We start from the raw sequence: 143742 nt of genomic DNA on the forward strand, positions 1-143742 counted from the left end.
GCGGGACAGCGCTGAGGTTTGGCCGACACGGCTTTGAGGAGCACAGCAGCATAGATACCATTCGCAGTGGTGACATATATTTAGAATTTAGTCAGTGTTCAGAGTTTCTTCCAGAATATCAGCCCTAATAGAGCACATAAGCCTCCGAAGATTGATTTAATAATGGGACTGCCTCACTGAAAACCACTGCATTTAATATTAAATCAATATGCAATTTGTGGTTTTAGCCCAAGGGCAGAATGTTTTGACCATGAAAATAAAAATGTATTGGCTAATTATTAAACCGACCTGAAAAATAAACAAGGTAGTCAAGAAAAAAAATGATGATAATCCTTAAAAAAAAAATCCATCTGTATTAAATTAATCTCAATTCAATTAGCAAATAACAACATAGTTCACATCAGGGCACTTTACTGAGGTGACGACCTCACATAATCACAGAGAGAAACTCCATGACTGCCTTCGAGGAAGCACTTGGCAACAATGCGGGATGGAAAAATGAAGAAAATTAATCCAATTTGTAGCTAGCCTTGAATATTGTAGAATCACTCCACAGCACAATAGCACTGACTCAGGGGAGGTTCAAGGCCGATGACTTTATCAAGCTGATGGCAAACAGCTGAGCTGTTAGATGATGCACTGTGGTTACCAAGTAATAGTTCATTTCTTATTTTGTGCAGAGCAGCTAGCATAGAGCCGCCTGCTGCTAGCAACAATTTAGATAAGGGTGATAAGAGTGAGCCCAGCATTAAACCTGGAGGCTGAAAAACCTGAATAATGGCCCTGTGCTGGTGTCACCTTGCATAGATGTTGTGCTATGTAGAAGGGGATTGTGGGAATTCCACCTACATAGAGGCTGCAGAGACAAACTTGCATAATGTTGACTAAAACACCAACAGAACATTGAGTGCAGTCAGGCTGTGCAGGTATGTGACGTCCTGAAAAGCTGACTGTAACAGAAGAGAGAGCCACAGCAGAGTTCATGAGAAGCACAGAGAGTGACAGAAGCAGAGTTTTAATCGTTTTTCAAATCTCAGTTTTTATTCACAGCAAAGACGTTATTTGCATTATCATGACTTCAGAACCTCATACAGTATTTGATTCACCTTGTTTTTCACACTGCCCCCTGGTGGCAGTACACAGCTTCAACATGAACATGTACAGTTTTTTGCATTTTTGCTTCTGTACAGACTTTCACATTTGAGTCATGCTGCATTTCCTCCTTTGAGTTGCTCTCACAGCCCTTTACTGCAACCACCTTCTGCCCTTGCTTATATCTGATTATGGCAAAGGACTTTTCTACTCTATTTGAGCATCCAAAGCGCTCCACAAGAACTTTTCTACGCTTAAGTGCTTTCTGTGTAACATTTATACATATTCACAGTCTGATGGATACACCAGAGAGCAACTTGGGGTTCAGCATCTTGAACAGCCAGGGATGAAACCATCAACTATCTGCTCAAAAGTTGTTCTGTTCATCTGGACGTAGCGTTTTCAGTGGGAGAGTTGATTGAACAGAATCAACTTTTGGGGATTTACTTACCTGGATGGAGCATGCATCAAGACACCAACTATCTGATTAGTGGATGACCCGCCTCCTGGTCCGTCTCCTAATCAGGTGACAGAATCGACCACTGAAGAATATCCCATTTATTTCTTATTTTCTTGGCCTGATATTGCACTTACAGTTTTTCTCCATTGGTTTGGCTCATTTCTTGAAACAGAAATTACATTCTCAAAATAACATGGACAAACCTCCAAACCTCTTGGCAAATGTTCACAACAGAATGGCATTTCTCATTCATTTTATCAAATGGCAAATGCCTTAGTACATGTCTCAATTGTCTCAGTGCATCTTTGCAAATGATTAAGTACAAGTAGCCTACAGTTATACAGTTAGCCCACATGTAGCACATTTTCCAAATGAATAGATCTTGTAGATCAGGTGAAACTAGGTGTCACACACAGGTGTGTTCCATGATTGTGTGCTGCCAAACACAGATATATAGAGCTTAACCAGAGCCAGTCCGATCTCTGAACATGGATAGACAAGGCCAAGCAAACGGACAAGGGGAAGTTCTTCCTCAAGGAAAAGGAGGAAGAAGAAGAAGAAGAGGAGGACTGAGAATGCGTGGTGGAGGAATAGGGGGAAGAGGAGGCCGAGGAGCGCGAAGACACTGTGCAGTCCTGAATGAATTTCGGGCCACAATTATAGACCATGTCATAAACCATGGCCTCACAATGTCAGAGGCAGGTCATCGAGTGCAGCCTAATGTGCCTCGCTCTACAGTCTCCTCCATTATCCAAACCTTTCGCAGGGAAAACAGGTATGTACTCTATGTAATCTATGATGGAATTATATGTTGTATAGGACAGGGCACTGTGCGTGAGGCACAAAATGTATAACTTACTGTAGAGATTTTGTGTGCACCTGCCTACAGTGGTAGGTCTATACTAGCAGGTGGAGAGGACTAGTGGAATGTTTTGATACTAAATATGACAAGAAATATATTGAACAAATTACTGTAAAGTATGGAATTACATAATTCATACAGTTTAGAGAAGTATTCCAGTCACTGTGCAGCGGGAGAATGAGTACAGCGACCACTGAATAAGTCCTTGTTTTTTGATTTTGTGTTCATACAATTTACTACTGTAATGTACATTTTCTTTTTACATGTGTATGAAACTTTCTTTGCGTGTGAATAAAAAATGGTTATCATTTCCTTGGTAGTGTGAGTGCAATCTGTGATGTCAAACCTTGGAGGCTACTCTTTTCTGTTGTATATTGTTGGTCCTCTGCCATAGTGACAAAACATCTAAACATTTTGTATGGCAGTACTCACACAATGCCAAAGGGACGATGCATTTTGGGGGCACTGACTCTTCAGATTAGAAAGAAATGTAGTTTTGACACATGAGTGAACTGTTTTAGGGGAGATATGAGCTTTTGCAGGTGGACCATGTTGTTGTGATCAACCATCCAGGTTTATTTTGACAAAAGCACCAAGAATGATGAGAATGTCCGATCTGTGTCGAGAAATGAGCCAAAGCTATTGAGAAGGATCTTTGCTATTTTGGAGACACTGACTGTTTAAATGAGAAAGGGATTTAGATTGAAGCCTGAGTGAACAGTTTTGGAAGAGATATGAGCTTTTGCAGGTGAGCTATAGTGTTGTGCTAAACTGTAAGAGTGTTTTGCCAAATGATCTTAGAGTTTTGAGAATGTAATTTCTGTTTCAAGAAATGAGCCAAACCAATGGAGAAAAACTGTAAACAACATATCTGTGGCGATGTACCGAGGCAAATGTTCTCTTAGTCTAACAATATATAGACCTAATTGTAGCTCTGTCTACAGCTGCTTATGTTAAGATGGGTTACTTGCTCCCTTTTGCATTTAGAAGCCTAATTTTAGCCACTGTTGATATTTAAAATTCAGGCACGGCTGGAGATGATTCAATAAAGTTCTGTTTACTGCACATAATGAAAAACTCTCATCCGCTCACAAAAGGTCTCATAGCTCAGGACGGATATAAAGCTCTGGGAAGTGTCCAGATTGACTCCAGGCTGATTCGATTTAGCCTTCAGTCGCCGGTGTTATAACCACTTTCTGTCCTGATAGCAAAGAGCAAACACTCAGCTCACAGTCAGTGCAGCAAGTTCAATACGGCTCTCATTTTGGAGATTCAAGTCTTTTGTCAATACTTTGCATCTCCTCCTTTATTTCAAATGACAGCCTCAGCCTCACACACACAGGATAGCAGTGTTTTCTGGAGACGTGCCTCGCCTCTCTTTACAGACACTTTTTTTTCAGCTGTTCTTTAATGCAGGGGTTGCGTTGCTCGAACTTTCTCTTTAAATATAAACCCGAAGGCGTTGTGTTGGATCCAAGTCAGGCGACAAACTTGCTCAGGTCATAGTTCTCACTTTTTTCTTCTTTAGAAACTGGTGTGTGATTTTGGCAGCGTGCTTTGGATCGTTTTCACGCAGCAATATCCCTCTTCTGCCAGGCTTCTGGAAACTGCGAGCCATCTTGTTTGCCAGTATTTTGGTTTATCCACAGGCATTCATAGTGCCGTCTATAAATGTCAACCGTCTGCACTCCTACGAGGCCGTGTCATTATCACACCCCCACCTCTGTGCAGTCACCGCGGTGGTCCCAGCCAGGCTGTTCCATCTACCCGAATGTAAACATCTGATCCATTTGTCATATTCTTTAGCAAAGTTTTAGCCTGCAGTTTGGTGCCAAAGAGCAATCAGGTCATTTTTTTTTCCTTTTTTCAAAGCCTGACATTATGCGATGTCCTTCGCAAATGTCTGAGCTGTCACACAAATTCAGATTTCCATTGATAACCCCGGTGCCAAGTCTGAAGCACTCGCCCATCTGTTTTCAGAGCTAGACTGTTCAAGTAGTGCAGCACTGTCTGTGGCATTTCAAGAGGATAGCCGCAGTGGCTCTGATTAGCGGTGCTGTGGCTCGTTCTATAGCTCCTGATTTCTACTGCAAATGTTTCTGCTGATTTCCAGCAGGGCACTGACCTCTCTTAATGCTTTTCCATCCTTCTTAAGTCTCACAATTAGATTTTTTAAAATTCCTCTGGCAGTTCTTTTCAAAGTAGAGGAATAATGCAGACATGCACCGCTTACAGAAAGATCTAGTAGAAATACTCATGGGCAGGTATTGTGAGGTATTATCTTAATTAACGGCAATTTGAATGGCCAAAAGAAAAAACCCTGCATACTTCAAATCACTAATAAAATCTGATAACACCTTTTGCCCAAACGGGAGGATTTAAAGGTTTTAAAGGACTTTGTTTTCCCCTGAAGATGATGTTTTCCACCATGTTTGCTGCGAGCGAATCCTGCCGTGACTCAGGATCCTCTGTCTCTCTCTCACAGAAATTAGCAAAAGTTCTGGTCACAGGACGGTTTTGCTGTCCACTTTGGTATTTGTATGGTCTGTTTTTTTCATTGCATTACATTAACACTGCACACTAACTCCAGGTATATGCTGTGCACCAAAGGTGTGGATTTCAAGGTGGGTGCAGGAGTATCTAAACTCATGCAATCATTCTCCGCGCCCTCAATAAAACGATGAAAGAGGCAGAGGACTTATTTAGGAAGAACTGCTTTAATGATTTTACTCTGAAAGGAATGTCTCGACAGCAGAGGGTCTTTTTAATGCATAAAATATTCATATAAATTACAAAATGTCAGCTGCATAATGCGACTCTCCCATTTCAGCACATCCTAACGGAGTTCTATTGAACTGAGATCTGTGGAGACAGTCTGAGTGCAGTGAACTCCCTGTGATGTTCCAGAGACTAGATTGAGATGATCTGAGCTTTGTGAAATGATGCATTATCCTATTGGAAGCAGGTATTAGAAGACGGGTACCGTGGCCATAAAAGGATGGACATGATCAACAACAATACTCTAAACTTTAAATGATGCCCACAGGGTGCTAAAGGGCCCAAAGCGTGCCAGGTAAATATCCCCCATATGATTACACCACCAGCAGCAGCCTGGCGTTTTACTGCAAAACAGGATAAGAGGCATGCTTTCATGGTGTTTACGCTAAATCTGAGTGTTGCAGGAGACATTAAGACTTCTGATGTCAGTTTGGAAGATGTGTGAATTGCATCCTCAGTTTCCTGTTCCAGCTGAGGGGAGTGGCACCCAGTGTGGTCCTCTGCTGCTGTAGCCCATCGGCTTCACGGCTTGACATTTGCACTCAGAGATGCTCTTATTCATACCTTAGTTATAACAAATAGTTCTTTGAGTTATTGGTGCTTTCCAATAAGTTGGTTTGGTCCATGTCATCTGGAATTTCCAGAGACTGTGCACCTAGAGGACTGCTGCTTATTGGACAGTCTTAAAATACTTGACCTCTGACCCGGAGGTTCAGGCCACTGAGATTTGAACTCACGGTGACGACAATATCATGAGCCTTTTATGGCTAGTTGCTGTGTCCAATCTTTGTTTTTACTCACCCTCTGAAAGATATTAAGGCTTTTAAGGTATGTTTCCTAAAGAAAAACCTAAAATCACACATTTGTGACGTGTGAAAGTTGCAGAGAGCTGAACAGGAATCAGAATTCTTGCAAGCGTATATAGGCAGGTTATGTCCCCATATATAACAACACTAGTTTGATATCTGACAGAATGATAACACTGACTCTCGTGTCTTGATCAGGCAAATAGGAGAGTAAATCACGCCTGTGTTCACGTGCGATCACGTTACATGAGAAAAGTCGAGAATATTTATATGAAAGCACAACTACATTGTTCTGTGTATATGTCAAACAGTTACCTGCTGGCAGATTTTCATGTTATAGATGTTTCTTCTAAACTCTGATACAAAAATGACACAAATTGGTGAACAAAAATTCATCCAAGTGCAGAAAATTGTGTCCAGCCCTCAAAATTTCCAAGAGGGAGGACCCACAGACCCCAAGCTTAATGTGTCCCCACCCCACCATGCTCCCTTCGTGTGTCAGTCATCACCCCACTCACTCTTCACTCTGGTGGGGCTGAGATACGGACGGGTCCAGAGCAGCCAAACAGGCAGCAATCGCTACACCACTCGATTATTTATTTCTCTTATTTAAAACCTTTTTTTTTTATGTGCCCCCAATTTTCCGTCTTGTCGTCTTTCTGCCTACTTTCCTCTCCCAAGGCGGAGACGGTCGCTAAGCAACCTGCACAACACAACACTGCAGCTCTCCAACTTGGCTCAGCGCTCGCCGTGCCCCTGTGGTTTCAGACAATCAAATACACGGGTGCGTGCGAGTGTGCGTGCACGCGCTCGCACAGAAAGTGTGTGTGAAAGGTGAAAGCTATGAATAGTTTCCATCTCATAAGCAAAAGCCAACAGTCCCTTTAGCTTTTAAAAGCTGCCTCTTGACTCGAGTGCGGCATCATCTTGCATTCATTGAGGATTTATTGCAGGGCATCCAACTCTGAACCGCCTTCCACTGAAAACGCAAAAACGAGTGAGGCTGCGAATCTGTGGAAACGTGCTTTTAATTCATTTGAATAAAACCAGCAGACAGCTCCCTGTTGTGCACGGAGCCGTCCATCTCCAGACTTATCTTCAAGGCCAACGCGATTCACAACAGAGTACAAATTTGTGCAGAAATAATAGCTACAAAATTATAGCTCCCATTGCTTGGCAACATATCTGAATGAATGAATAAATCAAGCAACCGACACAGGCTTTAAAAAGTGATCGATTTAATCAGTGTAAAGATCCAAGGCTTTGGTTGGAGCACGCTGAGCTTCTCCACCAACCTGCAAAGACACTACAGGAAAGCGCACCCCGGTAACAACGCGAGCGTTCGACAAACGGCTGCAAGTATTAATGCAATTAATCAAACACAATGTCTTCTGAGCTGCTAGCACCACTCGCACGGTACAAAAGCACCACAACCAGTAGGAGGAAAACAAAAAGGAAAGAGCACATTTCAAGCAGCAGCTGCTAATTACAAGACTTTCACAGATTGTTTTTGAAGTTACATTCAAAAAAAGGAGAATCGTCGTCACGGCTTTACAAAAATATACATTTGTGGGCATGCACGGAAAACGCTACCTGTCGCGTCTGGCACTTTAAAAAAGAAGCTAAAACCAGGAGATCCCCGTCACTTTACAAAAGCGAAAGCTTGAGAACAAATGGCACTTACTGTAACTATAGCAGTGGAAGATCTCCGGGGAAGCATCGCAGCTACACGCACACGTAAACAAACACTCCCGCCGACACGGCCGAGAGCCGAGGCGCGATCAGCAGACACACACGCACGGACACAGTGAGAGGATTTCACTTCCACCACATGTATTCTTATTCAGGAAGTAGAGTCTGTACTAAAATGAAATAAAGGTAAATGTTTAAGAAGAGGCTGGTTATATTTGATTGTAATGTCGTAACGTCTCCTTAGAAAACACACCTCTTATCTCAGCATTAAGGCTTTAAAGAACCTCTGAACTTTTGGCTTTGACATTAACCTTTTTTTCCAAGTTCTGGTAAAGTTGGCAGTTAAACTACAAACGAACAGCCCGCTGATGGCCTATTTGTACAAACCAAAATCAGCTTTACGCACAACAAACATCACATGGCATGCGTAACTCGATTTGTATCAGCTGAGTGCAGTGACAGATATTCAGGCCTCTGCTGCTGTAGTGCTCTGGTCTTGGCTCCCTTCTGCGGCGGGGCTAAGCGGTCCTGCCCACCACAGGGTCAGGACGTTGTCCTGCCGGGTGTCTTGCTGTGACATCACAGCGCCGCTCCCCTCCGTGTCAGAGGCCGAGTCACCCTCGCTGTCGCCGGGCCACGGGAACTGCCGCTGGCCGCTGGATGTTGCCAGCAGCGGCATGAAGGGATGGATACTGTAGAAGAAGAGGAGGAGAAGGACGGAGCAGCAGAGGAGGGCAGAGGGAAGATCCAGGAAGGGACACATGAAAATAATGGCGTGATAAGCTGTGCAAAAAACTGTTTCTGCTAGCGTGACATGACTGGACTTTCAGCTATTGCACACGCAGCATCACGCTTGAAAAGAAAATGCACGATTCATTTCACCATCTGAAAACAACTGAATTACCTCAGGCTTTTCCACATTTTATACATAACTGCTGCACATTTACACCATCTGTGTTTAATTCAAAGTCACCGTTTAATTTTTAGTACATCACTGGCTTTATTCTCTGCAATCGCGTATTCACAATCAAAGCTGCTTTTTGTGCCAGAGTATCCAGAATTATTGAGAAGCTGTGGTTTGGTTTTCACTCTCTGCTCTCACAAAGCAGTGACATGCTTGACTAAAGCCAGAGTTGCTCTGTCACTGAATGTTTTGGATCATTTGTTTTGCCTCCTGATTTTGTGAAAAATGACTGCATGACCCAAACAGCCTGACACAGCAAAACAGCAGCATAACTGAACAACAGCGTAACATAAGTGAATTAGAAGAAGCTGAAACTTTGTTAATTGCTTTTATTCAGTTTTGTTTCTACTGAACAACAATGCAGCTGATCAAGATTAGCTTCACCTTTGTAAAATAACACTTTTCCTCTCATGTTAATTATTGAGAATGATCCACCTTCAGTCTAATATTTTAAATGTTTTCATTACTGGAATCTAATCTGTCAGTGAGCTGGATTAGATTAGTAATCATACCTGACTCCATTGGTGCAGTCCCAGTACGCCTGGAACCTAAGCTGAGGCTGCAGTAGTTCTTCATTACCATCAGGAGGCGCTGTGTGGGTGTCCCATACTGACACCACTCCCTCCGTGTCTCCACTCAGCAGGTACCTGCCAGATCTAAACGCACACAAACAGAAACACGAGTGGGAATCCGCTAATACGACGATCCTTGCTGCTATTTAACACAGACAAACCAGATGAATCACATCACACTCACATACAACAGGATTAATGCAGTTTTGATGCAGTTTCCCTGTTACTTACTGATCGAGGTCAAAGTAGATGCGCTGATTAGTGGCCACGTTCCTTTTAAGAGAAAACACAACTCTTCCTGGCTCTCTTAGGTCCCAGCACAGGATTTCTGGATCCTGCACACACACAAAAGAATTTCCATGAAATCCTTCGTTCCCAAGCCTGGATGCTAACTTTATCCATCACAAATAACTGCCACACAACAAAAGGCAGTCAGAATTTATCTTCACAGCCTGTATATAAAATTTGGACATAGCCACACTAACCGTAGTGTGGCTATGTCCAAATTTTGGGGTTTGAAGCTTTAATATTAACATTTTTGCCAGCGTTAATGTTTTGGAGCCAGAAGTCAGCACGAGAGAGATTTCCAAGTTAGCTTACACTAGCTAGCATGGTTAGCAAGCTGCATCAATAGATTTTGTGTGCTACACGCAGTCACTTTCATTCATAACTGTAACAAGCTGATAATTCTTGATTTCAATACTAGAACATGAGCCATAAGCATCTTGAACAGTCTGCACCTCGCGGCGGGACATGCTCGTCAGATAACTTTGGTTAAAAATGTTCCCAAAGGCACCGACAGCACAAACTTGGTTAAGTAGTGCAGTTCAGTAGCTGAAATTAGCAGAAGTGAGAGCCAGGAATAAAGCAGTCTCTTCCTCAGGTTCAGCACTGACTAATGTCCAAGTTTGAAAAACCCAAAGATCACCAATGATGGAGAAGCTCAGGTTGGTCATGATCAAATCACAAGTCACTGGGAAAGCAGCAAATATGCCATTTACCAACATCTGTACTTTTTCAGCCTCAGGTTTTGCCACTTGATAAAGCTTCAAAAAGCCAAACTTTTTGTCCAATTTCTGTTCTGAGGGTTGAAAACTCAAACACACATCTCTTCAGAGGACACAGAGTACATTCATTTCCCACAGACTTACAATAATCATAGATAAAACAATAAAACAAGTACTATCAGACTTTTGATTGATAGCTGTTACTTTCAATTGGAGCTCTATTAAATTTAGGACCTACCATTAATCTTCCTTACACTGCCTTGATATCATTTCTTCAGATTAGAGCGAACCTGTAGCTGAATTAGCTAGCATATAGGTTGCAGCAGGAGAATGATGTTAGATGCTAGCTTAAATATTTCATTTTAAGTTGCTGACACATGCTGAGTATCATGTAAAGCTTTACATCATACTTGTGTATTTATATTCTGCAAAGCAACATCAGTTACCTGCTTAACACCCAAACACAACTGATGGTTTGTGTGTGTTCAGCAGCGATTGTTACCTTCGGGTATCTCTCTGCTTGAAGCTGTGTGTGAGTCTTTTCGTGCGTTACCTTGCGGCCGCCGGTGTACAGGTAGTTGCCGTCGGGCGAGAAGAGCAGATGGGTGAGACCTCCGTGGTGACGGGTCGGCAGCAGAGCCAGCAGGGTGCCGTCCTGGCAGGAGTAGAGGCCAGCGCAGCGGGAGTAAGAGCCACAGGCGTAAACAGATTGGCAAGGGCTGAAGCCAAAGCAGGAGATGATGCCACTCTGGCCTTGCTTTTTCACTGCGGTGAGGACAAGAGAGAGCATTTGGCAGCGCTTTCAGCACTTTATAGTTCACAGGACACAATTTGCAGTCTCGTCGACTCAAAGTTGACTTTTTGGCAGTTCAGACATTCCTGAGTCTGTCCATAAAAGCAACAGATTTCTCAGTGATTACACCAGTGAGCCAACGGATTACAATCTCAGGGTGATGATGGTGTGTGTTAGTTAAAGCCTTTGCTGGATCTGCCTCTGCCAATTTAGAAAAAGTCGTTCAAGTACATTTAAAAAAGAGCTTCCAGTGAAAGGATGCCATATGAATGTGAGACGGAGGAAAGAAATTCATCACAGTAAACATTGTGTTCTCCTTCGTTTTTGTCAGAAGTACATAATAAAAACGCTCCTTGTCAGTTTGTTCAAGGAGGCTTCAGCCTGTGAGATGTGACAGCCAGCTGTCAAACAGCAACTCACTGAAAACAAGAAACAACAGACTTCACATTATCCTCCCTCTCACGTCTGTTTACCGTCTGTCTAAGGGTTTCAATTTCTCACAATATTTCTTATGAATCCCAAAAAGTTGATTCTGTTCACCTGGACGAAGCGTTTGGTCACTCATGCGAGTGGCTTCTTCAGTCTCAGCTGACCGCACGTTTCCCCAACCTTATAAACCGACCAAGTGTGTGAACTGTGTCTTAATTCCACATATTTCACATACAAGGGTCAGTACTACAGGCAGAAACACGGGTTCCCCAGTTTCACCCATTGTGGCCAATTTGTATATGGAAGAAGTGGAAAAGAGGGTTTTGTTATCCTACTCTGGAACACCACCAAGTCATTGGTTCAGGTATGTGGATGACACCTGAGGGAAAAATCAAATCTCAGGACGTACTACAATTCATGGATCACATTAACTCGGTGGACCAACACATCAAATTCACCAGGGAGGATATAAAAAGTGGCAGGTTAGCCTTCTTAGACTGTGAGATTTCAATCAGTAATGGGGGAAATCTAAAAGCTGACGTGTACCGTAAACCTACACATACGGATCAGTATCTAAGGTTTGACTCTCAACATCCACTGGAGCACAAACTGGGTGTCATCAGGACGCTACAACACAGAGTGAACACCATCCCCACAGACACAGCGGCCAGGGAGGCAGAAGAACAGCACATCAAGAAGGCCCTGAGTAAATGTGGTTATCCCAGCTGGACTTTTTTCAAAGCTTGGAAGGATCCTAAAGAAAGCTCCAGCCGATCCAGGAGAGAAGGACAACCGCTGCCTAAACGAAAACCTGTAGTGATCCCATATGTGTCAGGAGTACTGGAGCAGTTGAGACATTTTCTCTAAACACTGTGGCTTTCAAACCCCAAAACACGCTGCACCAAAAATTTGTCACCCCAAGGATCGGGTCCCCCGACACAAACAGAGTAACATAGTGCACGCTGTTAAGTGCCAGGAGGATTTCTACATCTGGGAAACAAAACAACCCTGGGCTAAGTAGTTAGGTGTTCTGTGTTGTCCTAACTCGTCAGGCCAGAACTACACAGTCTATTTACACCTACAGGCCAGTGGACTCTTTCAATGATGAGGATGTAGACATCCTGGACAGGGAGGAACGCTGGTTTGAGCGCGGAGTCAAGGAGGCCATTTACGTGAAAAAGGAAAGACCATCTCTGAATCGAGGAGGGGGCCTAAGGGTACATCTGTCACCATCTTACAATGCTGTGATTGCAGCCACTGCATCAATGACCAATGGTCATGGATCATTGGTGATGACAAAATGCAAATTAATGATTTAGGAACTAACTGTCCATTGTTTGCCACCTGCAGTCAGCTGAGACCGAAGCAGTCATTTGGATGAGTGAACAAACCTCTTCCACTGAAAACGCTTCGAGATGAACAGAACCTTTTAGGATTTACTTACCTGGATGATCGAGCATGCATCGAGACATTTCTTGTGAACGCTTTATTTATAGCTACATTTTTGAGTGTCGTTGAAGTTTGCTCACAATCAGCAAAACATCCAACACAGAATGTGTTAAAAATGACGCTGCTGGTAACAGTATTATCAGAACGTCAGTATCTCACTGCAAACTGACACTTCTTCAGTCACTCTGACAGCAGGACTTTACTGCTGTGAAGGAACAATGTGTTTATAGCACAAGGGTGTAACCTTAAAGCAGTGTTTCTCAAATGTGGTACCAGTATCCCTGAGGGAACTCCAATTTAATATCCTTGTTTTCAGTACAGTCGTTAACTGCTGTAAAACCTCACACAAGAAGAAAGCAATAAACACAATCACACCGGCTGTGAGCAGGAGGCCAGCTTCTAATATTTTAATGAAAAAAAGACAAACTCAATTTGTGGTTGAAATGCAGCAGCTGAAAGCGCGAAGAAAGAGGCGATACACATATTTGTGTTTGGCCTCATTTTCTGTAACGACTGATGAAACGAAAAGATGTTAAATGGGTTTTACGTCACCCGACTGAGGAAAGCTCATCGACAAGCTTCAAGGTGAAAGCTGATGAGACGTTGACGACTGACCTATTGTGGGTCGCTCCTCACAGTCTCTGCCCGGGCGCTCGGTGTGGAAGACCCTGACCATTTTGTCAAACCCGCAGTAGAGCTGCGCGCCATCTGGAGAGAAGCACAGCGAGTGAGCTGCCGTCAGCTCGTCCAGGTGATTGTAGGGTCGGAAGCTGGCTCGCACCTCCCCGTAAAATGCATCCCACACATGGACGGGGTTGTCACGGCTACTGCTGGCTAGACTGAAGAAAAGGAGGTCGAAATAAATAAATATGAATGAATGAATGAATGATTCAGAAATGAATGAGATGAAAAAACTGAGCTAACGGAGGGAACGGTTTATGAAAAACCATCATCTACTTCTGCTTTTCCAACTAACATGAACTGCAAAACAAACATACAGCTACATGCTTCGCCTCATTATGAAGACAAGGCCGCAGCACATTCTTATTGATCCGCATCAGGGCCAAAGACTGAACCATAACTTTTTAACTCTAATTATTGAGCACCGAACAAATGCTGAAACATCACTGCCGCTCAATTAGACAAAGGAAATTAGCCCCCGCCGCTGCTGCCGTGTTCTGTTATGGCCCCTGTGAGCCGCGGCTTTATTCCAGAGCAGGGAAATGCCCAATTATAATGCTAGACTGCTGCTAGCTTGGAGCCATGCCTAGAACTCAGCGCAACTTAACCGAGCCATAACAGGGGCCCTTATTCCCTCTCTACAGGAGGGGCATCAACAACACACGGCTTTTGGCAGGCAGATAGTTCAAGGAGCGCAGAGGGAGAAACAAAGCAGCGATGTAAAAAGAGGGAGAGAAAGGATAAGCAGGAGACATGGCTCTCCTGCTTCGCTAGATGTTTTCTTTTAATCGTCACAACCGCAATCTTTTATATGACTGCTACAGTCACTCGGTGTACTCTGCCCGACCACCTGACTGCGCCCTGCAGGAGCTCCTGTTTGATAGATGGCAGCGATCTGAAGACGATCACGAGTGTTTGCTGTCAGTTTCCATCAGCATTTGGATTATAGACACGACTCGAGCGCTTCGCTGCCCGCAAGACTTTTGTTGATGATTTTGGTTTGTCCAGCTCCAGACCCTCACCCACTAACATGGTGAAAGCTGTACGATGTGAGGATGTCGGTGCCAGTTCTGGGCCTTGATCCACTCAACTGCGCGACGGTCTGACTGAAAGATGATGGGAGTTGGGGGAGTTGGGGCTGAAGGGTAACACACCACGAAAACTGCTGGCAACCTGCCCTCGGCTCATTAGCTCAGCCTTACTTCTCTCACCGCAGACGATAAGCAGCCTTCGCAGCGACGGCTGGATGCTGCTGATGCTAACTTTCCTTCACAGCACTCACACCAACACTCAGTGATGTCATAATTGCCACATACTTGCTAGAGTGCACCCTTCTAAACACAAAAAAAGGAGAAGGAGATGAAAAGCAAAGCCTCGAGTCAGGGATTCACGAGGCCCTTTAGGTGTTGTCTGGACTCAGGAGTGCTGTTAGCGGGCTGAATCGCACTGTGGGCCTCAAACAGGCGAGCGGATTGCGACGCGGCGGACGAGACGCAGGCCAACTCTTCGCTGGTAATGAGAGACATCAGAAAGCTTTTAAAGCTTCCCTCCTTGCAGGCAGCCAGCTTCCACAACCGCTGCACATACCTCTGGGATCAAAGAATGAGACACAAGACTACAACAAAATCTTCTGTATTCAGACAGTCTATTAGACACACTGCAGCACAAAGAAAAGCCGACAAATTCACCAGGAACCCGATCCAACCACCCGAGATTAGAAACTGACACAAAACACAACCCGGTGCTTTTTTCAGTATATACACATTTCACCGTCTCCGAGGTGGACTTGAAGCGAGAGGCTTAGGGAACGGTTTGAAAAAGACCAGGTTCAGCTCACAAGCACGTGTCCGGCTCCAAAGAGTTCATCTTGGGGTACCAGCAGTAGTCGTAGATGGTGTCTCCTTCTGCCATCCGCAGCACTGGACTCTAGCAGAGAATAAAAGAAAAGACAGACAGACAGTAACAGAGGGACTGAGACCTCCTGCATTAAGAAATGTAGGCCAAAGGCACTGGCTGGATCCATCAGCTCTGAGGCTGACACTAAATAAGTGGCTACCCAGAAAAATTCAATTTCAAAAGCCAGTGGAAGCATGTGAGAAACAGAGCAATCAACAGTCAATCTTCTCCTCTCATTACAAAGGCTGCGAGATTTCAACTAGAGAAAATGGATTATATTTCAATTATTTTTGTTCAGTGATCCCAATCAAACCAGCTTGTAATACAATTAAAAGATTGGCTCACTACTTGACATTTCGCCCCGACCAAAACACAAAGTCCATTTTATTCCCACAGATTAATCTTCACTAACGCGTTTTATCAGGCAGACGGTCTTAAAGGATTTCTGTTTATTGTAACAAAAAGCAAAACTGACGTTTAGTAATAACCTTCATAAACATCATAAACAGGGAAGCTCCAGATTTGACTGAGACCGCTGACCTTTACAAATGAAGGAGTCTTTATAGCTACGTTCATCTTTCAACTGAATTTAAATCCATAAAATAATGAATATTTGCTCTAACATTTGTTTGTTGCTTTCTCATTTCCCGTCGCCTGTCCGGCCCCCGATGGCAAGCTATTTGTGTACTCACCATTTCAGGAAGCAAGTCCCAGTTGTAGCTGTAAATCTCTGGAGGGATGTTGTACACTCGGAGGACATTGTCTGCACTGTTTGTCAGGATACAAGAACCATCAGGAGCCCTAGGTAAGAGGAAGAGAAGGGATGACAGATCATTAAAGACTAGAACAACAAGTACTCGGGCTGGGTTTGTGTGCATGTTAAAGTAACACAAAACACACATATAATACTAACATATATGCAGCTGCACTATAGCATGTAAGCAGCTCGTACACAGACAACTGTATTTATAGCATTAATTAAAGAAAACTGACCTTTTCTGGGTGAGAAAGGTAAAGCAGATGTGGAAATTCATTAACTCTTTCCCCCATAAACCCCATAAACATGTGACCTCCCCGTACCCACAATGACGTGTTTTGACCCCTCAGCATATCGCAATAAAGATGTGGTTTGACAACTGTATAGGTCTGTATAGGCAGACACCACCCTCACTAACTTCCCGGTCCTTGTGTCCTGTAAGCAGACCTGAAATCTGAAAGAATCGGCTCTTTTCTGAAAAGAGTTTAAAACAAAAACAAAGCTTCACTGGGCCCCTGTAGAGCCTTCAGGGGTAAAGAGGCTCAACAGGGGTAAAAAGTTAAACCTGTATACTCCTGAGTGAGCCAGCAGCCCCCCTCTCGTTACAAAAACAAGTCAAAATGTTGACAATGCTGTGACAAAATAATGCATCAACTCCACTGACCTGGAAACTTAGTAAACCTTTTTGCTATGATTTTAGGAGCTCCATCTCTCGTTTATCGTTCATGTATGTTAATCTTAACGCCACAGAGTTGATTCAAAACTCGCTGAAAAAACAAAACAAACAAAAAACATTTGCTTTGTAAATTATAGTCCTCGTTAGTATCAGAAACTGAGGATGAGTATTGTTTGCTACCTTGTGATTGGCAGATTGCTACTAACTGAGTGAACACTGTAATTGTCTGCTTCACTGGCTCCTCACTACCTAAAAGCAGACGTCATGGTGACCATGTACATCTTTGATATGATTTGAAGCACGTGTCCTCTGTTATTGAATCTTGTTTTTATCAACTTTGTTTAATCTCTAAAGCCAAGCCGTACTTACCACGTGAGGATCTAGAAAAGCTTATCCATGCCTTTGTCACATCCAGGTTAGACTATTGCATCTCCCCATACACTGGCCTTCATTCTGCCTTTCTTTATAGATTGCAACTTGCTCAAAACGCTGCGGCTCGCCTTCTAACTGGTACTGGTAGGTTTGAGTCTATTACCCCAATTCTCTCTGGCCTCCAATTAAATATCACATTGATTTTAAAATCCTATAAAATCATAAATAATAATCCACCTAGCTGTCTTATTTGATCAAAGCTCAGGCTCACAGTGTCATCCTGCATACTGTTCTGCCCAGACTACATACCAGTACTCTGCCCATTGGAAGCAACCAGTGAGTTCAGGCGTGACATTACTGGGCAGTGTGGTTGTAGCAGCAGCTATTGTGCTCATGCAAACAGTGATGGAACCTCACATGTTGATCTGATGCCTTTCCGAGAACTCCAAGTCCAGTGGCAAAACTCAAACATAGCGGCACCCCAGTGCTACCTACCTCTCAGCCCCCCTGCAGATGCACACAGTATCCATTTCAAAGCCTTACGTCGCCTTGCTTTTGTGTCTAAGCCCAGTATGTAATAACCATGAATACGCCCCTCGCAATGTTTTCTTCATATATAAAAAATGAATTTACCATTTGCAGCCTTTCAGGTAGTTTTCCGGCAGGTTGGAGTACTCTGTCCAGGAACCAGTCAGCATTTGAGGGTTCTGGGTAAAGTCTAAGCTGAGCCTGGAGAAAGAGAGACAAAGACGTCCTTGGTCAAAGAGGCGCTCGCAACAAGCTCATACACTCCACTAAAAGCTAGATCTCACATTTATTAAGAGATGAGCACTTAAAGGTTTATAATTGAAGACAATTTTAAAGCTCATTGCTATTTTAGGCACACATCATCCAATAAACTCCCTAGCCTCAGTCAAACACGCTCTGTATATAAAGCAAAGAGGAAACTTCCAAGTAATAAGCTGCTTCATTTACACACAGTGACACTACAGCTGATTGTTAATTAGATTTCTATTAGTTGACTACATTATTTCTCATCCTGGGTCATTTTCTCCAAATTTTAGCATAATGATGTCTGACAGCCTCAAAATAATGAATCAGTTAATGCTCTGGTGCTTTTAGCCGCCCCACTTAAACACGAGTGTCAATTAAAAAAGCACTTCTCAACATCTAACAACACATCATTACTAAACACGACAGTCTCACTGTCGCTGATAAACTTAAAGCTTCAAACACATGTTGACTGCATTGATTGGACTGTTAATTATTTCATCTGTTCACAGTCTCCACCCACTCAGCCAAGTTCTGCACTGCTTATATAGTTGGTGGCTGGAGCCTATCGTGGACTCACACAGGTCTAGAGGTTACAACCTAGACAGGTTGTGCATCAACCACAGAGAGACTGTAACTTGTAACGTGCCTCTGGAGTATGGGAGGACCATACCTGACACATGCTATACAGCCTGTCACCTTAAATTCGTGTTTGATGTTTTATGCAAAGGATTTTGGTTACTTGGCAGATCATTTTAAGGTAGTTGCTAGGCAACATGATGTTGTTACAATGTCCAATACAGATAAGAACCTTCAGAGGCCCAAGATGTACGTTTGGTTGCTCAGCTCCGGGTCACGTAGGAGGAGTTGGGGGACAAACAAACACATAGTCGGAGATTTCATGTATCACAGCATGAAGAAAAGACCCAGTGTTAAACAAACACTGTTCTAAATGCTCCGTTTCAGACAGGTTCTTCTACTCTTGCGACTTGTGTGACAGGGAATACCACTGTTATGGTCATTTCAGGGGCGCAGCTCTGGCTGTGAGTACAGAAGCCCCGCCCACCTGTTGTTCACAAAGCTACTGTGAAGCTACCTGCTGGTTTTTGAAGTCCTGCACTAAAGCCACGAGATGAGCGTTTCCACTGTCGCCATCTTGGGTGCAACAGGCCAGATGAGATTGTGCCTAGACCGTGAAACTGCACACTCATTGGTTGACTCTTTTGATTGAAAAGCCAATGGCCAATGGCAATTTAGCCAATGGTCTAAGAAGCTTAGAAAGAAAAGCGTCTGGACTTCTTTAAGTTGCTTGAAGATGTTTCACCTCTCATCCGAGAAGACAAATGGTGAAGAGTCCCAGATTTAAGCCCTGTGGGAGTGTCCCCCCCGAGAGGACAAAAGGACCCCCTATTGATCCTCTACCTAATGACATGAGCCAAGGTGTGAAAATGATTAGACTACGATAACCTGGATGACTGAGAACCTTCACAACCTTCATTAGCCAATGAGCATGCAACTCTAAACCATAAGACCTTTTTTCTCTCTCAATTCAATGCAATCCAAAATAACCAACTGTGCCCATTAACTTCTGCACTGGCTTCCTTTTGTTTTTACCTGAAAAAGACTAATTTACTAGCTATGCAAATTTTAACATAAAAAGGGTGTAAGAAAAATTAATAAAAAGTAAACTTCATCCTTTTTAAAATATTTTTCAGATTATATCTTCTGTGTTCATCTGCTACAATCTCTTCTAGCAGTTTCTGCAATTTTATGAACACGCTTCTTGTATCTCAACTCTGCCTAAATATTGCAAACTTACTCTACATTTAAATCTACAAATAAACCTTTTTTCTTCCACGTACTGTTGTCCGTCACCGGGGCTTTCTGCAGATCCATCACCGTTGTGGTCCTCCTCTGGTTTTGGCCCTTCTTCTCCATTTTGATGGTATTCTTCTTCTTCCCCGACGACTACTACCTCTTTCCCACTATGACCTCCCTCCTCACACTGCAGCAGGTCTCCTGTTCCTGACAGCAGAAGCCAGATTAAACACAGGTCATCTGTAATCTTAATTTATATTAATATATGCATATAATCTTGAATTAAAACAGAAACAATCCTGTACCTTCTGCAGTTTGGGCTGGCATTCCCTGCAGCGAGCTAGGCTGTGTTGGTGTTTCTTCATGCCTCTGACCAAGCTCCACAACCTGATCCTGCTCCACGCCCTCCTCACTCATCCTCAGCCTCTTGGCAGATGGCGAAGCCCCTTCCTCTGAGATCTCCCCTGCACCTCCAGGCAGTAAAGGTGGAGGCTGTTGAGGGGGCTCATTATCTGCTTCGGAGTCCTGCCCTGCACCACCTCCACTTTCACCACCTCCCGCGGAGTCTGACATCTTTGTTTACCTCCTCCTCTCTCTCTCCCGTGAAGTCCTCCACCCAGCTTTCAAGCGCCCGGTGTCCAGCAGTCGGCTGTCAGACGTGGGTGAGGTAGGTGCTACTGGGGTAGTGCTTCCTCCTGCAGTGTGGATGTTTGAGTCTGTTGGGGTACGAGGACATCACAGCACCCACCAGCCTAGGAAACATTGAGTCGAGAAAACACGAAGACGAGAAAAGCGAGACCAACAATGAGCTCGTCAAAACAACGGAAGACCATGATAGCACGTTCACGAAAACCAGGAAAAAACCGTTAAGTCAGACTGAAGATAAAGTGAACGTGCAGCTGCTGTGAGAAGAGCACGTCACTACCTCACAGCACACACCTGTGGCTAGTCGTGACTGCCAGCTGCCTCCCCAAACTAGCATTCGCGTCTATTTGGTCAAGTTAAAGCTTGAGCGATACATATTACATTCTTTCTACATGTCCACGCACGCCCGGTTGCTATTATGCATAATGGATGATTCTGGTAAATAAATCAATTAGAGAAATTTGCTTTAGCTTCTTATCGAGCGTCCCTTCACATCGGAGCACACACTTTAGCCCAAGTTAGCATTAGCCTACGTTAGCAATCTGATGCTATATACCTGTGTTGTGGCTTGCCTGGCCTTTAGTTGTGTTCGCGGTTTGGCCGAAAAGCAAAACCCGCAGAATCAAGAGTTTCACCAAAAGCCGGAGAAAAAGACCGAATACACAAAACTAATCGCCGTCTTTCTGCTTCGGGACTTTGTTTCCCTTCACCATCTCATTACGAGAAGTTGTAAACACTGCGGGCGGCCATGTGCTTCAAACTATCGCGAGAATTCATTGGACGAGACGCGCTCAGTGAGTGCTGATTCTATTATGTGCGGATAAGCGTGATTCATAACAAGATGTCTTCTTGGCTTTTTACTCAAACTTCATAGATAACCAAAGAACACACACAGAGTCGGTCACAGCTAAATGCTATTTATTTAGTATTTATTTTGTTCTTCAAACAAAAGCCAAACTATTTACACTTCTTTTCAGTTGTTCTTTTCCAAAACATTTTCATTACATGTATGCTGTTATTTTAACAACATTCAAAGACGTATTAAGTGAAGGAGCTGGGCTGACTGGGGTATAACCATGAGTCCATCATTACAGTCGGTGTTACAGTAACCAGCAAAACTGAACCAGGTAATCTTTCCATCTATACTTTCTATCCTGAAGCAGGCGGGTCAAGCTGCTCATCAACCAGGGTCTTTAGACACAATACTGTGGTTTCTCTGATCATAAAAGCTTTTGTAGTGCAGTAAAATAGACTGATGATTCATCCATCACAGTATCAGCTTTTTTTAAAAATGTGATAACATTTAAAGTAATAATTCAATATCAATTCAACAGTTATGACATACCAATGCCAACTGTGGCTATTTCACTTACCTATAGAAGAAAACTGCACACCACACCCACAGTTGACCAGAAACTTTTAACAAGTCTAAACTGACGGTATTCAATTCAATCAGTTTCCATTTGGATAAAAAACTGCATATGTTTGGTTATAAAGAAGGAAAAAACAAACAAACTATAGAATGACTAAAAACACGAACCTCTTAAATTTAATGAGACATACAGAGTAAAGACGTGGTCCGAGAAGACCTTTCAGATTTCAGACACACCACAGCCTGGTTGCTTCCGATTCGATTCAGTGCCATCACTGATGGTCAGCAGCACTATTAGATACACAGATTTTAGTGTCAAACCCCACAAATACTACCAACCATCATGCATGCCTGTTCTTACAAGCACTCCTATAAGACAAGTGTGAATCACTATGTCAAAACTGTAAAAAGATCAAACTCCTAAAACATTTTATTCCCCTGGAGTGTAAAGAAAACAAATCAATTTGAGGACGACCTGCCACTCTGGTTCAGTTTTGCCGAGGACTGTATCCAACAACAGATACGACACAGCAACAAGCGCGTGCTCTGAGATGAACCTCTGCATATTACCCAGTAAGCCCAGCTCCAGGCAGCACAGACTTCAGCCCTTTGTCAAGCCTGCACCTTCAGCAGTAATCTAAATAGGAAATCTCAACGAATCCACACTTTATTTGGATCAAAACGGAAAAAAAAGGGCAACAAAAATCCAACCACCAGTAAAATTAGATCAACCAAAAAGCTCTCATTGCTCTATTCTTTAGTTAACTAGTATCTTTAAAGTAGATCACATTTACACTTTTATACAGGACAAGTCTGTCAGCGAACAGACGTCTTGTTAAAACGTTCTTTAGAGTACAGTTAACGAGGTGGTTTCCAACTTAAACTGAGAACGTTTTCATTAAGCCATTTCAGACTGAACTATACAATTTAAGGCATGTTGAACAAAGAAATAAAGCAAAAGCCATTATGGAGAAAACTCAAAAACACTAACTTTTACATTATTTACAAAGCTCAGCGTTTATGCTGCTGGGCGTTGATGCTTGTGTGTCTTTGTGTCGTTTGATATTGTGTATCTCTGGTGTGTGTGTGCATGTGTGTGTAGACATTGTTCCAGAGGAGAGCCGATGTATCTTTAGCTGAGTGTGTGCATGTAGTGTGTCTGCCTGCTCCTTTGGACTTGAGAATTTATGTGACATATGATAGTTTTGTGTTTTGTTTTCAAAAGTCCTTTTTCTCCTTGTACAATTCTTTCAGTTCATCCAGTTCCACAGCAGCAGCCTTTTGCGATGGCTGAGATGTAATCCGGCCACGTCCACCGAAACTCATCCCAGCACACTGTCTCTGACATCTGGGCAGGAGAGCGGCTCGTCGGTCCCAATGGCTAGAAGACCTTTAAGACCACCCTCCGAGAGTTTTCCGGCTGAGGTGGATGATGAACTTCTGGGCAACGCAAGCCTTTGTATCCTCTTCTTAGATGGAGTGTGGGATTAAATCCTTAACCGAACACTTCCAGCAAAAAGGGGATGAAGAGTTGATAAACCTGTAACTTCATCTGTCCAACGTATAATGCCATTGGCCTGCCCACACTGAGGTCAAAAAAAGTTTCTTAGGGTCTAAGTTCAAAAGGACAGGTTTAGGGTTCACTGGTTCATGGGTTGGCTGTAGATAAGATCCTCCTTGCAGAGGGCAGCAAATAAAGCACAGCCAGACTCCTGTGAAAACACATAGAAAGAGTGCAAGACATAATCAGCAAAACCTGAACACAGGCATTAACAGAGGACAGGACTGTATATAAATGATGGAAGTGGCAACTGTTAAAAGTTCTGTTGTGAAGCCTTGAGCTGAATATTTCCACTGTGGTGTTTTTGTGATGAACAAGGATCAGCGCTTATTGAGACACCAGGGCACAGGCTACCCCACTTTTTCATGCTAACCGGCACCAAAATTTGTAAAATGAACATAAAGTTTCAGCAAGACTTGAAATGCCCACAAGACCGCAAAGTCTTTCACCAGGAAGGACTTTAAATAAGGTCACACTAAAGCTTAGTTTTCTTGTAGCCTTCCAAACGCCCTCTGCTGGACGTTAGAGAGAGAACGGAGTTACGGCAACGCTACACTGGCTTCACTTTTTATTCTGGCCGCTACATCTAGTTTTATTACAGCCTTACAATGATCATCTAATTTGCCATAGTAAATTATCAATTAATTTAACAAATCCATGAAGGTGCGGAAAGCAACCTGTAACTTTACGAAAGCTTCATTGACCAATAATTTTTGTCATAGTTTGTCAGCAACTTTTTTCCTGCTGACGGAAACAAGCCAACTAAATGAAAATGTATGGATACTTCCATCAGCAAATAACAAGATGAAGATATTCTGGAGAGACTAGATCCAGTCTGAACCAATTCGTTAAATTAAGTAATCTCCTCGTGCAGTGAGGTTAGACGCACAAATTTGATCTGACCCGGGAAACAGTAAGTTTTCTTCTTTTTTTGAGGTGGCGGGAAACGACACAACTCCCATCCTTGTTTCTCATGAAAAAGCAACAATTTTGAGGCTTGAGAGGAAGAGAAGACACATGTACACAGTTCACACGTCAAGGAAAATAAGAGGTTTTGCAAAACGTGTGGAGCGCCGCTCACCAGTAAAAACACGACAAATTCTAGATTTTGGTCAAATCGATTTTAGATTTACTATATTTAGGCAACTAAATTATGACTAAAATTAAATGTTTTAGTCAACAGACTAAATTTACTGGGGAAATTAACACTGTAGAAAAGCATTAAACAAAAACAAAAAGGATAAAAACCATTAAAATTCTGGAAGAACATCTTACCAATGCCAAGCACTTGTCCTCCGGTAGTCACTCTGCAGCTCTTGAGGCTGTCATCAGTGTCCATCTCTTTACTGTGCGTGTTGATCAAACACTCTTGGTGGGCTCTTTGTAGCCACTGCAACATCCATTTTGATAAGTAGCTATCAGTCAGTCTTGGAGCCACTGCAGCATGGCCACCACCTCAGCCCATGTGGTTTTACGTTCCTTCCCCGATTACTTCAGGGCTACTGGCAAACTAAACTCTCAGCGAGTCCCATCTCAAACTAGATTTAAAAAAAAAAAAAAAGATTGGTTTTCTTGAAGAACATTCACTCCATATAATCAATGAATTTTCCTTCATCCATTTTGCATTTTTTTTCTTTCTACTCTGAAAGGTAATACAAAAATATGGTTATGTACAGGAGGTGGGAGAAGACGAGCTTCTCGAGTCTCTTATTTCAGTTTGGGAATTTCTTTTTCAGTGACTTTGTCAAAGTCGTAGCAATCCTCCTGTTGTAATTGTGCTCCCATCCCCAAAATTGTACCTCACAGCTTGAATGAACAAAAGTGCATAGGTGAGTCGGTGAGGGCAGGGTGCGAGTGCTTTCGAGGGCCGAGGTGAAGACGAGAGCACCGAGCGGATGCGCTCATACCGTCCTCTCAAGTTCCCCCTCCAGGGTTTGCAGCCCTGCACTCGGTTCTCCACAAAACACAGCCCCATCCTTGATTTTTCTACCTCCGCTCCACGGCTGATCAAGTCTCAGGACCCACGACACAGATCTAGTTAGAGGATCCTGTCCATGTTGTTGTGATGCCTGCCACTCTTCCTCAAAAACAACGAACCAAAATAAACAAAAACACCACCACACCACTCAATGTCCTTATGGCAGAAGCGCACTTGCAAACCCCACCCGTCTCATGTGGGAACAAAAAAAGATAAAACAAAAGAATAAAACTGCACCCACAGATATCCATGTGGCTTGTAAACAACCAAAGCTCCAGTATGGAATAGAAAGAGTCCTTTCTTTAGTCACCATTTGTACGACCAGGATTGTAGAGGCAGTGTGTTCAACTGTATCCATCTCGAGTTTGTCTCTCTCCTCCACTGTGTAAATGAAAAAGAAAAAAAAAAAAGAAAAAAAAGACCCCGCTCAACTCTTTGAAGCTTTTTTCGGTTTTGTTTCCATTTTTGAAATCTTCTGAGGAACAAAAACAAAATCTTGTATCAGCACGGGTTTCTTGTCATTTTTTTTTTTTTGGAATACATTCAATATTTTCTTAAGAAAAGAAAAATAATACACACTTCACATGGCAAAAAATGAAAAAAAAAAAAATTAAGGAAAAGAAAATTAAAAACACACAACAAAAATAGCAGCCCCAAGTGCTCATCTTAGTCCAAATACTTTTTAAACTTTGTATATAATGTATATATTTATATATATTTTTCATTTAAAAAAGAAAACTCGTCATTATCAAATTGCAACAACGAATATGTAACACAATATGCTAACATTTCATGCACCGCTCTGTGCACTCGCACATTAAGATGCTGTATTTTTTAAATTGTTTTTTTGTGGTTTTTTGTATTTCAGAGTCAGAAACTCGACACCTTTCATTCACAAGTTCGAGAGCTGACAAAAGGCAACGTGATCACACCCCCAGGAAAAACACGCTGGACTAAGCCTTCCGATGGATCACCCCTAGACTCAACTAGAAATATTTACCATAGAAACGTACATACTTTACATACACTGTGCTGAGCACTGACACGCACCACACTCGCTCTCAAAAAAGAGTTAATGTCTCGATGGCCATGCACCCTATCCAAGTTCTTAGGCACAAATGTGCATTCATACACATACAAGAAAACAACAACAACAAGAAAAATGAGTACCTGTAGTTTTAACTCATTTCTATGAACAGTAAATGAACATGTACTCTAAACACGCACACTGAAAATCTCACTCGCATGCGCACACAGTAATGTCCCTCATGATTCGCCACGTCTGCTTAGTCCCTTCCAGGTCTAGAGACGGCTCCCCATGGGGAGAAGCTCAGGGAAAGAAACTAGTGGTGGTCGTCATGTGATGAGAGCAAAGCTAACATTTACAAATATATGCATTTCTGGTTTTCTATCAGGGGATGAAGAGCTGGTGAGAGAAAGGATGTGTTGTGCAATTGCCCTCTCTCTCTCTCTCTCATACACACACACACGAGCATTCAGTCACACCCATAAAACACACACGTCCTTGTCTGGAAAGGATCACATACACACACTCACTCTAAACATGAATACAAAATGACTATCCAAACAGAAAAGACAAAAATGGCCTCTTATGTTTCATACATCTTGGTAAGCAACAAAAGACAAAAAACTTGTGCAGACTGTATATTACTGACACAACTCAGCCGCCACACATCAGCCACACCCAGTCGCTCATACACATTCACAAAAATATTCACTTCTAACTAACCCCATTTGTTTTCTTTTTTTTTGTCGTTTTTCTTATTTCGTTTTTTTAGGCAAGTGCAAATCTTCAAGTTTTTTTATAATCCATTTTTCAATAGCTTTACTTTTTTATATAAACGTAAAAAACAGAACCAAGAAAAAAAAAATGCTAAACAAGAGAAATATCAACAGTGTTTGTCTTTTGAGAAAGGATTTGCTCTCTGATAAGGTTTCAACTAAAGGTCCCCCTGAATTTGAAAACCTAACGTCCCGCCCGCTCGGCCCTGCTCGCTGTTTTCACCGCCGCCTTCCAGTTCTGCCGCACACGCCGATAATGTGCATGTACACACACCGTATGCGCACTGATTCTGAACACGCACGCATACACACACACGAACAAAAAGAAAAACTATTCAAATCCCATCTCAATAAAGTGCATTAGTTCAGTATAAGGTGCTTAATCTTTTGAGTGCCAGAGGATACCCATCATCCTTTTAACCTCACCGCGCCTCACCCCCCCTCTCCCCTGCTCTAGTGATCAACTGGTGCAGCAGGGAGCCCTTTTTATTTTTTCTATCCAGAGGGAAAGAACGAGTGGGAGGCGCTGAACTGGGCGCCTCCACTCCACACCTCCCCCTCACCACCATGCTTGCCCCCCTTTGTACCCCACAACCCCCAGTTCGGTTCCCCCAGCAGTGCACATTCGTCATCAGGTTTGTCTGATTAAAAGACAGAAGGCCTCAGGTAGCTATTGCTGCTGCGCTGCGTCACATCAGTAATCCTCCACCATCTCCATCTCATTCAGGCTCATACAGTCGCCCGTGTTGTGGAATGAGTACCCTGCAGGTAGGAGAGGGCACAGAGAAGAGAGGGGAGAGAGTACACAAAGATTAGAGAAGGATGGCACAAGGGGTTAAAGGCTGGCTTAGACACTGACAGGAGGGAATAAAGAAAACGATATAAGAAGAGGTCTTGGCTTCTTCTTGGTTTCTTTGCTAATTCGGATTTTGTCTGAAAAGGTTTTCGGAAAGCGAATAAACAGCTACAGTGTTAGCATTATAAGGAAGGGGGACGCAACCACAGCCCACTGCAAATTACACTGTGTCAGAGAAGAGTGAATAAGCTGTGTTTATACTGTTTTACATATGAACAAGTTGGACTCTTAACGCTCCCTGAGATGGAGCATTGGTAGCTAGCTGATTTATTATTGCATCTCTACTCTCGGTAGGTCATTTAAGCAGATCAGTGTTATACACTGGAAACAACGTGGTTTCACTTCACAGATAATCCTACTGCACAAATGACTACATTTTCCACTTTGCGTTTCCATGCTAAGCATTTCCTCTAGTGAGTAACTCATGTACTTGATCTGGGCTCTGAACTAAAAGCTAAAGGTGGGTGTGAATAAAAACGACGGCTACGAAAAGGATCGAAAACTAACTCAAACTAAGCTGTGTAAAGAAAAACTGGCAATATGAACATATATGGGAACTATAACTAACACCAACAGTACTAAATACGCTCTAGAAACAAACAAAAAAAAAAAACTGGACAGAAGAAAACTAAACAAAATTAAAACCTAAGAAAAAAGCTTTTTGGTAAAGCTGTCCATGCACGTGGTGAAGTAGTTCAAAGGAAAAATCTTAAAAGCTCTTGAGGTCGCATACCTAAGATGCTGGGGTCAGAGTGCAGCATCATGGGCTGTTTCTTCTTCATCTTTCCTCCCTGGTTATCATAGAGACCAGCCTTGCCCATGTGGTTGGCCTGAAACATGGACTGCAGAGTGTTGGGATTCATACCTCGCATTGAATCCTAAAAAACACAAAGTAAAAATGATCAAGATCGTAACAGTGCCAGGTTGGACATGACCCTTTGATGTTTCCGTTTTCTTTTCGAGTTTCGATTCAGGAGACTCCTCATAAAGAAATTAAAGTTTTCACTGTCTATAAAACGTCTTTAATGCTGTAGTAAAGTTATAGTTGTAGTAAAGGGGAGCACTCATTGATGCTGTTTTAATAACAATTCTGCGTGTATGGCTTAGAGGCATGTCTGCATTTACCTGCAGAGGGAAGTTCATGTTCAATCCAGCCACTTCCTTTGATAACTAGGACACAAAGAGAAGAGGAGGAATTAAAGCCACTCTCAGCCTGTTAATAATACTTTTAAACACATATGTGCAAAGCCTGACCTTCATCCAAAATATTCACTTCCTACAATTTCAATCCAGCCAACCACAGAAGGTTTGTGTGTGAAACCACGTCCATAATGTCTTAAAGAAGACGCGTCATGCTTTTATATATTACGTCAACTATCAAAATCGCCGACGACTGATTTAATAGTCGACGCGTCTTTTGAAGCTTTGTAAGATCACAAAAGACGCAGGAATAAGTAGTAGGATTTAAGAGTGTAATAATGGACTGAAACAGAAGATGGCAGCACTGCATGTACAAGGATGCCAGCTGCCGTTAACCCCCGAAGAAGAAGCAGCAGCTCTGTCCCAGAATTCATAGCGTGGCCCAGCTCAGTTTCCAACAATGGCGGAAGCTCGTTAGTTATAATATTACTCTTATTATTTTCTGGGTCACAAAATAAACGTTTAACATATGTTCAGGCAAGAATGTAGCTGTGTAAACCTCAAATATCTGCTCAGTTTATCAAGACACCACATATTTTCAAAAGCACTCCGATGTTTTCGGAGACGTCTGTTACCCACTAGCTCCATAGCTAGCCGGGGGCAAGGCTCACTAGAGCTCGTGAGAACACCGGACTCCCGGCAAATCGTTTTCAAACCCACCGCTGTCTTTCGCTACTCAGGTTAAACATGTAATATACATAACTTAAAATGTTATTGTTTACAGCTGACTAAACGTCAGGCAGACAACTGATTATCAGAAGTGTGAGATGCTCAAGAATATACTCCGGTGTCCTGTTATATTTTAGATAGCAAAGAGCAGATGGCTGTTTCATTAAAATTTAATAAACTATCATCTTTTCTTTATTTTTAGTTAGCACATACCTTAAACACTTAAAGCTGTAAGCTAATGATCGTTATATGAGAGCAGATGCTGCTGGTGCAGTAAGCTGTACATTGTACGTCCAACGGACGCATGATCTGATTAGTCGACTAATCCCAAAAATAATCAGTGACTAGTCGACTATCAAAATAATCGTTTGTGGCAGCCCTAATATATACACACACACACACACACACACACACACACACGTATATACAAGTAATCCCTGAGCTTTGACTTCAGACTGCTCTAAACATTCAGTTTCAGGCAGTTTTTCTGTTCTTGGTTGTGAATGATGGCAGTGAGGTTTAAGTGTCTCAAGCTGGCACTGAAAAACAACTCAGGTCAAATTAAAAAAAAAAAAATGTCACAGCGGCTCCAACCATATATTTTCTACAGCCTATGAATCCCTTAGGTTTCCAAGTTAACTTACACAAATTGAACACTACATCAAACACTTGTACAGACTAGAATGTGCCATCGATTCCCACCTGAGAAAACCATCAGTTTCCGACTGAAAATGCAAACTACTGAACACAGTCTGTGTCTGTCTGAGGCTTTAATGGGCAGCCTTTCTGTGTTGTATAAAGAGAACATTTCAGCAATGTTTTTCTTTTCTTTAAATTACACTGATGTCGTTTACCGAGCAGGTGACATTTTGGACTGATGCTCTTGCACTCAGGCCTACCTGTTGCTGCTGTCTCTGTTGGTTGGCTTTCTGTTTGGCACGTCGCTCCAGAAACTGTTTGGCGAACTCTTTGGCTTCCACTGTGTCCCCTAGGTAGGACCGGATGAAATCCAGCACTGCATAGGGAGACTCCACCTCCTTCAGGTATGCCACAATTGTGGCAACTTGATAAACACACAGCGTGAATGATTAGTGACACAGAATTGTTGCTGTAATTTACACAGACATCAGCTATTGATGTCTGTAAGCTGAGGGTAAACTCTAAACACCCTTTAGATTGCTAAATGTGATAAAGTTGAACAGCCTACCATCCACAGAGGAGGAGGAGTTGTTGGCAGAGGTGTTGAGAGCGTGCAGCATCTGTTCACACCAGGTGGTGAAGCCGTCCTGAGGCTTCATGCCCTGCAGCAGCTTCAGCAGCTTCTCCTCCTCCTCGGTGCGCTTACGACGGATCATGTACTGATCACTGGAGGACACCCAGGCAAATGATATCATTACTATCATCAACTAAAAGAAATTCATTTTTCCCTGCAAGCAGTCCTTTATAACTGGGCAATCCAACAATCCACATCAGCTGAGATCCCCAGACATGCTCACCTGAGTGATGGGCTGCTGCGGCTGTTCTTAAGGCCCATGTTGTTGTTGCTGTTCCCACGCAGGCCGGTCTGGTTCTTCACAGCCTCGTCCCACATGCCCATGCTGCCCGAAGACCCTCCACTACTGCTCTTGCTCTCCAGACTACCCGGCCCTCCCCACATACCGACGCCATCCACCCACTGCCCTCCCATGGAGGAGCTCCCCATTGACAAACCAGAGTGCTGCAAACAGATAAAAACCAGGCTCCATAAATGACCAACAATATGTACGTTTTTATTTTAAACATGCAAATTCCTGCTACATGCTAACATTATCACTGCTGTAGACCTGAATGGTGAACTCACGCGGTCTCTCTGCTGCTGGGCTCTCTGCTGCTGCTTCAGGAGTCTCTCAGTCTCCTGCTGTATTTCCAGCAAAGCCAGAGCCTGGGGCTTTCCTGCCTTAGAAAGCCCAGAAGAGGAAGCCCCACTCCAACTAGAGCTGCCTGCCCCAGGTCCTTGCTGCTGGGGGGTCTGCTGCAGCAATTTCATGATCAGTTCCTGCTGCTGACGACACTGCGGGAACATATGACAGATCAGGCTATAGCTGTGGTTCTCGTTTCTTAGAGGAAAACAGCATTTGGTGCCGCTCAGCAAAGCAAATAAAATATCAAACATTATGAAAACTAAATCAAAACGCAGCACGGAATATCTTTGCTTTAATGAACAAAGCCAGTAACATATTTAACAACCCCAAGGCAACACATGGGATAAAATGAATGCAAAATTTCTCCACCTGCTTGCGTCTGAAGATCTCCTCCTCCTCCCTCCTTTTCTGCTCCTCCTGTTGCCTTCTCTTCTCCTCCCTTCGCTTACGCTGCTCCTCTTCCTCACGCTTCGCCCTGAGTTCAGCGTCTCGCCTCTCCTGCTGGAGCTAAAGGAAATGCGTCATCAGTAATCCTGAATGAATATTTGGGTCTGACGCTGGTATGACTCAATGGACTCACAGTCTGATATTACTATTCAACAGCCCTCACCTTCTGAAGCTGTTCGAGAGTTGGACCCTGAGTAGAAGGATTCATTGTTATGTCCCAAAGACTGGCTTCACCACCTACATGGAAGTGAAAAAGGATCATTTTAGCGGCAGCAGCTACAGTTTGTGTATTTTAACTGTGCCTGCCTGTGTGTGCACAAACAGCAGCAGCCCACACTGTACCTGACGGCTGTGAAGCTGAGGTATGCATGTCCCACATGGACCCTGTATCTGGCACTGACATCGATCTGTTCATCGAAGGCATCATACTCTGCTCACTGCACCTGGGACATAAAGCAACACCCGACGTGTACGTTTACTTTGAAACTAAACATATCCTCCAAAGTTCAAACTAGGACCGGAATGAACTCCAACAAATTTAGGGCGAAGCCTCCACCCACCTGTTCATGAGCTGGAATAGCTGCTGCTGCTGTTGGAGCTGTTGATAAAGAGCTGCTGCTGCGAGCTCCTGTTGCTTTTTCAGGCGCTCCTGGTCCAGGTTTCCCTGATGAAGGAGAAAGATATAATGTCAACACAAAGGAAAAGTCAGACTCAAAATTACAATAGCAAATTACTGCATCTAGAACAAACTGGCTTCTGGTAATATTTCAGCTACATTTACACACATTTATCCAAGTCAGCATGCAATAGAAACTTCATTAAATCAACTGTGTGACATTAAGAGGTGAGAATTTAAAATTACAATTCCTGCCACCATAACCTGTCTATAAATGTGCCCTCTCATTTGCATCCTCCCCTCCCCATCCTCTCGGGTGGCTGAGCTCTGACTCACAGTCCCGGCGGGCCCCCGGTTGGGCTGCGGGCGCTGCGTTGGTGGTAGCTGTCTCACCAGCAGGGGCGGCGGGGAGGGACCCGGGGCAAAGGGCACGCGGCCCCACATCTTGATGACATCCCCCAGGGGTTGGAAACCTTCATCACAGCCCCGCTTCACCAGCAGGGTCATGGTGAAGTAGCCAGCCTGAAACCACTCACACATCTCCACCGTGGTGAATGGACCTGGTTGGTGGGCAGGACAGAGGAGAGTTTGCAATGCAGAAACTGACCTTAGGTGGCGGACTAGCTTCATCTCACCTCAAGAAATTAACAGTTTTTATTCATTTTAGAAAGTATCATCAGGAGAATAGGAGTACCCTGGATCTCTCCCTGGGGGTCCTTATAGAACCACTTCATGGCAGCCTCGTGAGATAGCGGCAGAGCAGCTGCCGTGTTCCTGCTCTCCTGCTGCTGCAGAGCCTGGGTGAAGCACTCCTCCTCCAAAGAAGTATCCTGCAGTGATGCCACCATCTTCTCTGCCTCCTACACAAATATAAACAAACATTCATTATGTAGTCGACAGAGTTGGTGTAGCAGGCTCACCCGTAGGATGAAAAGGTGGCGATGCTAACAGTACAGCTAAGACTCACAGCTTTGAATGCACTGATACCAGCTAAAACAAAGCTCTACAGGTTTTAGATCTAGTAAGACAAGGTTATGTTAGTGATGCTTGTTTAAAGTAACATATGTGAAAATATAAACAATATATAGAAGAGCACAGAACAGACATGCAGACGTCCTTTTCAGTTTCCAGCACATCAATCAGCATCAAATGAACTGCTCTATATTTGCAGCCTCCCCCCCAACCATTGCGTTTTTATTCAAAGCAGAGAGTTTTATCAAAAGACAAAAAAAGGAAAGTGCAGTACTGGTTTTGAATATTCAGCAGCAAAATAATCACCAGTTTCATCCCTCACCTGAAGGCTGTGAAATGTAGTTTGATTAGACATGATTACATAATTTGTCTGAAATGTTCCTCTTGCTGCTCCTACCTGCTGCAGGTGTTTCATGCCTTCGTCGTCCTCGGCGTCTCCTCCAGATGGCGGGAGTAGAGGAGCAGCAGATGAGGGGGGTGGAGGAGGCAGGCTGGAGGAGGTGGCTGCGGTGCTGGGACTCAGCTGGGCCTTGGAGCCCCCTAATGGAGCTGCATCTGACATACGCACATGAAAAGAAAAAGAAGAAACAAGTAAAACAATGGCCCCTATTTATAGTGTTTCTATTTATAGTTTAGCGTTTGGTGTTGTTTGATGTGAGCTGTAAAGCCGCCTACTGGCTCTGTGTCACATCCAGCAGCCACAGCCGGTTCAGTAAACAAAGTATCAAATGACTGAGGCAAACATATTCTATATCAAACCAAAATATCAACATGGCTGAATTTCCTTGCTCAAACACGCCGACCTGAGACTGAAAGGGCTGAGGTCATGAAACCAAAGGTTCAGGATCTCACTTTAGAAGCCTTTTTTTAATTTAAATCATTGCACAATAAAAAGTTGTCTAAATAACTTTATTTTCCAGATTTATACAAAATTAAACAGTCTAATAATTACTGAAATGCAGAAGCATGTATATTTAATATAGACAGTGAACATGTTCTTTTTTTTCTTATAAGAGTTTAACACATTAATGAAATTGCCTAAAACAAATTCAAAAAAAAAAAAAAAGATAATATTGCCGTTTTGTCCTGTTGGCACACTAACACAGAGGTATGTGGAACATGACCTACCTTCACCAGACGTGCTGCTGGCCTTCACAGACTGGCTGTTGCTCAGCTGAGCATTATCCACCACTTGACTAGCACTGCTGGGTTGGGACTCCAGCGATGGAGGAGGACAGTGAACTGTTGGAGAAGACGAAGGAGATGCTGGCTTTGTCTCACCATCTCCAACAACAAAGATGGCTTCTTTAATCTCTGTGAGGCCAGGAGTGGAAGAAAGGAAGTAATGAATCCTCCATTGACTATGATCAGTGAAGGTAAAAGATAGAAGACAACATGTAAATGTCTTCTACAAGATCAAATAAAGACACCTGGTGTCGCCTGACCCTTGTCTTTGTCTCCTTCAGCGCTGTTCCTCTCCATATCAGCAAGGCTGTCTCCCTCCTCTTCCTCTTCCTCAATCCCCTTAAACTCAAACTCCTCCAGGATTGTCTCCTTGCCACTCTTCTGATACAAGATACAGACCAAAAAAGTGAAGCGATCTCAACAAACAAATATTAAAACAATATCGTAACAGTAACAGAAAAATCATTCTGAGTACCTTCATAGGCATGAACGCTCCAGACGAGTCAAAAGTGCCCATCTCCCCATCCTCCTCATCTGTACACCACTCGGGCAGGCCGTCCCTATCGTCCTCTAGACCATCGCTGCCTGCGCGCCGACGCCCGCCACCGTGACCGTCAGAGTCCCGGAAGTCAAAATCAAACTTCCTCCTCCGACCTTCTCCTGGACCACTGTGGTCCCGCCAGCCCGCTGAGCGAGGACCACCATCTGGTAAACAAATGGAAAGTTATTAGCTTCAAAACTGCCCTGAGCTACACTCAGAAATGTATTAAACTCAATCTGGAGTTTCATTTTCAAGATATCTGGTTTGGAAAGATCATAATTCATTGAAGCCGACTGCTGAGTCTGCAGAAACTCAGGAAGCTTTAGTTTAACCTAAACCCAGCTGCTCGGTCTTCCCATCACTAACCACTAGATGCCAGTACAATGTCCTTTAAGCTAAAGTTGACACACACATTGTTAACATAGGTTTAAAAAAAACAGTAATTTAACAGTGGAATGATGAGTAATACAAATCTCAGTGATGCTCCATCTTAGTGATTTTAATGAGGCTATACCAAAGTGTAGCTTCCACACTAATGAGTTAGGGCAAAAGGTTTATGTTAAAGGAACATTAACAATTTCATCCAAGTCTTAGCTTGTGTTGACAGCAGAAAGAGGAATAAACAAAGCAGAGTTTATGACAATAAAAAAAACCCGTTTGTGTTTATCATACCATCCCTACGGGATCCAGCAAGTCTCCAGTTACTGCCCGGCTCCCCTTCGTCTTCCTCCTGCTCCTCCCGTAGGGTGCGCCAGTTATCACTGTCAGCCCTTGTGTACTCTTTCCTCCCCGGACCCCCGGGACCTCCAGTTTCTTCAAAGCCAGGACGTCCCACCTCCCGCCGCAGCGGCTTCTCAAATCGACGCTCACCCCTGAGAAAAGGAGGGAAATGAAGGGAAAATTAGACCAGTTAGCAGAAGAAAACATGGGCCAGTTTTTAACCCAAGAGCAATGTGTGCAACCAACACCTCACACTGGAGACAATACATTTGCACAGCTTATCCAGATCTTGGAAGGAAAACTGGAAGAAATACAAAAAATACCTGAAAGGATTACAGACTATGCTACACTGCTTGACAGCTCCTCTGAGTAGTGATAAAACAGGCTTCTGTTGTGCAACAGAGCACTTGGAGTCATTATTTGAATGACCTTACCAACATTTTAAGGACAGTGCATGTGCCGTGTGCAGTTTATCCTTACCGGTCGTCCCAGCTCTGGCTGCGGTGAATCTCTCGGACGCTGCGACCGAAACCCACCTCGGCATCTTCAATACTTCTTTGGTAGAATCCACCTTCACCACGGCCTCGGCCTGTTTATACACAAAGAGAACAAGGCATGTGTGGTTAAGTAGCTTCATCCTGCAGGCAGGTGCACACATCAACACACCATCGAACATCATTCTTCTTTTGTGGTTTCCTTTGCTGGGCTGAACTGTGCATGTGTTTACATTGGCATGTGTTGACAGGCTAAGCGCGTAAGCCCTGTGCTTTTAGGCTGCGGCTGGACAAAAGGAGGACTATTTTAAACAGGCCAAGAGGAAGTGTGTTGCACCAAGATGGTGGAAGAAAGAAGGAAATAAACACTTTAGTAGTTGCCTTAAATAAACTGTTTTCTTTTAGCTGGGCAGCAGCCATTATAGTTTGAGCCGAGGGCTTTAAGCAGCCCTTCTGTTGTTGTTGTTGGACTCTGGAAGCACAACTGATTGTGAACAGGCTCAATCGGAGCTATACTTTATTGCTTGTGTCCCTCATCCAACTTTTTTTCCCTGCCGTTACCTCGACCACCCCGTGTGGCTCCTCGTCCACGGACCACTCCAGCTGGGGCCGCACCACCCACTCCTTTTCCCATGAGCCTCAGCACTGCCACACTGTTCACAGACATGGAGAAGTTCCTCTGCAGAGGGAGTTGAACGAGCCAAAAAAAAAAAAAAAAAAGGAGAGAGGAATGTGAGGAATGTGAGCTCACAGGCACATCTGTCAACTGAATCTGTATGAGGGTGAGATACCACAAGATAGGGCTCAAACAGTTTAACATTTGCAGATATGCATTTGTGAGAGTGTGGCTGGTGCAGACCTGCTCCTCCTCAGTGAGAGGCACCAGTGCCAGTGGCTGCATGGGCTCTTCTTGCAGAATAGCAGCAAACTCCTTATCCTGCATGTCCTCTGGGACCTAAAAGCAACAGCAGCAGCAACAAGAGGACAAAACCACCTCTTAAAAACTTGAACTCTGACTTCAAACATGTTCATATGTTTAAGGATACAGACTTATAAAGCACTTTAGAGAAGTCCTATTGTGGTGAATTCAAGTTCTACACTATTTATGCTGCTTTGTATGAGTCGCAATTCAGAGTAAGCCTTATTTTCTTCCTTGTGGGCTTTGTTTCAGCCCGTCGGGTTATTCTGTCTGAAAGAAGCAGTTTTCCTGTACGGCCATCCTCTCTTATCTTCTTCTTTAAGACAATTACTTCTGATTGACTGCCCCTTACAAACAGGGGTGGACTGCAGTTTGGTGTTCTGTGCTTACAGACAGATATTAAAGGCAGGGTTTTTGTCAATGTACTCCAAGCCCGGCATCTCATAACTTTATATTGTTTAATCTCTCTAGCTCAGCGGTCCCCAACCCCCGGACCTCGGACCGGTACCGGTCCGTGAGTCGTTTGGTACTGGGCCGCGAGAGTTGAGGCTCAGGTGTGATTTTCAGGGTTTTTAATCGGTTTTCAGCGTTATTTTGTTATCGTTTTTATCATTAACTCGATTTTCCTGGGTCTTTTCACGTGTGTTATGAATAAATCTTCTATTTTTCAGTACCGGTACTAGTTTTATTTTGTTGTATTTTTCCGCAAAACCTTAAAGGCCGGTCCATGAAAATATTTTCGGGCATAAACCGGTCCGTGGCGCAAAAAAGGTTGGGGACCGCTGCTTTAGCTGATATCCATCTCCTTGTGTCAACAGGTGACTGTAAGCTTACATCATTTTTGCCCCATGTGAATGGGATTCAGTGTTTCTCATTGGTATAGACTGTAATAAATCGAGAATGGCTGAGTAAACTATTAACCAACCTTGTTGTCTTTGACATAAAGTGCTAACATCTCCTCTCGGCCGTAGCGGTACTCGGCCAGCTTGTACTTTGGCATGGCGGGGGAAGGAGGGGGAGACGTCACACTCCCCCCACTGGACAGTGCACGGAGCCTGTGAGTAAAAGAAATAGGATAAAGTACTTTCAACAGCAGGAATTAAAGCAACTGTCAAGTACAAGAAATAGGTGTTTTGCAACTGCATGCTAAAGCTTTCAAAGCTGTGTATTTGCTCTACTTTTTCCCAAGCTAATAACAATCTGACATGTAATGTAAAAAACAACCTTTATAAATAACTTGGTGCAAATTCCCCAGTTGGCTCTGAACGCACGCACACACACACAAAAATCAGAGCAATTGCGTAACCTTGATAGAATTCCTTTTAATCTCAATTGAAGAAAAATAACTAATAGCATCCATCTTGCAGCAGGAAAATTTTTTTAGTAAATGTTCTGTTACAAATTCCTCCCACACAGCTCCCCCTGAACACACTTGGCTCAATGCTGACGATATATTAGCTTTCCAATCTCAAGATTTCATTTTAAAAAGCTATTACTAGCTGGCCAACTTCCAAGGCCTGCTGTTTAACAATGGCTCCTTTCACATGCCTCTACAGAGTGTGTCAGTGACTCTCAGCTCCACATCAAAACCATATGCAGCTCAGAGATGGAGAGGCGGGTGTGGGGGGTAGAAAGGTAAAGGGAAGCTTCATGAAAGCCCAGTTGGTAGCATGTAGCATATCAAAGAGGATAAAAATAAGCGGAGCAGCAACTAATATGCATAATAAGAGAAGCGCTCAGGAAGCAAGCCAGTGGGTGGGTTACTAAGAAATATTTGTGCATCATATGTACCCACTTCACCTGCATTTACCTGCAGCAAAACATGAGCTTTCCTCCCTAACAAGGATTCAAATATCCTCTACACACTTAAATCTCTACATGAATAATCCTTTGAGAGTCTTACAAAGATTGGAGTAAGAGAAACTACATCAACCTAAAAGCATGGCAGTATATTTTACTTTGAATTCAACCACAATGACTAACATAGTTGCAAGCTGCGCTGCCAACTAAAGCTCGAATGGTCTAAATAATTTCGTAAGGTTAACTGGCCTTTAAAGACGTGTAAACATGCTGGTCAGGCAGCTGTATGTGGCGAGCACATGAACCGGCCGCTCTGTAACTATATTAAAAAGGGTACGAGGATGAAAGTGAGCTACGAGAGCCACTGAGAGCAAAGCAGCTGCAGATGTGTAAAGGCAGAAATATTCTGTGAGACTGGCACTACACCAAGAATGCACACAGCAGTCACAGGCCGTTAGAGATGGAGAGCTACCAAACTGCAGACTACGCCCCCCCATTAATCGCTGCACAAACATTCACTGAGCTACAGAAACAGCAGAAGGAAAGAGAGAGATGGACAGGAGAGAGCAGTGACAAAACCGACACTTTGTTACCACTGAAATGACTAACCACGGCGGGGCGCCTGCAAGAAAGACTCTTTTTAAAAGCACTTTCATATCAAGTTTAAGCGTCTTCAGCAACGTCTTTTTTTCCATGTGTTAACAGACTGTAACAGAATTTAAAACTGAGACCTTCCTCTGTACTATTTGTTGCCTTTAAGAACCTGTGGAATGATTTCTGTGTGAAGACTGACCGAGAATTTATTGTAAAAATCCGAGAATATTATGCTCGATTCTTATTGTCTACCATTAGTGTCGCTCTCTTCTACTCCCAGCGCCAACAGTGAGCAACACTAGCCAAGAGTAGTACCGAGTCCACAAAAGCTCAAACACACATTCCAGAGAAGGACAACAGAACTGACTTCAGACAACATTTCACTTATGAAAAGTGAGTAGCAAAGATAGGCTTAGCCAGGTAGCTGATGTGCTTTGGGTATACCATGTAATTTCACCTAATGTAACCATTAGTTTACCTGCTAACATGGTGACTAAAGCCACAACAAAGTCAGTTTTATCCAACTGAAGTTTGATCAAACAGAAAATAAGGCCTTCAGGGGAGAACTACAGTTTAGACGTGCATGATTCATTCTGGCTAACACTTGTAAACGAACTGCATGCTCTCTCCTGTTACAACATATTGTCTTGTGTGGTAACTTGGCCGCCTATATTCAAACTGCAGAAAGATCCAACCAAGTTATGACATTACAAATGTTTATATTTCAATTTAAGTGTTCATTTCTTGGTCACATTGCCAATCCAAACACAAAGGATAGGTCAACACCCTGAACCCAACTGAAGAATGAAGGCTGCTTATACCATCTGCACAGCTAAGGTTACTTAACAGCATCTTTAACAGCCGTTTTCATACCGGTTTACTTTTACGATGATTTTCTCAGGTAATGCTGGTGCCACCTTCACACAACTCATTTTGTCCAACAAAAACTCATAAACCAAAAGACATCAGCTCTACATTAATGAGAGACCATTAAAAAAAAATCTAAATATTTCAGGTCATCTCTTCCATTTTGGGCCTTTGTTTTCATGGTTTTTGGTACGGACACTGAACCGTTTTGGTTGAGCTGAATTTGATCGAACAGCAGCTTATAACCCAACTCACTTCACTAACCCCTGATCTTTTCCTAGTGTCATTTTCAGGGGAACGTGTCCAATTGACAGAGGACGTTAAGACTTAAGCAAATTGCCATTGCAATTTAACGACCACATTCAAGAAGATCATTTGGAGGTTGCTTAAATCTGCACATTTCATTATGCCCAAAGTTTCCTTAAAAGTAAAACCAGAATGGCACTCAGCATAACTCATCCGCTTTTAATTTTCCCCCCACAAATAAAACAAACAAAAAAACAAGCACTCTGTTCCTCTGGGAAATATTTCTTTATAAAAAAAATTTAAAATATATAAATAATAAAATATAAAATAAAATACAAATATTACCATTCTGGGCCGAAGTTAAGAGTCTCAGCAGTCATATTCCTCACGTCCACACAGAACTGAGTATCTAAAGAGGAAAAAAAGTATCCAGATTTCTTTGTGTTTTTTCTTTTTTGTGACTAATAAAATGCAACTTTGAAAAGGAGGGTTAACAAAAGAAAAAGGTTCCTTACCCTGTCCAGATAATCGGAGCAGGCTGGACTGGGCTGGACCAGGCTCGAGCTGGCTGGCTTTAGTTAGGCTTAGGTGACTAGAAGGCTGAGTGGTGCTTAAGCTGTGGTCACAGAGCTCCCCAAACACACAAAGAGAATAGCTGCCAGTTTCAGGTGCTTGAGGAATACCAGGTTATCAGGTCCTAACTAAGGAAGGGCTTTCAATGATAAGTTTGGAGAATGGAAGCTCCTGCTACTCACAGCCAAAAAAGGTTGTTAACATAAAAAAGAAACGAAAAGAACCTTAGAAATTAACAATGGAACAAAATAAAACACTCTTGCTAGTAATGTCTTCTTTTTTTTGTTTGCGATTTCCTTATTTTGTTTTTTTATACAGCAGTTATATCTCACATTAACGTTAAAAATATGAACTGATTGATCAAAAGACGTAACGCAGGAACAAAATAACAGCCGAAAAAACAATGAAATAGGCTGCTGGAACAGCTGCCAAGAGCAGACGCGACTCGCACTCCTCTTCTCCTTTCTCTCACTCCCTCTGTGCCGTTTTCTCTCGCTCCAACTGAAATGTGGACTGACGGAGACCTTCTAGGTAACTCCTTTATTTCCTGACCTCCTCCCTTTGCACCACTGGAAAAAAAAAAGAAAACAAAATACTGTTAAACAGAGACAGAATGAGAGAAATATAAAATTTCAAAGAAAAATGGGAAGAAGTAAACACTTCATAAATTAGCTGCTGCTCTTGAGATGCTTTTTAACCGCTTGGCAGTCCACCTCCGTTGAAAGTGAATGAAGGAACCATAATTTGATTTTCTCCGCAAAGACTCGACATACCATTTACGCAGCGTGCCTGGGACTCACCAAGAGATACCCAATTTGATCAATGTGTTGCAGCACTCTGAGTTGAGGGGAAAGTGCTGTGGTATTCCTTCACTTAATAAATGAAAACTATTTCTAGTATAGCACTCAGTCATACTCCAACATTTCTGCTGCTCACAGGAGATTTTCCATCCTGAAATACACCGAGTCTATTTCAGTCATGTTGTGAACCAGATGCTTCCTAAACCATGCAGCTGGCTGGGGATGGTTCCTCAAAATGTCATGGCAACTAAAGCAATATCCAGGCAACTAAACTTCAGCAGCAAAGGCTCACATACACATACATATATTGCCCCTTTAACATGAATACCACTTAGGTTTGCACACTGATGACTAAACACAAGCCATATTTTCCAGCTTCTTCTCATCTTGATGACTACTTTCCTTCAATATTCCCTCACCACAGACGCTGAACAAAAAAGGTTAAGTTCACAAGTTTTCACAACATTTCATTAAATGGCCATCATTGCATATAACAGACACTTGCAAAGTTACCTACGCACTTTACAGAGATTGGCTACATGGTGCTAGCAAACTAGAGAAAATAGACATTGGTGTTTCAATCGGTTTCATTTTAAATTAGCTTTGTCATCTTGTATTTGCACGGATGCTACTTTCTCTGCCCTCTAATGCGCTGTTTTGCTACACGCTTAGTTATGTTGGTAGTAAATACTGCACATGAGGAAAGCGTGAAGTGAAGAAAACTTTACTCAGGCTTATTACAGTTTGATTTATTTAAACTGAAACAAAAGATTCCCATCTACGTGAAAATAAATAGATAAATAAATAAAAAAAAGAAGATAAAATGATGTTGGCTACGATGGTTTGAAGCCAATTTTTCCTCTCCCTTTTTTGTTTTTCCTTTTTTTAGATGAAGCCTGTTGCAACAGAGCCAAGAAGCTCTTCTGTTGATAATGTTAGCCAATGACACACACTGGTTCAGAGAAGCTGTATGTTTTATTCTTCTTACAGTTGGGGCTGTGCCATCCTCCATGATAATATTGGTAAAAAATATTTTCACATCTTATAAAACCCTCACAGTGCAATATCATTGCTATAGTAAGGCATGCATTTACAATCCCTAGTGTGCACTACAACAAGACAAGGCCCAGACATGTCTGAGAGCAAGAGTCACATGTCATTCTCCAACGACTATTTAACTAAAGACTGAGCTACTTAAACAACCTCCAACAAAGCACTATGCTAAAAAAAAATATGCAAGAAAACTGCTCCTGCCAAACGTGGAAACAAACTTTTCATGACTTGAAGAAAAAAAACAAAAAAAAACATCGGCAACTACAATCAGCCTACAAATGATTCAACTTAGCATGGTTAGCTGCACTTGTTATGAAAAAGAAGAACAAACAGTGGATGGAAATTAGGAAATTAAGAGACTTAAGCACCTGTTTAAAAAGCTCAGCCTTAGATAGAAAATACCAGGGAAAAAATACTGTTTTTTATGTGACAATATTGTGCAGCTTCTTTAACTTTATTTACTGCTAAACTAAAGTGTTACGCACTTATTCACACTTTTGCTTAAAACTTCCAGGGAAAACACTACCTGGGCTAACTGTGTCACTAACATTTAACTATAAACGCTGCCGCATGTTGTTTCATTAGACTCACAATTCAAATTAGTACACCTGCCATCAGTGACAGCAGCTCACCAGAAAATAAGGATGGAAAATGCACTTCATTTAATTACACTTATAAATGCTGCTGCCTAGGAGTGGGCGATATAAACGATTTACGATAGAAACGATATAAATTTGGCCAACGATAGAGATTTTGACTATATCGCTCTATCGCGATAGCGCATGTTGATGATGTCATCAAGCTGCGCCTGTTTTGGTCGAAAGCATCGCAGCGGCTACAACCATTATCATCTACAAATTATGGCGGGCGTCAGTCATAGCAAAGAGATGAAGCACTTTTGAAATATGGGGAAAGCCTAAAACTGCGCTTCCTCCACTTCCGTAACATTGATTCATTAATGTTGAATTCTCTCGCAGCTGCTCTATTCCCGTGTTGTTGCAGTATATTAATAACTAACCTCGTATTGTGGATGAATAATCTCAGTTGTTCTCCTGACTGAAGTTTGGCCCGTGTATAGCATCCTGCTATGCGATTGCATTTGTCCCTGACCACCAGAATCCCCCACGTTAACTTTTATCGAGTGGAAAAAAAGTTGCCGTTCATCCTCCAGCTTCACTGTGCTAATGTTATGCTAACATAGCTGTGTCGCTAGCAGTCACGTAGCACAACATTATATACCAGGTAGTCCAACTTCAGTAACCCTGCAAACGCCACTGCTGTTTAGTTTTCTGTCTTCATTTATGTTGGAAGTGGTAGCAGAGCTGTACGTTTTAATTAGTTTCATAAATCTCTCAGTCAGAACATGGTCTGTCATGTTTAGGTGTAAACTAGCGAGCTAACTTCCTGTTAACTTCTAACTCCGTTAAATTTAATAAATTCTGTTTTCATGGACGCATGGATGTTAAACTTAATTGTTACACCCGATAAAGCAGCAACGCTGATGATTTAATTAAAGATGAAAGAATTTAAACAGTTTTTAACTCTTAGTGTTCGTTTGACTTTGGGACCTGAAGCAGACGGAGTTTTGGACCCGGATTACTCTGCGAAGCTCCTCACTACGGCAGCCGTAATGCTCTGACAATCCATCAAGCAGTGCGGCTTACCAAAGTTGTACTAAAACATTTTTTAACAGATTTCTGCACGCCAAAATCAGTTCGAGGTCTGTAAGCACAACCAGAATTCATACATAAGGCACACTCTCGATTTTTGAGAAAATTAAAGGATTTTAAGTTTGCCTTATAGTGTGGAAAATACGTTATACAGAAGAAAGTAATATATCGCGATATATATCGTTACCGCACATGCTTCAAATTATATCGCGATATGAATTTTAGGCCATATCGTCCAGCCCTACTGCTGCCTGCATTTTTCAACATTCAGTATTGTTTCTGTAAAATATAATTTTGAGGCTCAACTGGACACCCCTACTAACAATGTAGTTGCTGCCCTTTTAATCAGAGCATCTCAAATACAGACAGAAACTTTTTTTAAACTTTTCACCTAAACCTCTCTCCAGGAAATCCTAGCAGCTAGGATGCTGGCCTTTGTTATTTTAAAGCAAATGTCCAAAACTAGTTAATTAATCTGCTCACCTGTTTAAAGACCGCTAACCCACTCAACCTACAAATGAATGCAATTTCCTAGCAACTGCACAGTACATCCTCCTATTGTATTACTAAAGTTCAGTTTAAAAAAAAAAAAGCCCCACTTCTCACATATCCTTGTTTTCTTGGTTTAAAAAAAAGAAAAGAAAAAAACAAGTAGGAAAATCGAGGTCTTAATTGAACTTTTGTACCTATAAGAAATCTGCTACATTGCCAGTAGATATGATTGCCTTATTTACATTAGTTATTACATTCGTTATTATTTTAGAAGGCAATACAAATTGATGGAACTACTCGGTGCATAATCACTGCAACTGGTAAAGATTTTAAAGACGGAAAATACAGAAAAATTTTAAAAGGAGAATTTAATAATTACCAAGTAAGCAGATTTAAGAGCAGTCCACATTAAACTATTAACACTGCAATACAGACATGTTTAAGACAAATGGAAGATACTGAGCAGGTCCAGTTTACATTCCAATATACTGCAAATATAAAATCTTAATTCAAATTTCTCTTCTGAATTATTGGGGGAAAAGGCCATTTTATGCATTTGTAAACCGAAAGCATATAAACTTCTACATGAATTTAAAAGACAGTAGGACCTAATGAACTGTCATGTGTGAACAGGAAATTTTAAACATGCCCTTTAAACAGGATTCAAACCATTCCAGTCACACAGTTCCCAGTTTGTGTTTGTCAGACATGTTCAGGCTCCTGATCAGAATGCAAAGTACTTTTTTTTTTTACATGAGTACTGTATTTTAAACAGGTGTACTTCGCAGGTGTACCAATTGTCAATTTAAAAGCAGCACAATAAAAACACCTGTAATACCAGGCTCCAGTTATAATGGCCAGATCAGTTATGGCTTAAGGGAAATCCAGAAAGAAAATAATTTCACAGAGAAAACCTCACCGAACAAAATGACACTTTATGGCTCTTTAAACTACTAGCAGATATGGCAAATTTTTCTTTACTTTTATGCGCCGTCCAACAGACAAATTGTTTTTACTTCGTTTAATACGCTGTATCAACTTTGCTTAAAAAAATACAATAAATAAATAAATAATGCAAGGTCGGAATACGGGATTTCTTGTGCGTATGAATATTAGCAAAACTCATGCACTCCAAAACGTGGCGGGATAAAGATTTCACTCTGAGTGAAAGGGAGCAGTACCAGTGGCTCAAAGTGATACAGGTGCAAGCAAACTTGCAACTCTGACTAAATTAACTAAACCGATGGTGCTAAATGTGGCTAACATTTAAACAGAGTTGACGTTAGCTACCGACAGTTGTGGCGAGCTACGCTAGCGCGTACCCTGCTCGCCTCTCAAGCCAATTAGAGCGAACTGATTTGTGGGCAAAGTGCAATAAAGCCCTAGTTACAACATCACTGGCCTCGATATCATATTTCTATTGCATATTAGCAGTTGCTAGCTAGCTTGCTTCGTAACTTAGCACAAGGTATGCACTGATCGTAAAGGCCTTGGCTTGTAGGTTCAAATGACACCAGATATGTCGGCAAAGGGGGCGGAGTATTGGGATCTGAGTCCCCGGCCTGCTCCGCTAATGTGCGGACGACCACCAGCGCCACTCGGCTGTCGGTACTAATGCGTTGTAAACAAAACAAACAACAGCAGAAACAACAGAATTTTAGCTCTTAAACAACTCAGTGAAAATGTTTTTTTTAATGACAGATAACACCGACCCGTTCGAGCTGCAGAAGCTATTAGCATGTTAGCTCCCGTTAGCCAGCTAGCTAAAAGACAGGCAGCAAAGAGGAACCATGGCTTACCTTCACTGTTTATAGCTACCAGACTGCTTGTCTGCACGGCGTGTCTACAGCCAATTTATCGAATGCATTGGTCTCTTTAAACACTGTAAACGTATTCATTCGACAGAATAGTACTTTCAGAAAGTCGTGCTCTGTATTTTATTTATTATTTTTTTCCCCTCTCCACCAACGGTCGCTTCTGCGTATCAGTATGTGTCTGCTGGCTCCCAGTCGCTGCTCTTCTTGTTGTTTGTGTTTCGGAAACATGGCCGTCAGTGTGACACCACGTGACTGGACATTGACAAGCGCCTAACCAATGCTGTAGCAGGGCAAACACACCCCTATTTACCAGCCTGGACACTGGAGTGTACTGCACGCCGCGATGCTTTTACAGGCAGAACGTCCGGAAGGTTTATTTAGCCAGTAAGCTGGCGAGCGAAAGCATTTGTTAGCACGCAATTGTATTAAATGCACAACACAGCCAGAGCAATGCAAACTCGCGAGGCAACAGTCACAGAATAGCAATGAAATTAACTTCCATTAAACTTGCATTCACAAACGCTGCTGTCAGTAGCGTTGAGCGTAAAAGCACAGTTAAATATTGTTTCAACAGTGAATTGTATGCCTCGCAGTGCTGGCAGCAAACACTTACTGAGCATGCGCAATGCTTTTCTGGCGGTAGTTGTGGGAGTTAGTCGTTAGAGGGTGCTGTTGAATGCACAGCAGCACAAGTGTGCACACAACCGGATGGTTTAATTGGGGATTAATGAAGATGAAAGTAGCAGTCCTGCCCTCTTCAGTTGCTGGTAAAGTAAATTTCAGAAATGTAGTTTATTAAAAGCTAAAAACGAATAATAGGTACAACAGTATGTATGATAATTTTGCACAAAAAAATCGTACAACTTCTAATTGTTGTATGACAGCGGAAAGAGAAGAGGTTGAAGATGACTAATTTCATTACATTAAATATTTTCCATACAGTGTCATCAAAACACTTAGTTGCAAATTTCAATATGGAATGTGGATTACCTTCAGTTTGTTTAAAGAACAAACTGAAACAATATCAGCTTTTCTTGAGGTGGATTCTCTCTAATATTTTATTCCAATATGCCATATATTGCAAAGTAAATAGTTTTCAACTCAATGTTAATCAAATGAAGCACATATTGGACAATGCTCAGATGGTTAATAACACCATCAGTTTGGGAAAACATGTTGCCCCCTTGACAGAGACAGTGGACCCTCTACCAGTCAGCTGGTAGGGGATGTTGCAGCTGTAGATGGTGGTATATTGTTTGCCTCTCAACCTTTTCTTAAAGTTTCTGAAGGCTTTGATTAAGCAGAGGAATTTAGTTATACTACCACCACATTATTGAACCTCTGCTCAAACTGTGTGCAGAAACCTAATTGTTTTTTGAAGTGCCCAACCTTTTATTTCACCAGTCTTGATAGAGTTAATTCTTAAAGTCTTTCTGGTCTTCAGGTCATGTCCCAGTTTGTCATGGTTTTACATCGTCCTATGAATTCCACACTGGATTCATGCAGAATGATAGCTCATGTCTGGGTTCAGGCGTACCCAGTTCTCTGCAACCGCACTAACACCTCTGGAGTTTCCCCCTATGGAGGATTTTGTGAAGGCTGCCAGATGTTCATGTCAGTTACATGGGCTCACTTATGCTTCACAGCGATCACATCAAAGCCATGTCCAGCTAGCCTGGTCCCAGGTGCTGTTCTTGCAGCGTTCAGCTTGGCTAGTGAAGCAGGAAAGTGGGGCGCGTGGCACACAGCCAGCAGCACTGTTTGAGATGCTGTGAATGAAAGGTGCAGGAAGAAGCCGGCTGAGTTTATTATTCTCAGTTGGACCATTTCAGCATTTCTGGAAAGGTTATTGTTACATTAGCTGGAAGTAAGAGTGGTACAATGTAAAGTGATATTTTTACTAACCAAACATTACATTATTTCATTCTTCGGATTTTTTTTACAGACAGGAAGTGATTCAATTGTTATTTAGATATTTTGTTGTCTTATTTACACTTTTACATCACCTCACATGCTGCATATGTATATTTAATGTAGACATACTGTTTAATCTCAGAAGACAGAACACTGTAAAATATAATCCGTTGTCTTTAACAGTCCAGGAATTAATTTTTACTTCAAAACATTAAATTGAGTTTTTATGTTTGTTGGCTACTGAGATTTTTGTCAAGGCTTTTAAAGCCATTACCAACAGACTCTGAAGCAAGACCCAAAAGTGAGTATTTGACTGTTAAGTGGCTTTAATGTTGTAGAGCATTGATCAAAAACAGAGGAACTGAGGATCCACGGGAATGGAGCCGGCTACTTGGTAGAATTACCCTAGGACAGAGGAAAAGAAAGTCAGTCCAGACAGAATCTGATGCTGAGCTGTTTATGAAAGGTGTCAGAAGGTGGTGAAGATGCTTACCATGGGTAGGGCCACTGATCCGATCTCTGCAGGCTTTCCTAACTGTTGGAGGATGGGCAGGAGAGTGAGCTGCTGAGGTGAGTGTTTAAGCAAGGATTTCCTGAAAGCATGGACCAGCTTGACGGTGACATGTGATTGCATCTTGCAGATGGTTTGTTCTTCCGCCACATGAGAGTCACAGTTTGAGAAAAAGAGGACATCAGTGCCTGGAGAATGCAGGCACAAAAGTCATCAAGGAGATGGATCACCACTCTAGTGAAAACGACAATCTGGTGCTGGAGCTGGTCCTTAAATACTGACAGAAGAACTTGACTTCAGGAGCTCAAATGAATCCAGCCCATCCTTGATTCAGAGAAGTGTTAGGGCACAGGAGACGACCAGTGCAGGAGCATTATAATGGAAATTTCTAATATTAAGGAATCCTAATTTAGAAACTAACTGCAATAACACAAATTATAAAATAAAGTCAGAGAAGTCACATATACGTCCATTACTATGACTAGTTGCAAACTCAAGAGGAAGTAACTTGTAAATCATTGTGTCCTACTTTGAGTTACATGTACAACACCCCAACGTTTTATATTGTACAACATCCATATCATCCATCCAAGGTGTCCAGTATCTTTGGAGTTTACATTTTTGCATAGTGCATACTGATAAGACCATGTGCTGCATGAAATATAGAAAATATAAAGTTACAACAACCCACGGGTGTAGGAAGCCTAGCCTATAGAGTGAACACGGTGATGTAATTTTTAGAAAAGTAGAAAACGAATGCAGTCTGACAAATGGCTGTGCAGACTTGCATGACTAAACCAGATAAGTGAGGTATCCAGCCAACCAGGCCAACCTGAGCCACTGCTGCTTTGCATAGAACGTCTCTGTCCAGCTGTCATTGTACTAGCCTGCTGAAGGAAATGCTGATACAGGATGACACGTTAAGCCGAACCGGAGTATGGAGTCTGAGTCTCTCGGTCTTTTATTGGTGCGCAACAGCCATAGCAAACATGTCAGACCCGATAAAGAAATAACCCAGTTATATTTTCTTCAGGCAACTCCAGCTGTGTGAGGATGCATCTGTTTTTCACGTCTTTATTCCCCATCACCCTGCTGATGGCGTCCCACCTGGTGAGCGCCACCGTGTCCAAGAGCTTCAAAGAGTGCAGCCAATTCTTCTACATGCAGACCCCGCCTGCAGGGATCAGAGGAACAAGCCTCAAGTGGATCTGCCAGAAATATGCAGACAAACTTCGCTACGCCACACTGTATGACAGCAGTCGCCATCTCCCCCTCTACTCAGCCTACGTCTTTAAGAAGTCTGACGGGAAGAGGAGGATGGACACCCCCTGGATGTATGAGCCTCAGGTAGAGCCTCAGAGCAGCACAGTAGCTATAACTTACAACTTTTTGAAGAGATGTTACATGTTTTGGGGCATGATAACACTTTGTTTAAAAAATATAATTTATACAAGAACAGTGCATATACCAGGTACTAGAATTTTTATATTTTTTTTCCCAGACAGTTACTTTAGTTTACATGAGTTAATTTTACTTCAAATCAGTCTGGTGCTTGTTACCAAAGACCCGACAGGACAGTATAAGCTGTTAATCACCCAGACATGCCCCCAAACACACTTCTATTTTAAAGACACAGTTTGGCAGTTTGAAAGATGAAGTTAAAGTTGAAGCTTGTTTGTGTTGCTAAATATGTATTCTAAGAAAGCTGATTAACGGAGCCTCTTAAGTTACCAAAGTAGGTTTGGTTTATAATGACTCATATCAAATGGGCCAGAAGAAATAAATTGCCTCAAGTGCTACAGCTGGGCGTATTCTGGCTCTGGTTCAGCCTTGGACTCAAGGCTAAAAGAAATACCTTCTGGAGCTGAATTTGACTAATTGTTGCTCCTTGCTACATATTGATTTCACATAAATCACCGTATTTCATCTGTTTTCACTAAGTCTGAATAAGCACATATCTCAATATTCTGAGTGTTTTAAGCTTTGACAGCATTGTACTGTTGAAATAATCGCTCGATCATGATGATTTAATAAGCTAGCTTAAAAGACTAGCTTGGAATGTTGATACATATGCTTATTCATCACTTTAGTGAAAGAAAACATTGATATTAATGTTATAACATCTTTAAAATCAATGTCTAGCTTCAGACAAAAAGACAATAATTAATCAACATTTCTTCTGTAGCACATTCACTGTATTCATCCATAGCACACTTAAGGCAAGTTATTTTTTCTAGCTCATTTGATGTGAGTCATTATAAACCATAATTACTTTGGTATCCCTGCCAACCTGCTTTCCAATTATATTTTAGTGTGAGAGGTGTGTGTGTGTTCAGTTTCAGCATCCAGAGTAGGGTTGGTTGGGTTATGGTAAGGTACATCTGACCTCCTGGATCTGGCTCTTTTTTTTAAGCTGACCTGAATCTGGCAACACAGGATTAAGAATCTGACACCTATATTTTTTAACTGTCATGTGAACAAACAATCAGGCTGTGAAATATGATGTGTAATACCTGCCTTAGATTAAGATGCTTCCAGGCTTTACTGCTCTTATTTAAGTGTCTTGGCCTGTGGATTGAGGACTTTAGAATTGCTAAATGTCATGTTTCTTTTACTTCCTCTTCTTACAGCTGCTTTCAAATGATGAGAGTAGTAACATGAAGGCACTTCCCCTGAGTGAAAAGACTCCCCCTCTGATCGAGGACAGCCAGCTTGTTTTAGAGGACTACACAGATGCCATAGGATATCGACGTGGCCCACTAAACCCTGACCTGCACCAAGCAGAACCAGATGACAAATCCTCCACTTACACCCTGACCAACGTAGTTCCACTGATCACAGATTTCCTGGAAACCTCTTGGAACCCGTACTTAGACATCGTTCGCCGACGACTCAACAATTTCTGCCACGGCAAATCTTTTGTGGTGACAGGGGTGACTGTTTCAGGGGCTGCCATTCAGCGTAATAACAGGGACCGCCTCATCATTCCAAAACACTTATGGCTGGCATACTGCTGTCCACAGTTTGATCATAACTCACCATATGAAGTGAGGTTTATGTTCCCTAGCTACGGGGGCTATGCACTGAATGAACAGGCTGGATTTAGTGTAGTCGAGGTACCTCTAAAGACTCTGGAGACATTCTTAAGGAGCCAGACTGACATAGACAGTGACATGGCCATATTCTACAAGGGATGTGTGGCAGAAAATCCCTTAAAGAAGAGGAGAGACCTTACCAATGTTTTAGTATGATGGAATTTTCATAGTTGATCTTCTATGAAAAACAGTATTTTGTCAAAAGCTAGCTTGCAGTTAGTAGCCAAGCTAGTGTTAGCTAACATGAGCCAGCTCAGAGAAAACCTGAATAAAAGGAAAACATGTTTTCTAAAAAATATTATGCAGCACTTTTAACCGCTTAAAAAAATCTGACAATTATTTTGTTAAAGTTAATGTTTAGCGATTAATGAATCAAATTAAAAGCCCAAACAACTACCCAGAGGTGTTTTAAGAAAGATGATTTGGTTTTAGAAAAACTTTATAATTGACTTGAAGTCTGTCCTGATTGCTCTGCTGTTTTTGTCTACAGATAGACAGGCTTTATTAGATAAAACTAGCCATTAGCTAACACTAGCCAGAAGGTCTTCTGGCTAGTGTTAGCTTACCCTACTTTTATGGAGAAACTGGCAGCTCGCTGGCTAATGCTAATTTGCTTGCTTGCTAAGGTCACTTGCAAATCCCTGTCTGAAGCCATGTTTTCTATTTTGAGTCCATTTGTATGCTATACTTAGCTAAAGCTGGTCAGTGCTATCTTTGGGAGCTGAGGAGAGGCATTGTGACCATAATGGTCATGTCCTTGTGTCACTCATAGGCTCTTAGAGGCAACACAGAAATTAACAAACAGTATAATTTTAAAGTCACATTGCAGTCTGTTTCACACACTGGCAATAAAAAAAGGGTTTCACACATGAAAAAAAGTGACGTGCTTGACGTGCAGGTGAGGCATGAAGGGAAATGTGGGGTGTGATAGACTTTTTAACAGGATGCAGAGTAATGCAGGAATGTTGAAATGCATCTATTGCAAAAACAGGACTAAGCCAACTTTACAGTGTTGAGCAATCCTGCTTCACATGTTATTGAATAAATTAAAGTATAATTCAGTTAGGAAGGAATAGAGCCATTGAACTGTTACAATTTATTAATCTTGCCTTTATGGAAAAAAAATTATGAACCCAATAGCATCTTTATTAAATCCTTCCTGGGGTAATCGCCATAGCTGTTAAAATTTCCTGCACTTAAACTGAATACATTCAAGCCAAAATGACCTGACTTGTAATTTGTCCACATCTTTGTCTTTATCCCACCTATTGTTCTCCTCGACTCTATTTGTATTATGAACTCTAAAGTGCTCAATTTCAGAGTCCAGATGTTCAAACCAAATGTAAAACATTGTGCTTAAATATTCTACCTCATTTTTGATCTAGGTGACGGAGAAGAATTTGCCTGTTACTGACCTGTGCTGTATATGGTAATGCTGAACAAATAAAGCTCAAATGTGCACTTATTTATATAGTAAAATACAATTTTCAGAAATTTCTCCATGGAAAGAAAATGATAGCCATATATAAGAACTGAGCAACCACGAGTATCTTTAACTTATATTCTGTCTTTATCCAAAAATGTTTCATTATTTTGCATTTCACAGGATGACCAGTAGATAGAAAACAGCATGTCACATATTGCTGCTGGAAAAAATGAGTGCTTCTATGTCTGGAAAGTGTTGAAAATATGCATTTGGTCACAATCACGTATTTGATTTTGTTATATCTTCCTGAGAACTGAGGCATTGAACCTTTTTGTAATTTCCTTCCTCTTTGGAGCTAAAAGGGGCCGCCCAAACACATGAGATATCAATGGAAAGCCCAGGATTTCCTCTATTTAGTACATCATCAAATGAGTCAAAAGATATAGACCAAAAACAAATGTCCATTACAGAGGACACAAATAAGCTGGTTTTAATGATATCTCAGGATATGCCTCTTTTGTGGCACAATCATTCTGTATTTTATTTATAATGTATTTTATTCTGTATTTTATTTTAGTAATCTCTTAATTTTGCAAATAAAAGTTCTTTCATGTTACTACCCTGTTGTTGTGCTGCAAGTTATTATTTTTGAGGCAACTGTGGGGCTGAGATAGCTGTTAGCAAGTTTATGCAGCTCTGTGGGAATTCTACAGCTACCAACAGTCACAACAGTCTTGATAACATAGAATGCAGCCATGATCATGTCATAGCAATTGTAGCCATTTTAGTAGTCTGCATTCTGTACTTGCAGCATTTACATCCTTAGGCGAGAGTGTAACTCATGTTTCTGTAAAAAGAAAAAAAACCCAAACCTTACACCTTAAAGGCATCACATGCAGCGATTAATAGTTACTACTTTGAAAAAAAGGATGGCTGTAAGGATACACTCACTGTATACACGGGACTGTGCCTGTTAAAAATGAGGCTGTGCAGAACAGGCAGATGGTGAGTTTTTAACAACATGAGTGTACACACACAAAAATGTATGTTAATGTAACCCTAATATACTTAACTTGTATTTTTTCTGCATTTGTCAGTGATATCAGTAGTAGTAGAGTTGAGTATACACTTCATTGGTAGCAAATGTAAAGTTCATAATGACGCACAACGATCTTTAAAAACCCAAGGCACTTTAAAATTGCAAGTATAGCTTTGTGTTTTTGATAAATGCTTGACCATCTGGGAGGATGTGTTCAAAGAAATAACATTACACTAACCAGTGTGAGGCACCATTGGCCATAGTCCCTGTTTCGCCAGCTGTGGGTGGATATGATAAGGTATAAAGATGGCATTACTTTGCATACTGAGGCCAGATTACAGAGAGCAGAGTGGGAAATGTGTGTGAGCTGTTTTACTGAGCATAAAGACGCACGCAGTCATTTGTAGCAGAGCTGAAAAATATACCTAACATACTATTTAACAGCTTTAACTTGTTACCAGAGTGGCTTTAGGATCCCTTCTAGCTATGGCAGCTTGGGCACAGACAGCTTTTCTACTTTTCAGCATAATGTTAGCAGTAATAGGCAAAGTGGAAAAAGAGCTTTCTCCAGAGTGCAAAGAATTCCTCTACATGGGAACGCCACCGAGAGGACTGGAACACCACTCCGTCCAGTTCATTTGTCAGTACTACAACAAAAAGCCACGCTACGTGACTCTGTACAACACTGTGGACCATATACCGATCTACTCTGCCTACATATTTAAACGCTCAGAAGGGGAGAAATGTATGGATGTCCCTTGGATGTACGAACCTCAGGTAAAGAAAACTAGAAAGTTCACTGCTTTGAAATGTGCGTAAGAATTTGTTGCGTAGTCGTGTAATCACATTCAGTCATGCTCATGCTCTCATTTGCTGTGGGTCTGTCTCTCTGCACAGCTGTCCACGTCCTCTGAAACAGACGAGATGCAGCCCTTTCCACGGAGTTACGTGCACATGAACTTTGAAGATGCCCAAGCTGTTCTTGACGATTACACAAATGCCATCCTTTACGAGCGCGGCACGCTCAACCCGGACGAGCATCAGAATGAGCCTGACGACAAAGCAGCTACCTACACCCTCACCAATGTGGTACCCGTGGTGCCTGAAGTCAACAACCTAATCTGGGACAAACAGGAACACATGATCCGCAAAAGGCTTAACAACTACTGTCGTGGAACGGCTCACATTGTCACCGGGGTCACCACCTCTGGCAAGATGATCCGCCGGGAAAACATGAACCGCATTGCAGTCCCCACCTACCTGTGGTCAGCATATTGCTGTGTTGACTATGACCACAACACACCTTTTATGAACCGTTTTAAATTCCCATCTTTTGCTTACTATGGCCTCAACGAGGATGAGAACAATGACATGGTGGAAGTCTCCGTCCAGAAGCTGGAGGAGTTTCTCAAGAAGACAGAATTTGTAAGCCAGAACTTTCAGATCTTTGTGGGCGACTGTTCCATACAAGCACCTGAGAAAACTGCATAGGGAAAATATTTAGAGATATTTTAACATTTGACAAATTAAAGAAAGACAAAAAAAAGTAGTCCTACCAGAAGAGTGCCAGTGTACCTTCTCATTGATCTCTGGAACATCAATCTCTCAACAGACGTTCCTGTATCTTTTTTATTCCCTTTATTATTTGGTGTTTTTATAATTTATCTCCTGTGATTATTCAATTGGGTTTTAATCCTGTTGTTACAGAGGCCATAATCTATGAACTGCTTTAAATTCATACCCATCAAACCATTCAGTAATCCTCATGCCCTCTGGATTGGGGCACTGCCATCATAGAGGAGACCACACCCATCAGAATAAAATGTTGTAATCATAGAACAAAGGCTATGAAAAGTTTCTTTTAACTTGCAGTGCCCCTTCAAAGAGGACAGATGAATCCAAACCATAAACGAGATATACAGGTTACTAATTTGTCCTTTAATTTGTCACTGATCTTTGTGGTGTTTGTAAGTAAAAAGAGGTGCCATCATGTGCCAACAAAACATCCAGGTAAATTATAACAGTGTGACAGTGAGCTATCACTAACAGTATCCATGAAATTTGCAACCATAATTTCTTTTGTTATCTACACCTGTGCTTTTTCTACTGTGCATGGTAATTTATATGACACGTTACATCAGGTAAAACAAAAGCTTCCAAGCGGGTCATAAAATCTGCCGACACTGGATATCACGTGTATTTTTTGTTGTTCTGCATAGCCTTTACTTTGAAGGCAGAGGCATAGCCAGCTATCAAGGAGGGGGGAGGGGGGGATTTACATTAGTAGGTTGTTCACGTGTTGGAAAGGTGTGGGGGAGGGGCCATACTGTACTTTAAACACTCTTGCAATGTAACAAAATGTAACTTTCTCATATATTTCACAGGAATAAACCACTGAATGAAACTGTCTCTGAAGTTTTGTTTTTGACATATTGTGGGCAATTTGAAACCTGTCATCAGACGTCATATGCATATTAAGTTACAGCACCAGCTCATGATGGGATAGAGCTTTTTAATTTGCTGCTGAAATGAAAAATCTAAATGCAAGTCTCCTTCTACACTTTAAAACAAAAACTGGCTTTAAAACATGAGTTTCCCATTTCTACTCTTTCATTAAACTTCAGCTTCATGTCATTCACTGCAACAAGGCCGACGATGGAAGAAAGGCTATTTTTGAATTGAAGGTCTCAAGTGAGTGGCGTTTGTTCTCTGCACTTTACAGTAATAAAATGCTGTCAGTGACTGATAACTACTGCTACGACACTCGTGGGAATTTGAATATATGGAAAAGCCTTTACAATGAGAGAATTGCTCGCTTGACGTGCAGGTGAGGCATGAAGGGAAATGTGGGGTGTGATAGAGCTGGGACAGAGGCTGTACTTGTTAGGCAGTAGTAGATTGCAGTGGTGTGTCACAGGTGAATTAGAGACATATTAGCAGGAGAAGACACATCTACAAAGACACAAAAGAGAGCTGCTGAGAAAAAAAAAGCTGCAGTGATGATACCTACATTTACAAATTGTGCCTTAGCAACGGCAGCTGCCATGATCTTCCTAATGTGTGGATTGCTTGAAGTGTCCCAGGCAGGAGTGGTAGGAGACTTCAACCATGCGGAGCGCTGCAAGGACTCTCTCTTTATGGGAACGCCACCACGAGGATACCTCAGCAACTCCTTTAAGAAGATCTGCCAGCAGTATGAGGACAAACCCCGCTATGTCACCCTGTACGACTCACACAAACACGTCCCCATCTACTCAGCCTATACATTCAAGAAGTCAGACGGGGAGAAGAAGGTGGATTTCCCTTGGATGTTCGAGCCTCAGGTGAGAGCGCTTGCGAGCTCAGTCAAGGATGAAACAAATAAAACAGAAGCCTGATTTCATTCTCAATTTTGCATGTTTGCCCATACAGTGTGCTATATATCTGACATAATACTATTCACACTATTTACACCATATATTCACAGTACTCTGTATCTATTCACATGCATTCAATGGAGATTTTCATGACATTTTTGTAAAGGCAATATCACCTGATGTTTCTTAACAAGCAGCTAAAGAACTGCAGCAACTATGCTACTGTAATAGAAACAATGTAAAGCTGAGATAAGCTGCTTTATTAGCTCTGTGTGCTATTTCACTGAGATAGTGTTGCCATTACCATTTATGCAAATTTGGCATTTTTCTTTAAAAATGACAAAAGTTCGTTTCTTTTCTGTAAGAAGTGGCTGTTTAATTGCAGAAAAGCACTGGCAGCTAGATTTGTCAACTTTTAACGGTGCTTTGTGTAAACTACAACAGAGTTTACAGTTCATGGCTGTGCTTATTGTAAGCTTTAGTAGCTGACTCTCAACCCTTTGGATGCTGTTATACTGTTTTTGTCTTCCTATTTTAATTCAGTTTTATTTATATAGAGCCAAATCAAAATAACAGTTGCCTTAAGCTGCTTTATACTGTAAGGTAAAGACCAACAATCAGACGAAGAGCAAGCACTTGGAGCCAGTGGGAAGAAAAAAAACTCCCTTTTAGCAGGAAGAAACCTCCGACAGAAACAGGCTAAGGGAGAGGCAGCCATCTGGTGTGTCAGGTTGGGGTTAATCTTCATAAACAGATTATCTTTTTAAAAGTATAACTTCAACTCTTTGCCCACATACCACATACATGAATTTTGTCTCCTATATTTGTATAAGTGTGACAAGATATGAGCTTATTCACATTTCCACTGAGTTACTGGACAACTACTGGTCTATTTAAACAGTCGCACAAGCAAACAATACCATCATATCATCTCTATTCCCATGAGTCTTTGCACCATTCCCAGAAAAAAAAATATTGTGCAAACTGTGAGTAAAACTACTTTGCTTTTTCTTTTCTCTCTCTCTCTCTCCATAGTTGGCCTCAGACAAGAGCAGCAGTAACATGGAGCCCTTCCCCCAGTCTGCAAACATGCACATGAACTTTGAGGACTCCCAGGCAGTCCTGGAGGACTACGCCGATGTGGTTCAGTATGAACGCGGCCAACTAAATCCCGATGAGCATCAGGCTGACCCTCTAGACAAAGCGTCCACCTACACCTTGACGAACGTGGTGCCTCAAATCAGGGAGTTCAACATGGGTCCTTGGGCGGAACACCGAGACATCGTCCGAAAGCGCCTCAACAACTACTGCCGCGGCAAAGCCTTTGTGATCACCGGGGTCACCACTTCTGGACACACGATCCGTCGCAACAACCAGGAACGGGTAGCTGTGCCCGAGTACATGTGGTCGGCCTACTGCTGCACCGAGTTCGACCAAAATGCGCCGTACTTTGTGCGCTATAAGTTCCCTGTCTTTGGTGCATACGGGCTAAATGATCGTGTCAACAACCAAATGGTGGAGGTTCCTCTCAAAAACCTAGAGAAATTCCTCAAGGGGAGGATGGATGTGGACAAGAACTTCCAGATTTTCTATAAAGATTGTGTATCAGATAAATGATATAAAAGGTGATCTTTTGATCTCTTGGCAGAAATGTAGCTCAAGAAATAAATGGAACCCAGATGTCATGTCAAATAAATTATATGATGCAAGGAATAAAACTGAGAATTGAGTGAGCCTAAATGAAGCTTGTCTCATTTAATATGTTTACATGCGTACAGATCTCTCTCTCTCAGTGCATATTGAAGCATTGTCCAGCACATATCATGTGTAGGTGATCACAAGATTTTCCTCAGTTTATGATGGTGTTGTGTATCCAGCATGATCAGGAGACACGTGCATTTTTAGTAAATGATCTTGTGCACAAAATGTGAAATAAAAATGAGCAGCTGTCAAGGGTCTATGTAGGCCTGCAGAATATTGAAAAATATTTTTCACAAAAACACAAAATGAAGACATTTGAGAAGCCAAACACACTGTTTTGACCAAGAAATTAACTGATCCTCAAATTTATAATAAAAAAAGAAAACAAAAACCAACATATTCGATTGTTACTGCTGCTCTTCAAGAGCTTTAATGAGTTTAACCACAGGATGGCACTGCAGCTCATTTTGAAACAACCATACTGAATGTCTAAAACACATTTAGCAGTCTTGCAGTCTGTGGCAGACACAGATTATAAAATGAAGATTGATCCAGAGATGATACTCTTTTCCATGCCACCCACCCTCTCCTCTGCAGCTCTGTCCTGTCCAGCTCACATCCATAGTAATGCGGGTCGAGAACCAGCAAATAGCTCCCCTTATCCCCGGTCCACACCCCCAATACCCCCTTTGAGGAGTTGTCTCTGTCTCCTCCCATCATCACTGGAGAGTTATGCTTCTCAAAGTGCTGATGGAGCTCAGCCACTGCGACATGCTCCAGCTCGGCCCCTCCGCCTCTGACATGCACCACTTTGCAAGGAACATCGTAGAAATGGTCGAGGACTAGAGAGCATTCAAATGTTCCTATCCACTCCCTGGAGCCTGAAAATGAGTCGCTTTTGTCCCCCATTGTTACCAACGCTTGCTGGATTTCGGAGAGGCTTGGTACCGGCCTGCAGTGGTTCTTAGGCGGAGAGCAGTTATGACAAATCCACGAAGACAGCGTTTGAACGGTCCTGTAGCCACATCCCCAGCCTCTGTCATCCTGTCCGTCGCATCCATAGTGGAAGTAGAGATAGTCTCCTTTTATTAGAGAACATTTTATAGCACCCGAAGGTGGATTAGGAAGACCAGTGTGCACATTCTTCAATAAAGTTTTGTCCTTTTGTAAATTTTTGCTCCCTCCTGCTCCACTTCCTCCCCAGTCAATCTCCTCCTCTGACGGCGCTGGTACGGACTTTTTATCCATGTTTTTCTCTTTTCTTTCCTTTTTTATTTTTTACAAACACATAATATAACATTCAAACACTCGTCAGCAGTTTCAAAACATCCGACGCTTACTAAGTACAGCTACAATAACTATCCCTACGGAACACTAAGAGGAGTAACTGAGTTCCGTCTTGACATTGGTTCCACTCACAGTTATGCCCTCAAGAGCCTTTCGGTCTTTTCGTTTCATTTTGTTTCTAAACACAAAAAGTCACCGGTTTCAGTCGTTTGAAAGTGAAATTACTGTACGACTACTACTACTACTACTACTAAACAAACAAATATTCGAGTGTGCGAAAATATTGTTATCTTGAAATGAATATTTCCACATAGATATGTGTGCTGATAAAATAGAATTAGGATGCAGTGTGTTGACAAGGGAAAAAAAGGTCACCAAAACAAAATTGCTTAATGTGGCAACTGTTTTTTGTTAAGTATAGCGTGAATAAAAATGTTTCTGAACAAACAGAATTAATAACAGGGAGTGTGTTTCCCCCCACAGTCTTTGAAAGTAGAATCCACGGTCCAGCGCGCGAGAGCACGGCGCAGTACACCTGTGTACAACCACGTTAATTACTCAGGCCTTGGGTTTTCTCTTTGGCAATGGCTACCCAGGGAAAATACACCGGTGTCGCCTACATTTTCGCAGTTTTGGTATATCTGTGTTTTGCCCCGCCCCCCCCCAAAAAATGTAGAAACTCTTTAAAGCACTTCAAATGCAAAACAAAGTGAGAATAGCCGAGAAGCATCAGTTTTCCCAGGACAGACGTATCCCGTTCAGTTCCCAGTGTTTTCAACTTGGAGAAAACTTGTCCCAGGAAACCTCCTGCAGACCAAAGGAAGCGGTGTCTGAAGCTGAAATGGTTATCTCTGCAGGGCCACGAGAATGTGGGACTGAGTCCAGTGTAAGAAAATAAGCTCAGCTGGTACACTTAAAGGATTAAAAGAGCAAGTTTGAATTCAACGTAACCGATAAAAGGTAGAAAATGGCATCTAAAAGGAAGATAAATTACTATAATTGATAAATAAACGGGGGAAAGGGGGCAAATCATACGGCTCGCTAAAAGTATGAATAATGTAATGTGTTATTGTATAGTGTTAAATGTGTTTTTTTAGGAGTATTCACATAATTGATGAATTATGTTACTACAGCTAGTAGTTAAATTGTAAACAGTTTAAATGGCAGAATATATATATTATATATTTGATTGTTGGCTAACGGTACAAATTGTATCACTGGCAAAATAGGCGAAGCTGGTCACTTTAGTGGAGTAAAAGTAAAAGCTGAATGATTAGAATAGAAAACCAACAGTGCAGGGTTCAAGCGGTTAACAGTAACAAGAAACTTGTCCAGATTAAACTGAGTTTAACACCTGTGTGTTTATATGATGACAAACACTGGCATAACCTGTGTGTAATTTTTGTGTGAATACAAAAAGCAAAAAGTAAGTCGAGAACCACTAAGCCTAACCTGGGTACCAATGACATCCACGGTCAGTGTCTTTGGACTGCAGCACTTCTCCCTTCATATCTTGGCAGGTTAAACTGAAGTCTTATTCATTCTCTAGTTTGGAGATATTGTTTGTATGTGGAGTCTAAATGAAGTAGGCACTGGAAAGAAAACATCTGTTGTTCCACAGATGTGTGCACCACTCAGTGTAGTTCCACAGTGTATCAGCAGGGGGAAGCGGTGCTTTTAGAAGCCAGTAGAGGCCCTGATGCACCCTCCTGTCACTGTATATGTCGACTCTTGCGTAGCTACACTGAAGCCTGACCCTCTCTCCTTGCAAGGCTACAAGTTTATCACAAATCAGGGGTGAGTATTTTCTTTTGACTATAAGAAAAAAGTCAATACAGTTGTAGTCATTTGTGAATAGAACACGAAACACAAGTTTGATACAGTCCTCCTGCATTACACATGTCTTATGGACAGTTTACTGCCAGACTCTCCATCTACATCCTACCATAGTAGTATCCAAGTATCCAAGCTTACCATTTGGCAAGTCTGAGGAGCAGGTAACAATATCTAATTGAACAGAACCTAATGTGTAATCTGTTGTTTGTCAAGCATTTCACATAAATGACTTTAACTCATCTCGTTCTATAATTTGTTGGACAATTGGCAGTTTTTGTATTTTTTTGTGTCTGTACAACACCATGGTGGATTTAGTCAGTCAATATTTGACTGAAGTGCAGACTTTCTGCACTTCAAAGAGTTTTATAAAGATGTATATTTCCAGCGATTTTTATACACAAGCCCGCATCAGAGGCTGAACATTAACAGTACAAACTAACATAGATTTAAATATAAGGTTTATATTTAATATGTGAATAAAAATCCCAAAGTATAGAACCCATCATCAGTGGTCTTGAAACTGTCGGTCAGTTTCCAATTATTTTTGAGCCTCTGAAAATAGAGGACTGTGTATTAAAATTGTTATTTCTAAATGGGTAATGTGATGTTTTTGTTAAACCCAGTAAAATTGAAAGTCTGCACTTCAGTCACATCTTTAGTGTTTGATTCAAAATCCACTGAGGTGGTGTACAGAGGTTAAATTACAAAAAAGGTTAAATTACTGTCTGTGTAGAAAACGTTAGGGAAGAACTGTAATATTGTTGAATTAAATATTGGACTAGTGTGCTTAATTAATGTTTCTGTTTAAAGATGTTCATCAGCTGCCATCTTATGGCCACTTTGAAACGAAGCTTACATAGCAAGCTTGAAAAAACCTGCTTCTTTCACAGGCCCACCTTCAGTTTAGGCTTCTAAAATTTTAAACATTTCTGTTTCATATCTTCATACTTGTCAGTTTCAGTTTCATCTCAGGTCACATCCACTGATGAGAGATGTACTTTTAAAGGTGTAGTTTCACATCTAAAGGTCAGCATGTGTCTTTTGTTCAGCCAGCATACGACAGAGGGAGACAGTGAGCTGTGTGAATGCTGCTCTAACCTGTCTGCTGGTGACACACGACTCAGCTGGAGACAGGTTGGACATCCCTTTACAAACACAATCTACACAATTGTTGAGGTTATTTTTACCAGTTGTTCTAAATGTAATATAGTATCTGTACTATTGGTGTGTTCAGGAATTTGTTAAAGTGACAGCATTTAGACAGGTCCCTTTACCTTAATTTCTTTCACAGCTTCATTCAGACAACAGTGATGGAGAAAGATGTGGTGAGTATGACTTTAGACTGTACATCAGGTGATGTAACGTATGAGGCCGGTTTGCTTTCTGAAACATTCAGTTTGTGTAATTGCTTTAAAGGCAGTCACAAGAAATATCCAAACATTCATTAGTGTGATTCCATTTCAGACTGTATGGAAAGTGATGCATGTTTCTCACTAGAGCCAATCTATTAGGATTGCTTACAATATTTGCCATTGTGCCTATTTAGACATTAAGCTGACATTTTTAACCTTCAGATTAATGTAAATAAGTTCATGTCTCCAAGAACTGTACATGTTTTTGACAGAAACGAAGGACAAAGCTGACAAGACAGTTGGCCCTGTTCACGTCTCTGTCAGTCACTGAAAACCCCTTTTTTTAGCTGCACAATTAGGTAGGTACAGGGATTCTTGAGACAAACTTGAGGAGCTGAACAATGAATAACACTGATAATAAAGTGGTTTTCCTATGACTTAATTCATTTAATTGTAAATTGTATACCTAGAGCAGTCTTTTTGGAGCTGTGTTTTCTATAACCATCAATAATCTATTTTTTTCCCCTGAAAATAGACAAATTAACAAATCTTATCTATGTGAGGAGCAGAGGCAAGCACTTCTTGCTTCTTCTCTCACAAAATACCGTAATACAGGGGTGTCCAACTCCAGGCCTCGAGGGGCAGTGTCCTGCAGGTTTTAGATATCACCCTGGGTCAACATACCTGAATCAAATGATTAGTTCATTACCAGGCCTCTGGAGAACTTCATGACATGTTGAGGAGGTAATTTAGCCACTTAAATCCGCTGTGATGGATCAAGGACACATCTAAAACCTGCAGGACACCAGCCCTCGAGTCCTGGAGTTGGACAACCCTGCCATAATGGTATTCACAATGTCAGTTGGCATGTTCAGTGCCCTGCTGAGATGAGCTGGAGACACTGATTGCAACAGCTCTACACTGAGCTATTTAATAAAGCACAATACAAGTACAGCATGTGGGGGTGGGATGGGAACAATTAAATCCATATTTTGGGGCAAAATCAACAAACTTTTAAAGGCGTGATTAGTGATTCATTACATGCCATATGCAGTGGAAACACTAATCTAGTCCTGTAAAAAGAAACATTAAGGACCAAATGGGAAACCACAGTGCGCTGTGTGATCTTATCACTGCAACACTACACCTGGTTCTATCCCTGAATATAATCTATTATATTAATGTAATAAAATTGACAAAGGGAGGTTGTGGACCAGGGATGTTTTCTCCTTTCTCTCATGCAGAATAACTTAACTTGTGTCACAGATCTCAGAGCAATGTTATTATTTTGTAAAGGAATAATTTTGTGAATGCAATACTTGAAATGAGGCTCTTTAGGGCAGTATTGTAGATTTTTTTTATGTTTGTAACTGTTAATAGTTGATTTTCAAAGTTAACTTTAACTTCCTCAAATTAAGTCCACTAAATCTCCAGATGGTCTACAACACAGGTGTCAAACTCCAGGCCTCACGGGCTGGTGTCCTGCAGGTTTTAGATGTATCCTTGATCCAGCACAGCTTATCTAAATGGCTAAATTACCTCCTCAACATGTCTTGAAGTTCTCCAGAGGCCTGGCAATGAACTGATCATTTGATTCAGGTGTGTTGACCCAGGGTGATATCTAAAACCTGCAGGACACCAGCCCTCGAGGCCTGGAGTTGGACACACCTGGTCTACAGCACTGTGCAAAAGTGTTGAGCAACCCCTCTTTTTATGTTTAGCTAGGAAAATGGGAAATAGGTGCAGCGATTTATTAAAACTTTGGCAAACACGTGTAAACACCATATAAAACAGAGACCATTCTAACGAGCTTGAAAGTCAATAACTGGCATGACTATTTTCATCATCACAGTCTGAACTCTCTCTGGCATCTTTCTTATTATTTCTCTAACTAGTCTCTCATTTGTTCTTTGATGTCATCTTACTATACGCTGTCTCGTTGAAAGACACGTTGTCACTGGTCAACTTCAGAAGCTGTACAGAGTCATGTATGGGGTAAAAATACTGTAAAGAGGAAGCAGATGTGGAGGGCAGCTGTGCTAATTGAGTCTGTTAGAGACTCCAGATGTTTGAAAGTGTGTTACAGCTTAATGTTTGCTGCATCTTCATCTTTGAATGGACATATCAAACCTGTCGTAAAACACTCTGAGGTCAGTGACTAATTTAAATGTTAGAAAAGGACAGTTTTGACCAGTTGTCAAAAATGCTTCAGTCTAGCTGTTTTCCAGTTTTATGGCTCGGCACAGGAGCTTTGCGTAGCTGCTCAGATTGCATTGTCTTCTGTGGGCCTCTTCCTTGACCTCATGGATGACCTTCAGCTCAGGAGACCATAGCTTGTCACTGTGGTAGACACGTCTCATTGTAGTGAGAATGCACACGTCCTCACGAAAGCTGATATGTAAGGTCACAGTGTCAGTCACCTCATAGGGGTCAGTGGCTGCAGGATCAAAGATGACCTAGTCTGTGTAGTCAAAGCAAACTTGAAGTTCCTTCTTTGCCTTGTTGGTCCATCTTATCAGTGTTTTATACACAGGTTAAGCAGATTTCAGTCTTTGTTTGTATGATGAGAAGACATGAACCAGACAGTGACCTGAATGTCCAAAAGCAGCGTGATGTCCAGAATGATAGGCATCTTTTTGTGTGGAGGGAAGCGATTCCCAACCAGGCACAGAAGTACACTAGTACTGAGAGGCAGACTTTAAAATGGCTCAAATGAATTCATAATAGGTAGGAAAAAAAGCTGAAAGTAACAGATAGCAGTAAATCTATAGATTAAACCAATGAATGGCTAAGATCATGTTTAAAATTGAGTTTTAAAATGCATTTTAAATTAGATCAAATAATATTTTTTAAGGATAAAAGGCCACTCAAGTCCATCTGTGAGGGAACTTGGATGACAAAGGTTAGAAACCTCTGCTGTAGGTTACTGGATTTAAATTAATGTAGTAAATAAGTTAGTTAGCAAATGCATGTATATTCTAAAACTCCCCTCACTTATGCCAAAGATGCGCTTTCTGATTGTTCCGTACTGGCTGTTATCCTTTCTTTAGATGGACAGCTTCTAGACTGTCTGCTTGTTATTGTATTGTATACATTGCCTGATGATCATGAGATTTGCACATATCCAGTGGATGGTCCTGTGTAGAACGAGAAGAGTTTCCTGTGTTTATTTTGAGCTCAGATGACATTATGCTATCTGATATCACAAAATCTGGGCTATAGTTTAATATACACTCAGATATTTTATGAGCTGTATTGACCGAATCTGTTCGAAGACCTAATAAGAAATGAGGGCTACAGCGTTGTTCACTGGCCTGGATAGGTGGTAAGCAAAATTAAGGGAGTGCTTTGTTTTGGAAAATGTTGGCGTCTTTAAACTATTGTATCCGAGAGCCATGAGGTTATCAATTAAAGTTGGATGGTTTTAGGCTTATGGTGTTGTAAGTCAAAATGTGTGGTCTAACCCAGTGGTCCCCAACCCCCGGGCCATGGACCGGTACCAGGTCTGTGAGTCGTTTGGTACTGGACCGCAAGGGTTGAGGTTCGGGTGTGAAAATTAGGGTTTTTAGGGGGTTTTTTTTTCAGGGTTTTTATCGTTAACTCAGTTTCCCTGGGTCTTTTCCCGTGTTGTAGTCGTGTGTCTTATTTTGAAAGAAATATTTTCGTGTTGCCATAGCGACCAGAAAGCATTAAGGGGCAGACAGGAGGATGTTACTCTCAATATTGTTGGCATATTTCAGGAGGACGCTGCTAATAAAGTTACACAATTACACAGTGAATTTACGTTTATGACTATATTTACAAAATACCACAGTTTCTGTCTCGGTCGTATCATTTTATTTTGTTGTATTTATCCGCGACACCTTAAAGGCCGGTCCGTGAAAATATTGTCTGACATTAAATCGGTCTGTGGCGCAAAAAAGGTTGGGGACTGCTGGCTTTACCAGAAAAACTAAGAGTCAAAGTTAAACGTGTGCTCATTGAACAGCAGCACAGTGAAGAATGTAAATGAAAGAGAGAGGCTGAGGTGGAATGTTAAACCTAAATCTCAGGCCATAGAGGGCCAGCGAGTCAGTGAAATGGCAGGGAGGAGGGAAAAGGGCATTAAGTGGAAATGACAAGTGATGAGTGGCCAATAGATAAGAGGGAGTGTGACTAGGGGCAGTTAGGTCAGAAGAAATACCAAAGAGGGCAGATGGGCAACAGGAAGAGGACTAAATGTAAGGAAAATAATTGGTTATGCTTTCAAAGAATTATACAAAAGATAATAGGGAAAATCTGAGGAGCTAAAACACAGAGTTAGTTACAGAGTAAGGAATGCAGTTTAGGTCACTCGTGATGTTGCATCACATCTGAAATGATAGTTGCCAATCTCTTCCTCAGATTAAGGATTGCAGCTTTCTTGATACTGGATTGTATGCATTCAGCATAAGAGCTTTTAATTAGCTTTTTAAAAAGTGTGTCTGCATTCATGAGCAGCCTTCTGGACTGGATACCTTGAAGTATATATTAATTGTCCACTCTGGCTATACTGGAACAATAAAACTGGTCTTTGCATCTAGAGGAGGCTCAGTAGATTAGCTGATGGTTTCTAGATTGCTAGAAGCACAGGTGTTCACACAAGCTTATCCTGATAGCCCAATTCTAGCTAGTAGGTCAAATGCTCCCTTTACAGGTATCCCCCTTTATTTGCAGGAGGAGCATTCAGTACAAATGAATATCTGTAAGTGATCACAGTGTTGCTTGTTTACTAGCATGGAGTTCCACTGGAGGTTAAATGACAGCATTAGGTCAAGGCATCGGTTTCACTGATGAAATCCCTGTCCCGGGACTCTTTCCAAGCTTGTGGCCATTACAATGGAATCACAGTAACTTTAATAACATACAGTTCTTGTCACAGTATATGCCTGTAACCTGAAACAATAACTTCTGACTTTGTCAGTGACCACTGTCTTGGCTCCTGTCTCGGCTCCTGTGTCGCTGAGTTTCCCCGTTCTTTTATGTCAGTTTCCTGTCTTGTGGCGCGCCAGAGGAGTAGACCTAGCTGGCTCCAAGCCAAAAACCTAGATAGAAAGTGAAACACACAAACACACACACACACAGACACACACAAGCTAACAGCTGTGCTCTTTGGCTGTCTCCTATAAAGTACGGTGCAGCTTCTCCAGCATGTTGGCCTCACCCCTCGTCATGGCACAAGGAATGTGCAATTGGGTTCATCCCAACTTTACATCTCCCCTCCTCCAAGTCATCCTAAATTCAATAACTGTGTCCCATTCCAAACCAGGAGTCACTGAGACTGGACACCCCTGCCCCCGCACTCCCCACACATCCCTCACCTCCCACCCCAATCCTCTGCTCTGATCATGAAGCATGGCTCGCAGCACGTACCTTGTCTCCCTCTCCTCTCTCTCTCTCATGTTGGCCCAGACATAAGCAAACAGCCCTTTGAGCAAACAGTGCAGCACAGTTGTCAGCACTGGCTTCAGTTTAGCACCGCATTGACATGTACAATTAAAGCTGCCTCAGAATCTGGGTCTAGAGTTATATCTATGAACTTGCAAAAATACCTGAAATACATTGAATCAAGTTGTTTTAAGTTCATACTTGTCCTCCAGCTGGTGTTTTAGATGTTGCATGTTTAGGAAAGGAACAAATGCAGAAATGTTCCAGTTGTTTTTCTTGTCTTTTGATTAAAAGTGAATTGAGTAACTTTTTTTAATATTCTTTTTTTTATTTACTGACATCAGGACAATCATGACTGTTGTAGTGAATCTCTGGTCATAGTTAATATCTGGTTATTAACTTCTCTGTGTGTCGGTGTGTGTGTGTCTGTGTTATACGTGCAACTTACATAGGATTTTGAAACGGTAAGCGTGGGGGTATGTAAACTTGGTGACTTATCAGGGTTTCCAAGTATTTGTGAGTAAAGCTGTATGTGTCACTTTACATTGCATTGTTAGCTTACGATAATACATATGCAAACATACCTTTACTTCCTGTCTGATGGAGCTTTTTCATGTGGCCCCTGAAGGACACCCTTTACCTTTATGACACACAGAAGGGACTTCCAGGAAATTTCAATATATTTCCTATACTCTGGCTCCAAAGGGACTGTCAGCACGAGGGCACTGGACATAAATACCCCTGACTGAAGTGCAGAGAATGAGTGCTGCATAACATTTTTAACAGACCTGCATTGAGCTTTTACATGACATAATATCAATTTGATCTTATTTAGTAAATAAAACTGATTAAATTCATTATTGTGCACAGAATTAGTAACGCCATTCTGGTTCCTAATGTTTGTCCTACTTGTGATTGTTTCGTTGTCTCATGAGGAAGTCATATTGAATGAAAACTATTCTAAGAATATCGTGAATGAACTCCAACACTCACACTTTCCTTTAAATAGCCTTCATCTTCCTGTAGCAGATGCTTTATTTAGATGATGGATGAGATTGCTCTTCCATGTGCCTGGGTCAGTTTTGATTTATGTTTTTGTATGTAGTTCAGTGAAACTGTAAATAGGTTGTGGTCATGGTGGGGTTAGAACTTAATTAATTTGAATGTGTTGTGATTTTTAAATGGTATTCCTGCAGCAGCATAATAGTATCTTAAGTAAAATTTGTTGTGAATGGTGCAGTCGAGTAATTTCTGAGTGGCTCGACTGCACCATTCAGAACTAATTTTACTTACCTTCCACAGATTAAGTAATGTTCAAGATTAACACTGTTCATAGGGATTTTATTTTCCAATTTTTAGAGGTTTGTGATGGTTGGTACAGTTGACTATTTTTTATCTAGTCTCTGAACTCTACTGGAGGGAGAAATGCACCAAATCTTTGTAAATTCTTTGCATATTTAATGTAAGTTCAGGTTAACACATGCTAACAGACTTTGTAAAGCAATAAGTAGCTTAAATCACAAAATAACACTAAGCTCATTGTGCACTTGATTAAACAGAACTAGTTTTAAACATAGTAAAAAAATTAAGCTGTCTCAAAAACCAAGAAAATTGAGAATTTTATTATACCAAAAGGGAAATCATTTATAAAGTTCCAAAGCATTTCTAGTTCCACGAGACGAGGCGAGGCTTCTTGGGTGGAAAGAGCAAAAGTTCTCCATTGAGAATCATCAAGTTGAAAATGGCAGCTAAGAGTCTCCCACTCATCACAGTAAGGACAACCTGCTGAATGTAAAGCTAGAACTTGTACAAAGAACTATACGAAGACACCAAAACCACTTAAATGCCATTTCAGCATTTAAGTCTGTTCTTTATTTTTCTATGTGTGTTTATTTGTTTTTACAGTGACGTGAAGGACATTCAGAATTTCCTCCTGAATGAGTGCAAGTTGTAACATTTGAAGATGCATGTCACTGGTTGTGGGAAGTTGGGGGTGTTGAAAGTTATACTTTCCTGTGAGCTATGTACTACATTGTCTACCAATTTGGAGGTTACAAGATGTGCACAGTGAGACCATGCCTTCCTAAAGAGCTGCCTTGATTCTGTAAACAAAGTATAACAAGTGCTTGACCTAATGAATCTCGTAGTAATAGAACCAGTAATGAGTTGCCAAACACAGTGGAGGGAAGATCCATTCAATAAGTTTTATCTGTGTCAAACTGTTTCGATGTAAAATTTGTTCTGATGTTGGCAGGTGATCGTTTAAATATCATACACGAGAAGAAATTATCTAAAAGCTTGCACAACAGGCTTCTGTGCTATTCTTTCATGCGTGCATGCTTACTCCCGTCATACTCTCACATTGATAGAAAACCTTCCAGTTTTCTAGATGCTATTGGATAATGAAACTGACAGAAGAATGTGCCTAATGTTGCAGATGTTAACTGTGAGAGATCCTCATCTTATAAGAATGAGAGCATTAGTGTTGTCCCTCCTGTCACTCAACTCGTAGCAGCTACATTACCTTCAAAAATTGCAAAAAAAATATTTCACTCTCAGCATATGTCTGTGAAGGTTCTCAGTCATCCAGGTCATCGAAGTCAAAGGAGCTTTCAAAGAAAAGCGTCTGGACTTCTTTAAGTTGCTTGAAGACGTTTCACCTCTCATCCGAGAAGCTTCTTCAGTTCTAAGGTCAAATGTGAGTGGGCGTTAAGGCGTCTGGGGATGCCTACTCACATCCTGGGCCATCTGACCTCAGGAAATCGCATGATAAGGTGGGGTAAGGTTTCACAATGAGCTCACCTGAAACTCTGGCTGATTGTGACCCACACCCGTTTTCACACCTTGGCTCATGTGATTAGAGGATCATCAGGGGGTCCATTTGTCCCTCTTTGGGGGGAAACTCCCACTGGGTTTAAATCTGGGACTCCCCACCATTTGACCTTAGAACTGAAGAAGCTTCTCGGATGAGAGGTGAAACGTCTTCAAGCAACTTAAAGAAGTCCAGACGCTTTTCTTTGAAAGCTCCTTTGACCACTCTCAGCATAGCTATCAACCATCTCCGAGATACAAGATAAATAGCAGCATCATGAAAAGTAGAGATAACAAGGCTGAAATAGGCACATTTATGGAAACAGTAGGAAAGACTTGGTTGTGCCCCACTTGAAAGTTTCAGTGGTTTCCTCATTTGGACAGGAGGGTACATGTCAGAAGGTGAAAGCTGTGGAATGCTGACAGGGGAAGGTCAGTCTTTCCACTCACCATGTCTCTGCAGGCTTCCATGTGCTCTCCCAAGCCATATGCTTTGATTACAGGCAGAGCCAGAGAGAGTGACAAAGTGACTGCAATGTGTGACGTATTAGACACATGCTATAGGAGGAGCTGTTGAATACGAAGAATTACCATGTTGAGGAGAGTGAAAACTGCCTGATGAAGTCACTCTTATCTTTTGCATCAAGGAAAAGAAAAATGTCCTCCCACTGAGCCATGGTGCTTCCAGTTTTCCTATACAGCAAGCACCAGAACTGTGAAAATCTAAATGAAAGGAGTATTCTTCAGAAGCATTCACTTTACGTGAATGAAATTCATAGTGAGAGATGAGGGACACCTAGACCACATCTGGAAAACTATTATAAAGTTCATTTGGTGATGGCTGTCTTAAAGATCTACATTCATATCCACAGAACACTACTATTAAACAGTCTGACACAATGCCAAAACTGACTTTCTATATGGTTTTTTTGCTTATTTTTTATCTTTATAATGAGTAAAATCCTTCTAAATGTGTTTTGTTTCATGCTTCTTCATGCTATGGTAACTTCTTGGATAAATAATGCATAATATTTGAGTCAAACTGACCCCCAAATATAAAAGATGGCAACAGAATTGTAGATAACAGGGAATCTCCCTGTTGTCAAATGTAAACAAATGTAACAAAAAATGTAACATTTTTAAACCAACTGACCATGAGTGAAAAAAGTGATTGTCCCCCTTGATTAACCATTAATTAACAGTACTCCAGAAAACCAAAATGAGAGCCATCATCCACAAAAGGCTAAAACACAGAACAGCGGTGAAACTTCCCAGCGTACCAAAAATACTTCAAGAGTGCATCGATGACACATCCCGGACATCACAAAAGAACCCAGACCAACGTCTAAAGAACTACAGGCCTCACTTGCCTCAGTTAAGTTCAGTATTGATGATTCAACAACAAGAACGCGACTGGGCAAAAATGTCATCCATCTGAGAGTTTCAAGGAAAAATCCCTGCTAACCAAAAAGAACACAAACTTGATTCATTTCCCCTCCTCACTTAGATATGTTTAAAGTGTTGCAAAAATGTATTTGATGTGTTCTGGTTTTATTGGTCTAAGGTTGCTAAGGAAGGTACGGTAGCTCAGAGATGGGGCGATAAAATGGGTAGTGCAATGATATTTGAAATGCTACATATTTTCTGTAATAACTTATGAAACAGCAATTACCTATCCAGGTTGCACCTTGCTTCTCAGTTTGGATAGGCTAGAGGATAAGGTAGATGGAATTTTAAAATAAAAAAAAGAAGAAGAAAAAAGCCTATCACTTTTTCTTCCGGAGGGAAGAAATGTTAAAAAAAGGGGGAAAGGCACAAAACAGAGACAGGATGTCACTTCAGACAGGAAATACAATCAGTGGCTAGAAGATGGGATGAGAAGAGCAGAGGAATATCAAGAAACGGGAAAGTGAAACCAAATATCCTTTATTACAGAGCAATGGAAACTAACAAAGCCACAAAATAGATTAATAATATATTTCTACATAAAATATAAACACAAACACTATTCTCTTGAGATCTAAATGTTAAATAAACTATTTGCCTTCTTTGTTCAAAGTTTGTCTTTGATAAATATTTAACAGCCCATTTTACACGTGACCCAATTTACCTGATCACAGGCTGGTGGGCACAGAGTGTCTATGTGAGAAAAAAAATCTATTAACATAGAACAAAAGAGAAGTTGTTTAAGAAAACGTAACTTTTGGGGGGTTAAAAAGAAGCTGCTAATGTATGTAGACTTTCCAAAACACCGTCCCTCTTTACCAAACTCCACCTCAAAACAAATACGCTTTTTTAATGAAAAACGGCATATAAAACAAAGAAAGAGAAAACAAACGAAAGCATTTCTAAAGTTTTCTTTAGTAGACGAACCTCATTGTCATTTTCAGCTATAAATATATTCTAATTAGCGTTTCTGAAAGCACCCAGACAATGAATGGGAAGTGTCTGCGCGGCTTTTTTTGAGGCATTATTTACTTTTTGTTATCTAAACACCGATGGGGCTATTATTTGCATAACGATGAAAGAAAACATTTTGCCTTAAGGGAGGAGCGGCTTATATTGTCATCAGTAAAACAATGCAACAATATTTTCAAAGTCATCAATAAAAAAAATCAAACGCATCACTTTTTAGAAACACCTACCGGATAAGTGCACAAGAGATCCACAAAAGAGCTTCGTTTCCAATTAATGGGCAATAGACGGACCTATGGGCCAAACCGCGAGGACCCTGTGAGGGGCTATGCGGATGCCGCTATGGAGTTTCCCAGTGAGTTATGGGCATGCCTTCATGTTTTTTTCTCTGTACTCTGGCTTTACTAGTTACTCTATTTTCACTCTTTACGCAATGAGTCACTGCATGGTGGGTTGATGTTTAATGTCACCGCGGTACGTAGAAAGGCGCGTAGTCGTTCTTGCGGGCTATCACGTTATCACTATATCCTTGGGGGAGGTAAATAAAAGGTTTTGCCAAAGCACAGCGGTGATGCAAAGTGTGGAAGGTGACTGCACGGACCTATTTTTTTTACACGGACCTGCACGCTGGTCGGGATTCGCGCAGAGACCAGCGCACTTGGTGGCGTATTGGATCTGTTGGACGGAACCTGAATCGTGACGCCTGCGCATGTGTTTAGTTGTTTCACGATGTGTTTTAAAGATGCTGCACCTGTTTGCGAATGTTGCAGAAAACAGGTAGAGGTAAGAGCGCATGTGAGATTTCTATTTTGGTGCCTCGCTTGGTGTGCATGACCTGCGTGCCACAGCGGTCTCTGTGCTGGGCATTTTTGAACACGCTCATCACGCTGATGACACATGGATGCTTGCATTTAGGCTTCTCGGTGTACAGCTTATCCTGTATGGAAGAATATTGGTTCTGGGGTTTGGGATTTAAGCATCTGGAGATAAGTTGCTACTTTTCTCGGTTTTCCCAAAGGATCTGTGACAAACTACATGTGCTGCAGGATTGCCATTTTTCTTCTGTGTTAACCGTGCTTTAAGACTGTAAAACACCCAGAGGCTCTTGATTATTTAAGATACTAACATTTAAAAATGAAATAGAGCCAAAAAAAACTTGTATGTGGTGGAACAAATGTGTGATGGAGTGAATATGCATGTTTATGACAAAAAAAAGTTTGCTGATGAAGCAGTTGTTACTGCAAATCGCTGGTCTACATGAGGTGCTGAGTATTGAGGAGTTTTTTTTGTCTTGTTCACCGGGGAAATCCATCTCCACTGCGTTTCTCTAGCGTGACACAGCATACTGGAAAATTTTCAAACATGCAAGCTGAATCTGTGCTTTCTGGCACAGTCATCGCATACTTAAATCAGCAGAAAAGAGCAAAGGGTTATCAAAGGGCGACAGCTATAAGGGATTCCAGCAGAACAGGAAATTATGTCAGACCTGTGTCATCTGATAGCTACCTATTTACAACTCTGCACTTTATCATGTGGAAGACTTGTTCAAAGTAGAAGTCTGCAAAGCATTCAGCAGCAACCATTCCACTGGTGATATGTGTTTTAAATAGGATCTCCTTATCAGCCCTGTGTGCCATCTAAAATGCTACGGTCTTTTTGCACGTGTTTGTGAGAGTTAGATAGAATAACGCATACCAAAAGTGCCAACTTTAAGTCGGCCGGTCACCTTTGCAAAGCATCTGTCACATACCTGGCCTGAAGTTTGCCATTATCCAAAGTACTGCCACTTGTGGACTGCTGATTTCAATTTAAAATAGCAACATGGTTTTGGCAGCCATTGGCAGACGAAGCTGTTAACTTCCAGTCTGGCCGCAGTCCTGGGTCGCAAATTCCACCATCGTGGTGAGAAAGTCGAGAGTGGATGCATGTGCGTACACTTTTTAGATTGATGAATTCTCACGTAGGCAGTGGTGGAGTTGAAAAGTTCGCTGATAACCCTCAAGCTGAGTCACACACACTAGCAAATGCCAGATCGGATGGGAAAAAAAAGCAGAGACCAGTTTGCCTCTCAAACTTGCATATGTTATTTTATCAAAGAGTGCACTGGTAACTGTATGTTGTTATTTTTCAAATAACAATTAAACATTCTGTCACCGAGGGTGAAAAAGCCCAGATTCCAGTTATATAGAAGCAGATGTGCCACTGACAATCCTCATGTCACTGCCAACGAGGAAAACAGGAGGCGTAGAGGTGAACTGGATGGGGCTGACGTCTTCTTGATGTTTTCTCTTGCGTTATCACTTTCAAAAGACTTCATCTAATATTGGAATCCATCTCAATTTGTTGTAGTTATGAGGAGGTCTGAGAACTTAATGTGACCTGTATCAGCCCCATCTGCCTGGGAAAATTATTTGTATTTTCTGTCATGCTTTTGCGTCACACAGCCAGGCTGCTGTGAAAGAGTGCATTCACCATGTGGCACAGAGGAACAAGGCTGATGCCCACATGACCCTGAAGATTTCCAAGTGTATCGTTAGAGTTCAGAATGTGGTTTGATTTCTATTAATGTGACAAGTTTCTTTTATGCTCATGGGAAAAAGTTAGAAACACAGCTGACTAATGTCCCAGCTGTGGAAATACCCTGTTACAGCAAGGATTAAACAAGGTCATTCCTGCACTGTCATGGTATCTGCAGGTTTCTGTTCATAATGCAGCAGATCACATGGTTTCATTTGCTGAATCATGCTGTTGTGACACAGCTTAAACAGTAAAGCATCACATACTAAGACTGAGCAGCTCAGTCAGTAGTAATGCATCAAAGTTAGGTACACTATTCCTGGAAAGGCTTTTGTTGGGTAACTGATACAGTCTTCTAGCCTCACGTGTTCTCACACTGTACACAGGTCACAGGACAGCAGGGGTCTGAATTAAGTGTGACAACAAATAAATAGATTGTTTTGTGTTCTTCAGCATTCGAGTGCAGTTTCCTTTAGCTGATGTCTCTTCTGTAGTTGTGTATTTAAAATAGTTGTCGCAATTTTATCACTTGGTAGAATTACTTTTTCTGAAGTGGCTATGCGGCTATACGTATGAAAATTCCCAGAGGGGTAATAAGTGAGGAAAAAAAGAATCTGGATGGCTCCACTGAGATGATCCGACCTGGTTCTGTTAGCCAGTGGTGGATATGTTGCTCGCATAGTTTAGGTCCACTTGTTTCCTCAGCAGATCTCTGTAAATCATCTGCTGTGGCCTTTGTAGGCACCAGCTCTTAACCCAGTCGAACACCAATGGTAGAGTTTGGGCTGGCGTGCTAGACCGCGCTCAAACATCAAATGAGACGATATCATTTGGTGGATCAATGTTCATCCTTCCAGTAGAGTTACACATAGTTGAAGTACCAATACCAAGGAGCACTGAGGTACAGTATCTTACTAAGATACTTTATTTTTTCTTATAATTTATTTTCAGAATGATGGACCTGACCTGGGCAGAAGTGTTATTTTAAGACTATGTAGAACATTTGCTCTGCTTGCTTCTTTGTAAAGTTTCCCAGCCATTGGCATCAGAGCCTGAACCTCTTGGTTTGTCTGGTTACGTTAGGCTGCTCTATGAACTAGATTACTTTATATTTTGTATCGGTCTGGATTTAGGTTTCTATCTGTTTGCTCATGCTGGTTAGACGGATGCACAGAAACATCAAGAGGCCCATCTTCTCACTGTTCCCCTAAATAAAATATTCTTTTGACGTGAAGCATGTCATGAAAGAATGGTCAAAGTTGACCTGCAAACAAGCAGAGAAGTAAAACAAATGGAAAATTACCTCACAGCTCTTTACCTGAGGGGTGACTTGCAGAGTCAGCATGAGAAAGACATTTTAAGATGTTAGTGAAACAATGAACCATGCTTAACTGTTGATGTGCATATTTCTTGCACATTGTGGTGTCATACACAAAAGTTTAGATTATGCATATATTTGACTATGCTTATCCCTTATATGTCTGAAGTCCTCCTGAGTGCCATGATTATAATATGGCTGTTATGTCTTAAACTAAACTTATATTATTCAGTATTCCCACACTTTCTCTCACAGCTGTTGCCCTCTTACAAGTGCAAATTATGCACCAAGCCATGCTGTTAACTTGAAGATGTATATGTGGATGGTAGAGAAAAATCTGATATGATTTCAGCATAAAAATTATGTAAATGCTTAACTGCAACATGCAATAAAGACAGATTTGTCATTAGAAACACAGTGGATGGTTTGAAAACTAAGGTATGTTTCTTTTGTTAATGAAAAGGTAAAAGGTGTTTTCAGCTCAGAAGAAACTCAGTGTCACAGTTTCAGTGCCGGTACCGGACATGTGAAGTGGTATCGAACCATCGCCAGACTTTGATGAAATGTGTTTGTGTGTCCGTTGTGTGTGATAAGCAGGACTGCTTGCCTTGCTGTTGTTAGTGTTGGACTGGACCCAGCCAGGCTTGTCATCCCCACTGAGGCCAATTTGTGACCTGAGGGTCCTGAACCATTTCATACAGGAAGCACGAGACGCAGAAGGTGTTATGGTGAGAGGAAAATGTATGCATGCATTAAAACCTGAGAGCAGCTGAAGGTTGCTTTATGTTGTCCTCTAAAGACCCTTTGTCTGCTGAAGTCATCAATACTCTCTCTCTCTTTTTGCAGAAGTCATGTAGAGAAGGCTGTGGCCTGTCCCAGTCTGTCACCGTCCCCCAGACTACAGTAGACTTTGATGTATGGGAGAAGAAAAATGTAAGTAATCACCGATGACAGCTGGATGTTAAGCAGCCGATTTAGATCACCTATCAAATTCAGTCGACCTGTGGGCGAAGCTGCAGTACCTGTTCATTTCTAATCTGATCATTATTACTGTCTTCGTTTGTTCTAGTATAGGGACGGTCTGTAAATCCTGCCCTCTGTTTATTTTTTTTGCAAGGCACTGGAGCAAGCCCAGGAGGTGCAGACTGGCTTATGGTTGTTACAACAGTCCCTCAACACGCTACAGACGTCGGTCACCAACACAGCAATGCACAGTCACATAGACAACACCATCAGAAACCTGCTCAGCATCAACGCTGTGCTGCGTAGTCTCAACATCCAGGTGAGTTGGAGAAGCTTCCCAGGTAGTAAGTCAGGAATAACAGGTCAGCAGCTGCCCAGCAAACATCACTGTGTTGTCACTGTGTACATGGGCAAATGGTCATGGTCAGGTGCCAAAATGTGCAATATTTGGTTCACAACCAATGGGGATCTTGCTTTGATATCTGATTGTTGTCCATTTAGACCCTTTAGAGAGTTATCTGCTTCTAAAGCTCTAAGTTTTTGACCATTATTCAACTATAACTAAGCAAATGGGATCAAACTGACTTTAAAAATATATGAAGTCTTCTTTCTAACCATGCTTATCACTCCTTACTTGTTGCTCACCGCTCTCTCCTCCCTGGACACATCTACTCTCTCTTTTCACATTACTTCCTGTGGGATAGATGCCCATGCACTCCCTAACTATGATGCCATCTCTCTCCCTCACCTATTCTCTGGTGAATTTTCAATTCTACTGCATGCATTTACAAAGATAATATCAGAGTTAGAGAACTGCAGCAGTTTGACACTTCAGTAGTGTATATTCAATTCAGCGCCAAATCACAACAACAGGCGCTTTATATTGCAAGGTAGACCCTACAATAATACATACAGAGAAAACCCCAACAGTCATAGGTGCCTACTATGAGCAAGCACTTTGGCGACAATGGGAGGAAAAAATTCCCTCCGGCAAAACCAGGCTCAGGGAGGGGCGGGGCCATCTGCTGGGTGGGAGAAGGAAAACAGGATAAAGGCATGCTGTGGAAGAGAGACAGAGATTAATAACAAGTGTGATTCAGCAGAGAGGTCTGTTAATACGTTGAGTGAGAAGGGTGACTGGAAAGGAAAAACTCAATGCATCATGGGAATCCTCCAGCAGCCTACATCTATTGCAGCATAACTAAGGGAGGATTCAGGGTCACCTGGTCCAGCCCTAACTATATGCTTTAGCAGAAAGGAAAGTTTTAAGCCTAATCTTAAAAGTAGAGATAGTGTCTGTCTCCCGAATCCAAACTGGAAGCTGGTTCCACAGAAGAGGGGCCTGAAAACTGAAGGCTCTCCCTCCCATTCTACTTTTAAATACTCTAGGAACAACAAGTAGGCCTGCAGAGCGAGAGCGAAGTGCTCTAATAGGGTGATATGGTACTACAAGGTCAATAGTATATTACAGATTTGAGAGCAGAAGAAAAAGAAACGGATATTAAATGATTTGCGGTTTGCACAGACAGTCTACACCAAAGTAAAACATCTTTGGGTGCTTTAAAAGCTACTTTTGGAATTTCCCTCTCAGAACACAAACATAACAGTTTAACACTAAATTTAACATTAAAAAAAAAAGCATGTGTTGTTGGGTTGTCACAGTTAATGTGATTTGTGTTCAATGAACGAGTGAGTAACTGGTACTCTGGGAGATGGCTCCAGCTGTGAGTGCAGTGCCAAAACTTTGTCCTGTCACTTCCCCGTGTTCTCACACTGCACGTTTAGAGCCAAGTCCCTTCCTGCTCTTCACTTATGATGTTAATATGTAAATGAAACCAAGCAGAACAGACTGAGCTGAACTTTCAGGCTTTTGGTTGCATTTCTACCTTAATATCGATACATAATTAAAATATTTACAGAAGTGTGCACACAGCTGTTAATGGGACTTTGTTAGTGTGTCACTATTAGTGTTTGAATCTTAAACTACGTAATACTACATTTATTTATTACAGCCTGCAGCAAAAAAAAGGGCATAGTTGCACAATAGTACCTGGCATAGTAACGTTATCTTCATTGATCTTCACACAGACACACTGGGATCTGACAGTAAATGTTTTCTGTTCTACACATTGCACAAATCAACTGTTACAAACAGATTTCAGGTTTATACAGTTTGATAGTTTTTAATAACGCAGCTCTCCTGTGCTCCACCACACACAGTCCCCAGCAATGTCAGAAGAGTTAGCCCTCATATCATAAACATTCAGCCTCCTTTCATTCATCTTAAGTGCTACACTGTTTTCATAGAGAAACAGATGTGTAAAACCTGAGCCTCCACAATATTACTGTTACTAGGACAGCACTTGACCCTCATTGCGTGTGCTAACTTTGGAGCCACTATTTTGTGCAGCTCTTAGTAGTTGAATATTGAAACAGACTGCATCTTTATATATAAATTAGTGCACCGTGAGTCCTTTCACCCCTATGGTTCATTTTTGCGAATGCTCTTTGGTAAACAGGATTTTTGATGTGAAAAGAAGTTTTTGCACCTGTGCAGATGTTAGTAAATCTAGCCCTAAATACCACGATCACAACTTTGACCCCACATTTTTTGTTGTTGTCTGTCTTAATAACTGTGATAACCAATCGAGCCAGCTGTGAATATTGGCTCGAATTTTGTCATTTGGGGGAAAAAGCGGTGAAGTATCAGTACAGTGTGTTCCAGCACATCTACGCCTCTGGACATGTGATAGGCAAGATTAGGAAAAGGCATTGCAGAAGAGTGATGCATGTTTTATTCTTATCATTGTTACTTTGCATAAACCATATAAAAAAATGATATTACTGTTAAAAAATCTGGCACTGGAAAATGTGGGGAAAGGTATGTACTTGATGATTAGAGCCAGTTTATTTGTTTCTAAGATGGTCTCACTTACTGCATTGAAGTGAAATAGAGACTCTTTCTTTGGCAACAGACAAACGGAGCACAGTCACAGACATTCAGGTCCAAACTGTCCCGAAGGACAAACTCCTGTCGTAAGAACAGCGTGTCATGACTCAGGGGTCACATCGTGTTTCTTTGCATTCTCTTTCAGGAATTTACACCACCAGCAAATGCAACAGACCTTGAGGGAACATGGAGGGTGTCCTTAGCAACAGATCTGCTTCAGGTCCACGTCAACTTCCTGCGAGGCAAAGTGCACCTTCTTCTTTCAAGTGCACAGGCATGCAAGCCAGATGTCAGCTGATGGACCGATCGCCCCATCCCGGGCGAAGAAATTTGTGTTTCCAAAGGCAAGAGGAGAAATGTGACACTGGTTAACCTGCACGCTGCTGGAAGCGGTGTGGAATGAGAAAGACGCAGCAGTCGTCGCATGCAGAGGAAGAGCTGAAAGGATAGGACTGTCTCAGCAACGCTTTGGATGGACAGGAGATGAACGCACCTTGGAAAGTAGATGTGACTCATGGACACGGTGACAAAGACCAAAGTGATGCTTTTGGGAAGCACTGCTCCAATAGCTGTTTTACTGGCACTCTCTTGCACTTTGTGTGTGAATGTACTTCAGTGTGGGTGAGCTAAGACTGAACGTTTCAGTGTCGTCCGTGTGCGTCTGTTTTCAGCGAGTCTGACCCTTACACTTATTTCTTTAGAGGGAAACACCCAGTTAATACTGACTACACCTGGGCATCAATTTCACTACTGGAGGCAGAAACTAACGTGGCCTCACTCATGGTTTCCACATTTTTCAACTTTGCCTCACAGAAACAGTCTCTCAGAATTTTTTCAGTGAATATTTTAATATATTTTTAAGTTGAGTAATTACTATTTATACAGATTTTTCTACTTTAAGCTCAATCTTTGACGTAGTGTCAGGTCTAACATGCTGGTTGGGCTTTGTCATGTTTTGTTGTGTAACACTGAACACATTTGCAAAGGTGTTTGCTGCTCTTTCTTCTTTTGTTTTTTTTTTTGATGATTGTGTGTACCTGATTGGCTGTTTGACACTGCATGTCCTTTCCAAATAACAAAGGCTTACATAGCTGATGTTCAGTTCCAGTGAGTTTGGGGGTGTGAGAGGTCAGTGAGGAAGGTTACATGAGAACTGTGAAGCTGCTACGTCATTGTCCGTGTTGTTGTTTTTGCCTGACTACACTCAACCAGTCTCTACACGCTGATAGCCAGACTGTCTGGAAAAACGTACAATTTACATCCTGTGGGGCTGTAATCGCAAATAGTTTTCCAGAGGCTGACGCGACACCGTCTTCTCCCTCCCTCTATTGTTCGTCATCAAACCTCAGCCAGGCAATCAGTGAGCCCTGGGAACTCGAGGCTTTCTGTAAAATGGATGCTCAACTGTTTCAGATTAGTTAAGTGTTCTTCCTTGTTTTTTCCCTTATTTTTATATCTTGTCGTGCAAGTGCAAGATGTTTTTAAGGATGTTTGTATGTGTTTTCTTTCCTGTTTTGTGTTGTTTTGTCCCATCACAGTATGATTCCCTATTTAAATACGAAATGTTGTTCTCGGATAAAGAAAGGATGGATGGAAACACAACAAAGGGGAAGTTTGTGCATCTCATTCATTATTTTTGCCTTTTTCCCCCTCTCGATGGGGTGAACAAGCACGTGCCGAGTACAAGCCACAGCAGAATTTACTGGTTCCACATACAAATTTTCCAGTCACGAATACAGAAATAATAGTTAAAGAAAGATACACTCTGGCAAGTTTTTATTTTTACCCAGATTTCAAACAATCCAGCATTCATTATATATATTTTGAGCAGCAGTTCAGAGACACAAATCACATTTAAACAGAGTCTACGTCTCAGTGACCCTCAGCTGAACTCACACTGTAAACAATTTGACAAAACACTGTTGTGATGGAGCTACAGAAGTTAGTCTGCAGAGTAACAACTTCCTGCAATGTTTATTGTAGCTGCTACTGCCACCTAGTGGAGATTTACAACAATAACACCTGTTTGCTGCTTTCTTATTGGCATCTTTAAAACCTGAACACACAAACATTAAACACATAAAAAAAAAGTTGGCACAGCCACATATGTATAAATTATAGTGCACACTAGTGTTGCTCCAAAGCATGCAGACTGAAAAATGCATACAACACATGAATAGCAAAGGTGGCTCTCCACATAAACTCAGTGTTTGTGATCTACTGGTTAACAAAAAAACAAACAGAGCCTGAGGGCTAATGGAGAATCTCAGGCTGATCACCAGGAAACCTCCTGATTGGTCACTGAGCGTCAGGATAGAACACCTTTATGTGAATGGCCGAATTGTTACGTGTACGCGTCATCGGCTCTCCGGCCTCGTCCGGATCTTCGGGCTCCAGGTCGTCCACAAGCTCCACTGTGGAGGTGTTGGCTGCTAGCTGTAGCGCCCCCTGACTGCTGGCCTGCAGCTGAAGGGCAATGTTAATAGCCCGGTTGATGGCCAGGCCCAAGCCGTGAACACAGATCTCTCTGTGACCCCCACCTTCCAGAAGCTTCTGACAGCGCGCCAGCTGAGCCCGGAAATCCGTCTTCATGTTGACGTAGACGTCGTTGCGTCTTTTTGGGAGCTTCCGGGGAAGACGCTTCCTTAGAGTGTACTCCACTGGGTCCATCTCTACAGCAGGTGAGCTGGAGTCTGTGTGTGCAGGGCCCGTCTGAGGGATGGAGGACATACTGGGGTTGCGTGGCTCCGTCATGTTTAGATTTGTGCCAGGGGATCAAGTTGTGGTAGCAGGTGGGGACACACGAAGAAGCTGAGGAAAGTAGACAGAAGGTGGTGTAACATGGTCAGATTAGCCTCAGGATACCTTTCAGAAATACTATTCAGAATAGATCTAACGCATCATCTCTATATCTGCACATAGGAAACCGACAGTAAGGTGACATATACACAAACATTTCAACATTTAAGCATCTGGAGTCTCTAGAGCGCAGATTAAGTGAAAACAGACGTAACCCAGGGATTAGAGAAGTCCACCATTTCCTGTTCACTAAGTTAATTTAAACACAGGCCTGAGTTTGGTACCCCAGCAGCTGACATCAGCGAGCTCAGTGGCAGATTTTCTTTTTATAAACTTCAAGTTTCTGACGCCTTCTCTCCTGCTGCAATTAAAGTATTTAGCTGACACACACTTTCATTTCATCCAGTCAATATCAGAGTACATACTGGAACACTTTAACCTGCATTTTTCTAAACATTTAAGTCAGACTGTCACAGAGTCTCTTTAAAAGACAGCATTTATGTTCACCCTGGACAATCATGAGGTCATGCTGGATTTATTCTCAGCTCAGAATAAAATCTACAGTATGTAGTGATGTTGTTGCTATGTTGCTCTGTAGACATGAAGGCAGCCGTCAGGTTGTCAATAAGCTGCTCGCCACTGTATGTAGTAATCACTGTTTCAAAAAACCTGTACTGAGCTGTGGACAATCATTTGTCCGTGGACTCACTGATGGAAATTTCCTGTTATTTATGATTCATCTCATTTTTAAAAACCCATTTCATCATGATGCCATGCTGGAGATGATGGGAGTATTTCTGAGACCGATGACGGTGGTGCAGCTGAAACAAATTTAAGATTCTTGCATTTTATCCATCAAGTTTATCATCTGTTAGTAAATTTGAAGTTGAATAAATGTATTTGTAGTTTATCTGCAGGCTCTGCTCAGTATTTATCCAGTGGTCAACAGTCTACCCTGTAGTGCATGTTTCTGTCATTCATTTTCCATTTCACTTAGTGGAGCTTAAGGACTCTGGTTAAAAGGCTAAGCTTAAAGACAATAAGTAGGAGTCACATTAGCAAATATAGTCACTTCCTGTAAAATCTCAGTTAATTTATATTGTTTCGTTGGTAGTAGGAAAATTACCTTAAGGACACACGAATACAAATCACCTTATTTGTGCATGACTAGATAAAAATTAATGCATAAAAAATAAATCAAATAAGATTTTTTAGATTTTTAATCATCTTATGGTTTGCAGCTGTTCAAGCTGGCCCAAGATAAAAAATGAATTCAACAACAAAAAGAGCGAAAGATGAGAACGGTCCCTGTATAACTCGGGTAATCAGTTTCGAAATGAAAATACATACAAACATCTACAGATACGCTCACCTGAGCTGTGCTGGTGAGCTCATATAGTTACCACATCTTCCAGTAACGATAACGTCCGTATCCCAAACAAACCCAGTGTCTCAATCTAACACTGATAAAGATGTACTTCTCTAGGAGCAACTCGCTAACAACGTGCTAACGCTTTAAACAACAGTGCAGTGGCTAAGCTAAGCTAACCGTGTAAATGAAACACGAGTGTTTCCTCTGTGTCACTCCATCCTGGGAGTACTCTTACCTTCAGAGCACAGACTCAGGTCACAATGTTTCTTTATATCATGGCCAGTTTATACGGAGCATGTTTTTTAAGCTGTACCGCAAGCTTCCGTAGATAAACTGGTAGTTTATTCTCTGCGTACCGGAAGCTCGATAACTGGCTGGGGAAAGGTGGGTCACAGCGCCGCCTTCAGGCGTGTTGATGCCTGCGGCTTTAAGACTTTCTGAAATAAAATGAATTCGATCAATAATATTCCGAACAGACATAAACAGCGAAAACAAGAAGCTTTATATTCAGGACATACGGACTCGAACATATAATAACAAAAATAATTCAGAATATTTACCATCTGCAATTCATCTATTTCTTTATGCTTCATTTAAGGATAAACGTTGATTCCAACGTGTGCCTTGCTTTTTCTGATATCTGATTCATTCGAAGTTAGGAAAATGAAAACGGAAACTTTGTTCTTGGTAATTTGCCGTTATTTATTTATTTATTTTTGTAAATTATAAAAGCTAAGAGACTTGTCACGTGGTCATTAAACCAAAAGTGAAAATGATCATAGTTCCCCAACACCAACAGAATAGCAGGAGCGCTCTCACTGCTGACATTTGGAGAGAAACGTGCTTCATCTACAGGACGGTTTGTCCGTAAATTTACTGCATAAAGAAGAAAAAAGCCTGAAGAAGAAAAGAAAAAGCAGAGCTGTTATGTAAAGGTGAGTTGTTTTAATGCTGATGTTTTGTAACAGATATCTCAGTGTGTGTGTCTGCGTATCATCTGATTTATGATTGTTTTAGGAATTCTGTCACATAATAAGAACATTTTAATAAGTGCAGCAGAGAGAAGCAGCTGGTTCAGTCTAAACACCATTAATATTGTAATGACAAACTTTTATGCATGTTTTATGCATCACAGAGGGATCGATAAATTGATTTCCGGGTTGAGAACAGTGGGTGCTGGATGACGACGCAAGATCTTTCCTGAGTCTGCGCAAAGGGCGTGTGCTTATTCTGCAGAATAACTACATTTACCTTAGAATATTTAAATATATTTTAATGCTTTTCTAATTTAATGCAGGACTTAAAATACAGGACTCTTACTTGCTTATACTTCATTAAAGTATCTGAGTAATCTGAGTACTCCTACTCTGCAGAGCAGTTAAAATAATTTAAATAATGACTTTATTTGTAAAGCACTTTACAAAGAGTTTCAGACTTCAAATAAAAGCCCCACACAGTAATCCAACATAAAATAATTTTCTGTCTTCTCTGTTGTGCCACTTTTCAAGTGATATCTTCTGTATCAGGCCTGCAGGATTGCACAAGCGCCTTAAATTCACACCCTTCTTTCTAAGGTACTGCTCTCATTTGCCCTTTGATTGTCAGGGTTGTGGCCTTTGTGGTATACAGACTTTCAGACTTTCCTCTTATTACTTTTAGAGAGAAGATGCCTATTTAAACTGGACAGGAAGATGGGATGACAGGGTTTGACAGGCAAGGAACTACTTTCCTGAAATAAAAATACTGTCCTCATGAGAAAATATTTATGTGAGGACTTCACTCGTTGTGTTGATGTAAAAGTGCTTTTGGGTGCATTGGGTTGTGACTATGATGCAGATGAGTGGAGGCTGTTCACTGACAGCGCAAAAGCCAGCTTAAAATGTCTCCTGCTGCATGCTGGAAATTAGTTTGCATCCAGGCCAGTTGGCAATTCTGTCCAGTTAAAAGGAACCTGTGAAAAAAATTTAAATTGTGTTGGAGAAGCATAAACACAACGAGCAGAAATGTGGAAAAAAATGGATTTGCACAAAAGTGTATGCGATTGAATATTTTTATTGCTGTTTTTGAATCCATCATCATTTTTAAAGTTTTAATGTAATGAAGTAACAATATCATGTTCTGCCTGACTGTCAGCAGATTGATATGGGAGGTAGGAGTCAGCTTTATGACTGTTTTAGTAAAAAGGCTTGATATTATGTGCATCCTGTAAGCAGCAATTGTAAGTAAAATGCTTTATTATTATTATTAACATCACTAATCCCCACAGATCCTGATCCTGCTCCTACCACTGCATGGAGGGAGAAACCGTGCATGATAAATGAACAGCTCAACTCTCGGCAACATAAAATCAAACAAAGAAAACTCCTTTGAGGCTCCCGAAGAAATGGACAGCAGTGAAACACTGTCTGTTGAGACATCTATGAACACAAGTAAGTGAAAGGAATTTACTGAAAAAAAAATTGAGAAATATTGCAGATTTTTTTCCTTTTACAAAGTGCAGATTCAGATCAAATTCAGATTCTTGTAAAAAACAGGAACTACAATGACATAAATATATCTGCATTTGTTTGTGCATACGTTTGACCTCATCATAACAGCATGTGAGCCAAACAAACACATTTTTCTTTGCTTTTATGGAGTTATTGTTACAGCCTCACTTGTATATGTAACGTTTTAAAATCTAAAGTTATAGATGAATCTGACTGATGGCATTAGTGCTATTATTTTTGAAGCCACACTTCAGTGATCACACTGTTGATGTGATTTTACAACAACTGTGAAGTGAAGATATCATGTCTTCCCAGCCATGTAGTGGAATATTTAGTGGGCAAGAGTAAAAAGTATTTAAAGTACATAACACTGTGTTATTTTTTGTACACACTTGTCTTAACATGGCCATTATCTTGTCCAGCTTTAGACTTTAATACATCAGCTAGAACAGTGCACAGCTTTTCTGCAGGGCCTTTAAAAAATTCCAGGGATTTTGCACAGGGACCAGTTCCCACAAAACCCAAAATCTAAATAACATACTGGAATGTAACTTCAGACCTGTGGATCAGCATTTTGAATTGTCTCAGAGGAAGCACTGTTCATTAGGCAGTAAGCAACTAACCTCCACTAAACTCTACTAAAAAAATATAGGATAAAACTTAACATAAAACCAAATTGTATTTCTCTTCTTACACATGTTGAACTAAAATCCAGTGAGAAGCAAAAAGATATATATTAATAATAATATACAACAGCTAACAAGATTACAACAGTCATACAGTATTCATACCATACTGTGTGAAAACCTTTCAGTCATTGTGGCCCAAAGAAAAACTACATGAAGATATTTTAAGGTTCTTGCATAAAGAAAATCATTAATTGATTTAAAACATGTTTTAAATGGCCTTTTAAAATGCCAGTATTTTGTTAAAATTAAGATTCTCTGTATCCACAGAGACACAGCTGGAGAGGTTACTGGAGGACCTGGGCTTGGAGCAGTACTACAGAGAGAAACTAACACTCAGAAAAATACTTGAGCTCAAAAAGAGAACCATCACTGATGAACCTGCAAAGTGTAAATCAGACCAACTATGGCATTTTCTAAGGAAACTGATGATGGTTAATGTGACAGCTAGAAATGTGACATATACCTCAGAGTGTGAATCAAGCAGTGATGAGGAATCAGGAAGTACAGAGTTTGATTCTGACAGTTCAAACACAGATGACAAGGTGAACCCTTTTGATATAATCACTGCTCTCTTTCTGTGTTCTGATGGTTTTCTGCAGCAGGAAATGGCACTAAAAATGTCCATGTGTCAGTTCTCTGTTCCTCTGCTGCTTCCAAATTGTGACACCAATCAGTGCACACTCATGCTGTGGGCCATGAGAGACATTGTTAAAAAGTACAGACCTCAGTCTCTGTCAGAGTCCAAGGGCTTCATTGAAGACAGAATCGTTCTCTCTGAACTTCCAATGATCTCTTTTGTCAGACTGGGTGAGTGCTCCTCGTCCAAGTCAGAGATTCTCAATAAGCTTCTGAGCAATTCTCAGCAGTACCATGACACCTTTGTTCACCACAACATGGAGTGTGGTGACAGTCCAAGAGCAATATCCAACGGACTGACTGAAATTACTTGGTATCTTCCTTGTGGAAACACAAATGTTGATATTTTCAGTCAACCAGTGGCTGTAGCCAACCTTCATGGGGACATTGCATGCTTTCAAACACAATACTCCTTTCTGTGCCAGACATCTGCAGCAGTTTTTGTGTTCTTTGACGATTTAGGCTCTGAATCTGAATTCAGTCTACTTGCCAACCAACATCACAAGGCACAGATCTTCTTAGTGGGTAACTATTACAGCAAGCGGTTCAGTAAAGATGCTTTAGAAAAAGTAGCAAACAAATTGGGCTTAACTGATGACAAGATCATAATTATTAGGAAGAAACAGAAAAATGAAGCAGACTTTGTGAAAAGTTTGAGAAAAAAAGTCAGGGATGTGGTTGAGAACTCAAAGATGATGATGACAATAGAGCGGATGGCAGACATTGCCCATGACCTGGGGATCCTGGTTGATGAAGATTCTCCAGAGTGCCAGACTGCAAAGAAAAATGCAGAAACCATCACTGCAGAAATTCAACATATCCATAGATTCAAAGAAGATCAGCTTCCACGGCAAGGTGAAATGTGAAAAGAACTGACCTGCTTAGAGAAGGAAGAATTTCAGCTTAAAAAAGTTGGCTCCAAAAATATAGAAGATTACAAAAGTGAACTTCAGCTGCAGAAAAAAGAACTGCGAAAAAAACAAAACTCTTATGACATGTCCACAGCTATGACATGCTTCATTAATGCAATATCAAGCCCAGGAACAGAGAGGTTTTATTTCCTGAAATGGATGCAAATGAACCTGGATAACGTGTCTCGTGTAAAACTGTCTGAATTTCGGCAGAAATATAAAGAAAAATGCAAGAACTCTGAGAACAAAGAGGAGATCAAAGAAATTGACAGACAAATTTCCAGCAGCTCACTGGGGACTGAACACTTCTTCCTTGAAATGGGTCAGATCTATGAAGCCTCACTGTCCCTTCCAAAAACAGATCCAGCACGTCAACAGTTGCAGCATCTGCCCAAACTGTGTGCAGAGTTGTTGCTTGATGGATTTCCTCTTGAGCTTGTAGATGGAGATGCATCCAACATCCCTCTCAGATGGGTGAGTGATGTTCTCTCTCAGCTCAGTGACTTGGTGTCTCCAAACAGAAAGATACGTGTAGTCACAGTTCTTGGAGTTCAGGGCACAGGAAAGTCCACTCTCCTTAACACCATGTTTGGAGTGCAGTTTGCAGTCAGCAGTGGTCGATGTACTCGAGGTGCCTTTATGTTGCTCATCAAAATCAATGAAGACATGAAAAAAGTCCTAAACTGTGACTTCATGCTGATCATTGACACTGAGGGCTTAAAGTCACCAGAACTTGCACAACTGGACAACAGCTATGAGCACGACAATGAGCTTGCTACACTTGTTATAGGGCTGAGTGATGTCACCATTGTTAATATTGCAATGGAAAATTCAACTGAAATGAAGGACATCCTACAAACAGTTGTGCATGCTTTTCTCAGGATGAAGGAGGTGGGCAAAAAGCCGAAATGTGTGTTTGTTCACCAGAATGTGTCCGATGTTTCAGCCCATGAGAAGAACTCACGAGACAGGAAACTGCTCCTGGAACAGTTAAATGAGATGACCCAGGCAGCAGCCAAAATGGAAAAGAAAGAGGAGAACAAGAGCTTCACTGATGTGATGGAGTACAGTCCAGACACTGGGAACTGGTACATTCCTGGACTCTGGAATGGAAACCCACCAATGGCACAAGTCAGTATAGGGTACAGTGAGGCTGTATATGAGCTCAAGAAACACATCATCCAACTGCTGGGAAACTGTGAGTCATCTGCTAATGATGTCATGGATTTTAAAGAGTGGATGACAAGTCTGTGGACTGCAGTAAAGCATGAAAACTTCATCTTCAGCTTCAGAAACAGCCTCGTAGTTGATGCATACATGAGACTCTGCACAGAATTCAGCAAATGGGTGTGTGAATTCAAAAAAGAAATGTACACCTGGGTAACAAACGCAGAAACAAGAATTTCCAATTTTGGTACAATTGCAGCAAAATCTGAATCTTCAGACATGAGAGAATTTCTCACTTCTTTGAAAAGTGAAGCCTCCACAGTGCTATCCACATGGGAGACAAAGCTTCTAGATAATCTGACAAAGTATTTCAAACAAACAGAGCCTCATGTTTATCTGGTTGAAGGATACAAAGAGGAATTCTCAAACAGTGCAAAGAGCCTTCGGCGTGAAATGGAGAGATCTGTTTTTAATCAGCTCACAGCAGCAGCAGAAATCAAACAGGGAATAACAGAAATTGATAAAATCAAAGAGAACCATAAAAAAGAGATTGAAAAGGCAGTCCATGTGTTGATAGATAAGTGCAGAATGAAAAAATCCCAGATGAGTGATGAAGAGCTGGACAAAGAATTTGATAAGATGTGGAATGAAACACTGGAGAAACTTTCTTCTTCTGAACAAAAGATCACAAATGTCTTCACCAGCGTATCTCACTGCCTGAGAATCAATCTGTCACACAGGGGGAGTCATGCATGTGAATTATTAAGCTACAAAAGTCTGCAGGATTGTGGAAAAGAGCCTTTCAAATATACAGCTGAAAGAATGTACAACAAATTCAAATTCAGTTTCAGTAAGTTGTTCAACATTGACAATTACATAATGACTGGACAAAAATTGGCTGACAGCATCATCAATGCCTGCACTCAGTTTGTGAGAGAAAGAGTGAAAAGGAAAAACAACTACTCAGATACTTACATCCAGGAGATCCTACACATCATTGATGAGAAACTACAAAACAATCAAGATGTTAAGACAGACATTAAGTTTGAAGTTTCTCTCAAACAGCACATCTGTGGATTTGCAGCCAGAGAGTTTCAGAAAATGCACGAAGATTTCATCCAAGAAAATGATCCCTACAGATGTCTGATTAAATACAAGGAAAGGTTTCGTGATGATTTCATTGATGTGTTTCATGAACGAGACCAGTGTCAGAAGAAGGCAGAAGAATTCACCAACCGATGTCTGAAGCCTGCTGTTCAAGACTCTGTCAGTCGATGTCTGGGACCTGATATCATTGGTGAAATGCTGACATGTGAGCAGTTCAGCAATCGAATGTCCTTCCAGTATTCAGTTTTACTGGATTTATTTACAAAGGATGATTTTGAAAATTATGTGAGCTATACATGCTCATATGAGAAGTATGTGAAGACATGGATACTCAACAAAATAGTGGAGCACTTCTCATCTATGTCAACAATATCTGAGTTTGAGGACCGACATCTTCAGTCATGTATCAGAAGCATAAATGATGCCATCAACAAGGCAAAAACAGGAAAGAGTGATGATTTGAAGACATTTGTTGAAGATATTTGTGAAGAACTTGGTGATAAACTTGTCATTTCCAAAGATGCTCTTGGTGCTTTCATAATCCTGAACAATGCTGACAAAGAGCAGTTTGCTCACTGGCTCACAGTGTCTGTCAATGAGATGGCACAAGATCTGAGAATGAAGTTTAAAAATGTAAATACCGAAATAAAACTACAGCATCTCCATGTGCAGCCCCAGAATGAGCTTTTCAACAAACTGGTTGGTTGTGGCAAACAGTGTCCATTCTGCAAAGCTCCCTGTGATGCAGGAGGAGGAGGCCATACTGAGCACTTTGCTTCACTGCATCGGCCTCAAGGTCTGGGAGATTTAAGTCGGCATAATACACAAAAACTGATCACTGACATGTGCTCTTCTCTTGTGATCAGTGATCAGCGTTTTCGCTGCAGTGCTACAAACCATGAATGGCACCCTTACAAGAGATACAAAGAAATTTACCCAGACTGGAAAATCCATCCAGATGCGAGCCTTGAAGCAGCAGACTACTGGAAATTTATAATGGCAAAGTACAACAATGATTTTGCTAAAAAATGTAGTGCAATACCTGCTGATATCCCTTCAGCTTGGAAACAAATCACAAGAGATCAGGCAGAAAAAAGTCTCAAAGAGTCATTTCACAATAAGTAAGAGGAGTTACATTCTTCCTCCTATTCTTTAAGTGCAGAGAACACATCCAATAAAGTGATATCAGATCACTTTTATGATGTAGATTAATGTACATTAGCTACTATGCCTTTACAATACCGTAATACGAGAACATTTCTTTTACTATTGCTCACATTGACATGAGTTTGCAGTTAACACCTGAAATGCCTTGAGGCATCAGACTACTGGAAATATGTGATGGCGAAGTACAACAATAATTTTGCTAAAGAATTGAATGCAAAACCTGCTGATATTCCAGCAGCCTGGTTTGTAATCACAAAACAGCAGGCAGGAAAAAGCCTCAAAGAGCCTTTTTGCATTCGATGAGATTACTGGAATTTCAACTAATTTTCTTGGTGAAGGAAAATAAAATAAAATATCCAAATATTAATACTAGACAAAACTAAATGTATTATTAGTGGACATATATGTTCAAGCATTATACTTTATAATAAGACAAGAAAACCACTGCAGTTTGTGTTCACCTTCACCTGAGACTTTGATTCTTTAAATAAATGTGTTAAAGTATAACATGTTTATTAAATTACTATCTCTGTTTTTCTTTTAATTAAGTAGATGTCACGTAAGAACCTTAATAAGTTGCTTTTGTTTATGATCAATATTTAGATTTATGTTTCACAAAAATCATTCAGTCTGTATGTCGTGTTGCATGAGTAAGACAACAAATCAACAAGAAACACACTCAGGGAGTGTGTGAGTTATCTGATATCAAATAAAATTTCCATCTGTGCACAAATGTTTTTAAAGACTGATTTTCACACAGATAATTTAATGTCTCTTTTCATTCATTTCTGTCTCTCTCTCTTGTGATTGTTGACATGACTGAAACTCTATCTTAATTTTTGATATGTATGTTTTTTGAACACATGACCTTTTCCCTATTTTCTTAATAACAATCCCTTTGTTGTAAAGCTACACAAAATTAACATGCTACATTCATCCAAGGTGATGAAATTCTTTGACAGTTGCTATATATCGTACACTTTATGTCAACACAGTCAACCGTTTGGACACACTGTCACGGATTTGCTGTGTGGTAGGCAGGATGTGGAGTCAAATGCAGGACTCAATGAAAAATTGAAAAAATGGACTCTACACATGTTTTATAGTTTAGATTCCTGAAAGTAGCCACCCTTTGTTTTCTTGATATCACTGCAAACCCTTGGCCTTCTCTCAATAAGTTTTATGATGTATTCACCTGAAATGGTTTTCACTTCATAGATGTGCCTTATCAGGATTCAGTTGTGAAATTTCTTGCCTCCTTGAGTTGAGATCATCAGTAGTGTTGTGCAGAAGTCAGGTTGGTACACAGCTGACTTCTGACTGGTACACCCTAAATATTGCACGGTTAAAAATAACCCAATTTGTAACCCAATGCTGGGTCAAATATTGTTGTTGTTTCAACTTAACAGGGTTGGGTTACTGGTTTGACCCAGCACTCTGGGTTAGGATAACTATCCAAAAATTGGGTTAAATTGACCAATAACCAATAACCAAGTTGAGGTTAATAAAATTGGGTCAAAACTCAAAACCTATCACAAGGGTTATATTACCATTAGCATTTGGGTTAAGATTTCTACTTACTATAAAATTCAGCATATAAAACTAGATTCAAAACAGATTTTCACAAAAATGCTTTTATTGCCATATGATACATAGAACATACACAGCAAAATTCATACAAAATATATCAATGAAAGTAAAATGCAAGTAAAAAAATGTACCAAAAAAATATATAATTTATTATATTATATCCATTACTTCAAATCAGTCTTTGGTTACAGCACATGTACATGTTAATACACATGAAGACATGCTATGTAAAGTCAGCTCTGTTTTAGAACAAATTACATGTAAGAACTCTTAACTTTAAAAAACTGAAGAATTTATGATTTTTTCAGTACTTAACATACATCAACACTTGGCAAGACTTAGAAAAGTGGCAAGAGGGAATCTCCTTCTCAGATAATTTCATGCACCTTTATGAGCAACATTTTACGCTTCCATCATAGCTAAATGAGCCCTCACTCGATTCGTCATATTTGATTCATGTCCTGGGATTCATCTATTCTTGGGATAGATGACAGTGTGAAGGAATTCCCAAACCTGGGTGCATGACTTTGGGTAACTTGCATTAAAAAAAACAACAACAACTTTGAAGCAGCCATCAACAGATCTTAGACTGCTGCAAAAAGCAACTTCTAGTTCTTGGGGTTCCTTTGGTGCTGAATTCTTCTTTTTGACAGAATGAAGCCTTTTCCTGACATTGCGTAGACACTCCCCCAGAAATTCAGTTGCTGGCCTATGCGTTCTGCCGGGGCTGAACCACACATCCTAAGATTTTTAAACAAAAGAAAAGAAAAGGCAAAGGTCAGTAAAGTAAGATATAAAAGATTATTTGTAGTTGTTTGGTTAATGTCAAGTTGTCTGTAATCCTGTAGCGGTGAGCTCCAACAGTATACTTGACATTTGCTCAGAGAGGAAAAAAGAACAATGAAGCAGACGAGTCTGTGGTTGTGAATGTTTGCAATTAATTTTTAGGAGATGGACTAAGCCAAGATCAAGTATCATGTTTCACACACTTTATACTGTCACAAGGCTGTACAAACCTTTTTGCCAACTTCTCAATAGATTTACAACAAATGTTATTATTTATGCATCTATAATGTTCATATGACTGAAGAAGTCACTTGGATGAGTGACATATAATGTGCATATATTTTTTAAAGATGTGGAAATTGAGTAGATACAAACTGTACATGGCAGTCCTTTAAACATGGAAACTGATCTACTATTGATGAGGCCAAAATTACCTTTATTCCTGAAGTTGGGCTGCAAGCAAAAACAGTTGCATTTAATAAAATTGGATAAACAAAAACATTTACTTTTCTGTAGATTTCTTTTAAAATAAACAAATACAAAAAGCAGAAGCTTTGAAGAAAAAAAAGAAACCAAACATTTTTAACTGATCCTCTTTCTTTTCATCGAGACTGGCAACCAAAGATCCCCCTCAGGTGTACCTCATGGATGTTCTAAAGTTAAATAATTAAAGTTAAAACATTTTTAATGTTAATTTTAGAGTAATTAAATATACTTGTGATGGCTGCAGTTACAGCCACACAGTGGTAATATCTACCAAACATCAGTGTTACAATAGAGGCTTAACCATAAGACTACACTTACATTTTCCTTTCTTTAAATATAGGATTTAATTTACAGAGTAATAAAGGGGAAAAAGGGGTGGAGCAAGCACATATGGAGACCTGCAAATTGGGTCATACCACAATTCTGGATCATGGGGGGAAATTGAATTTGTTATGTTAGTTTTAGTTGGGTTTTGTGTGTTCTACGCCTTTCTATGTTTTCATTGGCTGATCAACCACTGTTTAAGTTTCCCCTTTGTCTCATTTAGGTAGGTTAGTTTGTTTGAGTTAGTAGTATTGTTTGTTGCCAGCTTTCGAGTTCTGTTACTGTGAGCTCTTTTATCGGCCCAAGATTTAGAATTTTCTGTATAATTTAACCAAGTTTGTTTTAGGGTCAAATAAAAAAAACTTTTTTTGCACTTTAACCCGTACCTGACGTTCCTTCACTGCTCGGTCCATCACAACACTCAAAAGTTAGCAAGGATAGCATTTCTCATTTTTAATTTTCATTAAAGTTAATGTACATAGATATACGTTAAAAAATATATATAAGCAAGTGTGATTGCACAGCTTGTGTACCCTGGACCGATCATTCAGACAATTAAGTCGGTGACTTTCGTCTGTGAAGTAATGACAGGCTGCTTTCAACCAGTGTCAAAGACAAACTAGCACTGCCTCCATCTAAGTAAAGAGCAGATTAGGGGGGGTGTCTAAATTCATAGGCTGCATTCTCCTGAGCCCACATTTGTAGGCCGATTATACGTCACAGCGACACGATGAAAGCTGTCCAAATTCATACTCCTCCAAATGCATCCTCCTTTTGCCCAGATTTGAAGGATGGGTCGGGTGTATCCTTCCTGGTCCACTATATACCAAAATTCATAGCGCGGCCAATTCCAGGTATCAACAATGGCAGCAGCTACTTAGTTTTAATATTACACATCTACTTACCTGTATCGTTTGCTCGTTTCTCCTCCTCTTCTTTTCTCTTTTTTCTAAGCTGAGGACCTGATGGCTTTGAACTTTTCTTGTCCATCTTCCATTGGTTTTAATTTTGCACTCCATTATGAACACCCATCCCCCAACCCGAGGATCACCACAACATAACCTAATAGACCTACACCTTAATTCACAGATTCGCTTTATTTCTGGGATTTCGCACAACCCAGGATTCAAATCATGAATAGATAATGGTCTTGGATTGACAATATTACGAATGAAATGTGCTCTATTTGGAAGCAGCCGGCCCACTCCCCTTTCAACGGGTTGTGTGCATGGCTGGACTGGGACAAAAAAATCAGCCTGGGAATTTTGACTAGTGACCGGTCCACTATGATATTATAGGAAAAGCCATAAAGCCTTTATAATAAACTTAAACCTACACCATCCTCCCTTTTCTGGTGTTCTAAACAGTACTTAGCAAAAATATAAAATAACCTAATTTATAATTACATATACCTAACTAACAGGGTTGCCAACTTCAAGCAAAAAAACAAAAGAAAAATAGGGAACCACTCTCCCACCCTCTGCCTCAAGACGCTTAACTGACAAAACCGATTTTAATTTAATGCACGGTCCATTTGGTAAAGTAAATCCATTGGGCATCTTTCTTCGCCTTTAGACAATAATTCTGATGGCAAAAGAGCCAAACGGGACAGGCAAATAATAATAATAATAACAATAATTTAATGCACGTATAAAACAAATGCACAGAAATCTGTTATTTTTCTCCAGTAATAAAATAGATTCAACATCTTTCTTCAACAAAGGAAAGAATACTATAACTTAATAGGGTATATACTAGACTTAATATTTACTGGATACAATAATGGATTTCTATACATTTTACATCAGATGAAAACTTTGGTTGTAAGATTCAGAGAATTATTTAATAAAAGCGAGACATTTTAAATGAGAAAAAGAAAGAAAAGTACTTCTTTGTGCCCCCCTCTCCCTGTTAATGCCCTACCTTCCCCCCCTGGCAAAACTTTGCTAGACCCGCCCCTGCACCGGTAGCTGTCAGCTACTTAGAAAAGGATCCTGGTGTTATTTCTCAGAAACAGTTCATAACTTCCCTTCAACTCATCCATGTCACCTAAAAGGTAAACCTGTTTCTCCATCACCAGCTCTGATGATTCAGTAAGGACATCTCCTGGTTTCATGTTTCCCTCTCACCACATATCCAAACCCACATCATGACCAGCAGCTTTTACAGCTGTGGCTCCAGCAAACACCAGCTGATACCCGAAAGTAATAATAAATACATTCTAACAACAGCTGATCAAACTTAAACGTGCTGCTGTTGTTTAGCGCGACCTCCGCTGGTTTCCTCTCTCTGGCTCAGAGAGAAAAGCCGATCAGCTGATCATTGATCAGTTCAATTAGCAACTTTCTGGCTGAAGTAGTACGGGACTAATCACGTTCCTTTTTACCTCCACTTTAAAGTTTGATTGTATTTGGTCCAGCCCAGAATCGATCATGACCAACTGGCCAATCCACCACCATTCATTTATACCGTTAAAAAAAAAAGAAAAGAAATAAAACCCCATCGGCCTATAAAAACGAAAAATCATGAGCGGCCCACCGGGCAAATGCGCAGTATGCCCGATGGCCAGTCCAGCCCTGGTTGTGTGTGAGACTTTAAATCATCAAACTGTAAATTATACATTTTAAATTGATCCCTTTACCTCTAGTCCTAAAGTGTATATTTATTTTCTTACTCTTCTTATATTTATTGTTTGTTTACTTGCACTGCTGTAACTGGAGTCTTGTTGTTTCGTCTCTCTATATACTGGACTGTATGCAGCGGAGATGACAGTAAAGTTTACTTTGACTTCAGCAGCGAGCAGGTGCACCGAGGGCTCTCGCGCTCACTTTTAGCATATAGAATTTTGAAATAACATCAGTGCAGTGTCTGGTGTTTTCGTGTTTGTTGGTTTGTTTTTATTTTGTTTTATTTTGCGAGTTGGTTATTAGATGCTGCTCCAGTCAGCCAGAGAATCCCCTGCCGTCCCGCCCTCTCCTCCCTGCGCCGCAAGCAGCAGGCGCACCTCGCAAATGGAGGGCGCCCTTACTCCCTGCAAATGGGCGATAGAAAGCCGATAGGTGCCTATGTCATTCCCACTATGTGCTGGCTGACGTCGGGGCAGCATTTTTTTTTTTTTTTTTTTTTTGGCCGATGCCCGTGATGCCGCCCCCACCACAATGCCGCCCTGGGCAACCGCCCATGTCGCCCTTATCAAAAACTGCTACTGAATGCAACACCCAATCTCATACTTTGTTCTATATACAGTGATCTCTAAATAGTTTGTCAAACAGAGCAACCTCAGCCTTATTTCAAATTATAACTTTAAAAGATTATATCAAGCATTTTTAAGTAGAAATAGCTTTCTTCATCACAAGCTAGCTGGTGTTATCTGTTAAAAGACCTTTAATGAGTGGGTAAAGTTCTAGAATAAACCAATAAATTGCATTATCAACCTTATAATTTTTAAACTGTTAGAATTCATTTTTTTACTTACCATGTTTTATTTCATAGAAGTGGAGAAGTTCAGTGATATCTGATCAGGTCACAGTCTAGTTCAGGGGTTGGCAACCTGCGGCTCCGGAGCCGCATGCGGCTGTTTAGTCCTTAAAGTGCGGCTCCGCGTGGTTTGGGAAAATAAATTAGAAGTATTTAGCTGACGTGTACTTTATTTATGTTAGTTCTTTTTTTAACTTGTAGTTCTACATTGGAAGATTATTTTAATATTGAAATATAAAAATAAAATTATATTCTATTATTTTTTAAAAGTCAGGTCAAGGCTCCAAAAGCCCAAAGGCTACATAAGGGTGGCGGCTCACAACAGTCGTTGTTTGCTACATGGATCATTTTAGTTCAGCTGGGTGTCTTTCCTTTTGTTATATTTCTTTAAGAGCTCAAAATGTGTTAATTACATAAATAAAATGTAATTTTCTCTGTAGCACTTCATGGATTTAATAAGCAACACACCTTAGTTGTTCACACAAAGCATAAAGGTAAAAAACAATATATACAGTGTTATCTTCATTTTAGATGTCAAAAAGTATTTGCGGCTCCCGGTGTTTTCTTTTGCGTGGAAACTGGGTCCAGATGGCTCTTTGGGTCTTAAAGGTTGCTGACCCCTGGTCTAGTTGAAAATGGCAGTTTGTGAAGAATGATGTGGCTTCTTCAGAATTAGTCAAGAGGTGGAGTCAATTGAAGATCCTGGCACATTACCAACCCAGCTCCTGAGTCATGGCTTTTGAACCAATACTTGGTCTCAATAACCCAACTTATGAACCCACGGCTTTTACCCAGAAGCTGAGTCATGAAAATAACCCAGCATTTTTAGGGTGTAGTGTATACACTTGCAAAAAATAAACTGTAGCTTTTACTAAAAGGAAAAATTGTGACTTATTTGAATCACATTAAATATTTGTGCTTAAAATTAAACTACATCTGGCCTAAGCTGAAAAATGAAATCAGTGCAGCTCACATGTAGAAAATTCTGCATATTTTGCTTATCCCTCCTCCAGGGTCCTAAAAGTTAAATTGTCCTGGACTCAAGTTATCCATGTAGAGTTTTTAAGGAACAACAAAGAAAGTAACTGCCAGCAGATTAAAGAAAACCTGAAGTAATCATGTGACATTTGCTGGAGGATGGATCAGTTATTGATGTTTGTTGGATTGCTTCACTTCTTATTAAAAACTGGATGTACAGTACACCTGAATAAATATAAATCTTTTACCAAGGCATGATACTGAATAACATCCTGTTTTGTTGTTCTTTATATTTATTTCTTCTTTCATAGAAGATTAGGATGAAAAACAGGAAACACAGTGGTGGAATGTAAATCAACACATTTATTGTAGTCTATCTTATAATCAGGTGCTGATATAACTATTCTATCTATTGTTGTTTTTGATTCAGTAAACTTTCTGAAAACACAATTTAAAAAACAACTCATCAGGGCTTCTGCTTTTCTTTTCATTCCAATTATAATTATCACTCTAATATTTCCACTGTGGGATTTCCACCCGCCAGCAGAAGTAACACTTCTCCATGATGTCAATAAATATCATGGTACCTGGCACTTGTTTTGAGACTTTTGGACTCCTGGACTCTTTTTAATGATTTTAATGGTTTTGTTCATCATTTCTTTTGAAAATTTAGGTTCTCAGTATTGTTTATGTATTATATTACTCTCTGGCTGTTGTGTATATTTACCTTTACCTTGTGTATATTATTCAAGTCTTGCATTTTCTGTTTGCACCTACAAACTAGATTTGCCATCCTGTTGGTGTGGCAAATCTAGTTTGACATCTAGTGACTTGTTCCCATCAGTGGAAGTGGCAAGTTATGGGGCCATTGTTGCAGTGATCTCTAAAAGCCCTCAGAGCTCAGTTGTGGTGTCGTGCTCCTCCCTGACACCCCCCCCCCCCTTTTTTTTTTGGAATTTGATTGGGTTCTTGGGACTAGTGATGGCAAAATAAGGGAAACTGTGAATCTTTTTGAAACACTGTGTCAAAAATTGGTTCATAAGCTTCATTCATTAATATCATGGTTGACATCTGCTGGCAACAGTGGTTGATGTACAGCCAAGAGCAGCCTTGCAAGTGTGATGCACCTTTCAAATGTATTTTAAAATGATTGTAATAATTTCTCAAATATACTGGCAGTCTGACGTCATTTTACACATCTTTGTTTTGTGTATTCCATCTTAGAAAAATCTGCCTGACTAATTCGATCCACAAAAATAAAAAAATTAAAAAAAATAAAACATTGTAAAATATTGTTGATCGTTAAGTATATACTGGTCAGGGAAGGAGTTCGTGTCATCATGTTTGTTCTACATTGTCAAGCATCATTATAGAAGCTGGCATATCATTAGGATTTATTTTTAATTAATAAAAAAAATGTTTAAATAAAAATAAGACTGAATGTGTTTTTGTTCTTTGTGAGAAGGTAACATTAATAACCTTTTCATGGGCCTTTTCATTTCAGCCAGTCACAACAGTCCGCTTAAGACGTGGTCCTCATTGCATTTTTGAATCATCTTCTGTTGAGCAACCTTTTGGACCATAAAGAAACTTTTCTTAACTTTATAGCTACAACTGTGTCTCTTGTATGAGGATGAAGTCACATGAAACATTTTCTGATGTAAGTAGAAAAAAAAAGAGACAGAATCAGAGATGGAGACTCCTGCCTGTTTATTTTTCTCCATGACAGCAGAGGCAGTCTTTACTAAAATATTTTAATGAATTTACTGCACAGTGTGCAGCTCTCTCTCTCTGCTGAAGGGAACTCAGTGTAGCTCACCCAGCAGTCTGTATCTTTCTTTCTTTCTTTCTTTCTTTCTTTCTCTCTTTCAAGTGGTAGCCAGGGACATCACCACGGCACCCAAGGGGGGGCTGGGGCTGGGCAGCAAATTTGGGGCCCTCCAAAATTTACAGCTTAAAACAAATTATTATAGATTTCAACATCTTATTTGTTTTTTATATGTACTTATTTTCAGTGATATCTTTAATAGCAGAATATCAAATAGGCGTGTAAGTTTTTTTTCTGTCTCTCTTTGTTATCATATTTGCTATGCCATGTTTTTTTAAGTTACTCATATTTGACAACAGAATAATAAAACAGGAAATTCTGTTTTGCCACCCTAATATTTTTAGTGGTGCCCATATGTCAACCTCTATGAAAAAATTCTGGAGGTGCCACTGGGGGTATGATGAGAAACATTAATTCAGTAACTCCAGGGCCCAGCCTAAATGGTTCTGGTTCATAGAAAATGGGGCTGGCGGCACATTGAAATGGAACGCAGCCCTTCTGTGGAAGAAAGGGAACAGGAGCAATGGGATGCGCCTGGCTCACCCAAAGCATCAGCAGGCCAGGGACATAAAAAATGTTGGTCATGTGAAATTTTGGAGTTTATTTGATATGTTGTTTTTGTTGTTTTGTTTGTTTTCCTCCAACGGTAGGTGCAGTCTGACATCAATTCATGGCGCCATTTTATGTTCAGACCACCTTAAAGGTCTCCAGCACCTATTTTCTTTTTGTTGATCGCTTGACCGGTTTTGATGCACAGATTTGCAGTCTGATTGTGTCACTGCAGCTTACAAGTTTTGGCAGACAAGTCTACGTCAGAGCGATCACAGGGAGGTCTTAAGCGCAACACTCTCTTTGTATTTCTGAACTTTAATTTCAGGTTTTGTTATTTTTGTTTCCATATACATATTCTTTGCTGCTAGAAGCAGTATTTACAGGATATAAGTCAAGTCCTTATGTATCTTATCTTGCCAAAATATAAATAGCTGGTTGTAGGACTAAATTAATTTTCAACACCTGTTTCAAAGGTGTTGAAAATAATGCTATATATAAATAGACTGGTCACTATGGGCCACAGTATCTACTGTCTACTATCAGATCAGCAGTAACATGTTTAGCTCTAGGTTCACCTTAAAACGCTGTCTGTCTGAGTGATGTGAGCTGCAACAACTTTTCCTCATTTATCTGTTCATTGCCCTTCTTTTCTGTGCTGCCGGCTGTGACCCAGTAACCAATCTTAATGTGCCATCTTGAAGCATGTTTGAGTCTCAGGAAAGGGGAGATCTGGAGGATCTACTATATCCTGAGTAATGTGTTTTACTAATGACATATAAAAGAGACATAATGAACAGGGAGTGGAAACAGGACTCTGTAAATATGTAAGAGTGCGCTGCAACAAAACAATGAACACCAGCAGCATCTGTGCCAAACATCGTTTTTAACTGACATTGCTGTAATGGCTCGGGGGCATGAATACCTTTCGTCTTAGCTCCTTTCTCTTCATGTCTTCTTCACCTTGTCTGTTCACTCGTCATGTGTGAGGGACTAAGCTGCAATTTGATGATTGGGGAAATAAGAGCAAAGGAATCAAGGTAGAATCCAAAATATAAGAAAAGGGGGGATAATTTGTTTATGTATTAACTTAACTGTTAAATTGGATTCAGTATTTCCTGGGTGAGAGAATTATTCTGTCTCTGGCACAGACTTAAAAGTCTCACTTATCACACAGACCCAGCCAAATACTTTAGTATACTCTGCTGTAACAAAACAATGGATGTGCTATATTTAACTGGCATTGCTTTAAAACGACTAAAGCAAGGATGTCTGATATTGTTAAAAGCCTCTTAGCTCCTCCCTACATGTTTTTCACTTGCTCACTTCTCTGGTGGGAGGAGCTAAGATACACTGATAGGTTCAAGGAAATGAGAGCAAAGGAATCAAGGATGCATGAACTGAAAAATAAGAGAAGGAAGAATTTGTTCATTTGTTGGTTCGGCTGTTTCCTCGCTGTCGGCATTTCCTGGATGTCAAAGTTGATCTGTGTCAACTACTTGACACATGAAGACTGAAAGCACACACATAAAGACCTTAAAGAATCACGGAGGGATGATGACTTCAATCAATGTTATCAGTAGATTTAAGTTATGACTTTCCTCTACTTGTAGCCATTGTGTAATAGAACGCCCACTTGTGTAGCTGCCCAGCAGAAATCATTGCACTGTTAGCTACTTCACCCAGCTCACTCAACAACAACTGTGATGCCGAACTGGTAAATGGACTGTTTCTTATTTATGTTACACTTTTCTACTCTAACTGAGCAATCTAAGTGCTTTTTATTATAAGCTACATTCAGGTAGAGCAGAAGGTACCTAACAATTCATATTTTTAGGAATCAAATCAAATAATAATAATAATAATATAACTGTCAGAGTGGAATAAAGTCTTCTGTCTCTCAGACATCTCTGGACAGTAAAGAACCTTTTCCTTTTTTGATCTTTTTGTTTCCAGTCTCTAAGTTTTTAAGAACTTTTCATGTGAGTCTGCAGACACTGTCCACCCACAGCTACAAAATTACTAAATGTTAAACATAAAATAAAATAATTAGTAACATTACCCCAGCAGTGTAATGAGTCATGATGGGTAATGAGTAAGTCAGTGAGTAAAATAGCAAAGCATCACACAGTTGCTGCAGACTTTTACAGGAACTCTATTGTTTTGAGATCTGGTGGCTGTGGAGGCCATTTAAGTTCAGTGAACTCCTTTTAATGTTCATTATACCAGTTTGAGATGATTTAAACTTTGGGACATGGAACTTTATCCTGCTAGAAACATCTGTCTGAAGGTGGGTGCACTGTGTTCATAAAGGGGTGGAGATGGTCAGCAGCAACACTCAGACAGGCAACGGCATTTAAATAACTGCTCAGATGGTCCTCAGTGATATAAAGTACATCAGCAACAGCAGCATGAACTGTTGATACAAGGCAGGATGGATCCAGGCTTCCATGTCATTTTGTGCTAAGTTCTGACCCTAACATCTAAATGTCACAGCAGAAATCAAGACCAATCAGCAGTTTGTGAAATATTCAGACCAGCCTGTCTGGCACCAACAACCAAAATCTTTAATTACTTTTCTTCCCCATCAGCCGGTCATCTTGAATAAAATTCAATGTGGCGCTGCTCTTTATCATAATCCTGTTATAAAATAATAAAAATATTGTTAGAAAAACAATAAAAGTATTCAATACAAGAGAGATGAAAGCTATAAATATTTTTTCTTTAATAAAAGTGTGTTTGTCATATATATATATATATATATATATATATATGTACATATATGATTAAAGCACTTGTTGCCGGCTGCTGAGTTTGCATCTTTTGCTGTGAAGTACAGCCAGACTTTTGACCGCTTCGCCTTGGGCATTTTTAATCTGTAGCTCTGCTCTAAAAGAACCTACGTACCTGGCCCTGCCTACTACGCTTGCAAATGTAAAATGATTGGCTGGAATCCAAAGTGTGTGACATCTCAGGAAAAAAAAGCACCGAAATAAAGCACCGAAATAAAGCACCAAAATGTGCGCTGCTTTTCGGTCTGGTTACTACCGTTTATGTCAGAACCGGTGCCAGTACCCATCCCTACAGTGAGGTGACAAAATGAATTAATTAAATATGCCATTAATTATTGAATTAAATGTTTCATTTTTTAATTAAATGCCCATTCACTTCACTAGTGTTTGTAGTTGTTGTTGAGAAATGCCCACTGAAAGAACTGCCACCAGGCCAAGTGCCTGTAATCAGATTACAGTAACACGTTACTTGTAACGCATTACTGCCCAGCTCTGTTGAGAACAAATAATGTAAATGAATAATAGTGTTCAAATTGTTCGTTAAAACTCTGCATATCTCAGAAAAACTAAAACAAAAAAACAAAAAAACAGCTTTCTTTACAATGCAGCCATTACAATCTTCTTTGATTGGTCGCTGCAGGATTGCCATTCTCCTCATGTTTAGTTTTTTCCTATCAGTGTTTTAATTCCTTGAAATAAATTTTTCAAAGTCACTTTTTGCTTTCACTAGCTTGTTTTTAGTGTCCCACTTTTGGATCTTCTGAACTCACTCTGATTAAAGTTGTCATTGTACTAATGTAATTCGTGTGCAGCTGACTTCACAGTTGTGTGTATTTTTTTTTTGCAACTTTTTGTAATCTCTAACGTGTTCAATAACATTATTACTACTCAATGATTATTATATATGATTATCACTTGGCTACGTGAACGTACATAAATCTGTTAAATCTTAGTGACACAAACACAGTTTCTACTCCCATTCATTCAGGTTCATATTCACACCTTTTACAGGAAGAATGGACAGCCATCACTGTAAGGGGGGTGCGGGGGGGGGTGCGGGGGGGGGAAGAAAGAGAGAAAGAGAGAGAGAGAGAGAGAGAGAGGGTCAGTTTTTATAGAAATGCATAGATGTGTGTTGTACTTCCACTTGGCTTATTACTTTCTAATGCAGGGAAAAGACATTGGCAAAGAAACACCTACCACATAAATAGTTTGATTTGAAGTTGCTCTTTTGAGTCCTCTCTATTGACTCTGACATCCTGCTATTAACAGTTTCATGGTATTGCTGTTTTTGCTTTAAACAAACCTCACAGGGTGGTAGAATATGTCTGCGGTGCAGAGGTCCGTGGATAACCTCTCCGTTGTCTTTGTTGACAGCAATGAAGGCAGTGAAAGAACTGCTCACTCCTGATTGGACACTGAGCCGCACCACCTTCTCCTTCACTCCTCCATCTTGCTGTCCTCTGAGCTCTCTCTCCTTCATCTCCAGGGAACAAATCAGAGTGCGAGCACCCAACCTGTGGACTGTTAATCTGCAGACAAGGAAGAAAACATTTACAGTTCTAATGTTTCCTATTTTTGCTACATTAGTACATCACTGACTTTTCTGTTTTTCACTCCACTCTATCCTTTTCAGATGTGGAGGCTAATCCACCACTTGGTTAAGACTCACAATGATAACATGATTGAAGATAGCGGTCTACAGAGGATTAAAATCAAAATCAAATGTGAAAACTTGCTTCAGAGTTGAAATATGCCATTAACTCTGTTATCAAAGTTAGAGTTTTAACAATATAAATGATGCAGGTATAACAAACCTTACTTGATATTACTGACACACACCTGAACTAGTTCGTTCTCTCTCTTCAGTTGCACTCAGTTAATTCAACTCAAAAATGTCTAATTCCAGCCATTTCCACTTACTACTGGTGTCCTCAGGGACCTCTACCATTTCTTATCTGGCTACTTCCAATTGGTCATCTCTCCTACACATTTAATATCAATTTTCTCTGTTATGTTGATGACACCAAACTCTACCCGTCCTTAATGTGAAATGTTTATGTGGGGAAATAAACAAGTCAGCGGAGGTAGATGATGGTTTTACCATTGTTGTTTCTAATGAACAGACACATGAAAACAATCGCCTGCCCATCCCAAGTATGGTTATTTTAATTAGAAGATAAAGTAGGAACCATCAGAAGATAAGACGAACACTACACATGTTTTGGCACCTCGTCTGCAGTTTCTTCCTCCCCTTGAAAGTTGGCACCAGTGCACATCCTCATTCCTAAGGCGTTCTCTCACTGCCCAAGATTGAGTAAAACAACCTGCTTAAAAAGTCCACCGCCCTCTCTCCTACACACCTCCATACCTCCACAGGTATGTCGTTTGGACCAAGCACCTCTCCACTCTTCATAGTTGCCCTTTTTTCATCCTTACTAATTCTCTGCACATTCTGGTTTCCTTTCACGGCCAAGGGGATGAGCCGTGTGGAGAAAGTCAATCAGGATCTACACGCAGGCACTCGCTGAGATTAAGGTGGTTTATTGTAAAGTAAAGCACAAGGTGAAAAATGGCAAAACAGAACTAAAGATAATCTAAACTGGGAAAAACTAAACTACTAAACGGCAAACATGAAGGAAGGTGAGCAGATGCATAAGAAGGTGGATGGCAGGGAAAACACACAGTTTTCTTATTAATTAACAATAAACTTAGTGTATATGTACTCCTAAATTTGATGAAAGTAATAAAAAAAATAGACAGCTCCCTCTTTTTATTCTAACTAATTCAAAAGATATTTCAACATTTATTTATCTAAAACAGTGGTTCCCAAACTTTTTTTGCTGGGCCCCCCTTGTTTTACAAGAAAAATGTTTGCGCCCCCCTCGCACGCACGCACGCACGAACACATCCTCCAACCACACACACCCATATTTTGCTCCATTGCGGTGTATTTCACACCTCAAATATTTAGTAAACAATTAAGCAAATACAAGTAATCTGCAATAAATGACAGGTAGTAAGAAAATAAACTACTAAGTCTTTTACGCTACGTCCGCACCTACACGGGTATTTTTGAAAACGCAGCTGTTTCGTCCACACGTAAACGGCGTTTCGAATCACCGAAAACGGAGATTTTTTAAAACTCCTTTTTTGCGTTTACCACGAGGAATACAGAGTTCCTCAGGCAACGTCAAAGGTATGTGCATTTTTTCACGTCACGCTGCGCGCCACGTTATTGTTTACATGAGATGAATTGCAGAATGGCAGATAGAGACAAAATACTGTTAATCTGACTATCTGCAGGTTTTACAGGCTTACATATACAAGCAGTTACTGTCCCTCCATTTAGAAAGGCAGAGGCGTCACGGTGTAATTATTTTACATGTAGTTGTTTTTTTTTCCCTGTGTAATAATATTCAACATTGCTATCAATACATTTTTCAAAAAATCCCTCTGCAAAATGGTTCAAAAACATAAACAACTGTTGGATGCTGTTTGTCCTGATTTGAACCGGGGGAACAAATTGTGGCAGGATCAGCCTGATGTTATTTGTATCCCGCTGTAACTTTACTGTATAAAGAGCTAACATCTCCAAAATGTCAGGAGTAGTTAGTCCTTACAACAAGTGTTTGTGAACTACAAATCAAGAATGTGGGATACTGTTTGTCCATGATTTAAATATCCCAGCACTGCTTCCAAGGAAGGGAAACCCAATCCTGCAGGGAGACCTACCTCGGCACTTGTGCAGGTGAAACCAAAGGGAAGATTTGCTTCACCATATTTTCTAGTCTTTGGCTTAGAATGAAGTTGGTTTGGAAACATATTCAGCGATGCTTCATCTCCTGCTTTGCGTTTCTGTGGGCGCCCGTGCTAGCAGTGTCCAAGCATTGTTTTGTTTTTTTTTCCCTTTTCATGCCGCGCCCCCCCTGCAATGGCTCTGCGCCCCCCCTAGGGGGCGGGCCCCACACTTTGGGAACGTCTGATCTAAAACAAAACAAGTTTACTCTAAATTGATGTTTAACAGTAAAAAAAAAAAGGTTTTATGTTTTCTCCCTAAAGTGTATGTAAACATCTGGTTTCAACTGTGAATATACTGCTGTGTATTGAAATTCCTCTTGTTTTGCATAGATATACTGAACAACATACAAAGCATAATATATAAAATAACATCTACCTGAGTTGGTTCTTTATGTCCATTGTTGTGCACATCAGTACACAATTGAAACCGATTTAGAGAGTTTGTTTAGCCGTGGAGGGTAACAACTGTAAATATGAAATGTAAGCTAAGACTAAAAAAATCAGCATTGTCGTTCGGCTTTTTATTTATCCATTTGTTGATTCACTCGAAGAGCAAGTAACGCAACCAAGTGATCAGTTTGATATCAATCTTTTGTGATACACCGTCATATTTACATTATTTGTACAGTACGAATGATTTGCTTTGGTACCTGGTCAAACTTAAGCTCTCCTCTGTCTGCAGCAAACTCGCAGGCAGCAGCTTCTCCCCCCTCGCTCACATGGGTGCTGCGCTCAGTCGCCTAGTGCCTGAGCTCGGATCATACCAAAATTAGGGGGAATTTACGACGGTGCGCTCTGTGCTTTGTGTGTTGTTTTTGTTTTATACAGTTGTCAGTCAGGCATCTAACTAACAAATTACACACCAAAAGACCCCATGCTTCTGAAAAAATGACCCGGGCTTAAGCCCAGTAAGCCACCCCCCCGCTCCGCTGATGGTTGACTCCAAATCTCCCAAACACTAGTGGTGTGCGATACTGCATATTTTGGTATCGATCCGATACCAAGTAAATTCGGGCCAGTATCGCCGATACCAATACCGATACGATACTTTTCAATAAATAAGGTGGATGCCTCATTGAATTGCTAAATCGCAATTAATTTTCATGACCTTAAGTGTTTGTGTGATGTTTCCTTTGGTATAATTAATTAGTTAAAACCCAGGACATAATTAGGAGAAATAATTTATTTTTAATTAAATAAAAAATGTTTTTTTATTGTGGCGGCTCGTGGTCTGCGATTGCCGCTGTGAGATGGACTCACCTTCACGGCATCTACAATGATGCCTCGCCGGCTTAAAACCTATGCGCTGCTTGTGCTGTTGTTGTTTTTGGTGTTGACGTGTACAGCTGGCAGCAGGAGGGTTGCAGCCGTTGAATGTAGGCTACTGTTACAGCAACCATGTGATCACTGTAAGGGTGGACAGTGCACGGCTCGGGGTGAGCCGGAGGCTGGCGCGGCTGCCAAGCTGGAGACGGAGGTCAAGGTGCGCGGGGGTCCTGCTACGCCTGAGGGCGGCATGCTGTCCACTTCGGCACGCAGGCCGCACGGTCCTGGCCGTCTGCCCAGCTGCCTGTGAGCCCCAGCTCACTTCCACGCTTGCTGCGCCGCCGCTGCTGCTTGTCATATGGGTGGCCATCAGGCCAGCTCCGGGGCTTCCGCTGGAGGCGCGGGCGACCGCCAGAGTGGACACTTCCCCGTCGCTGGGCTGGGGCATGGGGCGCCGATGGTCTGGGCCGATTCCCTTGCCTGCTCGCGGGGTGAGGTGAAGCGGGCGAGGGGGGTATGTGGCAGGGCGTGTTCTGCGATGCCGCTGCAGGTTTGGTAGTGGTGATGTGAAAAGCATTTTTTTTTTAATCTTTAATCTTAAGTGCACGCAAACAAGTAAACAAATTAAAATAAATACTGTTGATAAACTATAATACAAAAATTACAATTAAAATTCTCAACAACAAAAACAACAACAAAATATATATATAATTAATATGTAAACAACTTAACAACCCCCAAAGTGTCTAAGTCACGTGACGTGTCAGTGCAACACCGAAACATAAGAGTGGGGGAGAGGGAGCAAAGTGTGCCTGCTCGCCGCTGACACAGGAGCAGTGAGTCCAGCGACCTGGTTGTTTCGTTTTTGCCGAAAGCACAGCATAGCAAACAAGCAGAACTCAAAGTAAAGAATCAATCTCACCAGGCTAGTATCGATCCGATACCGACTTGGGACCGATACTATCGATATTTGGATCGATCTGCCCACCACTACTTGCTACCATCCTTGCACCTCTCATGGGAAACACCCCACACCACATCAAGAACTCCACTGACTTCACCGACAAGGTCCAGAAACTTACCTTGGATCCAGATGAAACCATGGTGTCCTTTGATGTAGTCTCTCTTCACTTGCATACCCACCAAGCAGTGGCGTGTGCGTGTCTAGAAAATTTTTGTTGGGGGGGCCGGGTAGGGGCACAGATTTGGAGAAGGGTGGCAGATGTAATTGGCAGATAATGTTAAAAAAAATTCTACCAACCATTAACCATAATTCAGTAACCCTATAAACCTAATAACCGAATGCGCTTTTAACTCTTATTAGAATGAGATTTTAACCACTACGGTGCAAAGTTTTTAGACACTGCGTTGATAAAGTACAAGAGACACAATCAGTGCTTTGTGAGTGTTTACTCAGCATTCAAGGACAGCAATATTTGCATAGTATTTTTTAGAGTTGGATGTCTCGAGACCGGTCTTGGTCTCGAGACCGGTCTCGAGACCACTTTTACGTGGTCTTGGTCTCGTCTTGGTCTCGACGGACTTTTGTCTTGGTCTCGGTCTTGGTCTCGACGGACTTTTGTCTTGGTCTCGGTCTTGGTCTCGCTGTCTCGGTCTTGCGCTCTCAAATCGACATAGTGTTCGGGAGATTTGGAGTCAACCATCAGCGGAGCGGGGGGTGTCTTACTGGGCTTAAGCCCGGGTCATTTTTTCAGAAGCATGGGGTTTTTTGGAGTGTAATTTGTTTGTTAGATGCCTGACTGACAACTGTATAAAACAAAAACAACACACGAAGCACAGAGCGCACCGTCGTAAATTCCCCCTGATTTTGGTATGATCCGAGCTCTGGCACTAGGCGACTGAGCACAGCACCCATGTGAGCGAGGGGGGGAGAAGCTGCTGCCTGCGAGTTTGCTGCAGAGGAGAGCTTAAGTTTGACCAGGTACCAACGGAAATCATTCGTACTGAACGAATAATGTAAATATGACGGTGTATCACAAAAGATTGATATCAAACTGATCACTTGGTTGCGTTACTTACTCTTCGAGTGAATCAACAAATGGATAAATAAAAAGCCGAACGACAATGCTGATTTTTTTAGAGAGTCTTAGCTTACATCTCATATTTTCAGTTGTTACCCTCCACGGCTAAACAAACTCTCTAAATCGGTTTCAGTTGTGTACTGATGAACACAACAATGGACATAAGGAGCTTCTTTCAAAGAAAAAACTCAGGTAGATGTTATTTTATATATTATGCTTTGTATGTTGTTCAGTATATCTATGCAAAACAAGAGGAATTTCAATACACAGCAGTATATTCACAGTTGAAACCAGATATTTACATACACTTTAGGGAGAAAACATAAAACCTTTTTTTTACTGTTAAACATCAATTTAGAGTAAACTTTTGTTTTAGATAAATAAATGTTGATATGTCTTTTGAATTAGTTAAATGTCAGAATAAAAAGAGGGAGCTGTCTATTTTAATCACTTTCATCAAATGTAGGAGTACATATACACTAAGTTTATTGTTAATTAAGATTAATTAAGAAAACTCCAGATGATTCCATTCTGAGCTTAAGAAGCTTCTGATTGGTTAGTAGAGTCCATGTGGGTAAATTGGTGGCACAGCTGTGGATGCATATAAGGCAAAACACAGAGCCTGTTTCTTTGAAATGGGAAAGTTTCTTTGAAAAATCAAGAGATGTCAACCAAAACACCTGGAAAAGAATTCTGGAAAAGAATTGTGGAGCTCCATAAGTGTGGCTCAATTTTGAATACAATTTGGTGCCATTTGCAATTAAGAAATACAGACAGTTTCTCTCTTTACTCTTAAAGTTAACAAATATGTTTTTTATATTTATCAATCTAAAAAAAGAAACATTTAGTCTGATTTGATGTTACAATTAAAAAGTGTTTGTGTTTTTATCTGAAGAGTATGTAAATATCTGGTTTCCACTGTATATTTGTGTTTGGCTTGATTGTCAGCACAAAGAGGGAGAGAGAGGAACAGAGAGGGAGAGAGACGACGAAAATGACAACAGAACAGAGATGGAACAAGAGCAGGTGAGACACACATGTTAGTCAAATGGTTGTTTGCCAAAAAAACTTATCAGAACATGTATCTCGTACCTATTGTATCTTTTTAGATAGCGTTTGTTACTTTTAAAATTCTATATTTATTAAGTTATGCAGGCTTGTTTGCTCAACAAGGCTAAATAATTATATAAACTTTTCAGAATCTAAATAGTGTACTTTGGTAGAATTAAAAAATAAGTGTAGTGCAGGTCTAAGATGATTTTTAGTGCTGCTATCATCTAGTTCTGATTCTGGTTCTGTCTTGGTTACTGTTGTAGTCCTGTTTTAATTCTGGATCAGTTCTGGGTCTGGTTGAATTGGGGTTTAGTCCCTGTGTCTTGATACAGGCCCGACTTTGTTCTGCCTTGCTGCTTAATTAAAAAACTCGTTTAAGGTGTCCTGCATATGTGTGTGTGTGTGTGTGTGTATATATATATATGAAGTCATTCTTTTTTGAACAAAGCTCAAAACAGAGCCTAATAATCTTTCAGTCATTTCTACCCTCACTTAATTTCCTTTGGCTGCTCAGCTCTCACACAGTGGCTCAGCTACGCTCCAATCCCTCCATATTGTGGCCAATCACATGCGAGGATATAGGATAATATAATTAAGTGAAAAACAGAGAGGGTGAGAGACGCAACAGTCAAGTGGAGCATGCGTCTGTCCTCTCAGTGAGTGAGTGAGACAGTAGACAGCGGTGAGGAGGGCTGTGCGAAAGCAAAAACACATAAATATGCCCGAGACCCGTAAACGAAGCAGCATCTGGCTGCAGTTTAAAGACTTTTTTTGTCTCGGTCTTGGTCTCGGTCTCGTCTCAACTTGGTCTTGGTCTTGTCTTGGTCTCGATACCCTCTGGTCTTGGTCTTGTCTTGGTCTCGATACCCTCTGGTCTTGGTCTTGGTCTTGGTCTCGATACCCTCTGGTCTTGGTCTTGTCTTGGTCTCGGATTAGGCGGTCTTGACTACAAGTCTAGTATTTTTACTGACATATAGTGCACATATGTTTTGGGCAAAAACATTTTTGAATATTAAAATACTAACATGTTTAACATACAATTGGCAAATTAGACAATGCCAATGCAAAACTTTATCTGCCTATTAAAAAAAGAAGATAATCTTCTTACAAACTGGTGTTTGATTTTGAAACAGGAAAAAAGTGGGGAAACAACTGAAAAGACTAACATTTAAATAAAACCTGAAAGCAAGTAAATACTTTCTTAGTATTTACTTGCAGTAAATACTAAGAACAGTAGCACCTTAACAGTTCCAAGATGGCCTCAAGCTAAAGCATAATGCTGGGACCTTTATTTGTGAACATCCTGTTTTATTCAATAAGACCACATAAGACCAACAAGACTGCCTTATGGTAAACTTTGGTAATATTGATGTATAAAGAACAACACTGGCTGATGATGACATACAGTCAGCTGGCATGGTGACACTGCCAGTATTAACCTGCAGAGCTGGACTGGGACAAAAAAATTGGGCATTTTGACTAGAGACCGGCCCACCAGGTATTAAAGCCAAAAAGCCTTTGAATGAAAACAAATGCTGTTGTGACAGTGATGTACACTGTCTTGTTGGTATATGTATGATTTCTATACATTTTACGTCAGATAAAAACTTTGTTTGCAAGATTCAGATAATTATTTAATAAAAGCTAGATATTTTAAATGAGAATAAGAAAGAAAAGTATTTTTTGTGCCCCCCTCTCCCTGTTAATGACCCTTTAGGCATTAACAGGGAGATTGTTAATGAGGAACAAATCCTCACTTCATCCTATGATAACAGCATTTTCACCATTTCAGCCAGTGTGAGTGGAGAACAGCCACGTCTCCTTGTTAGAGAGTTATCTCTGGGATGCTGGGATGATAGCTCCCTCAGGACTTAAACTCCGGTCAGAGAGTGGGGCACAGAGAGTGATGTCCGGATATACTTTAATGGAAGTTAACAGCAGCTCAACAGTACAGCAGTAGGCATACTTAACGAATGTGGGAGGGGTGGACAGACGTGTGGTTCTGAATCACAAGAAACAAGGAGAAACAATTTTCACATGTAAATATAACAGTTGTCACTTCCCAACATCATGCCAATATAATGAACTGTAACACAAATAATCAGCTGAATGCTCTGACATAAGAAAGTCCCACAATCCCATTTGAACAGACAGGAAACAAGAATATCTGCATATCTCAGGCAACAGAAAAGACCTAATGCCCCCAAATTAGGAAAAGTCAGCAATTATATGGTCTTCAGTGCCCTCTAGTGGTTAAATAACCCAACTGCGGTGCACAGATCCAACCCGCAACAAATGCTATGGTGGTAAGTCACATGCCTCTACCAATCTCGATAAATCTCCTAGCATAAACCCCCTGTACTTAACGTAAAAGTACAACCCGTGCTATAAGTGGAAATAGACTCGTAGAACTGGAGGGATTTTGACTCACATTTGCACAGGAACGCACAAGGCTGGAGATCGTTATTCCCCCGCACTCATGCGCTGTGTCCCATTTCAGGGTCTGCACGCTTGAAGTACGCATTTTAAGTGCGGTTACGTCACCGCCACGCGACGACGGCTGTCCCAATTCGAAGTGTACTTCAAATGCATACTCCAAATGCGCCGTCGATTTCCCCAAATACCAAGCGTGGTCCGGTGCACGTTTCGTGGTCCCATATATCCCACAATTCATAGCGCGGCGGTGGGTGTGGATAATTTTCCCGCAAAATACGGCAGAAGGGAGCGGCCAAGAATGAACTGTCAAAAGTAAGTACTGAATATGACGTCACTTATTCATGTGCGAATGTTTAATAATGAAGAACATTAAAACATTGCTGTTGGCCACATGTCTGCAAAGTTATGTGACACTAGTGATGTTTGTACTTTCAGCATTAACTTGGTTTTAAAGCCTCTACTTCTAAATATACATATAGTCGACCTTAATCTTACAGAGAATCTGATGATTTTATGGATAATTAAAGTCAGTCATATATCCACAAACACAACAAGCTGAAAGTCAGTGATATATATATACACACACATATATCATAATAATCTGACAATACTATAATATTGGCCATATTATATTTACATTACCATAGTGAGATGATTTTAGTCTCATGAACAACATTAACTAATTATTATTTACTAGCTAATCTTAAATGACTGTTCAGTACAGAAATGAAGCCCAACAATCATGTTTTACAGTCCTGTGGTCTCAGCCTCAGATACTCAACTAATCAAAGTGATGTCAGAACAAAAATGAATGGCCAACAAAACAATTTTCTCCTTCATTTCTGTCACACAAAGCTGTATGAAACGTGTCTCGCGGTTAGTATCATGGTTGCTAGGCAACCTGAACAGCGCGACGAAGCATAGACCGTCCCATTTCACAAGCCTCTCACTTCCGCACTTCTCGTACTTATAGTACGCACCGTACGTAGTACGCGTAGTGCGCGTACTTCAAGCGTGCAGACCCTGAAATGGGACACAGCCATGGACAAAAACATGCCTAATGCTCCTCCAACTCGTGATACGGCAGGACCGTCGTAAAAGCATGTGACGTCATCACCGCAGCAAACAGTAAGAACATAGTGGACCTTATCGGCAGAAATTAACACTGCACTTATAGCGATGCGATTGAAATATAAGGAGACTTTCGGACACTCCTCCTCTGATAAACCTCCACATGTACCACCGAAAACAGTTAAATTAGTTTGAATCTGAAGTCAGGGCTCAAACTTCTTGTTCTGAGACCATTTCTTTACTTTTCACACCAAACTGTTTAATAAGACAAACTTTACACAGTTCATCAAATACAACTAACGCTTTAACATTATCAGGATTTCATAATGCAAACTTCAAATTAACAAGAAAACAGCTGCAGAACATGTGGATCAAAATGAATTCATTCAAAAAAACAACATGTGGACTTCAAGGATACAGTAAATACACAAAAGTGAAAGGAGGAGGCAAAAAATAGTTGTTTAATAGAATTTGAATTAACAAAAGGGTCCTTATGTGTGCTGCCGTTTTTAACGTTTAACATTTCTTTAAAATTTAAAAAAAAAGTTAATTTTGGAAAAACTAAGAAAGTTCAAATGAAAGAAATTGATATATATCCATATCAGTAATTTTGATACAATATCAGTTTGGTAAAAACTTTAATAATACAGTAACATGTACAACTACTAAACACTACTGTGTCGAAAGGGACCAAAGATTAAAATGTAACAGGGATAACATTTTAGAGAATTAAAATCCCTCAAAGGAAAAAACATAAACTTGATATAAATGGTAAATGGCCTGTATTTGTATATACTGCAGGTCCAGAAATCAGAGCTACCTCATCAGATCCAAATGTGACATCAGCTGACACTCTTCACAGGAGATTCCATCTGAACTGGAGCCTGATCTCAAGGTTTTTAAGTCCAACCCTGAAGCCAGAAGAGGATCTTTCTCTCTCTTCAGATTCATTGTGATCTAGTGATTTCAGTCCTGCATGATCAGGCTGATGTTTGCACAGAGCAGATAATGAAGTGAATGTTTTTGCACATTGGTAACAGTGAAACAGTTTATTTACAGCGTGGAATCATTTGTGTTTGGAGTATGAACTGAGATTCCTGAAGGTCTTGTCACACTGGTCAGAGCTGAAGTTCGCTTCCATGTGTGTACAATCATGTTTGTTACGGTGACCTGATTGTGAGAAGTTTTTGTCACAGTGTCTGCACTTGTATGGTGTCTCTCCTGTGTGGATTTGCTAATTCTTGTTCGTTAAGCTCACGTGCAGTGGTGAAGGATGACCCACACTGGTCATGGATGTGCTTTTTGACCCCACTGTGGAAGAGTTCATGTATTTTTAATGTACTTGGTGTGTGGAAGCCTCTCCCACATTCTTTGCAGTAGTTCATTTTGTCTCCAGTGTGTCTACGTTGACGTGGTTCAAGGTCCCATTGATGATTGGAGGTTTTTCCACAAAGGTCACAGAGAAACATTTTCCCAGCACCACAGTGACGACAGGGTTGAGAACTGGATCCATCTGTTGCTCTGCTTCTAAACAATGACAGCGTAAGTGATCTCTGCCAATGTCCAACTACGTTTTACTGTTTACATTATAACACTCAGCTTACCGAGCGAAAATGACTCTTCATTATTCCAATCAGTATAACTCCATAAGTTTACTGATCAGACTTGTTCCAAACAATCAGGTTAAAATTACAAGAAAAAAAAAATCAATACATCACAGTAACTGCACTTGTAGAGTTAATTTCTGGTGTGGATCTGTTGGTGTTTTTTTCAGGTGATGTGGAACTTTAAAAGGTCTAAAGAAAAGCCGGGTAGTACGTCACGAGCTCCCACGGTGGAGTGAAACTGCCGTCTGCTCCTTGCTATCTAAAATATAACCGGGCACTGACTTAAACTCTCGACCGTCTCACACTTTGTTTAATTAGTTTTCTGTTTGACGTTTATTCAGCTGTTTGAAAACCCTAGAGGAACCCTCCCGAGGGATTAATAAAGTTTAATTTAATCTAATCTAATAACTTTAATCTCAGCCAAACCGATTTACTCATGAACAAATAAAACACTGAAAAAAAACAAACAAAAACATTTTAAAGTTATCAAAGTGACTTATATATCATGTTTAACCCGAGTAGTGAAAAACCGCAGGGGTTTGAAGACGATGTGTCGGCTCAAATATTTGAAGTTTACACAGCTACATTCTCACCTGAAAACATGTTAAAAGTTTTTTTTCGACCCAGAAAGAGAAATAAGAGTAATATTAAAACTAAGGCGCTGCCGCCATTGTTGGAAACTGGAATTGGCTGGGCCGCGCTATGAATTCTGCGATATGGTATTTCAATGTTGTTGTCCGGGTGGAAAATTGGGAGAAATTCGGGAGAATGGTGGCTCCGGGATTCTCCCGGAAAAATCAGGAGGGTTGGCATGTATGGTTGTGGCAACATCACTATCACAGAATATGACGCGCGTATGTTGAGGTGAACTGAAGAGGAGGAGAGGGACAGGTGCTGCTAGGGCGAGACAGACGTCTCTCACGGAGTCCTTTAGTGCTGCAGGCAGGCAACGTGTTCAAATAGCCACAACTTCAGTTTTTTTTATTTCTATATGATGAACTCTTCATTATTAAGTGATAAGAACAAGTAATCTGATGTCCTGTAATCATTATGACGCTATAATTTGAGATACAATAAATAAAATAAGTTTGTACAAAGTATCAGTATCGGATCAGTATCGTCAATACCACCCTGAATATTACTTGGTATCAGATCAGAAAGGAAATCAGTGGTATCGCACATCACTACTGATCACAGCAGGAAACATAATTTCCAGTGTAAATCCGTAGGTGAATATTTCGGTACTGTTTGTCACTGAACCTTTTTCCACAAAAATCGCAGCTGTACGCCTTAATTCCAGAGTGGGTAACTAGATGCTTCTGTAATTTTCGACTTTGAGCAAAAGCTTTACCACACAAGTCACAGTAGTGTGCTTAAACTACACTGTGGATTAGTTGGTGTTTTTTTAAAGCTTCAGCCCGGGCAAAAGACTTTCCACACAAGTCACAGCTGTAAGATTTAACTCCACTGTGGATGAGTTGGTGTCTTTTTAAGCTTTGAGCATGGGTAAAAGACTTTCCACACAAGTCACAGCTGTATGCTTTAACTCCACTGTGGATGAGTTGGTGTGTTTTTAAGACTCCAGCCCGAGTAAAAGACTTTCCACACAAGTCACAGCTGTAAGGTTTAAATCCACTGTGAATGAATTGGTGTGCTTTTAAGTTTTCTGCCTGGGTAAACCACTTTCCACACAAGTCACAGGTGTAAGGTTTAACTCCACTGTGGATGATTCTGTGTGTTTTTAAGTTTCCAGCCCAGGCAAAAGACTTTCCACACAAGTCACAGCTGTACGCTTTAACTCCACTGTGGATGAGTTGGTGTGTTTTTAAGTTCTCTGCCTGGGTAAACCACTTTCCACACAAGTCACAGCTGTAAGGTTTAACTCCACTGTGAATGAGTTGGTGTGTTTTTAAGTTCTCTGCTTGGGTAAACCACTTTCCACACAAGTCACAGCTGTAAGGTTTAACTCCACTGTGGATGAGTTGGTGTTTTTTTAAGCCTCCAGACAGGGCAAAAGACTTTCCACACAAGTCACAGCTGTAAGGTTTAACTCCACTGTGGATGAGTTGGTGTCTTTTTAAGACTCCAGCCTGGGCAAAAGACTTTCCACACAAGTCACAGCTGTAAGGTTTAACTCCACTGTGGATGAGTTGGTGTGTTTTTAAGACTCCAGCCTGGGCAAAAGACTTTCCACACAAGTCACAGCTGTATGCTTTAACTCCACTGTGGATGAGTTGGTGTGTTTGTAAGACTCCAGCCCGAGTAAAAGACTTTCCACACAAGTCACAGTTGTAAGGTTTAAATCCACTGTGGATGAGTTGGTGTGTTTTTAAGTTTCCAGCCTGCACAAACGATTTTCCACACAAGTCACAGCTGTACGCTTTAACTCCACTGTGGATGAGTTGGTGTGTTTTTAAGGCTCCAGCCCGGGCAAAAGACTTTCCACACAAGTCACAGCTGTAAGGTTTAACTCCACTGTGGATGAGTTGGTGTGTTTTTAAGGCTCCAGCCTGGGCAAAAGACTTTCCACACAACTCACAGCTGTAAGGTTTAACTCCACTGTGGATGAGTTGGTGTGTTTTTAAGGCTCCAGCCTGGGTAAAAGACTTTCCACACAAGTCACAGCTGTACGTTTTCTCTCCCTTTCTTCTGTGAGGTTTGTCGGCCTCCTGAGAGTGCTGACTTCTTGCTCCATGTTGGTCCTGCAGTGACAGAGGCAGTGAGTGAAATACAGTCGTGGAACAAACTGAAACTCCCTCCGTCAGTGGAATCAAACATGTCAACAAACACATTGCTGGTGTGTTACCACCACCTTCTGGTGATAGTATCACATTACAATGATGTGACACAATGAGAGGTATAATTAAAATGACATTAGGAAATATTGATCAGCGGAGAAAATCTTTTATTTCACAAAATTTTTTTGAGTTCAACTGATGATATCGTTGTTTCAATGTGTGTAGATAAAATAAGATCTTTGTATTTTCTTGTGACTTCTGTGGTTTCTGATTTTGAATGTAGATTCTGTATATATGGATGAGCCCAGGATGGAAAATATAAAGCTGCTGTTAACGGGTTTTTAAAAACCCGTTAACAGCAGCTTTATCTTTCTACCCAGAATCTACAGTTTCAATAACAGTGTAACTGTAATGTTTTTCTCACCTTTTGTGTTGAAGACATTTTTTCCTCTGTAGTGGCTGAGCTGACTCCAAATGGCTGAAATTGTTCCTCTGCTGCTCCAACAGACTCTTCTGCTCCTGTTACTCAGCAAAAAAACAAAAAGTGTATGTATATATATATATATATATATATATATATATATATATATATATATATATATATATATATATATGTGTGTGTATATGTATATGTATATATATATATATATATATATGTGTATATGTATATATATATATATATATATACTTTTTTTTGTATTACTTTGTTGTTTCAGCAACATTAAATTTAAGAACTGTACTTTTGAGTTAAAATATATATTTATAATTTTAATAAGTGAAAAATCAAAAAAAGCATGAAGATTTTTTTGTATCGAAAATATATCGAAACGTGACACCAAAGTATTGAAACGAGAATTTTGTGTATCGTTGCACCCCTAATATATATATATATATATATATATTTTTTTTTTTTTTTTTTTTTTTTTTTTTTTTTTCTTGAAGCTTTGTAAGAGCCCGAAAGACGCAGAAATACGTAGTAGGATGAAAGAGTGTAATAACTGACTGAAACGGAAGAAGACGGCAGCACTGCATGTACAACCCGCCGGTAAACCCCGAAGAAGAAGAAACAGTGTCCGGCATTGTATCTGGTTTCTGGTACAGATCGGGTAGTGGCAGGGCCACATCCTTCAGAGATTTAAGAAAGAATTTAGACACTTTTTAACTCAGTGATGCTGCGGTGTTCGTTTGACTTTGGGACCTGAAGGAATTACCAGATTACTCCCAGATTTACAAGCGCCTTAGTCCAACAAATATGGCAATAACGACGGCCCACTTGCTTTTTCTACAAAAAAATGTGCTTTGTTGTGTATCTGACGGACAAACACAAAACTAGCTCCACATTATTGAACTGGAACCATTTTTACAAACTAATTCTGGTTCATCCGTCTCACTCAACGATCCGCTTTCGCCCTTCTCATTCTCCGTTGCCACCATGCTTTTTCGGCCATGTGCGTATGAAAACAAAGGCACTGCGCATGCGCGTTTTACCCATATTCTATCCCGATATTCCATTTTCTTATCGTTGCTTAACATTGTACCGGTATTACCGTGAACGGTATAATATGGCCCAGCCCTAGTGGCAAGCGGTACTATGGCATGCAGTTTTTCACATTTCACTTGCCATTCGAAGACCAAATATAACGTTGCAAAACACTCCAGCTCACATGTTAGTCTGCTCCAAGCATTCCCACAAAGGTCAGTGTTTTGTAGTAGTTAATACATCATTTTTCACAACATAATTGTTCACTAAAGGCTGATTGCCCTCCCCCAGGCTTGTACCCCTGGCTTCATGTCCTGGGGTGGGGGTTGGTTGTTCTCCTCCCTTGCACTCCATCCTTTTGTTCATATTCCAAGATTATTTTGCTATATGTATTCTTACCCCCTAGCAACCGCCATATCATAATATTGCAAGCAATCACAAACTCTACAGTCTCTCTAACTTCAATGTATAGTAAGCAATCTATTATTCTCACCAGAGAAAAACATAAACTAAAACCACATCAAAGTTAGCTCCGTGCTTACCTGTAGATGAGCCCACAAACAAGAGAACTCTGTGATTAAGCTAGAAGCCTTTCCAAACACAGTTAACAGATCAGGAAGCTGAGACACACGTGGTTCGCGCTGATCTCAGCTACAATCCAAGAGACAACGGTGGGTAGATCGATGCAGATATCGATTGAAAAGTAGGTAGTTGTATATGATCCTGTAAGCTTACTACTTTACTCTTGTTTCAGCAGCTCTCTCTGCTCGAGTCCTCTCCAGCGCACACACTTTGCTCCGCCCCCTTTACCCAGCTCTGCAGCGATTTGTTGCTGTGCGGTCACGTGACTAGGCTGCGCAATGTAATCACGTGGTGTGTTATTTCAAAATTAGCGCGCTTCGGGATTGACGGCATGCCGCAATGCATTGTGGGTAGTTGTGTGCGATACTGCATATTTTGGTATCTTCTGCTTTTCTTTTCATTCCAATTAAAATTATTACACTCTTGGAAATGATGATAATAATATTTCCACTGTGGGATTTCCACGCATCAGAAGTAACACTTCCTACATGCTGTTAATAAATATCACTGTACCTGACTCTTGTTTTGAGATTTTTGGGCTCATACCTTTTTTTGAATAATTAATGTTTGGGTTTTTGTCACCATTTCTTTTGGATATTTAGGTTGTCAGTATTGTTTATATATTACTTTCTAGTGACTTAGCTTATTATTCAAGTCTTGCATTCAAGGTTTGTGCCTACAACCTAGTGTAACAGGGTCATAAATCACATTGTTATAGTTACCCAAAATGTGTTCTAAACCCCCAAACCGTTCCTTTTATACCTGACTTTTAGGACTTCCAAGCCTGTAGTTATGTTCATTATCAGTTAGAGCCCCTCCTCATTCTTTTCTTCTTCTTTGGTGCAATCCTATATATACAGTGTACCCCTTTTGCCTCTCCCCTTTTCTACAATTCCCCTGTGGGAGAGGTGGGTGTCATTTCTTACCAACACTTTAAAACACACATATAATGCATATTTAGCCACCTGGATGTTTCTGATTGCAATTTTAGTTCAATTATTGTCATTATTAAGCCTGTTTTTGTTAGATGTTATAAGTGTGTAGTATGTGTGTATCATAAATGTGTTTTAGGCGCCATAAATGCTAGCATGAATATATACTCCTTGCTAGCTTGGAAGTTGTGGTGGCTTGAGCTAACCCTCTTCCCCACTGTTTGTATTTGGTCGTAGGAGCTGGAGTGGGCAAATTATTTACTTGGAGGTCTTTCTTTCTTTTACCTTTTTTTTTATCAGTTATGTCGGATTTCATGTTGTTGTTTTTGTTTTATCTTATGTCAAATATGTTACGTGTAAATGCATATTTTATGTTTAATGTAAAAATAAATGCCAGCCCAATGCCCAGTGGGCAAATTATTTACTTGGAGGTCTTTCTTTCTTTTACCTTTTTTATCAGACAACGCAGAATCACACCGGTTACACTAGCAGCAAATTTTGGGCCCCACAAAATTTACTGATTAAAACGAACTATTATGGATTTCAACATCTTATTTGTTTTTCATATGTACTTATTTTCAGTGATATCTTTTATAGCAGGAAATCAAACAGGTGTATAATTTTTTTCTGTCTCTATTGCCATATTTTTCAAGGAACCCATATTTCACAACAGCATAATAAAACAGGAAATTCTGCTTCGCCACCCAAATATTTTTAGTGGCCCCCATATGGTAGCCTCTATGAAAAAAATCTGGAGGTGCAACTGGGGTATGATCAGAAACATTATTTCAGTATCTCCAGGGCCCAGCCCAAATGGTTCCGGTTCATAGAAAATGGGGCTGGTGTCACATTGAAATGGAACGCGGCTCTTCTGTGGAAGAAAGGTAACAGGAGCAATGGGACGTCCCACACTATAAAATCTAATTAGTTGACAGAACTCAAAAAAAACCCAACAATGCAAACTCATTGCCTCAAAAAAACTGAGTAAAGTTTTACTTAAGATAATTAAGTTAGGGCAACTTACTCATTTTGAGTACACTGTACAACCTTGTTAGTTCCCAGAACTCAAAAAAACTATGCAAACTCGTTGCCTCAAAAAAACTAAGTAAAGCTTACTTAAGTTGACTTTTAGGACAACTTATTCATTGCAAGTCTGCAGTATTAAGAATAACTTGATATTTCTGACTATACTAATTGTTTACCTACTAACAAACATTTCAAGTTCAACAAATGAAAAAACAATTTGTGGTAACCTGAATATGATTAAAAATAATTAACAACACTTTTTGTAGTGATGTTAAAATCAGCCCAACTTTTATTTTCAAATGCAAAAAAGTATAACAGCCAACATACTGGACACTGTTCTCTTGAACAACAAACAATTATATTGCCATCACTGTTATAATCTTACAATGAAACAAAGTCTCAGATTTAATTATTAAGAAAATAAGCTTAGGCCTACCACAAGTTTGTTTTGTACTTACATTACTTATATAATCAAAATAAAATATTTATTTTTCTGTCACAAGTGCAGTCTCTAATTTAAACAACACATTTGTTTTCCTTCTTGCTGTGCGGCAACAGTGCTGACCACCGTGCCACTGGTGTGAGGGACTGAGCTTGATGTTCAATTCCAACATCAGGCCGGGGTCTTTCTGTGTGGAGTTAGCATGTTCTCCCCGTGTTTGTGTGGGTTCCCTCCGGGTACTCCGGCTTCCTCCCACCATCCAAAGACATGCAGCTTGCAGGGATAGGTTAATTGGAAAATCCAAATTGCCATTAGGTGTGAATGTGCGAGTGAATGTGAGCGCGAATGGTTGTCTGTCTCTGTGTGTTGGCCTTGCGACAGATTGGCGACCTGTTCAGGGTGTACCCCGCCTCTCGCCCAATGACAGCTGGGATATGCTCTAGCTCCCCCCGCGACCCTGAAAAGGAGAAGCGGAAGCCAATGGATGGATGGACATTTGTTTTCCATTCCAACACAGGAGCTGGAATGTTGTAATATTTTAAGGATGGCTTGTTTCCAGTCCAGGCATTACTGCCTGAATGACTATCATGGATCGAGGTGATCCAAATGTAGGTGCAGAAGAAAGTCTTTAACTTCCCTTAAGTACAGTGGCAGTGGATGTGGGTTGGAGATGCAATGAGCTTGAACCTGCAGGCGACCATCTTCACTGACCACACCATCTGTGATGGAGGACTCATCTCTCCTGGTGTCCTGCAAGCAAGCGATCATATTTTTTGGAACACGAACTTAATTGCTTTCTTAAAACATTTTTCCCCTGCATTTGGTATAGAACAGACTCAAACTTAGACAATCTCAGGCTCCCTCCCCACCGGAAAGGTGACATTCAATGTCCCACTTGTCAGTCTGGATAGCCGTAACCACCACCCAACATACAATAATGTCATGAAAGCATCATTTTAAAAAGGGCTATGCAAACATGGCTAATAACTTTTATTCTAATGATGTGCAAAATGATTTGGGCACAAAACAAAGTTTGCTGTGAGAAAACCTGCAGACTTCACTAAATACAGTGTAGACCCTCTAAACTAAGTTTGTAATGTGATCTTTCAAGAAATGCAGATCAAACTGTTGTTGTTTGTTTACTTACACAGCATGTCTTGTAGAATTAACTGGAGTCACCAGCAACAGCATAGTGCAGCCATATCTCAAGTCTAATAACAGAAGACAGGAAAAGATTAGTGAAGAAACAACTTCCCCAAACCAAAGCACAAATAAAACAATAAGTAAAACAGGCTGATCTAAAGTATGATTAAAGTTCAGCCTGATTAATAGAAATGTCACTGACAATTGCTAATATATTGGAAAGCCAAAATACTTACCACTGAGTTGATGTCTTTCTGTCCAACAGCAGGAGTGCTGGTCCCGAGCCTCAAAGACAGTAAGAAGCAAGCAGAAGGAGAAAAAGCAGAACATTTTTCAGAACCTGATTTGATCCTTAATGGCTGTGCAATCATAATAACTTACAAGACAGAAGGTCAATGTAGACCCCATACAACCAAATTAGACTAACACATATAGTATTAAAACACCATCTACTACTGTATCTGAATTTGTGGTATTGGCACTGTCAGTTTAGGCCTAAAGATATATGTGTTTTAAAAAAAGACCACCTAATTTAAATATAATCATTACATGCTTGTTAAAAGTTAACTTCCAATATATAAAGTTTCTAATAAGCAAAATGACCAGATCTAACATATGGCAGGGTTTATATGTAACATAATGTTTCTTATGATTCAACTGTGGTATTTAACTTAATTCTTTAGAAGGACAAGCTATATTACTTTATAGTATAAAGCCAACCTAGACTTTAAGCATTTAACAAGCCACCAATCTGGATTATAGCTTTCACAACAAAACCTGTTTTTAAACACATTTTTTTTAACAAAATAAATACTATTGTTATTATTATCATTATTATTATTATTATTATTTAAAATGTAATTAAACAGAAAAGTGGTTAAATATAAAAGCAGTTTGCTTATGTTGTTAAAGAAAGGCTAGATTTGACATTAATAGATGCCACAGATGTTCAAAAGCTGCCTCAAAGCATTGAAAAAAATAGATGTCTCCAAAAACGTCGGAGCATTTTTGCAAATATGTGATGTTTTGATAAATTAAGTACATATTTGAGCATTACAAAGCGACATTCTCGCCTGAAAATATCTTAAAAGTTTATTTTGTGACCCAGAAAAAGTAATATTTAAAAGTTTTTTGCAGCGCTCCTCCGGCATTGCCGCGTTTACAAGCACACACAAGCACACACAGGCTCCGACAACCGCGGCCGACAAATGCAATCCTCCTTTTCCCCAGATTACCCTTTCTGGGTACAAATACAGGCCATTTACTTTTTACCAAGCATTAAACATTAAGTCTCTCTCTTCTAAATGATTTAATAATGATCAACATGTTTATTCTGCCTTACAGAAACAGCATTGCACATGTTGAAGGCTCTCGCTACTTGATAAAAGTCTGGATACAAAATTTCTTTTGTATCCAGCCTCTGTGTTGATCTTCCAGTTCAGCCTATTTTCCATGTACTACATGTACCAGGTACTTGTACTTTTCCCCAGCTGATGATTGTTTCCAGATCACATCACAAAATCATCCACCAGTGCTTCACACTCCTCCTCCTGCCATCACTAATACATCCAGCCTCTGCAGAATCATGAGGGTATTTCTGAAGGTGTCTTGACTCAGACTTGTACTGAAAATCTAAGTGCATGAAGTCCAGGACAGAACTGTCCAACTGTGGAGGTCCTGCTGCACATCACTAAATCAGACAGAGCTCGGCCCAGTCTCACATACTGTAGTCAGTCTTTCAGGCAGTCAGTAATCCATGAGGTGGTGTTTATTGACATTACTGTAGTTTTTTCTCACTAGCAGCAGCTGAATCATTTTTCAATGCACTTGAGAAATCAAAGAAGGTGATCATTAACCCTGCAGGAAGTAGATGATTTCATCATCCAAGTTCAACAACTACAATCCATCACAATAACCGATCTCTCAAAGCAGACATGGCCCTCTTATACCTAAATACAGGTGAAGGATTAAACTGCTGACCCTACTGTCTAAAACAGGTATGAACAACAGGACTATTCATTATCTATTCATTGCCTTCCCTTCTTTTCTGTGCTGCAGGCTGTGACCCAGTAATCAGTCTTAATGTGCCGTCTTAAAGCACGTTTAAGTTTCTAAAATACACCAGGAAAGGGGAGATCTGGAGGATCTACTATATCCTGAGTAAAGTGTTTTTACCAATGATGTATAAAAGAGACATAACAAACAGGGAGTGGAAACAGGACTCTGTAAATATGTAGGAGTGCGCTGCAACAAAACAATGGACAGCAGCATCTGTGCCAAACATCATTTTTAACTGACTTTGCTTCAATGGCTCAGAGGCATGAATATATGTTGTCTTAGCTCCTTTCTCTTCATGTCTTCCTAACCTTGTCTGCTCACCTGTCATGTGTGAGGGACTGAGCTGCAATTTGATGATTGGGGAAATAAGAGCAAAGGAATCAAGGATGTAGAAACCAAAAAAAAATAAAAAGAGGGGGAAGAATTTGTTTATGTGTTAACTTAACTGTTAAATTGCATTCAGTATTTCCTGGGTGAGAGAATTATTCTGTCTCTGGCACAGACTTAAAAGTCTCACTCATCACATGGACCCAGCCAAATACTTTAGTATACTCTGCTGTAACGAAACAATGGATGTGCTATATTTAACTGCCATTGCTTTAAAACGACTAAAGCAAGGATGTCTGATATTGTTAAAAGCCTCTTAGCTCCTCCCTACATGTTTTTCTCACTTCACTTGCTCACTTCTCTGGTGGGAGGAGCTAAGATATACTGATAGGTTCAAGGAAATGAGAGCAAAGGAATTAAGGATGCATGAACTGAAAAATAAGAGAAGGAAGAATTTGTTCATTTGTTGGTTCGGCTGTTTCCTCGCTGTTGGCATTTCCTGGATGTCAGAGTTAATCTGTGTCAATTACTTGACACGTGAAGACTGAAAGCACACGCATAAAGACCTTAAAGAATCAGGGAGGGATGATGACTTCAATCAATGTTATCAGCAGATTTAAGTTATGACTTTCCTCTACTTGTAGCCATTGTGTAAGTGAACGAACTGGTAAATGGACTGTTTCTTATTTATGTTACACTTTTCTACTCTAACTGAGCAATCTAAGTGCTTTTTATTATAAGCTACATTCAGGTAGAGCAGAAGGTACCTAGCAATTCATATTTTTAGGAATCAAATCAAATAATGATAATAATATAACTGTAAGAGTGGAATAAACTCTTCTGTCTCTCAGACATCTCTCGTCAGTGAAGACGTAAAGAACCTTTTCCTCTTTTGATCTTTTTGTTTCCAGTCTCTAAGTTTTTAAGAACTTTTCATGTGAGTCTGCAGACACTGTCCACCCACAGCTACAAAATTACTAAATCTTAAACATAAAATAAAATAATTAGTAACATTACCCCAGCAGTGTAATGAGTCATGATGGGTAATGAGTAAGTCAGTGGGTAAAACAGCAAAGCATCACACAGTTGCTGCAGACTTTTACAGGAACTCTATTGTTTTGAGATCTGGTGGCTGTGGAGGCCATTTAAGTTCAGTGAACTCCTTTTAATGTTCATTATAACAGTTTGAGATGATTTAAACTTTGGGACATGGAACTTTATCCTGCTAGAAACATCTGTCTGAAGGTGGGTGCACTGTGTTCATAAAGGGGTGGAGATGGTCAGCAGCAACAATCAGACAGGCAACGGCATTTAAATAACTGCTCAGATGGTCCTCAGTGATATAAATTACATCAGCAACAGCAGCATGAACTGTTGATACAAGGCAGGATGGATCCAGGCTTTCATGTCATTTTGTGCTAAGTTCTGACCTTAACGTCTAAATGACACAGCAGAAATCAAGACCGATCAGCAGTTTATGAAATATTCAGACCAGCCTGTCTGGCACCAAAAACCACTTTAAATCACTTTAATTACTTTTCTTCCCCATCAGCCGGTCATCTTGAATAAAATTCAATGTGGAGCTGCTCTTTATCATAATCCTGTCATAAAATAATAACAATAATATTATAAAAACAGTAAAAGTATTCAATACAAGAGACCTGAATGCTATAAATGTTTTGTCTTCCACACCTCAGTTAGATCATGCTACTTTAATAAAAGTGTGTTTGTGGAAATGTGAAATTATTGTAATTCTTACTTTCGTCTGTCAAATTAACCCTGAAGTTTATAATTATATATATAATAAATGTATTCCACATATTTCATGTCTTTAATCTGCAACACAACAGACAACTTTGCAGTAAATGAGCTAAGGAAGTTTACTGTGAAAGGTTTTACAATGAATCAGCTGATCCTAAGTGAAACTGAAAGTGTTCACCCAGCAGTTTAAAAGGATTGCGTGATCCTGGACTGCGTTCTCGCTTTTCTTCCCTTGAGAAAGACATTTGTCTTCAGCATTTAGAGATCAATTTTACTACAAATACTACAGAAAAAAAAACTGTTTTACAACATATCATGTTTACCGAGGGCACATCTGCTTTATAAAGGTAAGTTTACAGGTAAGTCTAAACTTTGCTTTAAATTGTGATGTTATGTGCATATAAGGTAAGACCAAAACTAGTAAAAATAAATAAATCCAGGATTTTCCAGCACCAGCAGATAAAAGAAAAAATACTGACATTTTTTTTAATTTAAAGGTTTAAACATCATCTTTTATTTTCACTTTCTTTTATTGACATCAATTTAATTTTTTTACATTTTCAATTATTCAACTGTAAATCTGAATGCTTTTTTTTAAACTTGCGATTAAATTGACAAAATGGAAATTATCTTAATAGAAAAAGATAGTTAGAGAAAAGTTGTGAACGCAGTCTATCATACATCATGAAATGGTGTGTTAGACTAATGTGTGCAGAAATGCAGGCCCACAGCTTTTGGAGCCCAGAGCTGCACAGGAACCTGAAAACCATGTTCAGTGTTATAATGGCAGTTTTTTTTTTTATTAAAGGAGAAGACAACACAGTTTCCTTTTCTTCTTTTTCAAAATGTGAGAAATAGTCTTTGGGCATAAAACCTTCAATACTTGGCTATCTTTACTGTCAACAGAGAGAAGCTGAATTAAATCTGGAACAACAGCTGACTACAGAGTCTCTAAAAGCGATGGAGGTAAAATAAATGAAAAAGATGTCCTCATTACATAATCTCTGTGTAATAATATATATTATATGTGTGTGTGTTTCCAATAATTTGTCAAAAGATAATCAATGATGAGGACTCAGTTTTTGAGCTGTACTGTGAGGAAGTAAATGACCCTCCATTAGCACCGTGCTCTACCTGCAAGACCTGTCACCACATTGTTACAGGAGGTAAAAATCAGATTTATGCTTTTCATTGCTCAACACTAAAATTTCACAATATCAAATGATGAGTAAAAAACATTACTAATATCATCAATATTTCAATTATCATTATCATTATCACAGTTCCTTCTCGCTACATGAAGACAACATCGTTTCATATCAGCAGTGAGTTGGTGCCTCAGCATTTGGATGCTCCTGCTGGTGAACTGGAGAGCTACATCATGACCAGCTGCAGTAAGTAAAAGAAAGAAAAATAGCCTCCAAAAGATTAAAAATTCAAAAATTCAATTACCAATACATGGACGCAACGCGCACAGTGTAAAAAAAAAAAAAAGAAAAAAAAGCTTTATATGTAAATGGTTTCAAATTTCAAATGATTTTAAATCTTACGACTTCCATAATAATAATAATAATAATAATGATAACAATAATAATAATTATTAGCCTTTTTTGACTTCCTTCTTGGACTTTGGAAACCTAGGTTTCTTCAGTGGAACTTTCTCCTTCCTTTTTGCCTTAAAGAGGAGTCTTGCTTATAGCTCAGTAACCAATCTTGTAACTTCACCTCCAGGTAAATGTATTTCCCTGTACAGAGAAATGGAAGTGTGGCTGTATTCAGGCTGTATATTAGCACAAACCTGTTGATTTAGAATATGAGTGATCAACTTGTGCACGGTGATAATTGGCCAATACATCAAAAATACATCATAAAAATCTGATGGTGATTTTGCATGCAAACACATGTTGTGCAGTGTATGAAAGGTCAACAGGCTATTCACAAATAATAGCACTGAACATGTGCACCTCCTTGTGTTTGGGTTTGACCAGCACCCAACCAAGCTGATAACACAGGTCAACAGTTCAAAATCATCACAGATAAATTTATGTGGGTTTTGTAGTGTTTTTCATGTTAATTTTAAATCTGTGTTTAGTTTTCCCCAGCATGGACAGGTTAGTGATGAAGATAGTTATATATTGCATGATAGTTGGTATAATTAGCCTAAGCGTATTACCAGATTTAACAACAGTTCCCTGTGTTTTCTTTTACAGACGGCATTAATTGTAATTGATTTCAGTTGTTAACATGCCTAAAAATTAATCATCCGGACAGATTCTGTTATGTGTGTGGTTGATTCACAATGACAGCACAACATTGCCCAATTATCACAGACATACAAGAAGATACACAAATTGTACTTTGGCTGTCCGCTGGGTGACCAGGATCAATCTTGGGCTCCACATGTCATCTGCAACAGTTGTTCCAATGGATTGCGTGATTGGCTAAATCACTGAATGGCAGCAATGCCATCTGCAATCCTGGTGGTGTGGCAGGAATCATCTCATTGATTGCCAGTTTTGCCGTGTGACTACAACAGGATTCTCAGCCAAAAATAAGAACAAAATTGTATATTGCAGCCTGGATTCTGCAATAAGGCCTGTTCTTCATAATGACTCATTGCCTGTTCCTGTACCACCACATGATGGAGTAGCTTCTGTAGAAGGTGACGAGGAACACGGTCAAGGTGCATCTGGTTAAAGTCCAGGGTCATCAGTTCCTGATTAGGTCCCCGATGTAGATTTACAAACAAGAGACTTTGACACAAGTAGAGCTGATAGTTGTTTGTGATCAAAATCTGATGAAAGACAAAGCAGAACTTCTTGCTTTGAGGCTTAAGCAAAAGCATTTGCTGGCCAAGGGTGTTGCTGTAACTCACTACAGAAGTCAAAGTGATAACTTGACAGCGTTCTTCACTGCTCACGGCTCACTGTGCTATTGTCATGACATCAACGGACTCTCCAGCGGTTTGTCACAAGAGCGTTTTCTAGCTCAATGTCATCTCTTTATTGATTCTTCACAAAGAAGCTTGAAGGCAGTCCTACTTCATAACGGAAAAGCCATACCAAGTGTCCCAAATGCCCATTCTGTTCATCTAAAGGAGTCCTATGACAACATGAAGACACTGCTTGAGTCAGTTGCGTATAAAACTCATCAGTGGAACATCTGTTGTTATCTGAAGGTGATTGGTATGTTGGTGGGAATGGAAGGAGGATTTACCAAATTCTGCAGATTCCTCTGGCTGTGGGACAGCTGATTTACTGCAGAACATTATGTCAAGCCTAGCTGACAGCCACAAGATGCCTATGAGCCATGAAAAACCAGTGTCAAGTTTCTGCTTCTTGGTCAGACATAAGCACTGCAAAAATGTAGGAAGGGATATTTATAGGTCCACAAGTCTGTTTTGCAGGATGAAGGCTTCAAACAAACTCTCCCAACAGCCAAATTCGTAGTGGCTCTGTGAAAACTTTCTGGGCATCCACAAGTCTCCTGCATACAATAAAGGAGTTCAGCATCTGCTTGAGTCCTACCAGAAACTGGGCTGTTGCATGTAATTGAAAATACACTTCCAACACTCACCTCAAGTTCTTTCCAGAAATCTTGACATGGTGAGTCATGAAGAAGGAGAGCGTTTTCATCAGGACATTCAGTTAATGGAGCGGAATGAGTGCATGATGGCTGACTATTGCTGGATGCTGTATTGTGACAATCCGAACGCAATATACACAAACAAATCACAGAGGTAGTTGACTGACAGTGATCATTATATCTATGCCACAGTGTGCGCCAGTGTGGGCCTAACACACACAAATCCATTGCAAATTAATATTACTCATTTTTTAAAAAGTTGACGTGACTGAAAAATCTGAAAGCACATCTGAAATCTGCATGAAAAACTGGTTTAGAAAAGTGTGTTGTGGTTTCTGATAATTACAAAAACAAAAAAATTGTTGACCTGTGTATTCAGTAAAACCTGAGTAGACAGTAGACAGAGTAGTTAGTTAAGTTTTAACTGGGTTTGTTCATTGTAGCAACTGTGAAACTGAAATGTATGATTAGACACACTCTTTGAGAATGAATGCCCTTTTTGCCTTTGAAAAAGTGAAGCTCACTGTACTCAAAGTACTTGATTGATGGTTTAAAGAGTATATTAAACCATAATATAAAACCCAAGTTGCTCTCTGTTGTGTTCATTAGAGTGTGAAGATTTGACAGAATGCATTTAGGTATAGAAAACACTGCTTGTATAAATATGTGTTGACGAGGCATGTTGTATAAAGCGCTTTGAGTGTTCAAATATAATAGACAAAAACTACATAAAACCAATCCCAGTGTAGCTGACTTGGTGGTTTTTCCAGAAATAACAACCATCTTTTTATCCACAGAGACACAGCTGGTGAGGTTATTGGAAGATCTGGGCTTGGAGCAGTACTACAGAAAAAAGATACAACTCAGAAAAATACTTGAGATTGATGAGAAGACTCTTATTGATGAACCCGGGAATCAGAAATCAGACCTTCCTTGGTATTTTCTAAGGAAACTGATGATGGTTAATGTGACAGCAAGGAATGTGACATGTACCTCAGTTTGTAATTCATGTAGTGACAATACATCAGGGAATGCAAAGTTATCCTTTGAAAATCTATTTAACAGTACAAACACAGATGACAAGGTGAACCCTCTTGATATTATCACTGCTCTCTTTCTGTGTTCTGATGGTTTTCTGCAGCAGGAAATCGCATTCAAAATGTCCATGTGTCAGTTCTCTGTTCCACTGCTGCTTCCCAATTGTGACACCAATCAGTGCACACTCATGCTGTGGGCCATGAGAGACATTGTTAAAAAGTACAGACCTCAGTCTCTGTCAGAATCCAAGGGCTTCATTGAAGAAAGAATCGTTCTCTCTGAACTTCCAATGATCTCTTTTGTCAGACTGGGTGAGTGCTTTTTGTCCAAGTCAGAGATTCTCAATAAGCTTCTGAGCAATTCTCAGCAGTACCATGACACCTTTGTTCACCGCAACATGGAGTGTGGTGACAGTCCAAGAGCAATATCCAACGGACTGACTGAAATCACTTGGTATCTTCCTGGTGGAAACACAAACGTTGATATTTTCAGTCAGCCAGTGGCTGTAGCTAACCTTCGTGGCGACATTGCAAGCTTTCAAACACAATACTCCTTTCTGTGCCAGACATCTGCAGCAGTTTTTGTGTTCTTTGACCATTTAGGCTCTGAGTCTGAATTCAGTCTACTTATCAACCAACAGCACAAGGCACAGATCTTTTTAGTGGGTAATAATGTGAGCAAGCACAACAGTACAGATGCTTTGGAAAAACTAGTGCAGATGTTGGGCTTGACCAAAACCAACATCATTATTAAGACAAAACAAAGAAATGATGTAGACTTTCTGAAAAGTCTGAGGGAAACAGTCAGAGATGTAGTTAGGAACTCAAAGATGAAGATGACAATAGAGCAGATGGCAGACATTGCCCATGAACTGGGAATTCTGGTTGATGAAGACTCTCCAGAGTGCCAGACTGAAAAGACAAATGCTGAAGCCATCACTGCAGAAATTCAACATATCCATAAATTCAAAGAAGATCAGCTTCCACGACAAGGTGAAATATGGAAAGAACTGACCTGCTTAGAGAGAATTTTGTAGCAAAGAAAAACTTGATAAATAACTCTAAACACGTTTTATATTTTAGATTCCTGACAATAGCCACTCTTTGCTTTGTTGACAGCACTGAAAACCCTGGACTTTCTCTCAATAAGTTTCATGATGTAGTCACCTGAAATGGTTTTCACTTCACATGTGTACCTTGTCAGGGTTCATTTGTGAATTTTCTTGCCTCCTGGAGCTGGGACCATCAGTTGTGTTGTGTAAAAGTCAGTCTAGTACACCTGACCTCTGACTGGTAGTGTATACAGTACCATAAAACTAAACTGTATCTTTTACCAAGTCCAAAAGGTAAATTCTGATTTATTTGAATCATATTAAACATGTTTATGCGTATAATTTAACTACATATGATCTTCAAAATGATTTGTTAAGCTGAAAAATGAAATAAGTGCAGCTCATTTGTAGACATTTCTGCACATTCTGCTTATCCCTCATTCAGGGTCCTAAAAGTTAAATTGTCTTGGACTCAAGTTACCCATGTAGAGTTTTTAAGGAACGACAAAGAAAGTAACTGCACCCAACAGATTACAGGAAACCTGAAGTGTCAGACTGGCAATTGCTGGAGGATGGATCATTTATTGATGTTTGGTAGATCGCTTCCCTTCTTACAAAAAAATTTCATTCCAGTTACAGTTACTTTTAGACATGATGATAATAATAATTCCACTGTGGGATTTCCACCCACCAGCAGAAGTAACACTTCTCCATGCTGCTAATAAATATCACAGTACCTGGCACTTGTTTTGAGATTCTGGGGCTCATAACTTTTTTGAATAATTAATGTTTTGGTTTTATTCATCATGTCCTTTGGACCTTTAGGTTGTTAGTATTTTTTATATATTATGTTACTCTCCAGTGGCTCTTGTTATTTAGCTTATTATTATCTTGCATTTTATGTTTTTGCCTACAAACTAGATTTGCCAGCCTGTTGGTGTGGCAAATCTAGTTTACAGGCTCGGAGAACTGGTGTAACATGTTCCCATCAGTGGAACTGGCAAGCCCTGCTGCCATTGTGCCAGTGATCTATAAAAGCCCTCAGAGTGCAGTTGTGGTGTGGCACTCCTCCGTGACACACCCCCTTTTTGGAATTTGGTTTAGGTTCTTGCGCCTAGTGATGGCAAACAGAGGTTTCATGAAGCTCTGAACCTCTTTGAACCACTGTGTCAAAAACTGGTTCATTAACCTTCATTAATTACACTCATGGGTGACATCTGCAGGCAACAGTGGTTGATGTACAGCCAACTTAAGCCTTGCACCTATATTGTGATGCACCTATATTATAAAATGATTGCGAGAATTAGATAAATGTCCTGGCAGTCTGACTTCATGTTACACATGTTTATTGCTTTTATCTCATATTAAAAAATCTGCCTCACTAATTCCATCTATAGAATAACTATAAAAAAATAAAACACTGTGAAACATTGTTGATTGTTCATTATATACTCTAAAGGGAAGATGATTTTTACATAATGCAATGAGGAAGTTGCAATGTGTTTATATGGAAATTGATATTATCAGTTTAATTATCATTTTCATATTCATTCATTCATTATCATAATATCGTATTTATTAACAGTCAGTAAAAAAGTCACCCCATGAATGATAGAGACCTGTAAGTATATTACTAAGAGTAAACTTGTTTCACTACTTTTGGTGGCACCAGCTCAAAATATTCCCCCACATGAATCCCTGAAATATCCAAAATACACTTAAGTAACACACGTGAAACGATGTTTGGGTGATCTTAAATACACTGAGTGTCACTGAGTCTGAATGAAGCTCTTCACTGCTTCATGGTGGTCAACTCCAGGCTTTGTGAAACACTGAAATGTCTGAAACCATCTCCACAGTGACCCCTGCTGGCCAGCATTTGATAATGCCATTCTGTGAAACGATGCAACCAAGTCCTACACATTTCCAAACAGAGATACTTATCATACCAGACAGTGAATAATGGAATCTCCACACAAACAAGGAAAGAAAAATACTGAGACTGAAAAAGACAACAAAATGTGATTGTAAAGTAGATCATGCGGTTTCAGTTGCTTACAATAAAACAATTTATAAATTAAAACATACTGACTAATAACTGTGTGACTAACAACCACACAGATTTACAGCTGTTTTGGGGCTAAGTCGGCTTTGCTTTTTGCTCACAGGCCTCAATGTGTTTGGATGTGTTTGGTTTGATTTTTAAGGTTTCTAGGAGTTCGTGTCATCAGGTTTGTTCTACACTGTCAAGCACCATTAGAAGCTGGCATATCATTAGGATTTATTTATATAATAAATGAAAAATGACTAAATGTGTTCTTGTTCTTCACGAGAAGGTAACATTTATAACATTTTCATTTCAGCTAATTGCAACAGTCCGTTTCAAACTCCTTGCTCAGTGCATTTCTGAATCATCCTCTGCTGAGAGACCTCTGGACCATGAATGCCCTTTCCTTACCTTTATTTGTAATGTATAGCTATAGTTGTGTCTCTTGTATGAGGATGACGCCACCTGATGCAGCAAATAACATTTTCTGCTCAAAGTAGAAAAAAACAGATAAGAGACTGAATCAAACTGTAGACTTCTGCCTGTAAAGCAAAGGCAGCTCTATCTCTCTCTGTTGATATGACTCAATGTAGCTCTCCTTTATATGTCAGTAATCTTGACTCAGACTTACAGGGCAGAACTCTCCCTCTGTGGAGGTCCTACTGCACATCACTAAATCAAACAGATTTGCAAGTAAGTGAGTGCAAGAGCTGAAAGATCTGTGAAATCAGCAAAAGAAAGGGACATGAGGACATTAAACAAAAATGAATCTGTCTTTAGTGTTTTCTTGTGAGGGTGCAAAAAAGAATTATAAATCTGTCTCATGTTTTTAGAAAGAGTGAACAATTGTTGCCACGCCTCCTCCTCAGCCTATGACTCAAGGATTCTGAATTAATCAGGGCTGTTGATTAAATGAAACCAACTAATGTTCTTGCTCTAGTCGCACATGGGGAAGTCAAAGTAAATCAGCAATTATTTACTCAATTATTAAATCATTTACTAACAAGAAGAGTGATCTAATGTTTCATTTGCATCTGATATTTTCATGGTTCTGGTTTATTTGAGCATTTTGAGTTTATGGTGTTTTTCTGATTTCTTTGTGATGTAATGTGTAATTTTTTATTATTTATTATTTAATCGTGATTTTTCCTTCTAATTTGATTATATTCCCAATCCATGTTTTCTTGTCACTGTGTCATTCCCTGTTTCATGTCATGTCCTCTGTGCTAGTCATGTCATTGTGTCTCATCTCTCTTTCCTGTTTACATGTCTCCCTTATGTTATCATTCTATGTCTCCCCTGTCTGTATTGTGCTTTCATGTATGTTCTCCCAAGCCCACCATGAATATCTTCCTCTCCCTCTGTGTCCCTCTGTTTCTGTCTCGTCTCTCTTAAATGTTTCTGCGCTCCCCCTCTTTGTGTTTCCTCCTGTTGTCTCCCAAGTCCGTCTAGTTCCCATGTGCATTCCTTCGTACCAGCTCCTGTGTCAAGTTGTGTTAATTAGTCTGCTTCTTAGTGTTTCCTGTGTTACTTTGACAATGTTGCG

The 143742-nt window shown here is 40.5% G+C and overlaps 9 protein-coding genes and 2 pseudogenes across 13 annotated transcripts; 6 read left to right on the forward strand and 5 right to left on the reverse strand.

Annotated features, from left to right (window-relative positions):
• Positions 1–7219: 7219 nt before the first annotated feature.
• Positions 7220–21309, reverse strand: wrap53 (WD repeat containing, antisense to TP53). The gene is made up of 11 exons (XM_087837697.1): positions 21077–21309; positions 20181–20627; positions 19902–20082; positions 17920–18015; positions 16174–16282; positions 15423–15511; positions 13520–13743; positions 10787–10998; positions 9458–9561; positions 9167–9310; positions 7220–8382 (listed from the first exon to the last, which is right to left on the reverse strand). Exons 2-11 carry the CDS (start codon positions 20446–20448, stop codon positions 8157–8159), a joined length of 1653 nt encoding a protein of 550 aa, XP_087693823.1. The 5' UTR covers positions 20449–20627; positions 21077–21309; the 3' UTR covers positions 7220–8156.
• Positions 21310–21421: 112 nt separating this feature from the next.
• Positions 21422–47896, reverse strand: gigyf1a (GRB10 interacting GYF protein 1a). 4 transcript variants are annotated; one of them, XM_006807341.3, is made up of 26 exons: positions 47649–47896; positions 41777–42403; positions 41607–41670; positions 38680–38809; positions 37695–37790; positions 37397–37514; positions 36822–36930; positions 36294–36493; positions 35556–35785; positions 35341–35461; positions 35024–35209; positions 34293–34450; positions 33618–33783; positions 33260–33483; positions 32868–32971; positions 32650–32750; positions 32471–32544; positions 32230–32367; positions 31800–32009; positions 31456–31676; positions 31167–31324; positions 30859–31022; positions 29216–29260; positions 28824–28968; positions 24729–27996; positions 21422–23604 (listed from the first exon to the last, which is right to left on the reverse strand). In XM_006807341.3, exons 3-25 carry the CDS (start codon positions 41639–41641, stop codon positions 27929–27931), a joined length of 3201 nt encoding a protein of 1066 aa, XP_006807404.1. In that variant the 5' UTR covers positions 41642–41670; positions 41777–42403; positions 47649–47896; the 3' UTR covers positions 21422–23604; positions 24729–27928. The 4 variants fall into 4 exon arrangements, with proteins under 4 accessions (XP_006807404.1, XP_035770999.1, XP_087693822.1 ...); XM_035915106.2 differs by having other exon boundaries at positions 33317–33483; positions 35326–35461; XM_087837696.1 differs by having other exon boundaries at positions 32650–32744; positions 35326–35461.
• A 446-nt stretch (positions 47897–48342) lies between these two features.
• si:dkey-85k7.11 (endonuclease domain-containing 1 protein) lies at positions 48343–53342 on the forward strand. The gene is made up of 3 exons (XM_006807351.2): positions 48343–48433; positions 51125–51438; positions 52722–53342. The coding sequence occupies exons 1-3, from the start codon at positions 48343–48345 to the stop codon at positions 53340–53342; spliced, it is 1026 nt and encodes a 341-aa protein (XP_006807414.2).
• Positions 53343–56137: 2795 nt separating this feature from the next.
• On the forward strand, positions 56138–57142 carry LOC102796326 (endonuclease domain-containing 1 protein). The gene is made up of 2 exons (XM_006807352.3): positions 56138–56428; positions 56549–57142. Exons 1-2 carry the CDS (start codon positions 56138–56140, stop codon positions 57140–57142), a joined length of 885 nt encoding a protein of 294 aa, XP_006807415.3.
• A 1508-nt stretch (positions 57143–58650) lies between these two features.
• LOC102796626 (endonuclease domain-containing 1 protein-like) lies at positions 58651–60624 on the forward strand. Its single transcript, XM_006807353.2, has 2 exons — positions 58651–58974; positions 60043–60624. Exons 1-2 carry the CDS (start codon positions 58651–58653, stop codon positions 60622–60624), a joined length of 906 nt encoding a protein of 301 aa, XP_006807416.2.
• Positions 60625–60822: 198 nt separating this feature from the next.
• ufsp1 (UFM1-specific peptidase 1) lies at positions 60823–62044 on the reverse strand. Its single transcript, XM_006807343.3, has one exon. The coding sequence runs from the start codon at positions 61954–61956 to the stop codon at positions 61198–61200; it is 759 nt and encodes a 252-aa protein (XP_006807406.2). The 5' UTR covers positions 61957–62044; the 3' UTR covers positions 60823–61197.
• A 648-nt stretch (positions 62045–62692) lies between these two features.
• On the forward strand, positions 62693–64746 carry LOC118455609 (zona pellucida sperm-binding protein 3-like; annotated as a pseudogene).
• Positions 64747–76091: 11345 nt separating this feature from the next.
• Positions 76092–85146, forward strand: epoa (erythropoietin a). 2 transcript variants are annotated; one of them, XM_087837698.1, is made up of 5 exons: positions 76092–76170; positions 80248–80378; positions 80497–80583; positions 80768–80932; positions 83709–85146. In XM_087837698.1, exons 1-5 carry the CDS (start codon positions 76092–76094, stop codon positions 83859–83861), a joined length of 615 nt encoding a protein of 204 aa, XP_087693824.1. In that variant the 3' UTR covers positions 83862–85146. The 2 variants fall into 2 exon arrangements, with proteins under 2 accessions (XP_087693824.1, XP_087693825.1); XM_087837699.1 differs by lacking the exon at positions 76092–76170 and adding an exon at positions 76241–76598.
• A 178-nt stretch (positions 85147–85324) lies between these two features.
• Positions 85325–88094, reverse strand: pop7 (POP7 homolog, ribonuclease P/MRP subunit). The gene is made up of 2 exons (XM_087837700.1): positions 87970–88094; positions 85325–86374 (listed from the first exon to the last, which is right to left on the reverse strand). Exon 2 carries the CDS (start codon positions 86315–86317, stop codon positions 85862–85864), a length of 456 nt encoding a protein of 151 aa, XP_087693826.1. The 5' UTR covers positions 86318–86374; positions 87970–88094; the 3' UTR covers positions 85325–85861.
• Positions 88095–91322: 3228 nt separating this feature from the next.
• On the forward strand, positions 91323–96043 carry LOC118455996 (interferon-induced very large GTPase 1-like; annotated as a pseudogene).
• A 27000-nt stretch (positions 96044–123043) lies between these two features.
• Positions 123044–126975, reverse strand: LOC148104335 (uncharacterized). The gene is made up of 3 exons (XM_087839378.1): positions 126747–126975; positions 125149–125243; positions 123044–124688 (listed from the first exon to the last, which is right to left on the reverse strand). The coding sequence occupies exons 2-3, from the start codon at positions 125164–125166 to the stop codon at positions 123360–123362; spliced, it is 1347 nt and encodes a 448-aa protein (XP_087695504.1). The 5' UTR covers positions 125167–125243; positions 126747–126975; the 3' UTR covers positions 123044–123359.
• Between the last annotated feature and the right edge of the window lie 16767 nt (positions 126976–143742).

Source organism: Neolamprologus brichardi, chromosome 3 (assembly GCF_056152115.1).
Source record: "Neolamprologus brichardi isolate AB-2024 chromosome 3, ASM5615211v1, whole genome shotgun sequence".
Classification (NCBI taxonomy): domain Eukaryota; kingdom Metazoa; phylum Chordata; class Actinopteri; order Cichliformes; family Cichlidae; genus Neolamprologus; species Neolamprologus brichardi.

Excerpts from the sequence above, each read along its gene's own strand:
- wrap53 (XM_087837697.1), bottom strand. The coding sequence starts at position 20,448 with ATGTCAGACTCCGCGGGAGGTGGTGAAAGTGGAGGTGGTGCAGGGCAG. Across the intron at positions 20,083-20,180 it reads GCCAGCCCAAACTGCAGAAG|GAACAGGAGACCTGCTGCAG; the intron begins GTACAGGATTGT and ends TTCTGCTGTCAG. Across the intron at positions 13,744-15,422 it reads TTGGAGCCGGACACGTGCTT|TCTAGCCAGCAGTAGCCGTG; the intron begins GTGAGCTGAACC and ends CCTTTTCTTCAG.
- gigyf1a (XM_006807339.3), bottom strand. The coding sequence starts at position 41,641 with ATGACTGCTGAGACTCTTAACTTCGGCCCAGAATG. Across the intron at positions 31,325-31,455 it reads CGCAGCAGCCCATCACTCAG|TGATCAGTACATGATCCGTC; the intron begins GTGAGCATGTCT and ends GGTGTCCTCCAG. Across the intron at positions 29,261-30,858 it reads AACAGAGACAGCAGCAACAG|TTATCAAAGGAAGTGGCTGG; the intron begins GTAGGCCTGAGT and ends TTTGTGTCCTAG.
- si:dkey-85k7.11 (XM_006807351.2), top strand. The coding sequence starts at position 48,343 with ATGCACAGCAGCACAAGTGTGCACACAACCGGATGGTTTAATTGGGGA. Across the intron at positions 48,434-51,124 it reads CCTGCCCTCTTCAGTTGCTG|GCAACTCCAGCTGTGTGAGG; the intron begins GTAAAGTAAATT and ends TATTTTCTTCAG. Across the intron at positions 51,439-52,721 it reads CCTGGATGTATGAGCCTCAG|CTGCTTTCAAATGATGAGAG; the intron begins GTAGAGCCTCAG and ends CTCTTCTTACAG.
- LOC102796326 (XM_006807352.3), top strand. The coding sequence starts at position 56,138 with ATGGCAGCTTGGGCACAGACAGCTTTTCTACTTTTCAGCATAATGTTA. Across the intron at positions 56,429-56,548 it reads CTTGGATGTACGAACCTCAG|CTGTCCACGTCCTCTGAAAC; the intron begins GTAAAGAAAACT and ends CTCTCTGCACAG.
- LOC102796626 (XM_006807353.2), top strand. The coding sequence starts at position 58,651 with ATGATACCTACATTTACAAATTGTGCCTTAGCAACGGCAGCTGCCATG. Across the intron at positions 58,975-60,042 it reads CTTGGATGTTCGAGCCTCAG|TTGGCCTCAGACAAGAGCAG; the intron begins GTGAGAGCGCTT and ends CTCTCTCCATAG.
- ufsp1 (XM_006807343.3), bottom strand. The coding sequence starts at position 61,956 with ATGGATAAAAAGTCCGTACCAGCGCCGTCAGAGGAGGAGATTGACTGG.
- epoa (XM_087837698.1), top strand. The coding sequence starts at position 76,092 with ATGGGCAATAGACGGACCTATGGGCCAAACCGCGAGGACCCTGTGAGG. Across the intron at positions 80,584-80,767 it reads ATGTATGGGAGAAGAAAAAT|GCACTGGAGCAAGCCCAGGA; the intron begins GTAAGTAATCAC and ends TTTTTTTGCAAG. Across the intron at positions 80,933-83,708 it reads TGCGTAGTCTCAACATCCAG|GAATTTACACCACCAGCAAA; the intron begins GTGAGTTGGAGA and ends ATTCTCTTTCAG.
- pop7 (XM_087837700.1), bottom strand. The coding sequence starts at position 86,317 with ATGACGGAGCCACGCAACCCCAGTATGTCCTCCATCCCTCAGACGGGC.